Below are 144,179 nucleotides of genomic sequence, written 5' to 3'. Positions count from 1 at the left end.
CTCTTGGACCATCTCCGCCGACCTCGACGACATCGACCTCGACACCTCCGACTTCACCGCCTCCGTTCCACTCAGAAAGGTTCCCAACGGGGACATCTTCGAGGCCTCCCGTGCGGGTGACGTCGACCGTCTCCGTTACCTCCTCGAGTCCGGCGTCAACGTTAACGCCCGAGATAACTGGGACTCTGTTGCCTTGTACTACGCTTGCTTAGCTGGCCACTTGGATGCCGCCCGTATGTTACTGGAGAGTGGGGCCATCTGCTCCGAACATACCTTTGATGGTGACAGGTGTCACTATGCTGCTTTGAATTTGAAGGTTAGAAAACTTCTCAAGGCTTTCGAGGCTCGTCCGCCGCCTCTTGGGCCGTTGCAGAGTGCCCTTAGGGACACTTTCTTGAGCTGTGGGGCTAATCGGGCTTTTCTCGACCAGGCTACTGAGAGTGGATTACATTTCCAGGTTTCAGGTCAATTTACTTTTCCTTTTTTATTTAATTTTTGATTTGGGTTTATTTGGATGCAGCTGATGTCACTAAATTAAACCTTGATTATTCATCTTATTTAGTGGTGAAATATGGTTTGACTAATGCTAGTAGTATTTCTGGTTTTTAACTTTGGAATTGCTTGAGCATTGATGTTAATAAAGTGAAGTTTGAAACATAGCTGAATTACAGTTATAAAATCAAAGTAAAGCGAAAAACTATGATTTATAGTGTTTGGATTTACAGAGGAGAAGAGAAAGGGAAATGCTTGATAAATAGAAGTGATTTATAAAGTGAAAGGTAACTTCTTTCTACTTGGATTTTAATGAAGTTTATACTTAGAAATCAGATAATGTAATGAGTCTTTTTAACATTTTGTTGATGATTTTGAGGGGTATATTTACGAAAAGTAGGAGGAATTGAATAGATGTTATTATTATTTCTCATTTCTAATAATTGAAAGATTTCAAAATTGTGAGTAAGAGTTGTTCCTCTGTTCTTGATTTGGCTAACTAAGTAAGGGTAATTTCATCATTTCACTTATTCATTTCTCTCAATTCAAACATGATGTTGGAGAAGAGCAAAGATTGGTTTAAGGTCATCTGCTAATTAAATTAGCAGCAAGAATTCAAGATTGGAAAAAGGGTATACTGAGTTTCCACTTTCCTTCTTCTTGATTTTCCAGAATTTGATGTATAACCTCTTGATGCTAAGATTAGAGAATGGTCTCAAGTTATTTGGTGCTATGGTCCACTTTGAGGGTAATTGACTAGTGAGAAGTCTTGGGGGTACTTATAAAAAAAAGGGATGTCTTAGGGCCTAATGGTATCACATAGGTTCATTCAGCTCATGGTTAATAGTTTTGAGTCAAATCTTTAACTCAAATTGAAGAATGGCACTTTTAGACCCTGTTTTTTATTTTTTTATTTTCATGAGCATCTAGCATGAATGGTCCAGAATTTCTTTATATTTATCCATCAGAGGTTTCTTAGTGAAGTAAATGCGAAAGCTAGCTTTGAAAGAGCACTTTTGCTTCTCATATGTTTGCTTTTCAATTATTTGTGAAGGCTTTGCAAGTATCATTATCAGAAAATAGTGGAACACCGAAATCTTTGATGAAATCTTAAGTCAATGGCATATAATGTGCAGTTGTTGCTTTTGTTAATTTATTGGGTCCCAAAATATCCGCCCATTTTAGTTGCAAGTATTGTTCTTCTGAGAACAATATGCATGTACGAGTCTGACAGCTAATGTGGAATGTTCAATCAGGTTTTGCATCCAATGGGGCATCGAGTTCCTATCATTTCCCCCCAGATTTTGTATTTTTTGTGCAAGGCAGACCCGTTGAAGCTCATAGAGTCATTTTAAGTTCCCGGTCACCATTTTTTAGGAGAAAGTTTGAAACAGATTGGAAAGACCGCAATGAAGTGCGATTTTCAAGAGAAAAGTTGTCGTACCCTGCTCTCTACAGCCTCATCCACTTCTTTTATTCTGACAGACTAGATGTTGCTGTAGATGATATGGAAGATCTTGTGAGAATTTGTAAAGTATGCAAATGTGAATCCCTACAAAGGGTTTTAGAGAAAGAACTGATTTACCAAAAATATGCTGAATACAAAGCATTAAGAGATGTGGACAACTCTCAAAAACGGTTTATTTTACAGGGCCTGTCCCTACCTGATGAAGATCGGCTTCCTGCTGCCTTGCATCGGACCCTTCAAATTTCCCTGTCAAAGTCTCCCAAAGAACACAACCTAGACAATGGTGTTGATAGATTACTGCCATGTGTTGGTACAATGCACTCTCTGGATGATCTTGCAGATATTTGTGTAAGAGTTGATAAAAGGATTTTTTGTTGCCATCAAGTTGTTTTAGCATCAAGATCAGAATACTTTAAAGCAAGATTGTCTCGTATGAAAGATTTTCATGAAGGGAAAGATGAGTTACCTAGTGATACCCTTCCATATCTTGAAGAACATGATTTGAGCGCTGAGGCATTTGAGAAAATGATTGAGTATATGTAAGTATTTTTGGTTTTTTTTCTAACTTTTTATTTCATTACTGTGGCTTAGTATATGATTTTCTTTTTTGAAAATAATACTGAACTATTTCTGAATTGGTCCTGTGGTTGGAACATTACTGCTACTGGTGTGGGTGTCTCTAAGCTGTCTTGCATCATGGATCATGTTAGTAAAGAGATGAGAGATTTTTTACCTAATATTCTGAGGCATGATCAAGTGTGCTTTAGTTCTTGGAAACATTATGTATAATGTTGTTATTCATACCCTCTCATCTTTAAGAACTTGTCATGGAATTTATTATAGCTCCATAACTGCTTCAGGTACACTGATGGTTTGACAGATATAGATCCTGATCAGGTATTGTATTTTTTTATGCAAGTGGCTCATGGACATCAGTTGAATGAATGGTTATCTAATATTATCTGTTCTAATTGATCAGGCAGAGGAAATGTTTAATGCTGCTTCTCGCTATCTATTATTTCCTCTTAAGCGTGCTGTAGCTGATGTACTGCTGCCACATCTAGAGATGGTCTCGCCAGCAGAATTGTGCCATTGGCTGATATTGTCTGACATGTATGGTATATCTACCTTTTATTTTCCTATGAAATCTGAAGTATGAGATCAATGCCTCATTTTATTAGACATTATTTAAATGGGGTAGTTAACATTTAATTAGAGTCGTTTTCTGCTCTTAGGAATAGAAATGAAAGCAAAGTAACCAAATGTGATTTCTTGATTGTTAAGTATAGCTTTGAGAGTTATATACTCTTGATTGACAATGACATGCAGTATTTACTTGGCCCGGAATGTTTCAGCAATTGCCTTCCAGTTTGTATGCAATTCAAATGATATTATCTCGTAGAAGCGATATGTCATCCTCCATGTTAAATATGCTGCGTGGGAACTTTCCCAGGAGGCACAATTGAATCAAAATATTTGATAATGAATTGGAAACCAGTTTAAAATCCTACTTTTTCATCAAAACTTTTGTAACTATTGGTAGATCAACTAATGTCATTATCAGCTTTGAACTTGCAGTTATGACCACAGAGCTTTTTTATTTTAATTTACGTGTAGGTATGGCGTTCTGAAGATACGAGAGTATTGTCTAGATACTATTGCTTGTAACTTTGAGACATTTGCTGACACATGTGAGTTCCGAGCAATGCTTTTGACAATGCCGCCACCATCTGGGGATTCCTCACTCAGGACTACTGCTCCAAGTGCTCCAGGAGCTGTGATTAATACAGACCAAGGCAATCTTCTGGATGATCTTCGAGAAAAATGGCTTGAAGCTGAAGGTGCTGAGCTTGACAAGAGAGATGAGAGCGCTTTACTCTTTGATAAGCGCCTAGAGATGCTTATGGTTGTCGCAGAACAAGAGAAATCACTTCCTTCTGCTGATGATGGCTAAGATTATTTCACATAAGCTTTATTCTTTTCATCCCGACATGATCAACAGATAAGTTTTAAGCCTAGACCTCATTTTTTTTTTTTTTTTTTTCTAGATATATAAATAAGCATCTCTTGGCCTATTTCCTGACACAAACAGATCTCTGAGTGTTTTTATCCTTTTGATGATAGCGTAGACGAGACTTTCTTGTGTAATTTCGCAGAAAGAAAATACGATTTTGTAGATAATGTCACCTTCTAAGATCCGAATCATGTGGGATAATTTTTAGGAGATTGTAATGATTATTTATTGTTACCAACAGCCAACAGCCGCGCAGTGTTTTAGTAAAACACTAGACTTTTAGTTCATGAACTCTTTAGTCTAGAATACTACTTTTAAGTCACAACTGATGATGAAAGAACGAGCCAGGTGACTCTTTATCTTTAGCAAATCCCACTGCTAATCGAAGTTGCAATTGAGAAGCACAACAAAGAGAACAAGCATTAGTCAGATGACTCTTTATCTTTGGAAACAATTTATAAAAAAATTATATAAAATTTTTTAGGTGAAATGCGTAAATTATTTTTTGGTAAAATTAATTTAATAAAAATTAGAATTGAAAATCAAAATTGATGGATTGATAAAATTCAATGAAAATATTAATATGTAAAAAAATAATAATAATATCATTTACAATTCAAATTTGATACTTATTCATTCAATTGTAAAAGTTTTATTAAAATTTTTACTAAAAAATATTTATCTAAAAATTATATCAAATTTTATTAATTTTTTTAAAAATTTACACATCGGTCTATATTACAAGAATTTATAATTGATAAGTTTTGATTTTTGATTTTACTTTTTATTAAATCATTTGAATAAAAAATTTCACTTAAAACCCTTCTCCTTAGCAAATCCGACTGCTAATCGATCTTTCTCCTTTGCAAGTGAGAAGCAAACCAGAAACCGTCGGACAACATTTCCGGTGCCAAAAACCGAAGTTTTAACGTGACCATAATTCCTATAAACTGCCACAAGGCGCAGAGCTTCAATTGAGGTTTGCCATTAACACAACTACAAAGAAGGCTCATATCATAATTCTGTCTTCCCCTCTTTTGCATTATTCAGCATAATCAATGCAATCAAAAGAATATTTCTAACAGCAGGTAAAAATTTACAGACCCATTTCTTTTTCTCATATGGTCTACAAAAAGCAATAAACTGGAACAAGGCCTCTACTTCCGGTTCTCTCAAAACAAAAGAAGGGAAAAGAATTACAAAGCTCCCTATGGTCATTATTTATTACCATCATCTTCTTCAATTTTTGGAGATTGTTCTTCACTTTCAATTTCAGCGGGAATTTTCTCACTTTTGACCTGGGGCGATAGAGCAGTATCTGAAACCGAATCATCAATAGCCAAACTGGTGACTTCACCAGTGAGAGCTGTCTCATTGTCGCCCTCCTTCAGTGATACAGAGGATTCATCAGGAACCTCACCATCTTCAGACTCTTCTACCTGCTGCTGTAGGCTCCAGTACATGATGCTGGCAGTCAAAGTGAGCATCATTTTCTGGTTTACCTGTTATGGTAATGCAACAGACATAAAGTTAGAAGTTAAATTAACCAAAGTTATGTGCCAACCTAACAAAAAATGCAAACTGATGTCTGATTTGTTCAGTTCAGGCATATCAAATTGTCAGGTTCGGCTAAGTAGCACTCATCTCAAGAGGTTGCTAACCAAAAAGGGAAAAAAAAATAGAAATTCAAGCATTTAAGAAGAACAACTCATGTGAGCTTTGTATATGATTGACTTGTATTCAAATCAACCCAAAGAGAGACACAGTAAGTCAAACCATTTTAGTTGTCTAGGTTTAGACATTGTTCTCAATATTCTGCCTCTCTTTTGTTTTTTCCTTTTTTTTTGGTTGGAAATTAGGATCATTTTTCATTAAAGCAAGCCAGAGAAACACAGAGAGCGCTGATGAAGGTGCTCTCTTAAACCTGTAGATGCATTACGAAGATCCCAATTCCCTGCAACATTAATAGGTCCCTCTTCTGTAAAACACGACATTTCTAAGATCATGAAACATCACCATAAGTTGACAACTATATTTGTCATAACTTCGTGTCAAGAAGCATCAAGTTGATTTAAAATCAGAAATGATTCTGAGAACGGTTTAGGGATATTGAATTTGAGAAAAGTAAATTACCTCTATGACATCCTCGGGTAACAAGAAAATGGAACATCCAAGCTTCCGTGCAACACTGATTATATAGGTTGCATTCAACTTCTTATCTTCCTCTGCAATGTCAATGACAATAAACCTATACATCTCTTCCATTGAATTCATGTACATAGTATTATCTATTTATTCGAAGGGTGAGACTTGAACAAAGTTTATTATGTATAGTTCCTTAGCTCCCCCAATAAATCACCACCATGAATCAAAATTATGAATTGAGCATTAAAGGTTAAAGGCTCAAAGCAGGTTAATGCTAAGTTAGTGATTTTTTTATTCAGGAATCTAAGGAATTTCACAAAAGGAACTTAAGCTCTTTTTCTATTCATCTGTTCTATGTGGGAAAGAAAAGGAATGACATCAGGAGGTACTTTCTTTTACTGCTTAAGTTCCATATAACATTATGCTCAACCAAGTTTAAAAGGAAAAGGACACATTTTATATAATAGTGAAATAGCGTCATACCAGTTTCTCCCTTGGTAACAAGACTCCAGTTAACCACCCTTGGTTCCACTGCACTAAGAAGCTCAAGGAAGAATATACCATTTGAAAGGTTTTTATCCTAAAAGCAAGAGTCCAATAAAAAGCAGAGTGTCAGTCTATGTGTCACAGAAAAAATTTTAAGATACAATTTCATTCTGTTGCTATGTACCTTGAAGCTTTCCATTTGAGAGGTTCTACCTGCCTTCTTTACTTTATTGTTAGCCCAGTTGAGAATGTCAGCATCTGTAATTTCTTTACCTTGGGAGTGAGATCTCAAGTTTTTAAGTAGTTGGAGCATAGAAAACCTCATGAGTTGCCACAAATATGCTGGAAGTGAGGAAGAAAAACAAGAAAATGAGAAGAGTGAAGTTGTTTTACAGAACATAGTGGAGAAATATAGAGCAAGGAGCCATTTCAAGGCTTATATATATGTGCCACTCAGAAGCTAAACACCTAAAATCATATTACAGCCCCAAGGCTAAAAATTTCTTGGAATATGCATCCATTTAAAAGCCATAGGAATGATAAGAGTATATTAAAAATTCAAAATAACAGCCCTCATTCACACTAGAGACAGCATAGGAAAGTTAAAAGCGTTTTTCTTGAACTAGCTACCCCATTAACAATCAGAAATAGAATGCAGAAGTTCTATGGGAAAATGTAACATGGAAGATCTTACCTACTATAAGTTTCTTGTTTCCTTGCACAACATCATTGCCAGCTACATTCACAAGTGAGAAGTTTAACTCCTTCCCAATCTGTATAACTTGATTGCAGTTTTCAACCTTCTTAAATGGCATTTTTATAGGAGGCTTATTAGCATGCTTCCAGTTAACTGATCCAGGAGAAATTTTGTCTAAAACCTCTAGCAGCACCCATCTGCAGGTACAAAATGGTGAACACCAAACAAGATTCAACAACTGCTTGATACTTCTGGGAGTGCAAAACGTTTAGAAGAGAACAGAGCACATTACCCATTTCTAACATCTTCAAAAACGTTGTTGACATAAGTAGCAACTCCAAGACTGTTAATCCAAAGTCGAAAGCATCTCTCTTCACGAGAAGTTTGTGCATCATCAGTCATCATCTCAGCAAAGGACATCTTTTTGCTGTCAGTTGATAAACCATTCCTGCAAGAGAAATCATATTCTAGTTAAAATATTGGACAATTGTAAGAACTTGAGACTCCAACTTAGAGTTCTCAAGATCAAATCCTGAGATAGGAAGGGTGGGATTTATGCATTTTGGGACGAGAGAGGGCTACCTCCTTTTGTGTAACCCAAGATCGTATGCAACCAAGAAACAAAAAAACACAGTAACAGGCACATGATTGAGTCAGCTTTTCCCACATGCATATACCAAATAAATGAGACAATATACATTATTAGATCACCAAGTGTCAGTAGAAAAATACAGTTAAGTTTTACAAAAAGTACTAATCACTTCACTGACAAATTGAGAAAATCAATGATAATGACCAGGGACAAGCTAACATGAAGGATCATGAAAACTTAATTCAGACATAAAGCAAAAAAATTTAAATATATATATATATATATATTTCTCACCTGTGCTGGAATATTTGTGCAACAAACGCAAGATTGAGATTTGGTGAGCCCTCGACGATGTCCTTAGGAGTGAGATATCTTTTGCAATCCAATTTCTCTGCCTGCTCAAGGACCAAGTTTGCTCTCTCTGTTGGATCCTTTGAATCCAAAGTTGAGAGGGTGCTGTGTTCAGGGGCAAGTGCATTAAGCAGGTATGCATATGCCTCTCCATCCTACAAATAAATAGGTTTATGATATATCGGTCAGGCTAGAAAACTGAAAATAATATAGATAAGTGGCAATATAGAGTTTACATATCAACAACTACTTGGTATTTTATCATACATAACCATGAATTAAATCCTTATCCATGTGAGGAGGCACATTTGTAAATATGACGATATATTAAAGTTGAGACAATGAAAGACATTTAAACATTTTTCTGCAAGTGTTTCACCATTTCAAGGAATTTAAGGCTCAAAACTGAAGATTAGTGCAGCACTAAAAACCATGATAAGAATTATGTTTTGTAGATAAAATTGACATGGACACTACTAGAATTATTAAATTGATGAGTTTTCTCACCTTCAAATCTGAAGAGAAGTTTGTAACCTGCTTTTCATATCCAACTTTCTTCAGATGAAAATTCATCCATTTGAGCAAAACCTTTTCAGGTGCTAAACCCAAGAGCTCCTCCACATCCTACAAAAGTTACACAAAAGCACAATAAAATTTGTTTCTGACCTGCAAAATGGAATTATCCAGTATCTGATATTATCAAAACACAGAAAGGAGGCAAAAACCGATATGGAAATTATCCAATATCTGACATTCTCTGACCTTGCTATCATCCACTAATTCCACAAGTTGAGGAGTTTTCTTCAGATTGAGATCTGCTAGTAGTTGAATCTGGTGTCACAGCCATGTAAACATTATTAGTAATATAATTACAGATGTATCCCTTGAAACATCTATGAATGAAGAAAACTGATATGATCAGTATGATTTCTATGATTTTATGAATTAAAAACACAATATAACTAAGTTCAAACGAAGTTTGAGCTGAATACCTTAATAATTTGAGAAATCAATCCAAGCACCAGATGGGGCTACCAAATAAAAAAAACAAATCACCAAAAAAAAAATAACGACAGAAAAATGTTAAAACCTTGTGCAATCTATAAAAAGCAAGTATAACACCTAAATTGATATTAGCAAGGAGCATTACTTACTCTTCCTTCAACAAGGTCTTGTGTGCCTATATTGACTACAGTGCAACCAATAGCTTTTGCAGAATTAAGGCAAAGAGTATGGTTCTCATTCCTCTCCCAGGGATTGAGAACCTTTTTTGTGTTAATAGCTCGCTCATCTATGGTCCCAGGAACAGCTACATTGATAAGCTTGCTGCATGAAAGCAACTAAAGGCATCAAACAAACATCAAATCATGAATCAATACAATGGAGTGAAGCATTGTCAAGTAGGTCCAGTGAACAAACCAAAGAAGAACTCCAGTTTTGGCAAGATCAAATAAAGCATCTGTGGCTGGATCAATTGGAAGAAAATTTTTCAAGAATTTATCTTCTGCCAGGTAGCTATTAATATGAGCGACATAAGAAGCCTTCTCAGATTCATTAATAGCATGGTGAAAAGTGGTCGTGGTTGCCTTGAGAAATGAAGATTTTGAACCACCTGATTTTGCAATTGCATGACCTTGCAAACTTAAATGTGCCTGCCAATTTACCAAATCCCACAGATTGCCACTAAGCAAGAAATAAGGAGAACATATGCACAAAAAAAAAAAAGTGAAAATGTATGCAGCGTTATCCTAACACAGGTACATCAGGAAACACTGATTCAAAACATGTCATTTATTGAATCTTCTTAATCATTAGCAAGGCTATAGTGGAAAAGTGGTGGTGCCGGTATACTGAAAAGACTCACCCGAAGGAAGACCTCAAAATCAATTTCTTCATCCATGTCACTATTCGACTCTCCCAAGATAGTCTTAATCTCATCCTCATTGAATATTTCACTGAAAGCCTTCAACTTGGCAAAAACCGGTGGCAAATCACCCACAGTAACACGACCATGTTGATTCCTAACAGAGATAAACTAAAAGCAACAAAAAAGAAATCCATGTCCCATGTCAAACAAAGATTGCCAATTCACTATATTATCTTGTAAAATAAGGCAGTCTATAGCAGTTGTTTTTGCTAGTTGCAAAAGTATATTTGCATACAAAAAGCAATGGATATTTTGAAGAATTACATACTAAAGGTGCAACCTTTTAGAACAAAATGCATGGTTTCACTTCCATACAAAACAATTATGTAAAGAATTGATGTTACATTTTACAACACAAGAAAAAAAATTAAGCCAAAAGCAACCAAAAGGAAGAGAAAAATAAGGTTACCTTGGATTTGAGGGTGCGGAGCTCGACTTGAGTGAACTGGCTTTGAAGCCAAGGATCAGAAACGATTACACCTTGATAACTAGACATTGTTTGCCTTGTTATTTCCACCAAATTCTACCCCCTAATCACACACAAAATAAAAAATTATTATAACGTTTCAACAAAACCAGATCCAAGGAATGCGGAAATGAAGAGAAGCCCAATTGAGAAACCATCATGTAGGTTTGAAATTAACGTGCATGCATACATGTAATTGAATAGGAAAATTAAACGATCCAACCAACCATAAAAACCCAAAAGAAACACAATCATATTCATCAAAACAGAGATTTAAAAAAAAAAAAAAAGACCCGTGTGACAAAACGAATGTAAAAGACAGAATAATAATGAGGAAAAGGAACCTTTAAGAGAAACAGAGAGAAAAGAGACAGAGCAGTTAAGAATGAAGGGCAGTTTCATCCTTCATTTTCCTTTTTTCTTCTTTGCTTGTCGTAGGTTTTTCTGGCAGTTGTAAGAGAAAGAGAGAGAGAGAGGAAGTTTTTGTTTGGGTTACGTTGGAATTGAGTGAAGGAAATGAGGATGAGAGAAAAGCGTGTTGCCCTCCATTGAACCCGCGAACACTGCCGATTGCAAATGAATAAGAGAGAGAACAACAAATTGCTAAAATAAAACAAAGAATGGATTTTCTTTTTCCTTCTTTATTATTAAATACAAAATTAGACAACAGTCTTAAATATTGCTTTTTTTTTTTTATCTCATCATCTTCATTTAATTCCGGTGTTGCAGCCTTGGATAGAGGGCGTCAATTCCTTCTGATCTTTGCTCCATTTTCATTTTCTTCTTTTTATTTTTTTGGCCACATATTTCTTTCTATTTAGTATTATATTATTATTTTGTTTATTCTTCTTTTTCATTTTTCCATTTCATATGCTACTTTTTGGAATCATTCAATAAATAAAATTTGGGAGCCACAAACCGATTTTATTTTTCTTTAACTTCTTTTTATAGTGCTTTTAATAAATTATTATGGGTTTTACTAACAGGTATAATTAATTTTATGACTTTTAATGTTTTGAGCAAAAGTATTATTTAATACAATAATTTAAAAAAGTGTTTTTAGGTCACATAGTAGTAAAGATATAAGTTTTTTTTTTTTAATTTTAAGAAATTTAATTTAATCTTTTTAAATTTATATTATTTCATGTAATAATTAATTATTTTGTTTTTTAATATTTTGAAAATATTAACTTCGCTTATTTGTTATCACATTGTCAGTCTCAAACTCGAATAAAGTGAAAAGAGTTATAATAAGATGATGACTAGTGTAAAACATAATCAAAATGAGGATGTGAAAATGACAATTAAAGCTATATGGAATATTATAGGAATTTAAGAAATAATAGGGATGAGATGAGTTATTTAAAGTATAAGATAGCTAAAAAGAAAGCCAAAAAGACTATTTGAGATTCAAAGACTAAAATCCGTAAGGAATTATACAGAAAACCAAATACAATGGAGAAAAAGAGTTGTTGTGCTAAGATGAAGGATAAAAAGAGTAAAGATTTTAATGATGTAAGATATATCAAATGCGATGATGAAAAAGTTTTAGTGAACGATAAAGAAATTAAAAAGAGATAAATAGATTATTTTAATAATCAATAATCTTTTTAATAACAATTTTAAGCATGATATATGTGTGTTTAACTTACCTCTTAAGGACATAAATCATGTGTTTAAATGAAATATTAAAAGGCATGAAGATAAAAAGGTTTTGATAATAATGAAAGCTAAGAAAGTTGTAAGACTAGATGAAATCTCGATTGAAGTTTAAAAATGCCTAGATGAAATAGAGATATATTGGTTGATGGATCTTTTTAATAAAATTTGGCATACTTAAAAGATGCCAAAAAATAAAGGAAGAGTATTTTGGTGCCTTTATATAATAATAAATGTGATATACAAAATTATTTGAATTATCGAAGAATAAAATTTATGAATGATACTATAAAACTTTGAAAGAGAGTAACTGAATGTATGTTACAATATAAGGTCACTCTTTTTGAAAACCAATTTAGGTTTACACTAAGACGCTTTACAACAGAGACAATTAACTTATGAATGCTTTTATTGAAGGGTTTTTGGGCAAGAAAGAAAAATCTACTTATAGTATTTATTAACTTGAAAAAAACATATGATAGAGTTCTCCAAAAGATACTTTGGTGAGTCTTAATGAAGAAAGAAATTCCTATATTAACATAGTTAAATACATGTATGAAAGAGTTGTAACAAATTTGAGAACATTTAAGGGCATGTGATAGTTTTCACGTTACCTCAAGATTGTATCAAGGCTTAACACTAAGTTCATTTCTTTTTGCATTAGTTATGGATGAGTTCACTTAATATATCCAAGATAACATGCCATGATGTATATTATTTGTTGATGATATAGTCTTAGTTGTTAAAATTAGTGATGTTTTTAATGTGAAATTAGAATTAAAGAGGCATACACTAGAATTTTAAGGTTTTTAATTCAATAGATTTAAAAGTCAATATATGGAAGGTAAGTCTAGTAATTATATGAAAGCGAATGCTAGTGTGATTAAGTTGGATGGTAAGGTAGTACCAAAAAGTAGTTATTTTTTATATTTGGGATCAATAATTTAGAGTAATACTGAGATAGAAAAATATGTAAATCATAAGATTCAAGTAAGATGGTGAGGTAACGAAGTGCATCGTATGTGTATGTGATTGCAACATGCATTTAAAGTTAAAGGTGAAGTTGTATAAAACAATTATAAGGCCTACACTATTGTTGGACTGTTAAGAAACAATAATTGAAGAAAATGAGCATAGTTAAGATGATGATGCTTAGATGAATGCGTGATAAGACTAAAAGAGACAAAATTAGAAATGAAGAGATTCAAAAAAAATTAGGGATATTTCGAATTAAGGAAAAGATGAGAGAAGGCTGTCTGAGATGGTTCGGATATATGAAACATAGGTCTATCTGTGTATCGATTAGGAGAAATGAGTTTTAGATTTAAGAGAAACCAAAATTTCTAGATATAGGTTACAAAAGACATAGATACAAGTAATAAGAAATGATATGAAGATTAAGAAAGTAAATAAAATGTTATTTTTTTATAGAAATGGATGGCACAAGAAGACTTGAAATTATGACCTAATATGATTCTTTTTTTATCTTTCATACAACTAATCCTAGAGTGATAGGATATAAGATTTAGTTTTTTGTTGTTGTTGCAATGTTTTGAATATAATTATTTTTTAAGATATTAATTAAAAAATACTTTTATGGCATTCATTAGTAATATTTACTTATTTAATTTTTTTAATTTTAAGCATTTAAATTTAACTGTTTAGATTTTAACCATCATAAGTAGTAATTAAGTTTTGAATAATTAATTCATTAATTAAGTGAATATAGAATTGATATTGATATGAATTTTTTTGTTGATGTATATAAAAAGCCTCTGAATTTAAATTATATAAATATTCAAATTCACATCCTTTTATTACCATTAGTTGAATTTTCAAATATTTATGTTTAACCAATTGAGCTTTTATTGGAGAGGAAAAGGTTAATTGATCATATCTTGAGTTGTACAATTTCAAATCAAAAACCATTTGAAGATTTTGAAACTAAACTTTGTATACGAATTATAGTGAATTTTTAAAATTATTCATTGTGTAGTTTTTAGATGACTGCAAATTATTTAGTAAAAAATCAAAATATTTTCTTGAAAAATTTGGATTTTAATTTTGTTTGATCCATTAAAAAATAGACTAAAGGAACTTTTCAACCATATAAAATTCAAATATTAAAGCTTTGTGATAAAAACAAGTTAAATGTTGGATAACTTTGTTCTTGTAAAACAACTTTCTTAAATTAATCTATTTCTTAAAATCAATATTATCAAAATTGTATTAAGTACAAAATAAATAAGTTCACCTTAAAAACAACAATTGGACTTTCATTTGAACTTAAATAAATAATGTTTAAAGACAGTTTTAATTTCAGAACTAAGAAAAACATAAAGAAAGTTTTGTTTAAACTTTGAAAATCAAATTATTTACTTAGTAATAATAAAACTTAAGAACATGTACTAAATAAATCTTTTTCAAAATCTTGATCAATCTTATTTAGCTTAATGTTTTATCATTTCAAAATAAATATCAATTCAAAGCTAACAGTTCAAGATTGCATTAAGGCTCAACACTAATTTAATTTCTTTTTGCATTAGTTATGTATGAGTTCACTAGATATATCCAAGACAATGTGCTATGGTGTATATTATTTGTTGATGATATAATCTTAGTTGTTGAAACAAATGATGATTTTAATGCGAAATTAGAATTAAAAAGGCATACACTAGAATCTCAAGACTTTTAATTAAGTAGATCTAAAACTCAATATATTAAATGTAAGTTTAGTAATTATATGAAAGCGAATGCTAGTGTGATTAAGTTGGATGGTAAGTTAGTACCAAAAAGTAGTCATTTTTTTATATTTGGGATCAATAATTTAGAGTGATATTGAGATAGAAAAGGATGTAAAACATAAGATTCAAGTAAGAAGAGTGTGATAATGAAATACGTTGTATGTGTTATGTGATTGTAACATGCATTTAAAGTTAAAAGTAAAGTTATATAAAACAATTATAAGGTCAGCACTGCTATATAAAATTGAGTGTTGGACTGTTAAGGAACAATAATTGAAGAAAATAAGCATAGCTAAGATGATGATGCTTAGATGAATGTGTGATAAAACTAAAAGAAAGAAAATTAGAAATGAAAAGATTTAAGAAAAATTAGGTGTAGTTTAAATTGAGAAAAAGATGAGAGAGGACCGTTTGAAATGATTTGAATTTGTGAAACACAGGTTTATATGTGTACTAGCTAGGAGAAATGAGCTTTTAGATTTATGAGAAACCAAAATTTCTAAATGTAGGCTACGAAGGACATGGAAACAAATAATAAGAAATTATAAGAAATTCAAGAAAGTAAATAAAATGTTATTTTTTTATAGAAATGGATGGCACAATAAGACTCAAAATTATGACCTAATATGATTCTTTTTTTATCTTTCATATAACTAATCCCAAAGTGATGGGATGTAAGATTTAGTTTTTGTTTTTGTTGTAATGTTTTGAATATAATTATTTTTTAAGATATTAATTAAAAAATACTTTTATGACATTCATTAGTAATATTTACTTATTTAATTTTTTTAATTTTAAGCATTTAAATTTAACTGTTTAGATTTTAATCATCATAAGTGTCGTAACGTCTAGATCCGGAGATCTATCGCTAGACATTGACTTTTAGGGAGTCGCCACCAATCTTTTTTATCTAGGTGCGATTGGCCACCTATGGAATCTGTCCTTTTAGGGAACACCTAAGTTTAAGGGTCCCTAGAAGAATAGGTTCAGGTCTGCTAACCAGAACAGGGTTCGGGAGTTCGGTTACGTGTGAGGAAGGTTATAGCACCCTCACAACGCCCATCAAAAGATGGTACCAGCTTAAATTTGTGTTATCCAAAAGCCTTAAAATTTTACCAAGTAATTAATTATTGGAAATTATTCTCAATTGACTCTAATACTTTTAGCAGAAAATTGAGAAAATTCCCTCACCTCAAGAGTATGCAAGAAAAACTACTGTTTCACTTGCAGAGGCTCCGTCGTCGGATTATTTAAAGAAAAAAAAACAAAATCAAAATTAAGATAGAAAGGAAGGAAAGAATGATTTTTTTAGGGAAAATTGATACTTTCAACTTTTCCCCAAAAATATTTTTTGGAAATTTTGATTTTCAAGGAAAATTGATACTTTCAACTTTTTCTTAAAAACCCTTTTTTTGAAAATTTATTTCTAAGGAAAATTGATACTTTCAACTTTTCCCCAAAAATATTTTTTGGAAATTTATTTCTAAGGAAAATTGATACTTTCAACTTTTCCCTAAAAATCTTTTTTTTTTGGAAATTTATTTTTCTTTTAAGGAAAATAAAAAATAAATAAAAAGAATATTGCATAAACCTAATCTAATAAATAAAAAATAAAATAAACAAATAAACAAAGAAATAAAAAAAATTCAAAGAGAAAAAAAAAAACCTGGAGCGGCTCGGATCGCGGCTCGGCTCGGCTCTAGGAAGAGAAAACGGCTCGAGGGAGCGACTTGGCTCGGCTCGGCTCGGCTCGGAGGGGGCTGGCACGCGCGGGTCAGAAAGCGGGTCGACGCCCGGGTCGGGTCGGGTTCGGCAAAACGCGCGGATCCCCTGGTTAACTTAAAGCCCAAAACGACGTCGTTTTGGGAGGGTATAAAAGGCACCTTCCTCCGTTTTTTGGCAGAACGCTCCTCCCCCTCTCTCTCTTCTTCCTTTTTCTCTCCCTTCTCTCTAGAAACTGAAGAACACCGGCGCCGGATTCTGGAAATTTTCGCCGGAATCTGGAAATTTCGCCGGAAGTTGGCCGGAAGATCGCCGGTTTCTGGGATTCTTCATCGAAAACTGGGCTGGTCGCCGGAAACTTCAATGTTCGCCGGAATTGTTGCCGGAAAATTCAATTTTCGCCGGAATTTTCGCCGGAATCTAGAAATTTCCCAGAAATTTCCAGAAAAATTTTTCGCCAAAAATCTCTAAAAAAATTTTCCTCACTCCCAGAACACTCCTAAACTTTTCCTAGCTTTCTATACGCCTCCTTTTCTCTCAAATCAGTAGCTTTGCTTACTGTTTTCTGTGTGTCTTGCATTCTGTTCCAGAGTCCCTTTTATAGGGATTGATCAGGAGTTCCTGATCAATCCCAATTCCTCCTTGGACGGGAATTCAATCTTTGAATCCCACTGGACTCTTCTGATTGAATTCCCATTTCCAATGGGATTCTTCAGCCTTCAATCTCAGCCCTCCAAAATCAAAATCAAATAAAATAAAAAACTAGATAATTAGAGAAGATAAATCAGCAGATATTATAGGATAAATAATAATAAAAAAATATATCAGATATATAATTATATAAGTAAAAATACAAAAATGAATAAAATAAAAAAGATAAAAAATATATATATATACATAAATAATAAAATACACATAAATATTAACAAAAAATAAATAAATAAATATATACATATATTAATACATAATAATAATAATAAATAATACAATACATAAAATACAAAAGAATAAGAAAAGAGAAAAAAAATACAAGATAAAATTGAATTGGGCTTACCCATTTGGGCCAGGCCCAATTGATCTGGGCCGGACCCAATTGGGTGTCTACAGCTGCCCCTCTTTGCACATTTTCTGTGAAACAGAAATTGCGCAAAGACGTAGACACCCAATCAAGACTCAACTCAACATTTTTTGGTTTTTTTGTTTTTTTTTTTATTTTTTTATTTTTTTGTTTTTTGTTTTTTTGTTTTTTTGTTTTTTACCAAAGCTCCTCTAAACAGAGGCACCACGACTTTTGGAAAGTAAATTGCTCCTCTAAACAGAGGTACCACGACTTTGGAAAGTAAATTGCTCCTCTAAGCAGAGGCAACGAACTTGGAAAAGTAAATTGCTCCTCTAAACAGAGGCAATGAACTTTGAAAAGTAAATTGCTCCTCTAAACAGAGGTACCACGACTTTGGAAAAGTAAATTGCTCCTCTAAACAGAGGCACCACGACTTTGGAAAGTAAATTGCTCCTCTAAACAGAGGTAATGAACTTTGAAAAGTAAATTGCTCCTCTAAACAGAGGCAACGAACTTTGAAAAGTAAATTGCTCCTCTAAACAGAGGTACCACGACTTTGGAAAAGTAAATTGCTCCTCTAAACAGAGGCACCACGACTTTGAAAAGTAAATTGCTCCTCTAAACAGAGGCAACGAACTTTGAAAAGTAAATACTCCTAGACAATCATGTCCGAAGGAGTTGAAAGTTGTGTTTGAAGGGATTTCAGGAGATTATGCCCAAAGGTCTTATAAATCAACCCTGATACCAAGAGACATCCTATTTCGAGGATTAGGAACTTACCTGACAAGTTTTTTCTCAAACTTGCAAAGTCTTTTCATATCTGTCTTTTACATGTGGGATGTTGGAACACCCCTGCTTCTTGAATTTGTACACTATACTTTCCTGAAAGTAGTGTATGCTATGCAAATACATATGAATTTCAATGCATGCTATGTAAATGTTGGCCAATTAATTCCTGTTCAAATGTATGGTACTCAAGTTTCTCAAGCTCTTTTCTTTTTTCTTGGGTGTCAAGCCCTTTGATTCTTCAGAGATCCAATTACACTGCTCTTTTAAGCTCGAACCAGTGTAGCTTTCAATTGTCTCTTCCACTCACATTCTTCCTTGTTCAGTTTCTCGATATTTTGGAACAAACTTCATCAATCGATCATCACTTGACCATCATTTAACAAGTTTCATCCACCATCACTGGGTCATTTTCTCAGCATTAGCCATTCCAAAACAAACTCTATCCACTGATTGTCTTCATCATCCAATCATAACTTACAAGTCATATCGATCAATTCATCACTTTTCAAGATTTGCCCCATTATATCATATACCTTTTCAAATCATCTCCTTTAGGTTTCTACCATTTCTTCATCATCTTAAATTTCTTTTCAAATGAATGCAAAACTCTTTTAAGCACATATTCATTCATTTATTATCATTTCAAATCTTGACAAATACAATGCAATCAACCATTTTCTCAATTCATTCTAGGGGTAAAACAAAAAGAGAAAACAAGGTGAATTATCAATGGAGATCTATTTTGGTATAAAACAAATGGGAAAGGAAATGAATTGGATGTCATTGAGATGGATGGTATGTCCAAATGATGAATATTCAGACAATTCTCAACATTAATTTAGGATTCTTTTTCAAAAACTCATTCCATTTACTGTTGAAGTCATCTTGAGCCTGGCGAACTTTACCCAAGTCTTTGAGGGATCTTCCATTCATGTGAGCCATTTGACTTAGATCTTTTTCTATCAACCTTTCAGGTTTTCAATCTCAATCTTTTTTTCATTTTCTTTCTTCTTTCTTTTTTTTTTTATCATTTTTTTTTATTCATTGTTGATATCTTTCATTCATCAAACTCTAGAGCAATGTAGCATGATTCCATTGCTACATCATGAGCACGTCTTTGTTCAACATATGACCATTCAAGTTGAGTATTCACACTTGATCCAAATGGACTTTTCAAGGTTGTAATGTAGGCCAAGGTGAAGGGTCATAAAAAAAAATAGATATAATAGGCTCAAAACATGTATTAAAAAGGTTCAAAACCAAAGGATCATTTGATGTAGCTTGGCATTTTGCCCCCACATCATTTCACTACTTTTTTCTTTCATTACACAAAGGATTCTCATTACTTTGCCCCAAGTCATGTGTGACATTCATTTTTCTTTTGCTTTTCTTCCTCTTTCCATCTTTGAGACCTTTTGTAGTGTCTTTTCTTTTTTCTTTTTTTTTTCCTTTTTTTTTTTTTCAAAAATTACCCTCCAGTGTAGAGGGTGATCCTTGGTTGGGGTTCTTCAGAAAAAAATGATAGGCTCAAAGGGGTAACAATAAATGATTTTTCAAATGGTAAAAGAAAAATGGCCATTTTTCATCTCAATTGTGAATACCTTTCTTGAACATCATTTATTGAACAAAACTCATGAACTTGTATAAAAGATTGTACATCTTCAAGACATATCTATTTCACCTCCAGTAACAGCTTACTTTTTGCTCAAATCATCTCCTCACATTAACGTAGATGAGTTCTCAAAATTAAATCCCAGAATCATTATTATCATTGTCTAAATATTCATCATCTGAAATTTAGGAATGGGAGTATAAAGTTATGAAAGGTAACGGAGCATGGAGTAATGGTCAAGTGAAAGAGAAAAATGTAATGAAATGCATTGACTTGTCTTTATTAAAATGATAACAAATGAAGTCATATTACAAAAAAAAATCTAACATTATTTGAAAAGAAATCCTAAAATGACAGAAGAAACCTTCAACCAACCTTATCTCCATTTTTTAAAATTGTCCCCCTATGCGATCAGGTGAAGAATCTCTATTGACATATTGCCCCTCAATTCATTGTGACTCTTCGAACCCTTTTCGTTCTTGACTTTCACTCAGAGCGCTAACATTAGATGTTGTTGCTTTTCCTTGATCAAAACTTACCATTCCATCATTGATCAATCGTTGCACCTTATACTTTAAAGCAGTGCAATTTTCAGTAGAATGGCCAGTAATTCCATAGTGATAGTCGCAATGGGCTGTAGGATCATACCACTTTGGGTAGGGTGGTTTAAGTGGTTCCACATGGCTGGGGGCAATCAAGTGGCTATTATAGAGTTCTCGATATAACTCTGTATAAGTCATAGGGATTGGATCAAATACAGGTTTTTCTCGAGTAGTCTGTTGTTCTCGTGAGCCACTTGCTGGGTTAGTATGGCGAACTTGAGTTCTTACAGGAGCTTGAATGTTAAGGCGGTAAGTGGATGAATGAGATGGTTGTGAAGCTAACTGGTATGGGTAGGATGAGGCATTATTCACAGCGGGATAATATAGAGAGTAGCCTTGGGATGGATAGGGTTGATAACCCTTGAATTGTTGTCTATCAAAGCTCACAGCTTGAGCTTGAGCTTCTTTCTTTTCTGATGCCTTCTTGGTTTCTCCTCCTTTCAACTTGCCATTTTTTATGGCACTTTCAATAATTTCTCCAGAGATCACCATGTCAGCAAAATTCTTTGTTGCATTCCCTATCATCTTTTCATAATAGAGAGGTTTCAAAGTGCTAACAAACAGCACTGTGGTCTCTTTTTCTGTCAGAGGAGGTTGTACCTGTGAAGCTATATCTCTCCATCTCTGGGCGTACTCTTTAAAAGACTCGTTTGACTTTTTCTCCAGATTCTGCAAAGACAAACGATCAGGAGCCAAATCGATAATGTGTCGATATTGACTGATGAAGTCATGTGCCATATCACTCCAAGAGCGAATACGAATCCTATCCAACTGAACATACCATCTGGCGGCAGAGCCAGTAAGACTGTCCTGAAAAACATGCATCAAGAGTTTTTCATCATGTGCATGAGCTGCCATCTTTCTGCAATACATGGTGATATGAGTTTTGAGGCACTTTGTACCGTCATATTTTTCAAATTTCGGTACTTTGAACTTATAGGGAATAACCACATCAGGGACTAGGCAGAGCCCAGCAGCATCAACTGACCCATAAAAGCTAAATCCTTCCACAGCTCTTAGCCTTGACTCTAACATGCTAATCTTAGAACTTTCTTCAGCTTCCACCTTCATTTTTTCCTTTTCCTTCTCTTTTAAGTCATCTAGATCAGGAATTAGATCTGCTGCCTTTTCAGTGAAGACAGGATTTACATAACTGTTATACTGCCCTGGATTGAAAACTGATGGCATTCCAGGATATGGGGGGACCTCTTGAGCAGGCTGGGCCTGAGGTGGGCCAAAACTTGGAGGGTACAAAGGGTCAGCCACATCTTGCTGGCTTGTATTTCCTTCAACTCTTTTTTCTTTATTCATGTTATTAAGAGCCTCCAGAATCTTGCTTAGCTCACTTTCAATCTTCTCTTGTGCTTTTTCTAGCTTTTCAAATCTATGAGAACTTTCCTCCTCCATTTGCCTTGCTCTGGATCTTGTGTTGTATGGATGAGCAGGGTTTTCGTTAGATGGAGCTATCCTCGGACCTTGAGTACCATACTTATGATTAAAAATGTTATGCTGTGCCTTATGTATAAAATGTACATTTTTCTGAATGAAATCTAGTATGAAATGGATGCAAATGATTGTGTTAAAACATGGTCATGAAAATAATGCAGATGCATACAATCAGACAAACAACATAGTTAGTTCCATGGATGAAATGAAAGTGATGTTGATGCATAATGTTACATATGATAAAAATAATACACAAAGTTAAGCAAACAAAATGATTAGATAAACACCCTTTTTGTGTCCTAATTTCAGGGTATATCTATCATTGGGTAGAAAGAGCTCTATCCTAGGTGTAGGCACTCTTAAGGTTCACTACATGTGGTTTTAAGGTCAAAGTCTAAAGGTCCTCAAATTGTTCCTTACATCCTTGTCCATCACAGACTAGTAAGGCACCATAATCCTCACCCATTACAGGCTACAAGCGAAAAATGTTCAATTTGAGTGGGAGTATTTCGCTAGCCACTGCGGAGGCATTAGACCTCACGAAAGCAATAGGTACTTTACTCTCTCCTAGAGGGACGGAGCTCGGGTGTAGAGCTCATGTTATGCACATGCACATGAATGACATAATTAATAAAGTAAATAAACAAGAATGAGTAATAATACATATATACAAAAGGGTTCAATTTTATTAGGCTTTTGGATAACACAAATTATTTGCTGGCCTGACTCTCAAGGTCCCCAGCGGAGTCGCCAAGCTGTCGTAACGTCTAGATCCGGGGATCTATCGCTAGACATTGACTTTTAGGGAGTCGCCACCAATCTTTTTTATCTAGGTGCGATTGGCCACCTATGGAATCTGTCCTTTTAGGGAACACCTAAGTTTAAGGGTCCCTAGAAGAATAGGTTCAGGTTTGCTAACCAGAACAGGGTTCGGGAGTTTGGTTACGTGTGAGGAAGGTTATAGCACCCTCACAACGCCCATCAAAAGATGGTACCAGCTTAAATTTGTGTTATCCAAAAGCCTTAAAATTTTACCAAGTAATTAATTATTGGAAATTATTCTCAATTGACTCTAATACTTTTAGCAGAAAATTGAGAAAATTCCCTCACCTCAAGAGTATGCAAGAAAAACTACTGTTTCACTTGCAGAGGCTCCGTCGTCGGATTATTTAAAGAAAAAAAAACAAAATCCAAATTAAGATAGAAAGGAAGGAAAGAATGATTTTTTTAGGAAAAATTGATACTTTCAACTTTTCCCCAAAAATATTTTTTGGAAATTTCGATTTTCAAGGAAAATTGATACTTTCAACTTTTCCCTAAAAATATTTTTTGGAAATTTATTTCTGAGGAAAATTGATACTTTCAACTTTTCCCTAAAAATCTTTTTTTTTTGGAAATTTATTTTTCTTTTAAGGAAAATAAAAAATAAATAAAAAGAATATTGCATAAACCTAATCTAATAAATAAAAAATAAAATAAACAAATAAACAAAGAAATAAAAAAAATTCAAAGAGAAAAAAAAAAAAAAAAACCTGGAGCGGCTCGGATCGCGGCTCGGCTCGGCTCGGCTCTAGGAAGAGAAAACGGCTCGAGGGAGCGGCTCGGCTCGGCTCGGCTCGGAGGGGGCTGGCACGCGCGGGTCAGAAAGCTGGTCGACGTCCGGGTCGGGTCGGGTTCGGCAAAACGCGCGGATCCCCTGGTTAACTTAAAGCCCAAAACGACGTCGTTTTGGGAGGGTATAAAAGGCACCTTCCTCCGGTTTTTGGCAGAACGCTCCTCCCCCTCTCTCTCTCTTCTTCCTTTTTCTCTCCCTTCTCTCTAGAAACTGAAGAACACCGGTGCCGGATTCTGGAAATTTTCGCCGGAATCTGGAAATTTCACCGGAAGTTGGCCGGAAGATCGCCGGTTTCTGGGATTCTTCGTCGGAAACTGGGCTGGTCGCCGGAAACTTCAATGTTCGTCGGAATTGTTGCCGAAAAATTCAAATTTCGCCGGAATTTTCGCCGGAATCTGGAAATTTCCCAGAAATTTCCAGAAAAATTTTTCGCCAAAAATCTCTAAAAAAATTTTCCTCACTCCCAGAACACTCCTAAACTTTTCCTAGCTTTCTATACGCCTCCTTTTCTCTCAAATCAGTAGCTTTGCTTACTGTTTTCTGTGTGTCTTGCATTCTGTTCCAGAGTCCCTTTTATAGGGATTGATCAGGAGTTCCTGATCAATCCCAATTCCTCCTTGGACGGGAATTCAATCTTTGAATCCCACTGGACTCTTCTGATTGAATTCCCATTTCCAATGGGATTCTTCAGCCTTCAATCTCAGCCCTCCAAAATCAAAATCAAATAAAATAAAAAACTAGATAATTAGAAAAGATAAATCAGCAGATATTATAGGATAAATAATAATAAAAAAATATATCAGATATATAATTATATAAGTAAAAATACAAAAATGAATAAAATAAAAAAGATAAAAAATATATATATATACATAAATAATAAAATACACATAAATATTAACAAAAAATAAATAAATAAATATATACATATATTAATACATAATAATAATAATAATAAATAATACAATACATAAAATACAAAAGAATAAGAAAAGAGAAAAAAAATACAAGATAAAATTGAATTGGGCTTACCCATTTGGGCCAAGCCCAATTGATCTGGGCCGGACCCAATTGGGTGTCTACAATAAGTAGTAATTAAGTTTTGAATAATTAATTCATCAATTAAGTGAATATAGAATTGATATTGATATGAATTTTTTTTGTTGATGTATATAAAAAGCCTCTGAATTAAAATTATATAAATATTCAAATTCACATCTTTTTATTACCATTAGTTGAATTTTCAAATATTTATGTTTAACCAATTGAGCTTTTATTGGAGAGGAAAAGGTTAATTGCCATCATCAATTTTCATTCAAATGAGAGTTTTCTTTCAACCGAGGGTTCAGTTGATTAAAAATAAATGTTTGAGGATTCAGTTGGATGACAATAAATATTTGATGACTCAATTAATTATAATAAAAAGATAAGAGTTTGGATTTTTATTTAATTTTAGTTTAGAAACATTTTTTATATTCAAGCCTAATTTTTTTTGTTCCTTTCAAATCAATTCTTAGAATGGAAACTCTCTTTGCATATTGATATATATAATTTTTGAGCAACGTGCATTGATCAATGATTTTTTAACTTGTATGACTAATTGTATATATAGTAATATATTTCAAGATTTTGCAAAAGAATTAATCACGATAGGACTATAAGCCAAAAAAAGAAGAAAGAAAAAGTCAATAAAAACAATTTGTATCAAAATTTTGAAATAATAAAAATTATACATAAAAAAAAAGTTGTACATAAACATAATTCTAAAATGAGGCTAAATGCATAACAGAGTAAAATATGCATGCCAAGGAGATGTTTTCTCCTTTTATTTTCAAGCAAACTTTACTTTATTAGGAAGTCAAAAAATGCTTTCCTTATTGTTTAATTAACATGGTTTATCGTTTCCTACTTATGAGCCAGCGGGATAGATGTTCCGGCAGGGGCGGAGCATGCAGACGGGTTCTGTTTGCCCGTAAGTTTGGGACTGACATTCGAACAGTAGGATATTGCGGGTCCTTCAGGTCCTTTGTATGTAAGATCAATGTCAGCGAGCTCCACACCCTCGCATGGCAAACCGCTGCTGCAAATAAGCTTGACAGCTTGCTGAGTTGAAGATGTGCCTCGAATGTTCTTGAAACTGATGTTGCTGAGTTTAATACGTGATGGAATCTGGATAAACAAAATAATGCTTTAAATATTGAGTAAAGCTTTTCATTTGATCAGTATTTTGATAAATACGTACCTTTAAATCACATTGATTCCACGGGCAATATTCTTGATCAATAAGGATAGGATTGCCGACGTTATTCATGGTAATATCTTCAAAATGCATGTCCGATGCAGAGCCAGGATAGGAGGCTGGCCAACTTTTGATTCTAACACCATTCATTGTATTACTGATGGTGCACTTCGAGACTTTAATTCCAGAAACTGGTTCCTCACCTTGGAACTTTCCAAGACTGCCGATGCTGATACCATGACCTGGCCCACAGGTTACTCCTTGGACGACCACATTCTTGCTACCATCACCGATAGAAACACAATCATCACCAGTTTTTATGTCTGTGTCAATAACATTCACCCCATCTGATCGACCAATGTGAATTCCATCTGTGTTCAGACTGTTTTCTGGTGCAGAGACGGTGAAATGTTGGAAAGTGATGTTTTTGCATCCCAAAACATTAACGTTAAACTGTTTGCTGTCTTTGGTTGTTATATCTTGTATCATGGCATTGCTCACAAAATTGAACCTTAAGTTCTGTTTAGTTTGAGAGTGGAATAAAGTAACACAAGAAATATTTTTGTTAGTGACATTACTTTCTACTAGTGTAATAAAATGGGTAAAACATATTATATTTAAAAACTAGGAAGCAGAACGTTGTACATAAAAAAACTTAATTATTCATTGAGTACTCCTCATCTATAATAAAAGCATTTAGATTTGATAGTTGTTCAATGTGATATTATAAAAAACAAAAGAAAAAAATATTTTTCTTTAATTTGAGGAAATCTAAATAGAGTTTTAGAAAGAAATTCGATTTCTTGCACAAGGAAAGAAACCTTACAATGGGAAGTGCGGCACAATATTTGTTTTTAGAACAATCATTCTTGCCCCAAGCAGCGGCTCCTTGGCCGTCAAAAACTCCACCACCAGACATTGTAAATTGTTCAAGTTTGTTAAAGACGACCCAATTAGGGTCCTTGAAAGCGCTAGGATCAGCCGGAGCCTTCACAGTGCCCTGAACTTGAAGCTCAATAGGACCCTTGCAGGGACCTTCTAGGGTTGCTTTACTTAGTAAGTATGTCCCTTTAGGAATCACAATTTTAGATGGAGTAGTGGAAGCGCATGCTTCTTTCCAAGCATCTAACAATGGCTAAGGCAAAAAAAAAAGAAAAAGATATCATTAAAATAAAATTTTATATATTTCATAGTTGGAAAATAAAATTGAGTGTATTTTTGCTTACCTGACTCAAATCCGTCTTCTCATCAGCCTTTGCGCCATACTTGGCAACTACATCAAAAACACCTGATTGAGCTTTAGCAGTTGAAGTGAACAAAAGCAATAATACTGATACGACTGTAATACTCAATTGTACATCCATATTTTTCCTTTCCCAAGTATTTGAATTTCTTCTTTTCAATTTTTAAATGGTGAATTGTTGTGAAGGAACAATGATTTTGCTTTTGTTTTGTTTCAAACCATTTTATATAGAATACTTGGAAAGCTACAACCAATCAATTTTTAACCGAATACTTTCTAATTTTAGCAATGTGAGTAACATATGGTCTTAATTTACTTACTATTTTTAGCTCTTTTTTTTTATATCTACTTGATTGGATATGTGTAATTTACAGTTTATCATATATTTTAATCAAATTATATATTTTTTTTGTTTTTAAATGGTCAAATTATCCTTAAATAAAGCCATACAAGTTTAAAATTTACGACTTTTGCCACCTTTTTATTATTAAAATATATTGAAATTATTTATTATTAAAATTATTAAAATTAAAATATTTATATTTTAATAATAATATTTAATATTAAAATATTATATTAATATAAAAATACTTAAAATAAAACTATTTATTATTCTTGATATTATTTATTCATATATTATAATATTATTTCTTAATGTTATTTATTAATATATTATATTAATAGTATATTATCTATTAATAATATCTTATTTATTCATATATTATTGTAATATTTATTAATTAAATTAATAATTTTTTATATATTATTTATTAATATATTATTATTTATTAATAAATATAATATTATTTATTGATATATTATATTAATATATTATAATTTTATTTATTAATATTAATATATTCGTATATATTTATTTATAATAATATTTATTAAGATATTATTTATTAAGATTTTTATTAATATATTATATTAAAATAATATTGTTTATTAATATATTTAATATAATATTATTTATAAGTAAAATTATGCTAAAAAACATTAATAAATAATTATTCTCATAAGCAGTTTTTTTTTTTTTTTTCGTAAAATGTCTTTCATTTTCAAATCCATAAAATAATTTTCAAAAAAATGATTTTATTTTTTGTTAATCAGTAAATTATTTTTCATTAACCAATCAATTTTCTATCAAACAAACTTTTCAAAATACGAAAATAATTTTCCGCGAAACAAATGGAGGCTTATTATCTCGTCGGAGTTCCATGAATGACAATGATCAAGTGAGAATCAGAGATTCAGGCACAGGGCCATTCAAATTGAAATGGTAACTGCAACACAAAGAGCTCACACTCTTTAACACATAACCTCAGTAGCATATAAATATTAAAAAAAAAAGTTTTAAAAATTAAAGTAGATTGAGAATCCCAGATATGTCCCTCCCCTGAACATGAATTAGACTCAGTGAATTCCAATATTAGAAGAACAGGGCCATCCCACCTAAGGCTGCCAAAAGCATTTGACTCCAAATGCCAAAGTTCATAATCCTATGAGATGATGAATTTGAAGGCGAACACTTGGGTGAAGAACCACTTTCTTTGGATTCTGCTGATGGAGTATCTGCAGCTGGGCTAATATGAGAAGCCGGGGCTGGAGCAGGAGTTGAAGGTATGCCAGTGCCGAAGATTGCCTCCGGAAGAAGGACCTTATCGAATTGATATATTGCAAAAGGAGCAGTTGAGAGTACAGCGCTGGTGACTTTTGTTTTGCTCCATCCTGAATCAAGGTGCGCGGTGCCAGAATCATCAGTGAAATTCAAAGTGTATTGGCCACCAGCAAGTGTACTAACAGGGCCTTTTGCACCAAGATCATTGAAGTCTGCGACCCGACCCGTAAGCTTGACTTACTTTCAACCCGTGTTCCTATTCTTGGCCCCAACCAAGTTGAGTCGCGTTGTTCTAGCCGTTTCCTCTACTTACAGCCGAGCCAAGTTCTTCAATCTGAGTTGAGTCATTTTTTTGTTTTGATAATTTATTTATTTATTTATTTTTTAAAAATATTTTTGTACAATTAAATTTTTTAAAAAATAAAAAATATAAAACAAAATAATTTTTTGAAAATAAAATACTAATTATCAAATGATGAAATTTTGATAAAGTTAAAATGGTTAATTTTTATAAAATTCTTAAGTGAGAAATTTTTTTTTAAAATTTAATCCAAATGGTGGAATGAGTTAGATAAAGTTTCAATAATATTTATTTTCAATTTAAAAAAATAAAAAGTTTAATAAAAATTTTAGAATTAAATACTAATTACCCAATAATGAGATTTTTAGAAATTTCAAATGATAAATTTCTTAAGAAATCTCTAGACGAGAAATTTTTGTAAATTTGTCTCAAATTGTGAAATAATTTAGATGAAATTTTAATAAAAATAATTGTATCCTTTTTCAAATATGAAGATTTTTTTGAAATATTTGATAATTATCTAAGGACGAGAATCTTCGAAATTTCAAATGACAAATTCTCTAAGAAGTCTCTAGGAAAGAAATTTCTTTAATTTTGTCCCAAATTATGGAAGAATTTAAATGAAACTTCAAAAAATAATTGCATATTATTTTATTTTCAAAGAATAAAAAAAATTTCTAAATAGACCCAAATGGCAGAAAATTTAGAAAATAAAAAAATTTTTCTAAATTAGCCCAAATGGTGAAAAATTTAGAAATGAAAAAATAAAAAATAAATTCAAAAGATGAAATTCTTAGTAATTGCAAATGGTTGATTATTTAAGAAATTTTTAGATGAGAAGATATTTCTAAATTTGGCCCAAATGGAGGATGAATTAGAAATATTTTCAAAATAAAAAAAATGATTGAACATTTTTTTTGATGACGGAGCCTCTTTAAGAAAACAAATAGGATTTTGAATACTCTTAAAGTGAAGAGGTAGTTTTAAGAATTCTACTAGATTGATAAAAAAATCTTAAAAGTAATTTTCAATATTTAAACATTAAAATAAAAACCATTAGAACCAAGATAATTGTTAGGGTAATTTAAAATTAAATGGTACCATTTTAGGATGATAATCTCCACAATGGCAAGCAAAATACTCCCACTCAAATTGAATCCTTTCCGTTGGTAGCTTGTGATGGGTGGAGATTGGAATGCATTTCTAGTTTGTGATGGAAAATGATATAAGGAATAATTTATGAACCTTTAGTGGTCAAAGTTACCTAACCCTACATATAATCTACATTTACGAGGCTAGCCTTAAGAGAGAGCCCTTTTTACTTATTGATAGATGTAACTCGAAGTTAGGACACCGAAGGAACAATTTGTGTGATATATTGATTATCTAACCATTTTATATGTTTGACTTTGTGCATTTACATTATTTCAATTAGTGCTTGCATTTAATTCCATGCATCATTTTCATTGTCATGTTTAACATTGTGCATCTACATCATTTTCATATAGGGAATAGTTGTCATATATTAGTTATTGATAAATTAGAACTTGTACTAATGTAGAATGATAGTTATGTGACAAATAGTAGTCCAATCCATTCATGCATGAAAATACTAAACATAAAGCATGGCATTTCTAATAATAAAGCAATTGTAGTACTCATAGTTCAAGAATAGCTCCATCAAGCAAGAACCCCACATAATCAACTCACCAATGCAATACAAGAGCTTAAACCAGACAAATAGAACAAGAGAATTCAATCATCTCAAAAAGATAGAGAGAGTTAAAGAAAAGCTTGAAAGGGAGTTGAATAAGATTTTGGAATCTTTGAATAAGTTGAACAAGGGGAAGAATGTAGAAGAGAATGCTAATAGCAGGACCATCCATCACAAGAGGTAGCTAACCCTCTTTGCCCTTCTGATTTTGGGCTATACCAAGCCCAGTCCATACAGGAATAGCGATTTACATACCTTATAGGGTATATATACCTCGAAATGCAATCAACTTCAAATCCAAGGTGTCATAACGTCTAGATCCGGTGATCTATCGCTAGACATTGACTTTAGGGAGTCACCACCAATCTTTTTTATCTAGGTACGATTGGCCACCTAAAGAATCTGTCCTTTCAGGGAACACCTAAGCTTGAGGGTCCCTAAAAGAATAGGTTCAGGTCTGCTAACCAGAACAAAGTTCGGGAGTTCGGTTACGTGTGAGGAAGGTTGTAGCACCCTCACAACGCCCATCAAAAGATGGTACCAGCTTAAATTTGTGTTATCGAAAAGCCTTAAAATTTTACCAAGTAATTAGTTGTTGGAAATTATTCTCAATTGACTCTAATACTTTTAGCAGAAAATTGAGAAAATTCCCTCACCTCAGGAGTATGCAAGAAAAACTACTGTTTCACTTGCAGGGGCTCCGTCGTCGGATTTATTAAAGAAAAAACAAAATCATCCAATTAATTATTGGAAATTATTCTCAATTAACTCTAATACTTTTAGCAGAAAATTGAGAAAATTCCCTCACCTCAAGAGTATGCAAGAAAAACTACTGTTTCACTTGCAGAGGCTCCGTCGTCGGATTTATTAAAAAAAATACAAAATCATCCAATTAATTATTGGAAATTATTCTCAATTGACTCTAATACTTTTAGCAGAAAATTGAGAAAATTCCCTCACCTCAAGAGAATGCAAGAAAAACTACTGTTTCACTTGTAGAGGCTCCGTCGTCGGATTAATTAAAGAAAAAAGAAAAAAAAAATCAAGATCAAAATCAAAGTCAAATAAAAAAAAAAATTCAAAAAATTCAAATAAAAAAAAAATTCAAAAAAAAAAAAAAAAAAAAAAAAACCTGGAGCGGCTCGGGTTGCGGCTCGGCTCGGCTCGGCTCAAGGAAGAGAAAACGGCTCGGAGAAGCGGCTCGGGAAGAACGGCTCGGCTCGGCTCGGCTCGGAGGGGGGCTGGGCACGCGCGGGTCAGAATCGGGTCGACGCTCGGGTCGGGTCGGGTTCGGCAAAACGCACGGATCCTCTGATTAACTTAAAGCCAAAACGACGTCGTTTTGGGAGGGTATAAAAGGCACCTTCCTCCGTTTTTCGGCAGAACGCTCCTCTCCTCTCTCTCTCTTCCTTCCCTTTTCTCTCCCTTCTCTCTAAAAAGCCGAAGAACTCCGGTGGAAGATTCACCGGATTCTGGAAATTTTCGCCGGAATCTGGGTTTTTTCGCCGGAAGTTGGCCGGAAATTCACCGGTTTCTGGGATTCTTCGCCGGAAACTGGGCAGTTCGCCGGAAACTTCAATGTTGGCCGGAATTTTAGCCGGAAACTTCAAGGTTGGCCGGAAAATTCAACCGGAAACTGGAATTTTCCAGAAACTCCCAGAAAAAAAAAATTTCGAAAAATCCCCAAAAAAATTTCTGATAATTTCTGGAACTCTCCTAAACCTTTTCCTAGCCTTCTATACTCTTCCCTACGCCTTTGCTTCTCAAATCAGTAGCTCTAGCTGACTGTTTTCTGTGTGTTCTTGAACTGTTCCAAAGGGTCCTTTATATAGGGGTTGATCAGGAGTTTCTGATCAATCCCAATTCCTCCTTGGACGGGGATTCAGTCTTTGAATCCAATTGGACTCTTTAGATTGAATCCCCACTCCCAGTAGGATTCTTCAGCTTCAATCTCAACCTTCCAAAAAAAAAAAAAAATCAAATAAATATAAAAAATAATAGATAATTAGAACAGATAAATAAAAAGATATTATAGTAAAAAAAATATCTGATAATCAGGAAAAAATCAGAACAGATAATTTAAAAAAAATAATAATAAAATAAGATAAATCCAAAAATATCTTACAAAAAATAATAATAATAATAATAATAATAAATATATAACTATATAAATAATATACATATAAATCTAATCTGAATAAAAATAAATAAATGAATAAAGATATACATAATAATAATAATAATAGAATACATAAAATACAAAAGAAAAAAATATACAGGATTGAAATGGGCCTTACCCATTTGGGCCAGGCCCAATTGATCTGGGCCCGGACCCAATTGGGTGTCTACAGCTGCCCCTCTTTGCACATTTTCTGTGAAACAGAAATTGCTCAAAGACGTAGACACCCAATCAAGACTCAACTCAACATTTTTATTTTTTGATTTTTTTTTTATTTTTGTTTTTTATTTTTTTGATTTTTTTCTGATTTTTTTGATTTTTTTTTTGATTTTTTTTTGTTTTTTTTGTTTTTTTTGTTTTTTTTTTTTTTTTTTGCCGAAGCTCCTCTAAACAGAGACTCAACGACTTTTGAAAGTAAATTGCTCCTCTCAACAGAGGTACCACGACTTTAAAAAGTAAATTGCTCCTCTCAACAGAGGCACCACGACTTTGGAAAGTAAATTGCTCATCTTCAATAGAGGCACCACGACTTTGAAAAGTAAATTGCTCCTCTCAACAGAGGTACCACGACTTTGGAAAAATAAATTGCTCCTCTCAACAGAGGTACCACGACTTTGGAAAAATAAATTGCTCCTCTAAACAGAGGCAACGGAACTTTGGAAATTAAATTGCTCCTCTCAACAGAGGCACCACGACTTTGAAAAGTAAATTGCTCCTCTAAACAGAGGCAACGGAACTTTGGAAATTAAATTGCTCCTCTCAACAGAGGCAACGGAACTTTGAAAAATAAATTGCTCCTCTCAACAGAGGTACCACGACTTTGGAAAGTAAATTGCTCCTCTCAACAGAGGCAACGGAACTTTGAAAAATAAATTGCTCCTCTAAACAGAGGCAACGAACTTTGAAAAAGTAAATTGCTCCTCTAAACAGAGGCACCACGACTTTTGAAAAGTAAATTGCTCCTCTAAACAGAGGCAACGAACTTTGAAAAATAAATTGCTCCTCTAAACAGAGGCAACGAACTTTGAAAAGTAAATACTCCTAGACGATCATGTCCGAAGGAGTTGAAAGCTGTGTTTGAAGGGATTTCAGGAGATTATGCCTAAAGGTCTTATAAATCAACCCTGATACCAAAAGACATCCTATTTCAAGGATTAGGAACTTACCTGACAAGTTTCTTCTCAAACTTGCAAAGTCTTTTCATATCTGTCTCCTCCATGTGGGATGTTGGAACACCCCTGCTTCTTGAATTTATACACTATATTCTCCTGAAAGTAGTGTATGCTGTGCAAATGCATATGAATTTCAATGCATGCTATGCAAATGTTGACCAATTAATTCATGTTCAATGTATGGTACTCAAGTTTCTCAAGCTCTTTTTTTATTTCTTGGGTATCAAGCCCTTTGATTTTTCAGGATCCAATTGCACTGCTCTTCTAAGATTGAACCAGTGTAGCTCTCAATTGTCTTTTCCACTCACATTCTTCCTTGTTCAGTTTCTCAATACTCCGGAATAAGCTTCATCAATCGATCATCCCTTGACCATCATCCATGAATTTCTCAGCACTAGCAAATTTCAAAACAAATTTCATCCACCATCACTGGGTCCTTGTCTCAGCATCAATCATTCCAAAACAAATTCTGTCCACTGATTGTTCCCACCATTCGACCAATTCATCCTTGTACTCATCACTTGGTTGTATCGTTTTTCAAGATTTGTCCCATCATATTCTCTATTTGGTCACATCATACATCCTTCTAAATCATCTCTTTTAGGTTTCTACCATTTCTTCATCATCTTAGATTTCTTTTCAAATGAATGCAAGACTCTTTTAAGCGCATATTCATTCATTCATTATCATTTCAATTCTTGACAAATACCATGCAATCAAGCATTTTCTCAATTCATTCTAGGGGTGAAACAATGAGAGAACGCAAGGTGAATTATGGTAAAGATAATCAATGAAGATCTGTTTTGGTACAAAACAAATGGGAAAGGAAATAAATTGGATGTCATTGAGATGGATGGTATGTCCAAATGATGAATATTCAGACAATTCTCAACATTAATCTAGGATTCTTTTTCAAAAACTCATTCCATTTACAGTTGAAGTCATCTTGAGCTTGTCGAACTTTGCCCCAGTCTTTGAGGGATCTTCAGATGTCTTTGACCTTTCATTCATGTGAGCCATTTGCCCTGGATCTTTTTTTCTACCAAGATCACCCTTTCAGGTTTTCAATTTGAATCTCTTTTTTTCATTTTCTCATTTTTTCCTTTTTTTTCTATTTTTTTCTTTTTTTTTTCATCATCTTCTTTTTTTCTCATTTTTCATCCATTGTTGATATCTTTCATACATCCAACTTTAGAGCAATGTAGCATGATTTCATTGCTTCATCATGAGCATACATTCGCTCAACATATGATCATTCAAGTTGAGTATTCACACTTGATCCAAATGGACTTTTCAAGGTTGTAACGTAGGCCAAGGGGAAGGGTCATAAAAGAAATGGATATAATAGGCTCAAAACATGTATTAAAAAGGTTCAAAACCAAAGGATCATTTGATGCAGCTTGGCATTTTGCCCCCACATCATTTCACTACTTTTTTCTTTCATCACACAAAGGATTCTCATTACTTTGCCCCAAGTCATGTGTGGCATTTGTTTTTTCTTTTTTTTTCATTTTTGAGACCTTTTGTGGTGTTTTTTTTTTTTTTTTTTTTTTTTTTTTTTTTTTTTCAAAAATTACCCTCCAGTGTAGAGGGTGATCCTTGGTTGGGGTTCTTCAAGAAAAAAAATCATGATTGGCTCAAAGGGGTAGCAATAAATGGTTTTTCCAATGGTAAAAGAAAGGTGGCCATTTTTCATCTCAATTGTGAATACCTTTCTTGAACATCATCTATTGAACAAAGCTCATGAATCTGTATAAAAGATTACACATCTTCAAGACATATCTGTTTCTCCTCCAGTAATAGCTTACTTCTGTTCAAATCATCTTCTCATATTAATGTGGATGAGTTCTCAAAATTAAATCCCAGAATTATTGTTATCATTGTCTAAATATTCATCATCTGAAATTTAAGAATGGGAATGTGAAGTTATGAAGGGTAGCAGGGTATGGAATAATGGTCAAATGAAAGAGAAAAATGTAATGAAATGCATTGACTTGCCTTTATTAAAATGATAACAAGTAAAGTCATATTGCAAAAAGAAATCCAACATTACTTGAAAAGAAATCTTAAAGTGACAAAAAAACTTTCAACCCGCCTTATCTCCATTAAAAATTAGCCCCCTATATGATCAGGTGAAGAAATCCCCATTGACGTCTTGCCCCTCAATTCATTGTGACTCTCCAGATCCTTTCTGTTCTTGACTTTCACTTAGGGTGTTAACATTGAATGTTGTTGCTTTTCCTTGATCAAAACTTACCATTCCATCATTGATCAACCGTTGCACCTTATACTTTAAAGCAGTGCAATTTTCAGTAGAATGGCCAGTAATTCCATAGTGATAGTCGCAGTGGGCTGTAGGATCATACCACTTTGGGTAGGGTGGTTTAAGAGGTTCCACATGGCTGGGGGCAATCAAGTGGCTATTATAAAGCTCTCGATATAACTCTGTATAAGTCATAGGGATTGGATCAAATACAGGTTTTTTTCGAGCAGTCCGTTGTTCTCGCGAGCCACTTGCTGGGTTAGTAGGGCGAACTTGAGTTCTTACAGGAGCTTGAATGTTAAGGCGGTAAGTGGATGAATGAGATGGTTGTGAAGCTAACTGGTATGGGTAGGATGAGGCATTATTCACAGCGGGATAGTATGGAGAGTAGCCTTGGGATGGATAGGGTTGATAACCCCTGAATTGTTGTCTATCAAAGCTCACAGCTTGAGCTTCAGCTTCTTTCTTTTCTGATGTCTTCTTGGTTTCTCCTCCTTTCAACTTGCCATTTTTTATGGCACTTTCAATAATTTCTCCAGAGATCACCATGTCAGCAAAATTCTTTGTTGCATTTCCTATCATCTTTTCATAATAGGGAGGTTTCAAAGTGCTAACAAACAGCACTGTGGTCTCTTTTTCTGTCAGTGGAGGTTGCACCTGTGAAGCTATATCTCTCCATCTCTGGGCATATTCTTTAAAAGACTCGTTTGCCTTTTTCTCCAGGTTCTGCAAAGACAAACGATCAGGAGCCAAATCGATAATGTGTCGATATTGACTGATGAAGTCGTGTGCCATATCACTCCAAGAGCGAATACGAGTCCTATCCAACTGAACATACCATCTGGCGGCAGAGCTAGTAAGACTGTCCTGGAAAACATGCATCAGAAGTTTTTCATCATGAGCATGAGCTGCCATCTTCCTGCAATACATGGTGATGTGGGTTTTGGGGCACTTGGTACCGTCATATTTTTCAAATTTTGGTACTTTGAACTTATAGGGAATAACCACATCAGGGACTAGGCAGAGCCCAGCAGCATCTACTGACCCATAAAAGCTAAATCCTTCCACAGCCCGTAGCCTCTGCTCTAGCATGCTAATCTTGGAACTCTCCTCAGCTTCCATTTTCATCTTTTCTTTTTCCTTCTCCTTTAAGGCATCTAGGTCAGGAATTGGTTCTGCTACTTTTTCAGTGAAGACAGGATTTATATAGCTATTATACTGCCCTGGGTTGAAAGCTGATGGTATTCCAGGATATGGCGGGACCTCTTGAGCAGGCTGGACCTGAGATGGGCCAAAACCTGGAGGGTACAAAGGGTCAGCCACTTCTTGCTGGCTTGTACTTCCTTCAACTCCTTTCCCCTTATTCATGTTATTTAGAGCTTCCAGAATCTTGCTTAGTTCACTTTCAATCTTCTCCTGGGCTTTCTCTAGCTTTTCAAATCTATGAGAATTTTCCTCCTCCATTTGTCTTGCTCTGGATCTTGTGTTGTATGGATGAGCAGGGTTCTCGCTAGATGGAGCTATCCTCGGACCTTGAGTACCATACTCATGATTAGAAATGTTATGCTTTATGTATGATGCTTTGATGCATGAATAAAATGTACATTTTCCTGAATGAAATCTAATATGAAATGGATACAAATGATTGTGTTAAAACATGACCATGCAAGTAATGTAGATGCATAAAATTAGACAAACAACATAGTTAGTTTCATGAATGAAATGAAAGTAATGCTGATGCATAACATTACAAAAAATAATACACAAAGTTAAGCAATCAAAATGATTAGATAAACACCTTTTTTGTGTCCTAATTTCAGGGTATATCTATCATTGGGTAGAAAGGGCTCTATCCTAGGTGTAAGCACTCTTAAGGTTCACTACATGCGATTTTAAAGTCAGAGTCTAAAGGCCCTCAAATTGTTCCTTACATCCTTGTCCATCACAGACTAGTAAGGCACCCTAATTCTCACCCATTACAGGCTACGAGCGGAAAAGGTTCAATTTGAGTGGGAGTATTTCGCTAGCCACTGCGGAGGTATTAGACCTCACGAAAGCAATAGGTACTTTACTCCCTCCTAGAGGGACGGAGCTCGGGTATAGAGCTCATGTTATGCACATGCATATGAATGACATAATTAACAAGGTAAATAAACATGACTAAAAAAAAAAATAAAAATTACACATATATACAACAAGGTTCAATTTTATTAGGCTTTTGGATAACACAAATTATTTGCTGGCCTGACTCTCAAAGTCCCCAGCGGAGTCGCCAAGCTGTCGTAACGTCTAGATCCGGGGATCTATCGCTAGACATTGACTTTAGGGAGTCGCCACCAATCTTTTTTTATCTAGGTGCGATTGGCCACCTAAAGAATCTGTCCTTTCAGGGAACACCTAAGCTTGAGGGTCCCTAAAAGAATAGGTTCAGGTCTGCTAACCAGAACAAAGTTCGGGAGTTCGGTTACGTGTGAGGAAGGTTGTAGCACCCTCACAACGCCCATCAAAAGATGGTACCAGCTTGAATTTGTGTTATCCAAAAGCCTTAAAATTTTACCAAGTAGTTAGTTGTTGAAAATTATTCTCAATTGACTCTAATACTTTTAGCAGAAAATTGAGAAAATTCCCTCACCTCAAGAGTATGCAAGAAAAACTACTGTTTCACTTGCAGAGGCTCCGTCGTCGGATTATTTAAAGAAAAATCAAGATCAACCAATTAATTAATTATCGAAAATTATTCTCAATTGACTCTAATACTTTTAGCAGAAAATTGAGAAAATTCCCTCACCTCAGGAGTATGCAAGAAAAACTACTGTTTCACTTGCAGAGGCTCCGTCGTCGGATTAATTAAAGAAAAAAAAATCAAAATCAGCCAAGTAATTAATTATCGAAAATTATTCTCAATTAACTCTAATACTTTTAGCAGAAAATTGAGAAAATTCCCTCACCTCAGGAGTATGCAAGAAAAACTACTGTTTTTACTTGTAGAGGCTCCGTCGTCGGATTGATTAAAGAAAAAAGAAAAAAAAAAATCAAGATCAAAATCAAAGTCAAATAAAAAAAATTCAAAAAAAAAAAAATTCAAAAAAAAAAAATTCAAAAAAAAAAAACCTGGAGCGGCTCGGCTATCGGCTCGGCTCAAGGAAGAAAAAACGGCTCGGAGGAGCGGCTTGGGAAGATCGGCTCGGCTCGGCTCGGCTCGGAGGGGGGCTGGGCACGCGCGGGTCAGAATCGGGTCGACGCTCGGGTCGGGTCGGGTTCGGCAAAACGCGCGGATCCTCTTATTAACTTAAAGCCAAAACGACGTCGTTTTGGGAGGGTATAAAAGGCACTAACCTCTGTTTTTCGGCAGATCGCTCTCCCCCTCTCTCTCTCTTCTTCTTTTTTCCTCTCCCTTCTCTCTAAAAAACCGAAGAACTCCGGTGGAAGATTCACCGGATTCTGGAAATTTTCGCCGGAATCTGGGTTTTTTCGCCGGAAGTTGGCCGGAAATTTGACGGTTTCTGGGATTCTTCGCCGGTTTCTGGGATACTTCGCCGGAAACTGGGCAGGTCGCCAGAAACTTCAATGTTGGCCGGAATTTTGGCCGGAAACTTCAAGATTGGCCGGAGAATTCAACCGGAAACTGGAATTTTCCAGAAATTCCCAGAAAAAAAATTTCGAAAAATCCCCAAAAAATTTCTGATAATTTCTGGAACTCTCCTAAACCTTTTCCTAGCCTTCTATACTCTTTCCTACGCCTTTGCTTCTCAAATCAGTAGCTCTAGCTTACTGTTTTCTCTCTGTTTGAACTGTTCCAGGAGGTGCTTTATATAGGGATTGATCAGGAGTTTCTGATCAATCCCAACTCCTCCTTGGACGGGGATTCAGTCTTTGAATCCAATTGGACTCTTTAGATTGAATCCCCACTCCCAGTAGGATTCTTCAGCTTCAATCTCAACCTTCCAAAAAAAATCAAATAAATATAAAAAAATAATAGATAATTAGAACAGATAAATAAAAAGATATTATAGTAAAAAAAATATCTGATAATCAGGAAAAAATCAGAACAGATAATTTAAAAAAAAATAATAATAAAATAAGATAAACCCAAGTATATATTACAAAAAAAAAAAAAAATAATAATAATAAATATATAACTATATACATATAAATCTAATCTAATAAAAAAATAAATAAATATATACATAATAATAATAATAATAAAATACATAAAATACAAAAGAAGAAAAAGAAGAAAGAAGAAAAAAAAAATACAGGATTGAATTGGGCCTTACCCGTTTGGGCCAAGCCCAATTGATCTGGGCCCGGACCCAATTGGGTGTCTACACAAGGTATTGCCAAAGCTATAAAAATCTTGTCTTTACTGAAAAGGCAATATAACTAATTCAAGTCCCTGATCTGGATGCTCCAAAAAAAATTTAAAACCAAAATGCGATGAGTCACTGAGGGACTTAATAGCTGAGAAAAAGATGCGTATGCTCGAGGAAAGTTATGAGCAATAGAAAAAATTGGTTTTTACGGTTTCGTGGATGCTACTGGGCTCTGTTTAATCCCAGATGTTGTTATTCTTTCAAAATTTAAGGTATCGGAGTTTAAAAAATATAATGGTACAAAATGCTCAAAAACCCACATCATCATATGTTACCGAAAGATGGCTACCTATGCTAATAATAAAAAGCTGTTAATACATTTATTTCAAGATAGCCTTACTAGCTTTGTTGCTAGGTGGTATGTCTAACTGGATAGGACATGCATTCAGTCATGGAGTGAAATGGCCTGTAACTTCATCAGTCAGTATCGATATACCATAGATTTAGCTTATGATCATCTATGTTTACAAAATATGAAAAAGAAGGCAATTAAATCATTTAAGAAGTATGCCCAAAGGTGTAGGGACATAACTACTCAAGTTTAGCCACCTTTGATTGAGAAAGATACCATAGTGTTATTTGTAAGAAATTTAAAATCTCTTTATTATGGAAAGATGATGGAGAATGCAACAAAAAACTTCACTGATATGGTGATTTTAAGAGAAATTATTGAAAATACCATCAAGAGTGACAAGCTTTAGGAAGAAGAAAGCATAAAAAATGGAGGGTTACCTAAAAAAAAAAAAATTAAAGCCCAAATTATGAATTTTGATGGGCAACAATTCAGAAGTGATGCTCTATATCCACCGCCTATTTATCCTGTTTACTATCTCACGTTATGGTATTGCGCAAGCCTTTTACCAACCATATCCACAATTAACTTACCTATCAATCAACCTTTCAAGTACTTATATATGGGTCTGATGATATCACTACATCAGCTTCAAAGCCTAATAACTGAGCAAGTGGTTTAAGAAGATCTTAGAATAACCATGAAAGGGCTCATATTGATCATATCCTTATAACTTACATTGAATTATTCCCAGAATTGGTAAAAAATGACTTGGTATCTCTAGTTATTCTAGAGCCATTGAAGCCACCCTATCCAAAATGGTATGATGCTAATGTCACATGCGATTATCATAGGTCATTTTATTAAAACTTACCATGTTTTCAAACACAAGGTGGAAAGTTTGATCCAAAAAAGGCCAGGTGAGCTTCGACGAATCAAAACTGCAAGATGTCAATAAAAATCTTTCACCTGATCACACAGGGGCATAATTTTCAGATAAAAAAAGATGTTAAGGCTGGTTGGATGTTGCTTAACATTTTGGGATTTCTTTTAAAGTAATGTTTGGATTTTTTTATGTAATAAGATTTCATTTTTTATCATTTTAATAAAAGGCAAGCATGATGCATCTCATTACATTTTCTCATTCATCCAAATCACTATTCCATGCTTAGGTTTTTCACATGTCTTTTTATTTTCATTCTTAAATTTCAAATAATGAATGTTTAGACAATGATAATAATGATTCTAGGATTTAATTTTGAAAACGCATTCAAATTGATCTATGGAGACTATTTGATTAAAAGAAATAAATTGCTAGCAGATATGAAATAGAGATGCCTTGAAGATATACAGTCCTTTATAATGATCCATGAGTTTGTCTTTGTTTAATAAATAATCTTCAAAGAAAGCATTCACGTTTAAGATGAAAAATGATTGTTTTTCTTTTACCATTCATAAAACTATCCATTCGTAACTCTTTTGAGCCTATTATGAGAAGAACATACTTGAAAAAGGAAAGAGGTAAAAGATCACAAATGTCTCAAAGATAAAAAAAAAAATGAATGCCACAAATGAGCTAAGGCAATGTAATGAGAATCTTTTTGTAAGAAATAAGATGAAAAAAAAAAGAAAAAAAGCAGTAAAATGATGTGAAATGACTTAAAATGACCAGTTGCATTAAATAATGAGAAATGATCCTTTAGTTTTAAACCCTTTAAGCATATGTTTTGAGCCTGTTTTATCTATTTCTTTCATTATCCCTCACCATAGCTTACATTACAACCTTTAAAAGTCTATTTTGATCAAATGTGAATGCTCAAATTAAATTATCATATGTTAGGCTAAAGCATACTTGTGATGGAACAATGGAATTGTGTTATGTTATTTTAGAGATTGATGTGTGAGAGATATCATTAATGGATGAAAAAATTGAAAAAAAAAAGAATGAAAAATGAAGAAAGATGAAAAAAAGAAAAAAATGAGAGATGAAAAAAATGAAAAAATGAAAAAAAATGTAAAAAAAGAAAAGAAAAGGAAGACTCGAATTGAAAACTAAAAGGGTGATTTGGATAAAAAAACCTTTTAAGTTAAAAGTTAGATAGACAATTCAAATATATAGAAGATAAAAAACATCTGAGATCCTTCAAAGTTTGGGCAAAGTTCAATGAGATCAAAACAATTAAAAAAGTCAATGGAATTAGCTTTTGAAAAAGAATTCTATATTAACGTTAAGAATTATCTAAGTATTCAATGTTTAGACATTGTAGTACCATTCAATACCAACTTTAGTGATATGCTTCGAATTTGTTCTTTTACCCGTTTATTTTTTTTACTACACTCATTCTTGTATTGATTACATTTCTCCCAATTCACCTTGTACTCTCTTATTTTTGCATCCCCAGAATAAATCAAGAAAATATATGATTACATTATATTTGTCAAGAATTGAAATGATAATGAATGAATGATAATATTTAGAAATTATATTTGCATTCCTTTGAAGAAAAATCCAAGATGATAAAGGCAAAAAAAAAATGATGGATGAAACCTAAAAAGGTGATTTGAAAGGACACATGGGTTGACCAAGTGATAAATATAGTAATGGATCAATCGACATAACCTATGAGTTGTGATCAAATGATGGAAATAATATGGATCAGTAGATGAAATTTGTTCTGAAATTGTTAGTGCTAAGAAGCTTGTGAATTGTGATCAAATGATGGAAATAATGTGGATCAATTGACGAAATTTGTTATGAAATTATTAGTGCCGAGATGCTAAAAAGTAAATATAAGATGGTGGAGTCTTGAGAACCATATTATCACAATTAATTAGAATTTCATGACAGTAATGTTGGTGACAACTGCATTACATGCATTTTGATTGCATTGTTGTCTGAATAATACATGTATATAATTTGATGAATATTTGAATCTTAGCTAGCCATACATTTGCCTTATGTAGTAAACATTTGAATCATGGTTAGAATATGGCATCTACATTATTGTGAAAATCTAGACTGTTACATTTGTATAATTAAGAAAACATTTGCATCATTATTATGACATTTTTTATATACAAAATTTTGACTTTGAGGAAAAATTGAGAATTTTTACGATAAAAAATTTTGAACTTTTTTATGAAAGCTTTTTAAGATAAGGTTGGGAATCCTCGAATGGAAAAATGTTTTATGAGGAAAACATTTAGTGTTCTAAAGCTATGGAGCCTTTTTAAAAATGCATTTTTAATGTTAAAAATTTTAAATGAGAATTTTTAAGAAGTTTTAAGTGAGAATCTATAAGGCCTTTTAAATGAAAATCTTTAAGAAGTTTTAAATGATAATCTTTAAGGAGTTTTAAATGAGAATCTTTAAGAAGTTTTTAAAGAATTTTAAATAAGAATCTTTAAGAAGTTTTAAATGAGAATCTTTGAGTGAGAATATTTGTTTTTGAGTTTTAAATGAGAATCTTGAGAATTTATGTGAATTTCCAAAGTTTTTGAATCCAAATCTTTGAAATATCAAATGTGAATCTTTGAACTTTTGGATGTGAACCCAAAATTTTTTGAATGAGAACCTTTGAATTTAGATGTGAAATTATAAAATCTATCGAATGTGAATATTTGAACTCGAATGAGAAGCTTTAAAATTTTGGATGAAATATTGAAGTTTTTTTTTTAAAAAAATCTAATGGGAAACATTAAAATTTTTGAATCAAAATATTTGAAATCTTGGAAGTGAATCCCTAAAGTTAAAAAAAAAATTGAGATCTTTAACTTTTGGGCATGAATCTCTAGAATTTTTGAATGTGAGTATGAGCCTTACAATTTTCATGCGAATCCTTAAATTAAAATTTTGGATATTAATCTCATAAATATGAATCTTAAAATCTTACAAATTTGAGGTCGTGTGAAACTTTGAATTACGAACCCTTGAATTTCGAAATTGTAATTCTTTGAACTCAAATTATGAATCATTGAGTTTCAATTGCAAATGTTAGATTATAAAATTTTTGAATACTTCAAGTTGTGAATCTTTGAAGTTTTGAGATTTTGCAATTGTTGTTAAGTCGCACCTAGACATGATAAGTGTTTTTATCTTTGCACAATTCTTGTTTCACAAAAAATGCGTAAAAAAAAGCAACTGTAGACATCCTAATCTATCTGGGGCTTTAATTGTTTCTATTAATAAAAATAAAAATAAAATTAAGAAAAACTTTAGGGTGGTTGGATTTGTTTAGGATTGTTACTTTAGAGTTATCAAATTTGGGATAAATTCAAAATTGAAGTTTGAACTTAAACGAAATTGGAAGTCCTTTTAGGTATAAGGTTTTTTTTTATCAGAACCTAATAAATAAACACACAGATCAAAAAGGACATAAAGAAAAATCAGAGAAAAAATACACGCAAAGGAAGCCATATAATAAGGGGTTTTTTTAGACTTTTTGGTTTGAAAAAGAAGATTTTTTTCTTCTTTTTGGAAAGTTTTCTAGAAAATTCTTAGATTCAACCAATTTTTTTCAGATTCCAATGAGATTTGAATTTTTGAATGAGTTTTCCAGAATTCGATTGAAGATCCCGATGAAGATTGAATTTGTCAACGAACTTTCAGTGACTCAACCTAGATTTCGGTGAGTTTTCTAGAATCTGATGAAGATTCAACCGGCATTCTTCGGGTTTTAAAAAGAGAGAGAGAAAAGAGAAAATGAGAAAGGGAGAGAAAGAAAAACTAATGGAAAAAGCAAGAACTTGGTCTTTTATATTACTACTAAATGATCTCGTTTTGGGCATTTAAGAAACCTAAGATCCATGTGTTTTCTAGTGGGTGACCCAACTCATAACGCTTAACCTATTTTCAACCTACGTCTTTGTCTTTGTCTCCAACCAAGCTGAACTGCGTCGTTCCAGCAGCTTCCTTTGCCTACAATCAAGTCGAGTTGAGCCATTTTCCTGTTTTAGTTTTTATTTATCTATTTATTAAAGTATTTTCTTATAATTAAATTTTTTAAAAAATTTTAAAAATTAGAAAATATAAAAAAATAATTTTTTTGGAAACAAATACTAATTATCCAATGATAGAATTTTGAGAAATTTAAAATGGTAAATTTTTATAAAATTCCCAAGTGAGAAATTTTTTTCTAATTTAATCACAAATGGTGGAATGATTTAGATAAAGTTTCAATTATAATAATTAATATTTTGTTTCAATTTTAAAAAAATAAAAAAATAGTAAAAAATTTGAAATTAAATACTAATTACCCAATGATGAGATTTTTAGAAATTTCAAATGGTAAATTTCTTAAGAAATCCCTAGGTGAAAATTTTCTCTAAATTTGTCCCAAATGGTGGAATAATTTAGATGAAATTTCAATAAAAGTAATTGTATCATTTTCCAAATATAATGAGTTTTTTTAAATATTTGACAATTATCCAATGATGAGAATCTTAAAAATTTTAAATGGTAAATTCTCTAAGAAGTCTCTAGGTAAGAAATTTCTTTAAATTTGTCTCAAATTGTGGAAGAATTTAAATGAAACTTCAAAAAATAATTTTCATATTATTTTCGTTTCAAAGATACAAAAAAATTTAAATAGACCCAAATGGCAAAAAATTTAGAAAATAAAAAAAAATCTAAATTGACCAAAATGATGGAAAATTTAGAAATGAAAAAATAAAAAATAAATTTTGAGGATGGAATTCTTAGTAATGGTAAATAGTTGATTATCTAAAAAATTTTTAAGCGATAAGATATTTCTAATTTTGGCCTAAATTGAGGATGAATTAGAAATATTTTCAAAATAAAAAAAATGATTGAACATTTTTCAGATGACAGAACCTTTCAAGAAAACAAACAAGATTCTTAAATACTTTTGAGGTGAAGAAGTATTTTTAAAAATTCTATCAGATTGATAGAGAAATCTTAGAAGCCATTTCCAATATTTAAACATTAAAATAAAAACCATTAAAACCAAGATAATTGTTAGGGTAATTTAAAATTAAATCGTACCATCTTAGGATGGGAGTTGTAGAGGTGCTATAACCTTCCCCATATGTAATCAAACTCTCAAAACTAATTTTGTTTAGAAGGTCAGAACCTATTCTTTTATAGACCCTTAGTCAAGCTTAAAAGCTAATTAAAAGAAAAGATTCATTAGGTGGCCAATCACACATAGTTAAAAAAGATTGGTGGCGACTTTTTAGGTTAAGTCTAGCTATAACTTTTTGGATCTATATGTTATGACAAGAACCACAAACTAAAATCATAAATATAATCCATTTTCTTGTTCTTGAGCTTCCTAAGATAAAGTACAACTTAGCAAATGTCCCAAGTAATCAAATTTCAAACTAAAAACTAGGATCAAAATCTAATTTTCTCTTTGCATTACTTTTTGAATTTACAAATGGCTTGAACTCAACTTTACTTGTAGCTGGGTACATCATACAAGAAATTTCCTAGAAAAGCCAAGTAACTTTTTCAAGAACCCAAAAAATAAAAAATAAAAAATGAAAAACCCACAGCCACACATTGTACATTAACAAAAAGCCAAAAAAGATCTATATTTAACTTAACACTCATTTATGTTGAAAGAAAAATGGGTCATTAAAACTTAGAAGTATCAAAGAATGGAAATTTGACAAAAGCAAATTACAATGAGAGCTGACAAATGAAGGACACTAACTTGACTAGGAGGAATTCAGAGAGAAAGTTTAATGCTTTGCGTACCAATGTAGCATTTTGGAATAAGCTAAGCTAGCCTATATAAAGAAGGAATTTTTTTTTTTTGGCTTAGAAGATATAAACAAAAAAAAAGTGTGATGTGTTGTTTTCTTTAGTGTGGATGAATGAGATGGCCAGATAGGGATGGTTTGGAGTTGAAAAAAAACATTGAAGCTTGAAAAACTAGCCATTTGAGCTTTTATAGGTATAGGGGATCAATTGGTTTTAATAGGGGATCGATTCTGTGTCTTACTCGATTGATCCCGTTTTGTAAAAGATCGATTCCTTTAAATGTTTTTCAAATCTATTTTATTTCTATAAGAAAAATCAATCGATCCAATGTAAAAGAAGGTCGATTGGTTTAGCTAGGGGATCAATCTTGTAACTTAGGAGATCAATCTGGTTGAGCTAGGTGGTTGTATCCTATTTTGCACTCTATTCATTAATTTGATCATATCTTGAATTGTACAATTCCAAATAAAAAATCATTTGAAGATTTTGAAACTAAACTTTGTATACGAATTATAGTGAATTTTTAAAATTACCCATTGAGTAGTTTTTAGACGACTGCAAATTGTTTAGTAAAAAGTCAAAATATTTTCTTGAAAAATTTGGATTTTAATTTTGTTTGATACATTAGAAAGTAGACTCAAGGAGCTTTCCAACAATATAAAATTCAAATATTAAAGGTTTGTGATAAAACAAGTTAAATGTTGGAAAACTTTGTTATTGTAAAATAACTTTCTTAAGTTAATCTATTTCTCAAAGTCAATATTATCAAAATTTTATTGAGTACAAAATAAATAAGTTCACCTTATAAACAACAATTGGACTTTCATTTGAGCTTAAATAAATAATGTTTAAAGATAGTTTTAATTTTAGAACTAAGAAAAACATAAATAAAGGTTTGTTTAAACTTTGAAAATCAAATTATTTACTTAGTACCAAAATAATAAAACTTAAGAACATGTACTAAATAAATCTTTTTCAAAATCTTGATCAATTTTATTTAGGTTAATGTTTTGTCATTCAAAATAAATATCAATTCAAAGCTAACAGCTCAAGATTGCATTAAGGCTTAGCACTAATTTAATTTCTTTTTGCATTAGTTATGGATGAGTTTACTAGATATATCCAAGACAATGCGCTATGGTGTATATTATTTGTCAATGATATAATCTTAGTTATTGAAAGTAATGATGATTTTAATGCGAAATTAGAATTAAGGAGGCATACACTAGAATCTTAAGGCTTTTAATTAAGTAGATCTAAAACTTAATAGATGAAATGTAAGTTTAGTAATTATATGAAAGCGAATGCTAGTGTGATTAAGTTGGATGGTAAGCTAGTACCAAAAAGTAGTCATTTTTTATATTTGGGATTAATAATTTAAAGTGATATTGAGATAGAAAAAGATGTAAAACATAAGATTCAAGTAAGATGAGTGTGGTAATGAAATACATCGTATGTGTTATGTGATCGTAACATGCATTTAAAGTTAAAAGTGAAGTTGTATAAAACAATTATAAGGGCTACGCTACTATATAAAATTGAGTGTTGGACTGTTAAAAAACAATAATTGAAGAGAGAGGGCCGTTTGAAATGATTTGGATATGTGAAACACAAGTCTATCTGTGTACTAGCTAGGAGAAATGAGCTTTTAGATTTATGAAAGACCAAAATTTCTACATATAGGCTACCAACGACATGGAAACAAATAATAAGAAATTATAAGAAATTCAAGAAAGTAAATAAAATGTTATTTTTTATAGAAATGAATGGCATAAAAAGATTCAAAATTATGACCTAATATGATTCCTTTTTTTATCTTTCATACAATTAGTCTCAGAGTGGTAGGATATAAGATTTAGTTTGTTGTTGTGGTTGTAATGTTTTGAATAAAATTATCTCTTAATATAGTAATTGAAAAAAATACTTTTATGACATTCATTAGAAAAATTTAATTATTTAACTTTTTTTAATTTTAAGCATTTAAATTTAACTATTTAGATTTTAATCATCATAAGTAGTAATTAAGTTTTGAATAATTAAGTCATCAATTAAGTGAATATAGAATTGATATTGATATGAATTTTTTTTGTTGATGTATATAAAAAGCCTCTGAATTACAATTATATAAATATTCAAATTCATATCTTTTTATTACCATCAGTTGATTTTTCAAATATTTATTTTCATCCAATTGAGCTTTTAATGGAGAGAAAAAGGTTAATTGCCATCATCAATTTTCATTTAACCGAGAGTTCAGTTGACTAAAAAAAAATGTTAAGGACTTAGTTGGATGAAAATAAATATTTGATGACTTGATTAATTATAACGAAAAGATAAGAGTTTGAATTTTTTTTATTTTTAGTTTAGAAATATTTTTTATATTCAAGCCTAATTTTTTTTTTTGTTCTTTCCAAATCAATTCTTAGAATGGAAACTCTCTTTGCATATTGATATATATAATTTTTGAGCAACGTGCATTGATCAATGATTTTTTAACTTGTATGACTAATTATATATATAGTAATATATTTCAAGATTTTGCAAAAGAATTAATCACGATAGGACTATAAGCCAAAAAAAGAAGAAAGAAAAAGTCAATAAAGACAATTTGTATCAAAATTTTGAAATTATATAAATTATATATAAAAAAAAAAAGTTGTACATTAACATAATTCTAAAATGAGGCTAAAAGCATAACAGAGTAAAATATGCATGCCAAGGAGATGTTTTCTCCTTTTATTTTCAAGCGAACTTTACTCTATTAGGAAGTCAAAAAATGCTTTCCTTATTGTTTAATTAACATGGTTTATCGTTTCCTACTTATGAGCCAGCGGGATAGATGTTCCGGCAGGGGCGGAGCATGCAGACGGGTTCTGTTTGCCCGTAAGTTTGGGACTGACATTCGAACAGTAGGATATTGCGGGTCCTTCAGGTCCTTTGTATGTAAGATCAATGTCAGCGAGCTCCACACCCTCGCATGGCAAACCGCTGCTGCAAATAAGCTTGACAGCTTGCTGAGTTGAAGATGTGCCTCGAATGTTCTTGAAACTGATGTTGCTGAGTTTAATACGTGATGGAATCTGGATAAACAAAATAATGCTTTAAATATTGAGTAAAGCTTTTCATTTGATCAGTATTTTGATAAATACGTACCTTTAAATCACATTGATTCCACGGGCAATATTCTTGATCAATAAGGATAGGATTGCCGACGTTATTCATGGTAATATCTTCAAAATGCATGTCCGATGCAGAGCCAGGATAGGAGGCTGGCCAACTTTTGATTCTAACACCATTCATTGTATTACTGATGGTGCACTTCGAGACTTTAATTCCAGAAACTGGTTCCTCACCTTGGAACTTTCCAAGACTGCCGATGCTGATACCATGACCTGGCCCACAGGTTACTCCTTGGACGACCACATTCTTGCTACCATCACCGATAGAAACACAATCATCACCAGTTTTTATGTCTGTGTCAATAACATTCACCCCATCTGATCGACCAATGTGAATTCCATCTGTGTTCAGACTGTTTTCTGGTGCAGAGACGGTGAAATGTTGGAAAGTGATGTTTTTGCATCCCAAAACATTAACGTTAAACTGTTTGCTGTCTTTGGTTGTTATATCTTGTATCATGGCATTGCTCACAAAATTGAACCTTAAGTTCTGTTTAGTTTGAGAGTGGAATAAAGTAACACAAGAAATAATTTTTGTTAGTGACATTACTTTCTACTAGTGTAATAAAATGGGTAAAACATATTATATTTAAAAACTAGGAAGCAGAACGTTGTACATAAAAAAACTTAATTATTCATTGAGTACTCCTCATCTATAATAAAAGCATTTAGATTTGATAGTTGTTCAATGTGATATTATAAAAAACAAAAGAAAAAAATATTTTTCTTTAATTTGAGGAAATCTAAATAGAGTTTTAGAAAGAAATTCGATTTCTTGCACAAGGAAAGAAACCTTACAATGGGAAGTGCGGCACAATATTTGTTTTTAGAACAATCATTCTTGCCCCAAGCAGCGGCTCCTTGGCCGTCAAAAACTCCACCACCAGACATTGTAAATTGTTCAAGTTTGTTAAAGACGACCCAGTTAGGGTCCTTGAAAGCGCTAGGATCAGCCGGAGCCTTCACAGTGCCCTGAACTTGAAGCTCAATAGGACCCTTGCAGGGACCTTCTAGGGTTGCTTTACTTAATAAGTATGTCCCTTTAGGAATCACAATTTTAGATGGAGTAGTGGAAGCACATGCTTCTTTCCAAGCATCTAACAATGGCTAAGGCAAAAAATAAAAAAAAGATATCATTAAAATAAAATTTTATATCTTTCATAGTTGGAAAATAAAATTGAGTGTATTTTTGCTTACCTGACTCAAATCCGTCTTCTCATCAGCCTTTGCGCCATACTTGGCAACTACATCAAAAACACCTGATTGAGCTTTAGCAGTTGAAGTGAACAAAAGCAATAATACTGATACGACTGTAATACTCAATTGTACATCCATATTTTTCCTTTCCCAAGAATTTGAATTTCTTCTTTTCAATTTTTAAATGGTGAATTGTTGTGAAGGAACAATGATTTTGCTTTTGTTTTGTTTCAAACCATTTTATATAGAATACTTGGAAAGCTACAACCAATCAATTTTTAACCGAATACTTTCTAATTTTAGCAATGTGAGTAACATATGGTCTTAATTTACTTACTATTTTTAGCTTTTTCTTTTTATATTTACCTGATTGGATATGTGTAATTTGCAGTTTACCATATATTTTAATCAAATTATATTTTTTTTTGTTTTTAAATGGTCAAATTATCCTTAAATAAAGCCATACAAGTTTAAAATATACGACTTTTGCCACCTTTTTATTGTTAATACCCTTTAACTAACCGAGCTAATAAATCATATGTTGTTTGATTTAATGCTTTAATTTTTAAAAGTATTATATATATTTTTTTATTTTGTTTCCAGAGTTTCAATCTGATCGACTGATATACCATTGGTGCAAATAAACGCCGCTTCATTCGTGCTTATCTTAAATAACCTTTGTGTGCAAGATTAAGCAAACTGATAGCTCCAATCCATTTGTTAATTCTCAATTTGGTGGCCATACTCATGAAAATATTTGTTGCAGCATAATAATTTTGGTTGGTCGTCGTCATCAGTATATCAGCATGAGTTTTGAGTAGGGTAAGACAATATGAGCTTAGGTTCCGTTTATTTAGTAGAAAATAATTTTTGAAAAATAATTTTAAGAAATATTTAGATTTTTTAAATTGAAAAAGATCTTTATTGTTTGGATAAATTAATAAAAAATATTTTTCGTTATTTGATTATATTTTGAAAAATATGTTTTTTTTAAATAATATTAGTATAACTATTAAAATATTAAAAATTATTTATTATTAAAATATATTGAAATGATTTATTATTAAAATTATTAATATTAAAAAATATTTATTTTAATAATAATATTTAATATTAAAATATTATATTAATATAAAAAATACTTAAAAGAAAACTATTTATTATTCTTTATATTATTTATTCATATACTATAATATTATTTCTTAATATTATTTATTAATATATTATATTGATAGTATATTATTTATTAATAATATCTTATCTATTCATGTATTATTGTGATATTTATTAATTAAATTAATAATTTTTTATATATTATTTATTAATATATTATAATATTATTTATTGATATATTGTATTAATATATTATGATTTTATTTATTAATATTAATATATTCGTATATATTTATTCATAATAATATTTATTAAGATATTATTTATTAAGATTTTTATTAATATATTATATTAATATAATATTGTTTATATTTATTTATTAACATTGTGCATCTACATCATTTTCATATAGGGAATAGTTGTCATATATTAGTTATTGATAAATTAGAACTTGTACTAATGTAAAATGATAGTTATGTGACAAATAGTAGTCTATTCCATTCATGCATGAAAATACTAAACATAAAGCATAGCATTTCTAATAATAAAGCAATTGTGGTACTCATGGTTAGAGAATAGCTCCACCAAGCAAGAACCCCACATAATCAACTCACCAATGCAATACAAGAGCTTGAAGCAAACAAATAAAACAAAAGAATTCAATCGTCTCAAGAAGATAGAGAGAGTTCAAGAAAAGCTTGAAAGGGAGTTGAATAAGATTTTGGAGTCTTTGAATAAGTTGAACAAGGGGAAGAATGTAGAAGAGAATACTAATAGTAGGACCATCCATCACAAGAGGTAGCTGACCCTCTTTACCCTTCTGATTTTGGGCTTACCAAGTCCAGTCCACACAGGAATAGCGATTTACATACCTTATAGGGTATATATACCTCGAAATGCAATCAACTTCAAATCCAAGGTATTGCCAAAGCTATATAAATCTTGTCTTTACTGAAAAGGCAATATAACTAATTCAAGTCCCTGATCTGGATGCTCTAAAAAAAATTTAAACCAAAATGCGATGAGTCACCGAGGGACTTAATAGCTGACAAAAAGATGCGTATGCTCGAGGAAAGGTTATGAGTAGTAGAAGAATTGGGTTTTACGATTTCGTGGATGCTGCTGGGCTCTGTTTAATCCCAGATGTTGTTATTCCTTCAAAATTCAAGGTAACGGAGTTTGAAAAATATAATGGTACAAAATGCTTAAAAACCCACATCGCCATATGTTACCTAAAGATGGCCACCTATGCTAATAATAAAAAGCTGTTAATACATTTATTTTAAGATAGCCTTACTAGTTTTGTTGCTAAGTGGTATGTCTAACTGGATAGGACATGCATTCCGTCGTGGAGTGAAATGGCCTGTAACTTCATCAGTCAGTATCGATATACCATAGATTTAACTTATGATCATCTATGTTTACAAAATATGAAAAAGAAGGCGATTAAATCATTTAAGAAATATGCCCAAAGGAGTAGGGACATAACTACTCAAGTTCAGTCACTTTTGACTGAGATAGATGCCATAGTGTTATTTGTAAGCACTTTAAAATCTCTTTATTATTGAAAAATGATGGAGAATGCAACGAAAAACTTCGCTGATATGGTGATTTCAAGAGAAATTATTGAAAATGCCATCAAGAGTGACAAGCTTTAGGAAGGAGAAACCATAGAAAATAGAGGGTTACCTAAAAAAAAAAGAAACCAAAACCCAAATTGTGAATTTTTATGGGCAACAATTCAGAAGTGATGCTCTATATCCACCACCTATTTATCCTATTCACTATCCCACGTCAGGCGCTTTACCAACCATATCCACAATCAACTTACCTATCAATCAACCTTTCAAGTACTTGCATATGGGTCTGATGATATCACTACATTAGCTTCAAAGCCTAATAACCAAGCAAGTGGTTTAAGAAGATCTTAGAATAACCATGAAAGGGCTCATATTGATCCTATCCTTATATCTGACATTGAATTATTCTCAGAACTGGTCGAAAATGACTTGGTATCTCTAGTTATTCTAGAGCTATTGAAGCCACCCTATCCAAAATGGTATGATGCTAATGTCACATGCGATTATCATAATAAAAACGTGGGTCATTTTTTTAAAACTTACCCTGTTTTCAAACACAAGGTGGAAAGTTTGATCCAGAAAGGCTAGGTGAGCTTCGGCGAATCAAAAGTGCAAGATGTCAATAAAAATCCTTTACTTGATCACACAGTGACATAATTTTGAGATGAAAAAAGATGTTAAGGCTGGTTAGATGTTGCTTATCATTTTGGGATTTCTTTTAAAATAATGTTAAGATTTTTTTATGTAATAAGATTTCATTTTTTATCATTTTAATAAAAGGCAAGCATGATGCATCTCATTACATTTTCTCATTCATCCCAACCATTATTCCATGCTTTGGTTTTTCACATGTCTTTTTATTTCCATTCTTAAATTTCAAATAATGAATGTTTAGACAATGATAATAATGATTCTAGGATTTAATTTTGAAAACTCATTCAAATTGATCTATGGAGACTATTTAATCAAAAGAAATAAACTGCTAGCAGATATGAAATAGAGATGTTTTGAAGATATACAGTCCTTTATAATGATCCATGAGTTTATCTTTGTTTAATAGATAATCTTCAAAGAAAGCATTCACGTTTAAGATGAAAAATGATTATTTTTCTTTTACCATTCATAAAACTATCCATTCGTAACTCTTTTGAGCCTATTAGGATTTCTTTTTCTGAAGAACCCAACCAAAGATCACCTTTCATATTAGGGGATAAATTATGAGAAGAACATACTTGAAAAGGAAAAAGGTAAAAGATCACAAATGTCTCAAAGATAAAAAAAAAATGAATGCCACAAATGAGTTAAGGCAAAGTAATGAGAATCTTTTTGTAAGAAATAAAATGAAAAAAAAAGAAAAAAAGCAGTAAAATGATGTGAAATGACGTAAAATGACCAGTTGCATTAAATAATGAGAAATGATCCTTTAGTTTTAAACCCTTTAAGCATATGTTTTGAGCCTGTTTTATCTATTTCTTTCATGATCCCTCACCATAGCTTACATTACAACCTTTAAAAGTCTATTTTGATCAAATGTGAATGCTTAAATTAAATTATTATATGTTGGGCTAAGGCATGCTTATGATGGAACAATAGAATTGTGTTATGTTATTTTAGAGATTGATGTGTGGGAGATATCATTAATGGATGAAAAAATTGAAAAAAAAAAGAATGAAAAATGAAGAGAGATGAAAAAAAGAAAAAAATGAGAGATGAAAAAAATAAAAAAAAATGTAAAAAAAAAAAGAAAAGGAAGACTCGAATTGAAAACTAAAAGGGTGATTTGGATAAAAAAACCCTTTAAGCTAAGAGTTGGATAGACAATTCAAATATATAGAAGATTAAAAACATGTGAGATCCTTTAAAGTTTGGGCAAAGTTCAATGAGATCAAAACAATTTAAAAAGTCAATGGAATGAGCTTTTGAAAAAGAATTCTATATTAATGTTAAGAATTATCTAAGTATTCAATGTTTAGACATTGTAGTACCATTCAATACCAACCCTAGTGATATGCTTCGAATTTGTTCTTTTACCCGTTTATTTTTTTTACTAGGCTTATTCTTGCATTGATTACATTTCTCCCAATTCACCTTGTACTTTCTTATTTTTGCATCCCCAGAATAAATTGAGAAAATATGTGATTACATTATATTTGTCAAGAACTGAAATGATAATGAATGAATGATAATATTTGGAAATTATATTTTCATTCCTTTGAAGAAAAATCCAAGATGATAAAGGCAAAAAAAAATTATGGATGAAACCTAAAAAGGTGATTTGAAAGGACACATAGGTTGACCAAGTGATAAATATAGTAATGGATCAATCGACATAACCTATGAGTTGTGATCAAATGATGGAAATAATATGGATCAGTAGACAAAATTTGTTCTGAAATTGTTAGTGCTGAGAAGCTTGTGAGTTGTGATCAAATGATGAAAATAATGTGGATCAAGTGACGAAATTTGTTCTAAAATTATTAGTGCCGAGATGCTAAAAAGTAAATATAAGATGGTGGAGTCTTGAGAACCATATTATCACAATTAATTAGAATTTCATGACAGTAATGTTGGTGACAACTGCATTACATACATTTTGATTGCATTGTTGTCTGAACAATACATGTATATAATTTGATGAATATTTAAATCTTAGCCGGCCATACATTTGCCTTATGTAATAAACATTTGAATCATGGTTAGAATATGGCATCTACATTATTGTGAATATATAGACTGTTACATTTGTATAATTAAGAAAACATTTGCATCATTATTATGACATTTTTTATATCCAAAATTGTGACTTTGAGGAAAAATTGAGAATTTTTAGGACAAAAAATTTTGAACTTTTTTATGAAAGCTTTTTAAGATAAGGTTGGGAATCCTCGAATGGAGAAATGTTTTATGAGGAAAACATTTAGTGTTCTAAAGTTGTGGAGCTTTTTAAAAATACATTTTTAATGTTAAAAATTTTAAATGAGAATCTTTAAGAAATTTTAAGTGAGAATCTATAAGGACTTTTAAATGAGAATCTTTAAGAAGTTTTAAATGAGAATCTTTAAAGAGTTTTAAATGAGAATCTTTAAGAAGCTTTTAAGGAATTTTAAATAAGAATCTTTAAGAAGTTTTAAATGAGAATCTGGGAGTGAGAATATTTGTTTTTGAGTTTTAAATTAGAATCTTGAGAATTTGTGTGAATTTCCAAAGTTTTTGAATCCAAATCTTTGAAATATCAAATGTGAATTTTTGAACTTTTGGATGTGAACCCAAAATTTTTTGAATGAGAACCTTTGAATTTAGATGTGAAATTCTAAAATCTATCGAATGTGAATATTTGAACCGAATGAGAAGCTTTAAAATTTTGGATGAAATCTTGAAGTTTTTTTTTTTTAATCAAAATATTTGAAATCTTGGAGGTGAATCCCTGAAGTTAAAAAAAAATTTGAGATCTTTAACTTTTGGGCGTGAATCTCCAGAATTTTTGAATGTGAGTATGAGCCTTACAATTTTCATGCCAATCCTTGAATTAAAATTTTGGATATGAATCTCATAAATACGAATCTTAAAATCTTGCAAATTTGAGTTCGTGTGAAACTTTGAATTGTGAACCTTTGAATTTCGAAATTGTAATTCTTTGAACTCAAATTATGAATCATTGAGTTTCAATTGCAAATGTTAGATTATAAAATTTTTGAATACTTCAAATTGTGAATCTTTAAAGTTTTGAGATTTTGCAATTGTTGTTAAGTCGCACCTAGACATGATAAGTGTTTTTATCTTTGCGTAATTCTTGTTTCACAAAAAATGCGTAAAAAAAAGCAACTGTAGACACCCTAATCTATCTGGGGCTTTAATTGTTTCTATTAATAAAAATTAAAATTAAAATAAAATTAAGAAAAAATTTAGGGTGGTTGGATTTGTTTAGGATTGTTACTTTAGAGTTATCAAATTTGGGATAAATTCAAAATTGAAGTTTGAATTTAAACGGAATTGGAAGTCCTTTTAGGTATAAGGTTTTTTTGATAAGAACCTTATAAATAAACACACAGATCAAAGAAAGGACATAAAGAAAAATCAGAGAAAAAATACATGCAAGGGAAGCCATACAATAAGGGTTTTTTTAGACTTTTTGGTTTGAAAAAGAAGATTTTTTTCTTCTTTTTGGAAAGTTTTCTAGAAAATTCTTAGATTCAACCAATTTTTTTCAGATTCCAGTGACATTTGAATTTTTAATGAGTTTTCCAGAATTCGGTTGAAGATCCCCATGAAGATTGAATTTTTCGACAAACTTTCAGTGACTCAACCTAGATTTCGGTGAGTTTTCTAGAATCCGATGAAGATTCAACCGGCATTCTTTGGGTTCTAAAAAGAGAGGAGAAAAGAGAAAATGAGAAGGGAGAGAAAGAAAAATCGATAGAAAAAGCAAGAAGTTGGTCTTTTTTTACTTATACTAAACGATCTCGTTTTGGGCGTTTAAGAAACCTAAGATCCATATGTTTTCTAGTGGGTGACCCAACCCATAACGCGTAACCAATTTTCTACCTAAGTCCTTGTCCTTGTCTCCAACCGAGTTGAGCTGCGTCGTTCCAGCTTGTTTCCTTGCCTACAATCAAGTCGAGTTGAGCCATTTTTCAGTTTTAGTTTTTATTTACTTATTTATTAAAGTATTTTCTCATGATTAAATTTTTAAAAAAATTTGAAAAAATTAGAAAATATAAAAAAATATTTTTTTTTTGGAAACAAATACTAACTATCCAATGATAGAATTTTGAGAAATTTAAAATGGTAAATTTTTATAAAATTCTTAAATGAGAAATTTTTTTCTAATTTAATCGCAAACGGTGGAATGATTTAGATAAAGTTTCAATTATAATAATTAATATTTTGTTTCAATTTTAAAAAAATAAAAAAATTAAAAAATTAGTAAAAAATTTGAAATTAAATACTAATTACCCAATGATGAGATTTTTAGAAATTTCAAATGGTAAATTTCTTAAGAAATCCCTAGGTGAGAAATTTCTCTAAATTTGTCCCAAATGGTGAAATAATTTAGATGAAATTTCAATAAAAGTAATTGTATCATTTCCCAAATATAATGAGTTTTTTTAAATATTTGACAATTATCCAATGATGAGAATCTTAAAAATTTTAAATGGTAAATTCTCTAAGAAGTCTCTAACTAAGAAATTTCTTTAAGTTTGTCTCAAATTGTGGAAGAATTTAAATGAAACTGTAAAAAATAATTTTCATATTATTTTCTTTTCAAAGATACAAAAAAATTTAAATAGACCCAAATGGCAAAAAATTTAGCAAATAAAAAAAAATCTAAATTGACTAAAATGATGGAAAATTTAGAAATGGAAAAATAAAAAATAAATTTCGAGGATGGAATTCTTAGTAATGGTAAATGGTTGATTATTTAAAAAATTTCTAAGTGATAAGATATTTCTAATTTTGGCCTAAATGGAGGATGAATTAGAAATATTTTGAAAATAAAAAAAATGATTGAACATTTTTCAGACGACAAAGCCTTTCAAGAAAACAAATAAGATTCTTAAATACTCTTGAGGTGATGAAGTATTTTTAAAAATTCTATCATATTGATAGAGAAATCTTAGAAGTCATTTTCAATATTTAAACATTAAAATAAAAACCATTAAAACCAAGATAATTGTTAGGGTAATTTAAAATTAAATGGTACCATCTTAGGATGGGAGTTGTAGAAGTGTTATAACCTTCTCCATATGTAATTAAACTCTCAAACCTAATTTTGTTTAGAAGGTCAGAACCTATTCGTTTAAAAACCCTTAGTCAAGCTTAAAAGCTACTTAAAAGAATAGATTCATTAGGTGACCAATTACACCTAGTTAAAAAAGATTGGTGGTGACTCTTTAGGTTAAGTCTAGCTATAACTTTTTGAATCTATATGTTATGACAAGAACCACAAACTGAAATCATAAATATAATCCATTTTCTTGTTCTTGAGCTTCCTAAGATAAAGTACAACTTAGCAAATGTCCCAAGTAATCAAATTTCAAACTAAAAACTAGGATCAAAATCTAATTTTCTCTTTGCATTACTTTTTGAATTTACAAATGGCTTGAACTCAACTTTACTTGTAGCTGGGTACATCATACAAGAAATTTCCCAAAAAAGCCAAATAACTTTTTCAAGAACCCAAAAAATAAAAAATGAAAAACCCACAGCCACACATTGTACATTAACAAAAAGCCAAAAAAGATCTATATTTAACTTAACACTCATTTATGTTGAAAGAAAAATGGGTCATTAAAACTTAGAAGTATCAAAGAATGGAAATTTGACAAAAGCAAATTACAATGAGAGCTGACAAATGAAGGACACTAACTTGACTAGGAGGAATTCAGAGAGAAAGTTTAATGCTTTGCGTACCAATGTAGCATTTTGGAATAAGCTAAGCTAGCCTATATAAAGAAGGAATTTTTTTTTTTTGGCTTAGAAGATATAAACAAAAAAAAAGTGTGATGTGTTGTTTTCTTTAGTGTGGATGAATGAGATGGCCAGATAGGGATGGTTTGGAGTTGAAAAAAAACATTGAAGCTTGAAAAACTAGCCATTTGAGCTTTTATAGGTATAGGGGATCAATTGGTTTTAATAGGGGATCGATTCTGTGTCTTACTCGATTGATCCCGTTTTGTAAAAGATCGATTCCTTTAAATGTTTTTCAAATCTATTTTATTTCTATAAGAAAAATCAATCGATCCAATGTAAAAGAAGGTCGATTGGTTTAGCTAGGGGATCAATCTTGTAACTTAGGAGATCAATCTGGTTGAGCTAGGTGGTTGTATCCTATTTTGCACTCTATTCATTAATTTGATCATATCTTGAATTGTACAATTCCAAATAAAAAATCATTTGAAGATTTTGAAACTAAACTTTGTATACGAATTATAGTGAATTTTTAAAATTACCCATTGAGTAGTTTTTAGACGACTGCAAATTGTTTAGTAAAAAGTCAAAATATTTTCTTGAAAAATTTGGATTTTAATTTTGTTTGATACATTAGAAAGTAGACTCAAGGAGCTTTCCAACAATATAAAATTCAAATATTAAAGGTTTGTGATAAAACAAGTTAAATGTTGGAAAACTTTGTTATTGTAAAATAACTTTCTTAAGTTAATCTATTTCTCAAAGTCAATATTATCAAAATTTTATTGAGTACAAAATAAATAAGTTCACCTTATAAACAACAATTGGACTTTCATTTGAGCTTAAATAAATAATGTTTAAAGATAGTTTTAATTTTAGAACTAAGAAAAACATAAATAAAGGTTTGTTTAAACTTTGAAAATCAAATTATTTACTTAGTACCAAAATAATAAAACTTAAGAACATGTACTAAATAAATCTTTTTCAAAATCTTGATCAATTTTATTTAGGTTAATGTTTTGTCATTCAAAATAAATATCAATTCAAAGCTAACAGCTCAAGATTGCATTAAGGCTTAGCACTAATTTAATTTCTTTTTGCATTAGTTATGGATGAGTTTACTAGATATATCCAAGACAATGCGCTATGGTGTATATTATTTGTCAATGATATAATCTTAGTTATTGAAAGTAATGATGATTTTAATGCGAAATTAGAATTAAGGAGGCATACACTAGAATCTTAAGGCTTTTAATTAAGTAGATCTAAAACTTAATAGATGAAATGTAAGTTTAGTAATTATATGAAAGCGAATGCTAGTGTGATTAAGTTGGATGGTAAGCTAGTACCAAAAAGTAGTCATTTTTTATATTTGGGATTAATAATTTAAAGTGATATTGAGATAGAAAAAGATGTAAAACATAAGATTCAAGTAAGATGAGTGTGGTAATGAAATACATCGTATGTGTTATGTGATCGTAACATGCATTTAAAGTTAAAAGTGAAGTTGTATAAAACAATTATAAGGGCTACGCTACTATATAAAATTGAGTGTTGGACTGTTAAAAAACAATAATTGAAGAGAGAGGGCCGTTTGAAATGATTTGGATATGTGAAACACAAGTCTATCTGTGTACTAGCTAGGAGAAATGAGCTTTTAGATTTATGAAAGACCAAAATTTCTACATATAGGCTACCAACGACATGGAAACAAATAATAAGAAATTATAAGAAATTCAAGAAAGTAAATAAAATGTTATTTTTTATAGAAATGAATGGCATAAAAAGATTCAAAATTATGACCTAATATGATTCCTTTTTTTATCTTTCATACAATTAGTCTCAGAGTGGTAGGATATAAGATTTAGTTTGTTGTTGTGGTTGTAATGTTTTGAATAAAATTATCTCTTAATATAGTAATTGAAAAAAATACTTTTATGACATTCATTAGAAAAATTTAATTATTTAACTTTTTTTAATTTTAAGCATTTAAATTTAACTATTTAGATTTTAATCATCATAAGTAGTAATTAAGTTTTGAATAATTAAGTCATCAATTAAGTGAATATAGAATTGATATTGATATGAATTTTTTTTGTTGATGTATATAAAAAGCCTCTGAATTACAATTATATAAATATTCAAATTCATATCTTTTTATTACCATCAGTTGATTTTTCAAATATTTATTTTCATCCAATTGAGCTTTTAATGGAGAGAAAAAGGTTAATTGCCATCATCAATTTTCATTTAACCGAGAGTTCAGTTGACTAAAAAAAAATGTTAAGGACTTAGTTGGATGAAAATAAATATTTGATGACTTGATTAATTATAACGAAAAGATAAGAGTTTGAATTTTTTTTATTTTTAGTTTAGAAATATTTTTTATATTCAAGCCTAATTTTTTTTTTTGTTCTTTCCAAATCAATTCTTAGAATGGAAACTCTCTTTGCATATTGATATATATAATTTTTGAGCAACGTGCATTGATCAATGATTTTTTAACTTGTATGACTAATTATATATATAGTAATATATTTCAAGATTTTGCAAAAGAATTAATCACGATAGGACTATAAGCCAAAAAAAGAAGAAAGAAAAAGTCAATAAAGACAATTTGTATCAAAATTTTGAAATTATATAAATTATATATATAAAAAAAAAGTTGTACATTAACATAATTCTAAAATGAGGCTAAAAGCATAACAGAGTAAAATATGCATGCCAAGGAGATGTTTTCTCCTTTTATTTTCAAGCGAACTTTACTCTATTAGGAAGTCAAAAAATGCTTTCCTTATTGTTTAATTAACATGGTTTATCGTTTCCTACTTATGAGCCAGCGGGATAGATGTTCCGGCAGGGGCGGAGCATGCAGACGGGTTCTGTTTGCCCGTAAGTTTGGGACTGACATTCGAACAGTAGGATATTGCGGGTCCTTCAGGTCCTTTGTATGTAAGATCAATGTCAGCGAGCTCCACACCCTCGCATGGCAAACCGCTGCTGCAAATAAGCTTGACAGCTTGCTGAGTTGAAGATGTGCCTCGAATGTTCTTGAAACTGATGTTGCTGAGTTTAATACGTGATGGAATCTGGATAAACAAAATAATGCTTTAAATATTGAGTAAAGCTTTTCATTTGATCAGTATTTTGATAAATACGTACCTTTAAATCACATTGATTCCACGGGCAATATTCTTGATCAATAAGGATAGGATTGCCGACGTTATTCATGGTAATATCTTCAAAATGCATGTCCGATGCAGAGCCAGGATAGGAGGCTGGCCAACTTTTGATTCTAACACCATTCATTGTATTACTGATGGTGCACTTCGAGACTTTAATTCCAGAAACTGGTTCCTCACCTTGGAACTTTCCAAGACTGCCGATGCTGATACCATGACCTGGCCCACAGGTTACTCCTTGGACGACCACATTCTTGCTACCATCACCGATAGAAACACAATCATCACCAGTTTTTATGTCTGTGTCAATAACATTCACCCCATCTGATCGACCAATGTGAATTCCATCTGTGTTCAGACTGTTTTCTGGTGCAGAGACGGTGAAATGTTGGAAAGTGATGTTTTTGCATCCCAAAACATTAACGTTAAACTGTTTGCTGTCTTTGGTTGTTATATCTTGTATCATGGCATTGCTCACAAAATTGAACCTTAAGTTCTGTTTAGTTTGAGAGTGGAATAAAGTAACACAAGAAATATTTTTGTTAGTGACATTACTTTCTACTAGTGTAATAAAATGGGTAAAACATATTATATTTAAAAACTAGGAAGCAGAACGTTGTACATAAAAAAACTTAATTATTCATTGAGTACTCCTCATCTATAATAAAAGCATTTAGATTTGATAGTTGTTCAATGTGATATTATAAAAAACAAAAGAAAAAAATATTTTTCTTTAATTTGAGGAAATCTAAATAGAGTTTTAGAAAGAAATTCGATTTCTTGCACAAGGAAAGAAACCTTACAATGGGAAGTGCGGCACAATATTTGTTTTTAGAACAATCATTCTTGCCCCAAGCAGCGGCTCCTTGGCCGTCAAAAACTCCACCACCAGACATTGTAAATTGTTCAAGTTTGTTAAAGACGACCCAGTTAGGGTCCTTGAAAGCGCTAGGATCAGCCGGAGCCTTCACAGTGCCCTGAACTTGAAGCTCAATAGGACCCTTGCAGGGACCTTCTAGGGTTGCTTTACTTAATAAGTATGTCCCTTTAGGAATCACAATTTTAGATGGAGTAGTGGAAGCACATGCTTCTTTCCAAGCATCTAACAATGGCTAAGGCAAAAAATAAAAAAAAGATATCATTAAAATAAAATTTTATATCTTTCATAGTTGGAAAATAAAATTGAGTGTATTTTTGCTTACCTGACTCAAATCCGTCTTCTCATCAGCCTTTGCGCCATACTTGGCAACTACATCAAAAACACCTGATTGAGCTTTAGCAGTTGAAGTGAACAAAAGCAATAATACTGATACGACTGTAATACTCAATTGTACATCCATATTTTTCCTTTCCCAAGAATTTGAATTTCTTCTTTTCAATTTTTAAATGGTGAATTGTTGTGAAGGAACAATGATTTTGCTTTTGTTTTGTTTCAAACCATTTTATATAGAATACTTGGAAAGCTACAACCAATCAATTTTTAACCGAATACTTTCTAATTTTAGCAATGTGAGTAACATATGGTCTTAATTTACTTACTATTTTTAGCTCTTTCTTTTTATATTTACCTGATTGGATATGTGTAATTTGCAGTTTACCATATATTTTAATCAAATTATATTTTTTTTTGTTTTTAAATGGTCAAATTATCCTTAAATAAAGCCATACAAGTTTAAAATATACGACTTTTGCCACCTTTTTATTGTTAATACCCTTTAACTAACCGAGCTAATAAATCATATGTTGTTTGATTTAATGCTTTAATTTTTAAAAGTATTATATATATTTTTTTATTTTGTTTCCAGAGTTTCAATCTGATCGACTGATATACCATTGGTGCAAATAAACGCCGCTTCATTCGTGCTTATCTTAAATAACCTTTGTGTGCAAGATTAAGCAAACTGATAGCTCCAATCCATTTGTTAATTCTCAATTTGGTGGCCATACTCATGAAAATATTTGTTGCAGCATAATAATTTTGGTTGGTCGTCGTCATCAGTATATCAGCATGAGTTTTGAGTAGGGTAAGACAATATGAGCTTAGGTTCCGTTTATTTAGTAGAAAATAATTTTTGAAAAATAATTTTAAGAAATATTTAGATTTTTTAAATTGAAAAAGATCTTTATTGTTTGGATAAATTAATAAAAAATATTTTTCGTTATTTGATTATATTTTGAAAAATATGTTTTTTTTAAATAATATTAGTATAACTATTAAAATATTAAAAATTATTTATTATTAAAATATATTGAAATGATTTATTATTAAAATTATTAATATTAAAAAATATTTATTTTAATAATAATATTTAATATTAAAATATTATATTAATATAAAAAATACTTAAAAGAAAACTATTTATTATTCTTTATATTATTTATTCATATACTATAATATTATTTCTTAATATTATTTATTAATATATTATATTGATAGTATATTATTTATTAATAATATCTTATCTATTCATGTATTATTGTGATATTTATTAATTAAATTAATAATTTTTTATATATTATTTATTAATATATTATAATATTATTTATTGATATATTGTATTAATATATTATGATTTTATTTATTAATATTAATATATTCGTATATATTTATTCATAATAATATTTATTAAGATATTATTTATTAAGATTTTTATTAATATATTATATTAATATAATATTGTTTATATTTATTTATTAACATTGTGCATCTACATCATTTTCATATAGGGAATAGTTGTCATATATTAGTTATTGATAAATTAGAACTTGTACTAATGTAAAATGATAGTTATGTGACAAATAGTAGTCCATTCCATTCATGCATGAAAATACTAAACATAAAGCATAGCATTTCTAATAATAAAGCAATTGTGGTACTCATGGTTCAAGAATAGCTCCACCAAGCAAGAACCCCACATAATCAACTCACCAATGCAATACAAGAGCTTGAAGCAAACAAATAAAACAAAAGAATTCAATCGTCTCAAGAAGATAGAGAGAGTTCAAGAAAAGCTTGAAAGGGAGTTGAATAAGATTTTGGAGTCTTTGAATAAGTTGAACAAGGGGAAGAATGTAGAAGAGAATACTAATAGTAGGACCATCCATCACAAGAGGTAGCTGACCCTCTTTACCCTTCTGATTTTGGGCTTACCAAGTCCAGTCCACACAGGAATAGCGATTTACATACCTTATAGGGTATATATACCTCGAAATGCAATCAACTTCAAATCCAAGGTATTGCCAAAGCTATATAAATCTTGTCTTTACTGAAAAGGCAATATAACTAATTCAAGTCCCTGATCTGGATGCTCTAAAAAAAATTTAAACCAAAATGCGATGAGTCACTGAGGGACTTAATAGCTGACAAAAAGATGCGTATGCTCGAGAAAAGGTTATGAGTAGTAGAAGAATTGGGTTTTACGATTTCGTGGATGCTGCTGGGCTCTGTTTAATCCCAGATGTTGTTATTCCTTCAAAATTCAAGGTATCGGAGTTTGAAAAATATAATGGTACAAAATGCTTAAAAACCCACATCACCATATGTTACCTAAAGATGGCCACCTATGCTAATAATAAAAAGCTGTTAATACATTTATTTTAAGATAGCCTTACTAGTTTTGTTGCTAAGTGGTATGTCTAACTGGATAGGACATGCATTCCGTCGTGGAGTGAAATGGCCTGTAACTTCATCAGTCAGTATCAATATACCATAGATTTAGCTTATGATCATCTATGTTTACAAAATATGAAAAAGAAGGCAATTAAATCATTTAAGAAGTATGCCCAAAGGTGTAGGGACATAACTACTCAAGTTCAGCCACTTTTGACTGAGAAAGATACCATAGTGTTATTTGTAAGAACTTTAAAATCTCCCTATCATGGAAAGATGATGGAGAATGCAACGAAAAACTTCACTGATATGGTGATTTCAAGAGAAATTATTGAAAATGCCATTAAGAGTGACAAGCTTTAGGAAGGAGAAAGCATAAAAAATGGAGGGTTACCTAAAAAAAAAAAAAAAAACTAAAGCCCAATTTGTGAATTTTGATGGGCAACAATTCAGAAGTGATGCTCTATATCCACCACCTATTTATCCTATTTACTATCCCATGTTATGGTATTGTGCAGGCCCTTTACCAACCATATCCACAATCAACTTACCTATCAATCAACTTTTCAAGTACTTGCATATGGGTCTGATGATATCACTACATCAGCTTCAAAGCCTAATAACCAAGCAAGTGGTTTAAGAAGATCTTATAATAACCATGAAAGGGCTCATATTGATCCTATCCTTATAACTTCATTGAATTATTCTCAAAACTGGTAAAAAATGACTTGGTATCTTCAGTTATTCTAGAGCCATTGAAGCTACCCTATCTAAAATGGTATGATGCTAATGTCACATGCGATTATCATAATAAGAACGTGGGTCATTTTATTAAAACTTACCATGTTTTCAAACACAAGGTGGAAAGTTTGATCCAGAAAGGCCAGGTGAGCTTCGACGAATCAAAAGGGCAAGATGTCAATAAAAATCCTTCACCTAATCACACAGGGGCATAATTTTGAGATGAAAAAAGATGTTAAGGCTGGTTGTATGTTGCTTATCATTTTGGGATTTCTTTTAAAGTAATGTTAGGATTTTTTTATGTAATAAGATTTCATTTTTTTATCTTTTTAATAAAAGGCAAGCATGATGCATCTCATTACATTTTCTCATTCATGCCAACCACTATTCCATGCTTCGGTTTTTCACATGTCTTTTATTTCCATTCTTAAATTTCATATAATGAATGTTTAGACAGTGATAATAATGATTCTAGGATTTAATTTTGAAAACTCATTCAAATTGATCTATGGAGACTATTTGATCAAAAGAAATAAACTGCTAGCAGATATGAAATAGAGATGTCTTGAAGATATACAGTCTTTTATAATGATCCATGAGTTTGTCTTTGTTCAATAGATAATCTTCAAAGAAAGAATTCTCCTTTAAGATGAAAAATGATTGTTTTTCTTTTACCATTCATAAAACTATCCATTCGTAACTCTTTTGAGCCAATTAGGATTTCTTTTTCTAAAGAACCCCAACCAAAGATCACCTTCCATATTGGGGGATAAATTATGAGAAGAACATACTTGAAAAAAGAAAGAGGTAAAAGATCACAAATGTCTCAAAGATAAAAAAAAAAAAAATGAATGGCACAAGTAAGTTAAGGCAAAGTAATGAGAATCCTTTTGTAAGAAATAAAATGAAAAAAAAAGAAGAAAAAAGGTAGTAAAATGATGTGAAATGACGTAAAATGACCAGTTGCATTAAATAATGAGAAATGATCCTTTAGTTTTAAACCCTTTAAGCATATGTTTTGAGCCTATTTTATCTATTTCTTTCATGATCCCTCACAATAGCTTACATTACAACCTTTAAAAGTCTATTTTGATCAAATGTGAATGCTCAAATTAAATTATCATATGTTGGGCTAAGGCATGCTTGTGATGGAATAATGGAATTGTGTTATGTTATTTTAGAGATTGATGTGTGAGAGATATCATTAATGGTTGAAAAAATTGAAAAAAAAAGAATGAAAAATGAAGAGAGATGAAAAAAAAATGTAAAAAAAAAAAGAAGAAGAATACTTGAATTGAAAACTAAAAGGGTGATTTGGATTAAAAAAACCCTCTAAGCTAAGAGTTGGATAGACAATTCAAATATATAGAAGATCAAAAACATCTGAGATCCTTCAAAGTTGGGGCAAAGTTCAATGAGATCAAAATAATTTAAAAAGTCAATGGAATGAGCTTTTGAAAAAGAATTCTATATTAATGTTAAGAATTATCTAAGTATTCAATGTTTAGACATTGTAGTACCATTCGATACCATCCCTAGTGATATGCTTCGAATTTGTTCTTTTACCCTTTTACTTTTTTTACTACACTCATTCTTGTATTGATTACATTTCTCTCAATTCACCTTGTACTCTCTTATTTTTGCATCCCCAGAATAAATCGAGAAAATATATGATTACATTATATTTTTCAAGAATTGAAATGATAATGAATGAATGATAATATTTAGAAATTATATTTGCATTCCTTTGAAAAAAAATCCAAGATGATAAAGGCAAAAAAAAATTATGGATGAAACCTAAAAAGGTGATTTGAAAGGACACATGGGTTGACCAAGTGATAAATATAGTAATGGATCAATCGACATAACCTATGAGTTGTGATCAAATGATGAAAATAATATGGATTAGTAGATGAAATTCGTTTTGAAATTGTTAGTACTGAGAAGCTTGTGAGTTGTGATCAAATGATGGAAATAATGTGGATCAATTGACGAAATTTGCTATGAAATTATTAGTGCCGAGATGCTAAAAAATAAATATAAGATGGTGGAGTCTTGAGAACCATATTATCACAATTAATTAGAATTTCATGACAGTAATGTTGGCGACAACTGCATTACATGCATTTTGATTGCATTGTTGTCTGAACAATACCTGTATATAATTTGATGAATATTTGAATCTTAGCTAGCCATACATTTGCCTTATGTAGTAAACATTTGAATCATGGTTAGAATATGGCATCTACATTATTGTGAAAATCTAGACTGTTACATTTGTATAATTAAGAAAACATTTGCATCATTATTATGATATTTTGTTTATACAAAATTTTGACTTTGAGAAAAAATTAAGAATTTTTAGGATGAAAATTTGAGAACTTTTAGGACAAAAAATTTTGAACTTTTTTATGAAAGCTTTTTAATATAAGGTTGGGAATCCTCGAATGGAAAAATGTTTTATGAGGAAAACATTTAGTGTTCTAAAGTTGTGGAACCTTTTTAAAAATTCATTTTTAATGTTAAAAATTTTAAATGAGAATCTTTAAGAAGTTTTAAGTGAGAATCTATAAGGACTTTTAAATGAGAATCTTTAAGAAGTTTTAAATGAGAATCTTTAACGAGTTTTAAATGAGAATCTTTAAGAAGTTTTTAAAGAATTTTAAATTAGAATCTTTAAGAAGTTTTAAATGAGAATCTTTGAGTGAGAATCTTTGTTTTTGAGTTTTAAATGAGAATCTTGAGAATTTGTGTGAATTTCCAAAGTTTTTGAATCCAAATCTTTGAAATATCAAATGTGAATCTTTGAACTTTTGGATGTGAACCCAAAATTTTTTGAATGTGAACCTTTGAATTTAGATGTGAAATTCTAAAATCTATTGAATGTGAATATTTGAACTCGAATGAGAAGCTTTAAAATTTTGGATGAAATATTGAAGTTTTTTTTTTAAAAAATCTGATAGGAAACATTAAGATTTTTGAATCAAAATATTTGAAATCTTGGAAGTGAATCCCTGAAGTTAAAAAAAAAAAATTGAGATCTTTAACTTTTGGGCGTGAATCTCCAAAATTTTTGAATGTGAGTATGAGCCTTACAATTTTCATGCCAATCCTTGAATTAAAATTTTGGAAATGAATCTCATAAATACGAATCTTAAAATCTTGCAAATTTGAGTTCGTATGAAACTTTGAATTGCGAACCCTTGAATTTCAAAATTGTAATTCTTTGAACTCAAATTATGAATCATTGAGTTTCAATTGCAAATGTTAAATTTTAAAATTTTTGAATACTTCAAATTGTGAATCTTTGAAGTTTTGAGATTTTACAATTGTTGTTAAGTCGCACTTAGACATGATAAGTTTTTTTATCTTTGCACAATTCTTGTTTCACAAAAAATGCGTAAAAAAAAAGCAACTGTAGACACCTTAATCTATCTGGGGCTTTAATTGTTTCTGTTAATAAAAATAAAAATAAAAATAAAATTAAGAAAAACTTTAGGGTGGTTGGATTTGTTTAGGATTGTTCCTTTAGAGTTATCAAATTTGGGATAAATTCAAAATTGAAGTTTGAATTTAAACGAAATTGGAAGTACTTTTAGGTATAAGGTTTTTTTTATCAGAACCTTATAAATAAACACACAGATCAAAGAAAGGACATAAAGAAAGATTAAAGAAAAAATACACGCAAAGGAAGCCATAGAATATGGGGTTTTTTTTAGAATTTTTGGTTTGAAAAAGAAGATTTTTTTTCTTCTTTTTGGAAATTTTTCTAGAAAATTCTTAGATTTAACCAATTTTTTTTTTCTGATTCTAGTGACATTTGAATTTTTCAATGAGTTTTCCAAAATTCGGTTGAAGATCCCGATGAAGATTGAATTTTTCGACAAACTTTCAGTGACTCAACCTAGATTTTGGTGAGTTTTCTAAAATCCGATGAAGATTCAACCGGCATTCTTCGAGTTCTAAAAAGAGAGAGAGAAAATAGAAAATGAGAAAGAGAGAGAAAAAAAATCTTATGGAAAAAGCAAGAACTTGGTCTTTTATATTACTACTAAATGATCTCGTTTTGGGCGTTTAAGAAACCTAATATCCATGTGCTTTCTAGTGGGTGACCCAACCCATAACGCTTAACCTATTTTCAACCTACGTCTTTGTCCTTGTCTCCAACCGAGCTCAGCTGCGTCGTTCCAGCAGCTTCCCTTGCCTACAATCAAGTCGAGTTGAGCCATTTTCCTGTTTTAGTTTTTATTTATTTATTTATTAAAATACTTTCTCATAATTAAATTTTTTTAAAAATTTTAAAAAATTGGAAAATATAAAAAAATAACTATTTTTGGAAACAAATACTAATTATCCAATGATAGAATTTTGAGAAATTTAAAATGGTAAATTTTTATAAAATTCTTAAGTGAAAATTTTTTTTTCTAATTTAATCGCAAATGGTGGATGATTTAGATAAAGTTTCAATTATAATAATTAATATTTTGTTTCAATTTTTAAAAAATAAAAAAATTAGTAAAAAATTTGAAATTAAATACTAATTACCCAATGATGAGATTTTTAGAAATTTCAAATGGTAAATTTCTTAAGAAATCCCTAGGTGAGAAATTTCTCTAAATTTGTCTCAAATGGTGGAATAATTTAGATGAAATTTCAATAAAAGTAATTGTATCATTTCCCAAATATAATGAGTTTTTTTAAATATTTGACAATTATCCAATGATGAGAATCTTAAAAATTTCAAATGGTAAATTCTCTAAGAAGTCTCTAACTAAGAAATTTCTTTAAGTTTGTCTCAAATTGTGGAAGAATTTAAATGAAACTTTAAAAAATAATTTTCATATTATTTTCTTTTCAAAGATACAAAAAAAATTAAATAGACCCAAATGACAAAAAATTTAGCAAATAAAAAAAAATCTAAATTGACCAAAATGATGGAAAATTTAGAAATGAAAAAATAAAAAATAAATTTCGAGGATGGAATTCTTAGTAATGGTAAATGGCTGATTATCTAAAAAATTTCTAAGTGATAAGATATTTCTAATTTTGGCCTAAATGGAGGATGAATTAGAAATATTTTCAAAATAAAAAAAATGACTGAACATTTTTCAGACGACAAAGCCTTTCAAGAAAACAAATAAGATTCTTAAATACTCTTGAGGTGATGAAGTATTTTTAAAAATTCTATTAGATTGATAGAGAAATCTTAGAAGTCATTTCCAATATTTAAACATTAAAATAAAAACCATTAAAACCAAGATAATTGTTAAGGTAATTTAAAATTAAATGGCACCATCTTAAGATGGGAGTTGTAGAAGTGTTATAACCTTCTCCATATATAATTAAACTCTCAAACCTAATTTTGTTTAGAAGGTCAGAACCTATTCGTTTAAAGACCCTTAGTCAAGCTTAAAAGCTACTTAAAAAAATAGATTCATTAGGTGACCAATTACACCTAGTTAAAAAAGATTGGTGGTGACTCTTTAGGTTAAGTCTAGCTATAACTTTTTGGATCTATATGTTATGACAAGAACCACAAACTGAAATCATAAATATAATCCACTTTCTTGTTCTTGAGCTTCCTAAGATAAAGTACAACTTAGCAAATGTCCCAAGTAATCAAATTTCATACTAAAAACTAGGATCAAAATCTAATTTTCTCTTTGCATTACTTTTTAAATTTACAAATGGCTTGAACTCAACTTTACTTGTAGCTGGGTACATCATACAAGAAATTTCCCAGAAAAGCCAAATAACTTTTTCAAGAACCCAAAAAATAAAAAATGAAAAACCCACAACCACACATTCTACATTAACAAAAAGCCAAAAAAGATTTATATTTAACTTAACACTCATTTATGTTGAAAGAAAAATGGGTCATTAGAACTTAGAAGTATCAAAGAATGGAAATTTGACAAAAGCAAATTACAATGAGAGCTGACAAATGAAGGACACTAACTTGACTAGGAGGAATTCAGAGAGAAAGTTTAATGCTTTGCGTACCAATGTAGCATTTTGGAATAAGCGAAGCTAACCTATTTAAGGAAAGATTTTTTTTTTTTTTTTGCTTAGAAGATATAAACAAAAACAAGTGTGATGTGTTGTTTTCTTTAGTGTGGATGAATGAGATGGCCAGATAGGGATGGTTTAGAGTTGAAAAAAAACATTGAAGCTTGAAAAACTAGCCATTTGAGCTTTTATAGGTATAGGGGATCAATTGGTTTTAATAGGGGATTGATTCTGTGTCTTACTCGATTGATCCCGTTTTGTAAAAGATCGATTCCTTTAAATGTTTTTCAAATATATTTTATTTCTGTAAGAAAAATCAATCGATCCAATGTAAAAGAAGGTCGATTGGTTTAGCTAGGGGATCAATCTTGTAACTTAGGAGATCAATCTGGTCGAGCTAGGTGGTTGTATCCTATTTTGCACTCTACTCACTAATTTGATCATATCTTGAATTATACAATTCCAAATAAAAAACTATTTGAAGATTTTGAAACTAAACTTTGTATACAAATTATAGTGAATTTTTAAAATTACCCATTGAGTAGTTTTTAGACGACTGCAAATTGTTTAGTAAAATGTCAAAATATTTTCTTGAAAAATTTGGATTTTAATTTTGTTTGATACATTAGAAAGTAGACTCAAGGAGCTTTTCGACAATATAAAATTCAAATATTAAAGCTTTGTGATAAAACAAGTTAAATGTTGGAAAACTTTGTTCTTGTAAAATAACTTTCTTAAGTTAATCTATTTCTCAAAGTCAATATTATCAAAATTGTATTGAGTACAAAATAAATAAGTTTACCTTAAAAACAACAATTGGACTTTCATTTGAACTTAAATAAATAATGTTTAAAGATAGTTTTAATTTTAGAACTAAGAAAAACATAAATAAAGTTTTGTTTAAACTTTGAAAATCAAATTATTTACTTAGTACCAAAATAGTAAAACTTAAGAACATGTACTAAATAAATATTTTTCAAAATCTTGATCAATTTTATTTAGGTTAATGTTTTGTCATTTCAAAATAAATATCAATTCAAAGCTAACGGCTCAAGATTGCATTAAGGCTTAGCACTAATTTAATTTCTTTTTGCATTAGTTATGGATGAGTTCACTAGATATATCCAAGACAATGTGCTATGGTGTCTATTATTTGTCAATGATATAATCTTAGTTGTTGAAAGTAATGATGATTTTAATGCGGAATTAGAATTAAGGAGGCATACACTAGAATCTTAAGGCTTTTAATTAAGTAGATCTAAAACTTAATAGATGAAATGTAAGTTTAGTAATTATATGAAAGCGAATGCTAGTGTGATTAAGTTGGATGGTAAGCTAGTACCAAAAAGTAGTCATTTTTTATATTTGGGATTAATAATTTAAAGTGATATTGAGATAGAAAAGGACGTAAAACATAAGATTCAAGTAAGATGAGTGTGGTAATGAAATACATCGTATGTGTTATGTGATCGTAACATGCATTTAAAGTTAAAAGTGAAGTTGTATAAAATAATTATAAGGGCTACGCTACTATATAAAATTGAGTGTTCGATTGTTAAGAAACAATAATTGAAGAGAGAGGGCCATTTGAAATGATTTGGATATGTGAAACACATGTCTATCTATGTACTAGCTAGGAGAAATGAGCTTTTAGATTTATGAAAGACCAAAATTTCTACATATAGGCTACCAACGACATGGAAACAAATAATAAGAAATTATAAGAAATTCAAGAAAGTAAATAAAATGTTATTTTTTATAGAAATGAATGGCATAAAAAGATTCAAAATTTTTGACCTAATATGATTCCTTTTTTTATCTTTCATACAATTAGTCTCAGAGTGGTAGGATATAAGATTTAGTTTGTTGTTGTGGTTGTAATGTTTTGAATAAAATTATCTCTTAATATAGTAATTGGAAAAAATACTTTTATGACATTCATTAGAAAATTTTAATTATTTAACTTTTTTTAATTTTAAGCATTTAAATTTAACTATTTAGATTTTAATCATCATAAGTAGTAATTAAGTTTTGAATAATTAAGTCATCAATTAAGTGAATATAGAATTGATATTGATATGAATTTTTTTTGTTGATGTATATAAAAAGCCTCTGAATTACAATTATATAAATATTCAAATTCATATCTTTTTATTACCATCAGTTGATTTTTCAAATATTTATTTTCATCCAATTGAGCTTTTAATGGAGAGAAAAAGGTTAATTGCCATCATCAATTTTCATTTAACTGAGAGTTCAGTTGACTAAAAAAAAATATTAAGGACTTAGTTGGATGAAAATAAATATTTGATGACTTCATTAATTATAACGAAAAGATAAGAGTTTGAATTTTTTTTATTTTTAGTTTAGAAATATTTTTTATATTCAAGCCTAATTTTTTTTTTGTTCTTTCCAAATCAATTCTTAGAATGGAAACTCTCTTTGCATATTGATATATATAATTTTTGAGCAACGTGCATTGATCAATGATTTTTTAACTTGTATGACTAATTATATATATAGTAATATATTTCAAGATTTTGCAAAAGAATTAATCACGATAGGACTATAAGCCAAAAAAAGAAGAAAGAAAAAGCCAATAAAGACAATTGGTATCAAAATTTTGAAATTATATAAATTATATATAAAAAAAAAAAGTTGTACATTAACATAATTCTAAAATGAGGCTAAAAGCATAACAGAGTAAAATATGCATGCCAAGGAGATGTTTTCTCCTTTTATTTTCAAGCAAACTTTACTCTATTAAGAAGTCAAAAAATGCTTTCCTTATTGTTTAATTAACATGGTTTATCGTTTCCTACTTATGAGCCAGCGGGATAGATGTTCCGGCAGGGGCGGAGCATGCAGACGGGTTCTGTTTGCCCGTAAGTTTGGGACTGACATTCGAACAGTAGGATATTGCGGGTCCTTCAGGTCCTTTGTATGTAAGATCAATGTCAGCGAGCTCCACACCCTCGCATGGCAAACCGCTGCTGCAAATAAGCTTGACAGCTTGCTGAGTTGAAGATGTGCCTCGAATGTTCTTGAAACTGATGTTGCTGAGTTTAATACGTGATGGAATCTGGATAAACAAAATAATGCTTTAAATATTGAGTAAAGCTTTTCATTTGATCAGTATTTTGATAAATACGTACCTTTAAATCACATTGATTCCACGGGCAATATTCTTGATCAATAAGGATAGGATTGCCGACGTTATTCATGGTAATATCTTCAAAATGCATGTCCGATGCAGAGCCAGGATAGGAGGCTGGCCAACTTTTGATTCTAACACCATTCATTGTATTACTGATGGTGCACTTCGAGACTTTAATTCCAGAAACTGGTTCCTCACCTTGGAACTTTCCAAGACTGCCGATGCTGATACCATGACCTGGCCCACAGGTTACTCCTTGGACGACCACATTCTTGCTACCATCACCGATAGAAACACAATCATCACCAGTTTTTATGTCTGTGTCAATAACATTCACCCCATCTGATCGACCAATGTGAATTCCATCTGTGTTCAGACTGTTTTCTGGTGCAGAGACGGTGAAATGTTGGAAAGTGATGTTTTTGCATCCCAAAACATTAACGTTAAACTGTTTGCTGTCTTTGGTTGTTATATCTTGTATCATGGCATTGCTCACAAAATTGAACCTTAAGTTCTGTTTAGTTTGAGAGTGGAATAAAGTAACACAAGAAATAATTTTTGTTAGTGACATTACTTTCTACTAGTGTAATAAAATGGGTAAAACATATTATATTTAAAAACTAGGAAGCAGAACGTTGTACATAAAAAAACTTAATTATTCATTGAGTACTCCTCATCTATAATAAAAGCATTTAGATTTGATAGTTGTTCAATGTGATATTATAAAAAACAAAAGAAAAAAATATTTTTCTTTAATTTGAGGAAATCTAAATAGAGTTTTAGAAAGAAATTCGATTTCTTGCACAAGGAAAGAAACCTTACAATGGGAAGTGCGGCACAATATTTGTTTTTAGAACAATCATTCTTGCCCCAAGCAGCGGCTCCTTGGCCGTCAAAAACTCCACCACCAGACATTGTAAATTGTTCAAGTTTGTTAAAGACGACCCAGTTAGGGTCCTTGAAAGCGCTAGGATCAGCCGGAGCCTTCACAGTGCCCTGAACTTGAAGCTCAATAGGACCCTTGCAGGGACCTTCTAGGGTTGCTTTACTTAATAAGTATGTCCCTTTAGGAATCACAATTTTAGATGGAGTAGTGGAAGCACATGCTTCTTTCCAAGCATCTAACAATGGCTAAGGCAAAAAAAAAAAAAAAGATATCATTAAAATAAAATTTTATATATTTCATAGTTGGAAAATAAAATTGAGTGTATTTTTGCTTACCTGACTCAAATCCGTCTTCTCATCAGCCTTTGCGCCATACTTGGCAACTACATCAAAAACACCTGATTGAGCTTTAGCAGTTGAAGTGAACAAAAGCAATAATACTGATACGACTGTAATACTCAATTGTACATCCATATTTTTCCTTTCCCAAGTATTTGAATTTCTTCTTTTCAATTTTTAAATGGTGAATTGTTGTGAAGGAACAATGATTTTGCTTTTGTTTTGTTTCAAACCATTTTATATAGAATACTTGGAAAGCTACAACCAACCAATTTTTAACCGAATGCTTTCTAATTTTAGCAACGTGAGTAACATATGGTCTTAATTTACTTACTATTTTTAGCTCTTTTTTTTTATATCTATCTGATTGGATATGTGTAATCTGTAGTTTACCACATATTTTAATTAAATTATATTTACGACTTTCGCGACCTTTTTATTATTAACATTCTTTAACTAACCGAGCTAACAAATCATATGTTGTTTGAATTAATGCTTTAACTTTTAAAAATATTATACTTTTTTTTATTTTATTTCCAGAGTCCCAATCTGATTGACTGATATACTATTTGTGCAAATAAACGCCACTTCATTCGTCGTTATCATAAATAACCTTTGTGTGCAAGATTAAGCAAATTGATAGCTCCGATCCATTTGTTAATTCTCAATTTGGTGGCCATGCTAGTGAAAATATTTGTTGCAGCGTAATAATTTTGGTTGGTTGTCGTCATCAGTATATCAGCATGAGTTTTGAGTAGGGTAAGACAATATGAGCTTAGGTTCTGTTTATTTAGTAGAAAATAACTTTTGAAAACTAATTTTAAGAAATATTTATATTTTTTAAATTGAAAAAGATCTTTATTGTTTGGATAAATTAATAAAAAATATTTTTCATCATTTGATTATATTTTGAAAAATATGTTTTTTTTTTCAAATAATATTAATATAACTATTAAAATATTAAAAATTATTTATTATTGAAATATATTGAAATGATTTATTATTAAAATTATTAATATTAAAAAATATTTATATTTTAAAAATAATATTTAATATTAAAATATTGTATTAATATAAAAAATACTTAAAATAAAACTATTTATTATTCTTTATATTATTTATTCATATACTATAATATTATTTCTTAATATTATTTATTAATATATTATATTGATAGTATATTATTTATTAATAATATCTTATTTATTCATGTAGTATTGTAATATTTATTAATTAAATTAATAATTTTTTAATATATTATTTATTAATATATTATAATATTATTTATTGATATATTGTATTAATATATTATGATTTTATTTATTAATATTAATATATTCGTATATATTTATTTATAATAATATTTATTAAGATATTATTTATTAAGATTTTTATTAATATATTATATTAATATAATATTATTTATATTTATTTATTAACATTGTGTATCTACATCATTTTCATATAGGGAATAGTTGTCATATATTAGTTATTGATAAATTAGAACTTGTACTAATGTAAAATGATAGTTATGTGACAAATAGTAGTCCATTCCATTCATGCATGAAAATACTAAACATAAAGCATAGCATTTCTAATAATAAAGCAATTGCGGTACTCATGGTTCAAGAATAGTTCCACCGTGCAAGAACCCCACATAATCAACTCACCAATGCAATAAAAGAGCTTGAACCAAACAAATAGAACAAGAGAATTCAATCGTCTTAAGAAGATAGAGAGAGTTCAAGAAAAGCTTGAAAGGGAGTTGAATAAGATTTTGGAGTTTTTGAATAAGTTGAACAAGAGGAAGAATGTAGAAGAGAATACTAATAGTAGGACCATCCATCACAAGAGATAGCCGACCCTCTTTACCTTTCTGATTTTGGGCTGTACCAAGCCCAGTCCACACAGGAATAGCGATTTACATACCTTATAAGGTATATATACCTCGAAATATAATCAACTTCAAATCCAAGGTATTGCCAAAGCTTTATAAATCTTGTCTTTACTGAAAAGGCAATATAATTAATTCAAGTCCCTGATCTGGATGCTCCAAAAAAAATTTAAAACCAAAATGCGATGAGTCACTGAGGGACTTAATAGCTAACAAAAAGATGCGTATGCTCGAGGAAAGGTTATGAGTAGTAGAAGAATTGGTTTTTATGGTTTCGTGGATGCTGCTGGGCTCTGTTTAATCCCAAATGTTGTTATTCCTTCAAAATTCAAGGTATCGGAGTTTGAAAAATATAATGGTACAAAATGCTCAAAAACCCACATCACCATATGTTACCTAAAGATGGACACCTATGCTAATAATAAAAAGCTGTTAATACATTTATTTCAAGATAGCCTTACTAGTTTTGTTGCTAGGTGGTATGTCTAACTGGATAGGACATGTATTCCATCGTGGAGTGAAATGGCCTGTAACTTCATCAGTCAGTATCAATATACCATAGATTTAGCTTATGATCATCTATGTTTACAAAATATGAAAAAGAAGGCAATTAAATCATTTAAGAAGTATGCCCAAAGGTGTAGGGACATAACTACTCAAGTTCAGCCACCTTTGACTGAGAAAGATACCATAGTGTTATTTGTAAGAACTTTAAAATCTCCCTATTATGGAAAGATGATGGAGAATGCAACGAAAAACTTCACTGATATTGTGATTTCAAGAGAAATTATTGAAAATGCCATTAAGAGTGACAAGCTTTAGGAAGGAGAAAGTATAAAAAATGGAGGGTTACTTAAAAAAAAAAAAAAAACTAAAGCCCAAATTGTGAATTTTGATAGGCAACAATTCAGAAGTGATGCTCTATATCCACCACCTATTTATCCTGTTTACTATCCCACGTTATGGTATTGCGCAGGCCCTTTACCAACCATATCCACAATCAACTTACCTATCAATCAACTTTTCAAGTACTTGCATATGGGTCTGATGATATCACTACATCAGCTTCAAAGCCTAATAACCAAGCAAGTGGTTTAAGAAGATCTTATAATAACCATGAAAGGGCTCATATTGATCCTATCCTTATAACTTCATTGAATTATTCTCAGAACTGGTAAAAAATGACTTGATATCTTTAGTTATTCTAGAGCCATTGAAGCTACCCTATCTAAAATGGTATGATGCTAATGTCACATGCGATTATCATAATAAGAACGTGGGTCATTTTATTAAAACTTACCATGTTTTCAAACACAAGGTGAAAAGTTTGATCCAGAAAGGCCAGGTGAGCTTCGGTGAATCAAAAAGGCAAGATGTCAATAAAAATCCTTCACCTAATCACACATGGGCATAATTTTGAGATGAAAAAGGATGTTAAGGCTAGTTGTATGTTGCTTATCATTTTAGGATTTCTTTTAAAATAATGTTAGGATCTTTTTATGTAATAAGATTTCATTTTTTATCATTTTAATAAAAGGCAAGCATGATGCATCTCATTACATTTTCTCATTCATCCCAACCATTATTCCATGCTTAGGTTTTTCACATGTCTTTTTATTTCCATTCTTAAATTTCAAATAATGAATGTTTAGACAATGATAATAATGATTCTAGGATTTAATTTTGAAAACTCATTCAAATTGATCTATGGAGACTATTTGAGCAAAAGAAATAAACTGCTAGCAGATATAAAATAGAGATGTCTTGAAGATATACAATCTTTTATAGCGATCCATGAGTTTGTCTTTTTTCAATAGATAATCTTCAAAGAAAGCATTCACATTTAAGATGAAAAATGATTGTTTTTCTTTTACAATTCATAAAACTATCCATTCGTAACTCTTTTGAGCCCATTAGGATTTTTTTTTCTAAAGAACCCCAATCAAAGATCACCTTCCATATTGGGGGATAAATTGTGAGAAGAACATACTTGAAAAAAGAAAGAGGTAAAAAATCACAAATGTCTCAAAGATAAAAAAAAAAAATGAATGCCACAAGTAAGTTAAGGCAAAGTAATGATAATCCTTTTGTAAGAAATAAAATGAAAAAAAAGAAAGAAAAAAGGTAGTAAAATGATGTGAAATGACGTAAAATGACCAGTTGCATTAAATAATGAGAAATGATCCTTTAGTTTTAAACCCTTTAAGCATATGTTTTGAGCCTATTTTATCTATTTCTTTCTTAATCCCTCACCATAGCTTACATTACAATCTTTAAAAGTCTATTTTGATCAAATGTGAATGCTCAAATTAAATTATCATATATTGGGCTAAGGCATGCTTGTGATGGAATAATGGAATTGTGTTATGTTATTTTAGAGATTAATGTGTGAGAGATATCATTAATGGATGAAAAAATTGAAAAAAAGAAGAATGAAAAATGAAGAGAGATGAAAAAAAGAAAAAAAATGAGAGATGAAAAAAATGAAAAAATGTAAAAAAAAAAAGACTCGAATTGAAAACTAAAACGGTGATTTGGATAAAAAAAACCCTCTAAGCTAAGAGTTGGATAGACAATTCAAATATATAGAAGATCAAAAACATCTGAGATCCTTCAAAGTTGGGGCAAAGTTCAATGAGATCAAAACAATTTAAAAAGTCAATGGAATGAGCTTTTGAAAAAGAATTTTATATTAATGTTAAGAATTATCTAAGTATTCAATGTTTAGACATTGTAGTACCATTCAATACCATCCCTAGTGATATGCTTCGAATTTGTTCTTTTACCCGTTTATTTTTTTTACTAGACTAATTCTTGTATTGATTACATTTCTCCCAATTCACCTTGTACTCTCTTATTTTTGCATCCTCAGAATAAATCGAGAAAATATATGATTACATTATATTTTTCAAGAATTGAAATGATAATGAATGAATGATAATATTTAGAAATTATATTTGCATTCCTTTGAAAAAAAATCCAAGATGATAAAGGCAAAAAAAAATTATGGATGAAACCTAAAAAGGTGATTTGAAAGGACACATGGGTTGACCAAGTGATAAATATAGTAATGGATCAATCGACATAACCTATGAGTTGTGATCAAATGATGAAAATAATATGGATCAGTAGACGAAATTTGTTCTGAAATTGTTAGTGCTGAGAAGCTTGTGAGTTGTGATCAAATGATGGAAATAATGTGGATCAATTGACGAAATTTGTTATGAAATTATTAGTGCCAAGATGCTAAAAAGTAAATATAAGATGGTGGAGTCTTGAGAACCATATTATCACAATTAATTAGAATTTCATGACAGTAATGTTGGTGACAGCTGCATTACATGCATTTTGATTGCATTGTTGTCTGAACAATACATGTATATAATTTGATGAATATTTGAATCTTAGCTAGCCATACATTTGCCTTATGTAGTAAACATTTGAATCATGGTTAGAATATGGCATCTACATTATTTGTGAAAATCTAGACTGTTACATTTGTATAATTAAGAAAACATTTGCATCATTATTATGATATTTTTTATATACAAAATTTTGATTTTGAGAAAAAATTGAGAATTTTTAGGATGAAAAATTGAGAATTTTTTAGGACAAAAAATTTTGAACTTTTTTATGAAAGCTTTTTAAGATAAGGCTGGGAATCCTCGAATGGAAAAATGTTTTATGAGGAAAACATTTAGAGTTCTAAAGTTGTGGAGCCTTTTTAAAAATTCATTTTTAATGTTAAAAATTTTAAATGAGAATCTTTAAAAAGTTTTAAGTGAGAATCTATAAGGAATTTTAAATGAGAATCTTTAAGAAGTTTTAAATGAGAATATTTAAGGAGTTTTAAATGAGAATCTTTAAGAAGTTTTTAAGGAATTTTAAATAAGAATCTTTAAGAAGTTTTAAATGAGAATCTTTGAGTGAGAATCTTTGTTTTTGAGTTTTAAATAAGAATCTTGAGAATTTGTGTGAATTTCCAAAGTTTTTGAATCCAAATCTTTGAAATATCAAATGTGAATCTTTGAACTTTTGGATGTGAACCCAAAATTTTTTGAATGAGAACCTTTGAATTTAGATGTGAAATTCTAAAATCTATTGAATGTGAATATTTGAACTCGAATGAGAAGCTTTAAAATTTTGGATGAAATATTGAAGTTTTTTTTTAAAAAATCTGATGGGAAATATTAAAATTTTTGAATCAAAATATTTGAAATCTTGGAAGTGAATCCCTGAAGTTAAAAAAAAAAATTTTAGATCTTTAACTTTTGGGCGTGAATCTCCAAAATTTTTGAATGTGAGTATGAGCGTTACAATTTTCATGCGAATCCTTGAATTAAAATTTTGGATATGAATCTCATAAATACGAATCTTAAAATCTTGCAAATTTGAGTTCGTGTGAAACTTTGAATTGCGAACCCTTGAATTTCAAAATTGTAATTCTTTGAACTTAAATTATAAATCATTGAGTTTCAATCGCAAATGTTAAATTATAAAATTTTTGAATACTTCAAATTGTGAATCTTTGAAGTTTTGAGATTTTACAATTGTTGTTAAGTCGCACCTAGACATGATTAGTGTTTTTATCTTTGCACAATTCTTGTTTCACAAAAAATGCGTAAAAAAAAAAGCAACTGTGGACACCCTAATCTATCTGGGGCTTTAATTGTTTCTGTTAATAAAAATAAAAATAAAATTAAGAAAAACTTTAGGGTGGTTGGATTTGTTTAGGATTGTTCCTTTAGAGTTATCAAATTTGGGATAAATTCAAAATTGAAGCTTGAATTTAAACGGAATTGGAAGTCCTTTTAGGTATAAAGTTTTTTTTATCAGAACCTTATAAATAAACATACAGATCAAAGAAAGGACATAAAGAAAAATCAGAGAAAAAATACACGTAAATGAAGCCATAGAATATGGGGTTTCTTTAGACTTTTTGGTTTGAAAAAGAAGATTTTTTTCTTCTTTTTGGAAATTTTTCTAGAAAATTCTTAGATTTAACCAATTTTTTTCAGATTCTAGTGACATTTGAATTTTTCAATGAATTTTCCAGAATTCGGTTGAAAATCCCGATGAAGATTGAATTTTTCGATAAACTTTCAGTGACTCAACCTAGATTTTGGTGAGTTTTCTAGAATCCGATGAAGATTCAACCGGCATTCTTCGAGTTCTAAAAAGAGAGAGAGAAAAGAGAAAATGAGAAAGGGAGAGAAAGAAAAATCTGATGGAAAAAACAAGAACTTGGTCTTTTATATTACTACTAAATGATCTCGTTTTGGGCGTTTAAGAAACCTAAGATCCATGTGTTTTCTAGTGGGTGACCTAACCCATAATGCTTAACCTATTTTCAACCTACGTCTTTGTCCTTGTCTCCAACCGAGCTGAGCTGCATGGTTCCAGCAGCTTCCCCTGCCCACAATCAAGTCGAATTGAGCCATTTTCCTGTTTTAGTTTTTATTTATTTATTTATTAAAATATTTTCTCATAATTAAAATTTTAAAAAAATTTTAAAAAATTAAAAAATATAAAAAAATAATTTTTTTTGGAAAAAAATACTAATTATCCAATGATAGAATTTTGAGAAATTTAAAACGGTAAATTTTTATAAAATTCCTAAGTGAGAAATTTTTTTCTAATTTAATCGCAAATGGTGGAATGATTTAGATAAAGTTTCAATTATAATAATTAATATTTTGTTTCAATTTAATTATTTGACTTTTTTTAATTTTAAGCATTTAAATTTAACTATTTAGATTTTAATCATCATAAGTAATAATTAAGTTTTGAATAATTAAGTCATCAATTAAGTGAATATAGAATTGATATTGATATGAATTTTTTTTGTTGATGTATATAAAAAGCCTCTAAATTACAATTATATAAATATTCAAATTCATATCTTTTTATTACCATCAGTTGATTTTTCAAATATTTATTTTCATCCAATTGAGCTTTTATTGGAGAGAAAAAGGTTAATTGCCATCATCAATTTTCATTTAATCGAGAGTTCAGTTAACTAAAAATAAATGTTAAGGACTTAGTTGGATGAAAATAAATATTTGATGACTTGATTAATTATAACGAAAAGATAAGAGTTTGAATTTTTTTTATTTTTAGTTTAGAAATATTTTTTATATTCAAGCCTAATTTTTTTTTGTTCTTTCCAAATCAATTCTTAGAATGGAAACTCTCTTTGCATATTGATATATATAATTTTTGAGCAACGTGCATTGATCAATGGTTTTTTAACTTGTATGACTAATTATATATATAGTAATATATTTCAAGATTTTGCAAAAGAATTAATCACGATAGGACTATAAGCCAAAAAAAGAAGAAAGAAAAAGTCAATAAAGACAATTTGTATCAAAATTTTGAAATTATATAAATTATATATAAAAAAAAAGTTGTACATTAACATAATTCTAAAATGAGGCTAAAAGCATAACAGAGTAAAATATGCATGCCAAGGAGATGTTTTCTCCTTTTATTTTCAAGCGAACTTTACTCTATTAGGAAGTCAAAAAATGCTTTCCTTATTGTTTAATTAACATGGTTTATCGTTTCCTACTTATGAGCCAGCGGGATAGATGTTCCGGCAGGGGCGGAGCATGCAGACGGGTTCTGTTTGCCCGTAAGTTTGGGACTGACATTCGAACAGTAGGATATTGCGGGTCCTTCAGGTCCTTTGTATGTAAGATCAATGTCAGCGAGCTCCACACCCTCGCATGGCAAACCGCTGCTGCAAATAAGCTTGACAGCTTGCTGAGTTGAAGATGTGCCTCGAATGTTCTTGAAACTGATGTTGCTGAGTTTAATACGTGATGGAATCTGGATAAACAAAATAATGCTTTAAATATTGAGTAAAGCTTTTCATTTGATCAGTATTTTGATAAATACGTACCTTTAAATCACATTGATTCCACGGGCAATATTCTTGATCAATAAGGATAGGATTGCCGACGTTATTCATGGTAATATCTTCAAAATGCATGTCCGATGCAGAGCCAGGATAGGAGGCTGGCCAACTTTTGATTCTAACACCATTCATTGTATTACTGATGGTGCACTTCGAGACTTTAATTCCAGAAACTGGTTCCTCACCTTGGAACTTTCCAAGACTGCCGATGCTGATACCATGACCTGGCCCACAGGTTACTCCTTGGACGACCACATTCTTGCTACCATCACCGATAGAAACACAATCATCACCAGTTTTTATGTCTGTGTCAATAACATTCACCCCATCTGATCGACCAATGTGAATTCCATCTGTGTTCAGACTGTTTTCTGGTGCAGAGACGGTGAAATGTTGGAAAGTGATGTTTTTGCATCCCAAAACATTAACGTTAAACTGTTTGCTGTCTTTGGTTGTTATATCTTGTATCATGGCATTGCTCACAAAATTGAACCTTAAGTTCTGTTTAGTTTGAGAGTGGAATAAAGTAACACAAGAAATAATTTTTGTTAGTGACATTACTTTCTACTAGTGTAATAAAATGGGTAAAACATATTATATTTAAAAACTAGGAAGCAGAACGTTGTACATAAAAAAACTTAATTATTCATTGAGTACTCCTCATCTATAATAAAAGCATTTAGATTTGATAGTTGTTCAATGTGATATTATAAAAAACAAAAGAAAAAAATATTTTTCTTTAATTTGAGGAAATCTAAATAGAGTTTTAGAAAGAAATTCGATTTCTTGCACAAGGAAAGAAACCTTACAATGGGAAGTGCGGCACAATATTTGTTTTTAGAACAATCATTCTTGCCCCAAGCAGCGGCTCCTTGGCCGTCAAAAACTCCACCACCAGACATTGTAAATTGTTCAAGTTTGTTAAAGACGACCCAGTTAGGGTCCTTGAAAGCGCTAGGATCAGCCGGAGCCTTCACAGTGCCCTGAACTTGAAGCTCAATAGGACCCTTGCAGGGACCTTCTAGGGTTGCTTTACTTAATAAGTATGTCCCTTTAGGAATCACAATTTTAGATGGAGTAGTGGAAGCACATGCTTCTTTCCAAGCATCTAACAATGGCTAAGGCAAAAAAAAAAAAAAAGATATCATTAAAATAAAATTTTATATATTTCATAGTTGGAAAATAAAATTGAGTGTATTTTTGCTTACCTGACTCAAATCCGTCTTCTCATCAGCCTTTGCGCCATACTTGGCAACTACATCAAAAACACCTGATTGAGCTTTAGCAGTTGAAGTGAACAAAAGCAATAATACTGATACGACTGTAATACTCAATTGTACATCCATATTTTTCCTTTCCCAAGTATTTGAATTTCTTCTTTTCAATTTTTAAATGGTGAATTGTTGTGAAGGAACAATGATTTTGCTTTTGTTTTGTTTCAAACCATTTTATATAGAATACTTGGAAAGCTACAACCAACCAATTTTTAACCGAATGCTTTCTAATTTTAGCAACGTGAGTAACATATGGTCTTAATTTACTTACTATTTTTAGCTCTTTCTTTTTATATCTACCTGATTGGATATGTGTAATCTGCAGTTTACCACATATTTTAATTAAATTATATTTTTTTTGTTTTTAAATGGTCAAATTATCCTTAAATAAAGCCATACAAGTTCAAAATTTACGACTTTCGCGACCTTTTTATTATTAACATTCTTTAACTAACCGAACTAACAAATCATATGTTGTTTGAATTAATGCTTTAACTTTTAAAAGTATTATACTTTTTTTTATTTTATTTCCAGAGTCCCAATCTGATTGACTGATATACTATTTGTGCAAATAAACGCCACTTCATTCGTCGTTATCATAAATAACCTTTGTGTGCAAGATTAAGCAAATTGATAGCTCCGATCCATTTGTTAATTCTCAATTTGGTGGCCATGCTAGTGAAAATATTTGTTGCAGCGTAATAATTTTGGTTGGTTGTCGTCATCAGTATATTAGCATGAGTTTTGAGTAGGGTAAGACAATATGAGCTTAGGTTCCGTTTATTTAGTAGAAAATAACTTTTGAAAACTAATTTTAAGAAATATTTATATTTTTTAAATTGAAAAAGATTTTTATTGTTTGGATAAATTAATAAAAAATATTTTTCCTCATTTGATTATATTTTGAAAAATATGTTTTTTTTTTCAAATAATATTAGTATAACTATTAAAATATTAAAAATTATTTATTATTAAAATATATTAAAATTATTTATTATTAAAATTATTAATATTAAAAAATATTTATATTTTAATAATAATATTTAATATTAAAATATAATATTAATATAAAAAATACTTAAAATAAAACTATTTATTATTCTTTATATTATTTATTCATATCTTATAATATTATTTCTTAATGTTATTTATTAATATATTATATTAATAGTATATTATTTATTAATAATATCTTATTTATTCATATATTATTGTAATATTTATTAATTAAATTAATAATTTTTTTATATATTATTTATTAATATATTATAATATTATTTATTGATATATTATATTAATATATTATGATTTATTTATTAATATTAATATATTCGCATATATTTATTTATAATAATATTTATTAATATATTATTTATTAATATTTTTATTAATATATTATATTAAATAATACTGTTTATTAATATATTATAATATAATATTATTTATAAGTAGAATTATGCTCAAAGAATTAATAAATAATTATTTTCGTATACAGTTCTTTTTCGTAAAATTTTTTTTTTTAATTCGTAAAATAATTTTTTAAAAAATGATATCATTTTTCATTGATAATTAATTTGTTTTTCATTAATCAATTAATTTTCTGTCAAACAAATTTTTGAAAATACGAAAATCATTTTTCACGAAACAAATGGATTATCTTGTTGGAGTTCCATGAATGACAATGATCCAGAGAAAAACAGAGATTCAGGCACAAGGCCATTCAAATTGAAATAGTAACTGTAACACAAAGAACTCACACTCTTTAACACATAACCCTAGTAACATATAAATGTAAAAAAAAAAAGTTTTAAAAATTAAAGTAGATTGAGAATCCCAGATATGCCCCTCCCCTGAACATGAATTAGACCAAGTGAAGTCCAATATTAGAAGAACAGGGCCATCCCACCTAAGACTGCCAAAACCTTTTGACTCCAAATGCCAAAGTTCATAATCCTATGAGATGATGAATTTGAAGGCGAAGACTTGGGTGAAGAACCACTTTCTTTGGATTCTGCTGATGGCGTATCTGCAGCTGGGATAATATGAGAAGCCGGAGCCGGAGCAGGAGTTGGAGGTATGTCAGTGCCAAAGATTGCCTCCGGAAGAAGGACCTCATCGACTTGATATATTGCAACAGGAGCAGTTGAGAGTACAGCGCTGGTGACTTTTGTTTTGCTCCATCCTGAATCAAGGTGCACGGTGCCAGAATCATCTGTGAAATTCAAAGTGTATTGGCTACCAGCAAGTGTACTAACGGGGCCTTTTGCACTGAGGTCATTGAAGTCTGCAAGAGCATAGTATTTGGGCAAGGCATGGAAAAGGATGATTGATTTAACCTGGTCTTTGCTGAGATTGGATAAAGAAGGCTTTTTAAGAGCCTTGAAGGCATTGTCTTTTGGTACGAAAATTGTAACGCCTTGTTCAGTGTTGTTGGCTTGGTTTTGGAAGGTGTCAAGAACTTTAGTGGATTCAAGGTAGTCAAGGAAAGTGTGAAATGGACCAGCCACCGAGAGTAAATAACCGAGGTTTACATATTCTGGTGCAGGTGCCGGTGCTGGTGTTGGAGTAGGGCTTATTGCAGCAGGAGCCGGAGGACTAGCAGCTTGACCATATGTCAAGGAGGAGCACAAGAGCAATACATAACAACTAATCATAAAATTCCTGGAGAACTCCATTTCTTTTTTCAAGAAATTTGGTTTTGCTTCAGTAGTGACCACTCCCCAAATTCCTACAAGAACCAAATCCTTCACAATTACATTGCAGCCAAACGGCGAAAACCCCAATAAATCTATATTATTAACAAAAACTAAAAAAATTCCCTAAGATCAGCCCTATCACAATCTAGTACGGAATCTCGGGGTTCCATCTTCTGTATAAAGCAAGTAATGCATTGTAAATAAAACCAAATCTTCATCTTTCTGCAGGAATGGAAAGAAACGAAAACCCAGTTCTTGACTAGCTCATCCAACATAGCAAACAATGAGAACATTTGTTAACTATAATAAAACAAAAAAGCTTAAAACAGGATCTAAGACAATGCAATTACGGATGACATCGAAATGTGGAGACTAAGAACCACAAACTGAAATCATAAATATAATCCATTTTCTTGTTCTTGAGCTCCCCCAGATAAAGTACAACTTAGCAAATGCCCCAAGTAATCAAATTTCAGACCAAAAACCTCGATCAAAATCTAATTTTCTCTTTGCATTTAATCTTGAATTTACAAATGGCTAGAACTCAACTTTACTTGTGGCTGGGTAATTCATACTAGAAGTTTCCCAGAAAAGCCAAGTAACTTCTTCAAGAATAAAAAAAAAGAAATCCACAGCCACACAATGTACATCAACAAAAAGCTAAAAAAGATCTATATTTAACTCAAAACTCATTTATCTTGAAAGAAAAATGGGTCATTAGAACTTAGAAGTCTCAAAGAATGGAACTTTGACGAAAGCAAATTACAATGAGAGCTGACAAATGAGGGACACTAACCTGACTAGGAGGAATTCAGAGAGAAAGTTTAGTGCTTTGGGTACCAATGTAGCAGACTATATAAAGGTGGGATTTTTTTTTTTTTTTTGGAAGATATAAACAACAACAAAAAAAAAAACAAAACAAAACAAACCAAAATGTCACGTGTTCTTTCTTCAGTGTGGACGAATGAGATGGCCAGATGGGGATGGTCATTAGAGGAAAAAAAACATCGCATTCTATTCTTATTTGGCAATTGGCAACCCTTTCAAGTAAAGAGGACCATGTAAAGAAGGCTATGACTTTCCTAATCTATATTCAGAGTATAAATTTTATATATTGACAGATAATCAAGTAATATTATTTTATTAATAAAATGGAATAGATGATAATTTTTTATTAATAAATAAATTTTTAAAAAATATATTAATTTTTTATATATTTATTTTAAAAATTATTATTTATTCATTAATAAAATAACATTGTATGAATATAATTTATACATGAATAATACATTAAAATTATAAATAAGTATATCTAATTCAAATCCAATTTGAATTTTTTTTTGAAAAATTGAAAAACATTAAAGCTCTACTACACGCAATACACAAAAAAAAAAAAAAAAAAAAAGAAAGTGGGTAAGTTACTATAAAATTGTAATAAATCTTTTACTTCAATATACAGAGTAACACTTCGTAAAAATAACAGTGGTGAAATTGGGACCCCACTTTCCAACCTATTCTAAAGTGGGTGAGAAAGAGAAAAACAAGAAAGAAAAACCTTTCTGTGTCACCAACCGAACACACATAATACTTGGTATTCATTATTGGCCGGTTTAATTTGAATGCACATTAAAAGCCGAATAACAAAATTTCAAAAGAGTGGAAAATAAGAAATAAAAAGTTTATAATGTTACTTAAAAGCATGACCTCTACCAAATTAATGATACCACTTAATTTGATTATGTTAAGTAAGGGATTGATTATTTTAAAAGTTTAATTTGATGGAAATTGATTCAATTCATGTACCTATGAATTAAATGAACGGTAAATACATTAAGTTCATTTTTAATACATTCATCGTAAAATTTTTTAATTTTATAAATAGAATTAAAAAATTATAATATTTATATTTTTTTCATTATTTTTTATTTATATTTAAAAATATATATTATTTTACAAAATTTTTTTGTAAAATTTAAAAATTTTATTGTTATAGAATATTACAATTTCTTTTAATAATTTTATATCAACATATCAAGTAAAAAAATTTAAAATTGGAGAAACAAATTTTAAAATTCAAAATTGAGAATTCTGATAGAAAATTATTCAAACTTATATTTACGTTCCAACAAATTGAATAATCACCGATTTTGTTATATATATATATAAAAGGGCGAAAGTGGGTGCTAGGTCAGATTAGAGCCAACCAGCATTGGCTGTGGGGTCGTTGCTGGCGCGAGTAGAAGGCGATTGCATTATGTGTGCCGCTTTTTGCTTCAAAACTTTTTTTTAATGCATCTTAAAATTTTAATTTTTAATAAAATTATTTAATATTTATTAATCCATTATTTTTTTATCTTTCATATTTCATATCAAAATTTTATTTTTAAAAATTTTAAAGGTTTTCGAATATTTAATTTTAAAAATCTTAAATTTTTGAAAATCTTTAAAAATTTTTGGACATTCATTTTCGAAAATCTTTAAGAGCTTTTGAAAATTTATTTCTGAAAATTTTAAATTACATCCAAATATTTTTATATAAAATATTATAAAATTAAATATAAAATTAAATAAAAAATAAAAATAATAAATGATTTGTTTTTGATTTTATGCTTTTTTTTAACTTCAAATTGATGAAATTTTTTTGAGTTTAGTTTGATTGAGCTTTAAAATCTTTTAAGTTTTTGCTTAATAAGAGAAAAGAGTGGGGTGATTGGGATTTTGATAAATTTGTGTTATAAGTTTGAGTAGTGTTAAGTGAAAAATTGATTGTTAATAATGATAAGGTGTAAAGAGGAGAAGGTAGGATACAAATAGCACCATTTTTATAATATTTTATTCTTACCCTCCAATCCAATCCAAAGCCAAATATCCGCATTCGGCACATGAAAAAGTTTTAAATAAAATGTTTTAAGAAATTTGTAAAGATTTTAACTAAAAATAATTAATTAAAATTTTAAATTAAAAATCAAAATTGATAATTTAAAAAATCTCGTTATATAACTCAAATGTTTAAAATTTGAAACAATTTTAATAAAATTTTATATATTTTTTTAAATAAACATTTTTAGTAAAAATATAATAAAATTTTTATTATTAAATAAATATCAATTAAATTTAAATTATAAATTATATTTTTAATAATTTTTTTATAAATTATTAATTTTCACATTAAATTCTATTAATTTATCAATTTAAATTTTTTATTAAAATTCTTATTAAATCATTTATTTTAAAAATTTTCAAAAATTTCATTTTAAAAATTTCATAAAAATTTTCGTCTTCCGCACCCACCTCCTAGTTTCCTATCCTCCTCATACACCACATTTATCCAGAGGAAACTTTGCTCTTCTTCACTCTGCCCACTTGCCCATGCGAAGTACAAGGAACAAAAAAAAAGTATATAGCACTATAAGGATTATTATTTTGTATATTATCGGTAAAAATTTTTAAATTTACAAACGACATTTTATTTTTTTTATTCAAACTGCATTCAATGTAAAAATATAATTAGTTGCTGTAAAGCCAAGTCCAGCAGCAGGCTAAAAAGGGATGGGAAGTTGAGAGGTTAACATCAATATTGGGCTAGAGCGAGGGTAGCAGCAGCAGTAGATGCCATTGCCCGTTCAAGCTGATCCTTTGCTTAGAAATTTCGGGTCTTGACCTCTCAAACTTTGCTTAACTTGGCGCCCTCTTTTTAACAATGTGAGAAGTAAAGTGCTTTCGATTGATTGGGCCAAAACTCAAAAACTTCTTAATTGCATGTCATCGAGAGCTATAATATCTTCTCAACGATCTTTCATTTGAAGCACAATATAATAGGTAAAAGTTTGTTCTTGTTGAATAGTTTAACTCAAGACAACTGTTTCAGCTTTATTGTAGGATGCTTTTTATGGAATTGTTGTTTGACTAATTTTGCATCTACAAGTTTATACATATATATATATATATAAACTTTTTTTTATTTGAAACTATCAGGATTTTATTTTTAATCACTAGAATAAAAAGATTCAATATTTTATGACCGTTGACAAATGTAAATTAACTGAACTGCAATAAAAATTATTTTATCTTTACATAACGACAATGTGTTATAGTCGTTCTTTCCTGGGTCTTTTGTATTTTTTTTCTCTATTAATACTACAAAATATATATATTTTTTAAAATCTATATATTCAGATGCAATAAAAGAACAACATGCATACTTTTTTTATTGATTTAAATTATATTTAAATAAATTAATCTCATTTCGTACTAATATATACAATTCTATTTGTAATAGCTGTTTTGGGCTCCTGTTTTTGTTTCAAGTGAATGGCCAAAGAGCTTCCTCTAAAATTCAGTTCAATGGCAGTTGACTGAGCTCCGCAACAAAGGGTACTTAGCACTTCGGCCATGCCCATTTTCTAAATTCTTATACATAATCAGGTTAGTTAGAGTTCCATTCCAGCATTGATACTTAGTTGAACAGTTTGGTTCTCATGCCTGTATATCAGATGAGGTATGCTCAGCTATATCTTTAGCAGTTAGAAGATTTTGATAAACAGGCATGGTTAGGATCAAGCTCATTACTTGAACTGCTTTCTAATATTTTAAATCCTACCATCTGCATGGTTTACAAATCACAATTAGGTGATTTTAGAGCAGTTTGATGATAAAAGGAAATCCATACTTTGACTAGGTAATTCATGTATTTGTGCCCCATAAAACAGTACTAACCATTCACATATATATATTTCTGTCATATTTTACATGAAATATGTGTGTTATAATTCATGTCGGTATAGAAAATACAAAATACATTTTTTATTTTTGGTGAACTCATATAGTTTTTGTTAAAATTTTAACTTGTGCCATCTTGATTTTTTTGGTATCACTTTTATATCGTGTCGCTGTGTCATCTTTTAAATTGTCAACTCACTCCTTGTTGATATATGCACATAAAAGTCTTGAACAAGAACAACATCTAGACATCATTATCAAAAAGTCCCCAAAAATGTTAACTCTGCTCTTAATATTAAAGCTTTGCCAAGTGAGATCTTTCTCACTTGACTTTGTCGTGGGAAGTAGCTAGTCTAGATAGAAATGAGATAGTTGAGATAACCGGAAACTAGCTGTTAAACATGTCTGAAGGGAACAAGCTTTTAGTGGAAATATATAGTGGCATAAGAACATGGAGTGAATGAAGGGTGCTAGAGCTCATAAAGTTGTTCCCTAATTAGGAGCAGCCCACTCTTTTCGGATGTCAAATGTATAGTTGATCTCCAAGTAGCACTTCTTATCATCATCAAGAAACTGAAACAAAGAGAAACAGTAAGTTAACTTGGTCTTAAAATTTTGACTTTGAACCAGAAAGCATATCAACGAAATGTACAATGCAGAGGTTATACATGCAACACAAATACTATCGGAACTTTTTCTAACAAAAGCCATTATAATGGATGTCTACATCAAGTAATTAATACACAGTTCAGCATGGGCCATATATCTTGCCGAAGGTAAACAAACAATGATGAGTTAAATGAATCTCAAGAAACTGGCATTTCTGCTGAACCTAAACATATGTGTCATCATTAATCTCTAAATTTAGTGCCACCACGCACGGGAAGAATTGAATGTCAATCATATAACCAAATGCGGTAAAAGAATTTGTAAGAGCATACAGGTAAGAGATAGAACTTAGTTGAACAAACCTTTGATTTTGCGGTATATGATCCTCTAGCCAAATAACCAGAAGGGGCAGTCTCTTCTGGCATTTCATGTGTATAAGGCTCTTGCTGAGGACTAAAGGTTCCAATCATTTCTTTTGTGCTGAAAACTGAAAAGAAAAAAAATTCAATTTTAGGCAGACTTTCAATTGTTTTTATCTGTTTTTTTTTTTTTTTTTTTGCAAGAATTAAAACATATAGGAGGCTTACCCTTGACACCTGTTTTCCAAACAGTATTGGTGTACCTGAGGCCAGATACAATGTTGTTGCCAACTTGGAAGGAGAACTTTAAGCGATAGTGGCTACCTTCTTTCAGTGTAAACCATAAGCCCTGGGGGTTTCCATCTTCAGGAATTGAAAGAACCATGTCGGGCCTGTCCGGGAGACTATTGACACACTAAGGAACTTTACTTCTTGATCAAGTGTTTCTGCAATAAAAGGGAGAAAACCATATTCAATAAATGCAGGGTTTGTTTAGGAAATTAAAGGCCTTCATAGCTCCTTAAATGGACTAATAGGTTTACATATATAACTCTCAACAATGCATAGAAATTCAATCAGTAATGTTGTTTTGTACCGAATTGACTAATAATTAAGCTATCGTGATTTATTTTACATAACAAAGTGTTTCTCTTGCAAAAGCAATCCTCTGGGAGGTAATTTTCAACTCAGAGAAGTAACCATATTAACGTGAGTTTTGGTGGTTCGTCTTTGCTTAGGCGATTCCACAATTGGAGCAAAAATCCAGATCTTGCAGTATCCATATATAAGTCTTCATGACAACTTTGATGCTCCCAGCATAGGAGAGTTTTAATTTTGAACAGGTTGGTTCTATTTGGTTTTTATTCATTGTCAAATTCTTCAGATTAGCTCATATATATATATATATATATATATATATATATTAACATTAGAATTGAAACAAAATGCAGAATCATATTCAATCTTGCTTAATATCAAATCAGCACACATGAACAGCCATTAAGAAGCAGTTGGGAAAGGATGTGCCATTTATCTAGAGCCAGAAGAATAGGATGTGAACAATTGCAAAGTGATCTGATATTTTTTTTATCAATATCTGAAGTCGATGGAAGACTAATAAAGAATGTGGCTGTTACACATGACATACCGTTGAGTTATATGGAACGACATTTGACAACAAAAGGTGAAAGAATACGATTAGTACCACCAATGTGGTTAATATCCACACTTCCAAGAAGCTGCTCTTTCCACTTCCTTAAGCTCTTATCATCCTACACTCAACGCAATGATCACCAACATATGATGATAAAAGAGAAATTCTATGCATCTGAATTAACAAGATCGTGAATAATATTGTTGAAGAAAAACCTTGTCTTTTTCAAGCTGTTCTTTCAGCGTGCACTGCGGACCCAATTGAAATGTGTTGCATTGTTCGTCATCGTTATCATCATCCTGATCAGTTGCATACAAAGAGGATTCGCTCATCCGTCTGCTGCCTATCCTGTCTCCTCCTTCATCATCACTCTCTTGAGGATGAGTTGCCTTTTCTTCAAGAGTCGCAATCTTGTCTTCAGCGTCCTCCTTGTCCTTGTTGTCGTCAAACCCCATATTACTGAAACTTGGTAGAGCTCCAACGGCCAATGACATCAACTCCCCAACAATGGAGAAGAAGAAGAACCAAAATCAAGTTTTGACCCTTCCCCAAACAAACAGAAATGTCGACTAGAAAACAATATACGGAATTTAAAGGTAAGGATTGCCTGAGGCTAACGCAAAAGACAGAAAGAGTCAGAAAGCAAGAGGACAAACGACAAAAAAGAAACTAGGATTGGTCCTTGTCTGCTAGCTTTGTTGGGTGGGCTAGCTGGTTTGTTGAAAAACTCAAATGCACGAGGGAGGAAAAGCCGAAAAGGGAGTAAGGTAGTTTTTGGATATGGTCTTGGTCTTTGGTAATTTACTTGCTTGTTGAAACTTGAATGGGCGGAAATGGTCATGCGGTGATCCGAAATATACTGCTATTCCTAGTAGTAACAAAATTAAGAGAAAGGGAGAAAGAACGTGAAGGACACTACTAACAAAAACAAAAATGGAGAATTATTTATTTGTTTGTATTAGTTATTAGCCATTGAGGGAAGAGCGTGATTTAAGGTGAGAATATCAGAGAAAGACAGCCTGAATTGTGGGGGTGTTGCTGCAGTACTTTAGCTGTTGCGCTTTTGACTCTTGGCTCATGCATATGGCATTAGACTAGTCGAGGGAGCTAGTGGAATTCTTGGTTTCGGTTGGGGCCAATGGCAAAGTTTACTCCATACTTGAGTGAGTTTGGAAATATGGGCTTTTAGTGCTCTTTATAGATTGGATTGGATTTAGACAAAAACCACCCAACCCAACAGCCCAAATAACGAGCATTGCATTTCCACTTTCAGGTTCTGATGATTAATCAAGCTGTTTCAACTTAATCCTTAAGATTTGTAAAAGAACCAAGCCAGCCATAAAAGAACGAATATACTAGTAATTGGGAGTTGTGATATGCATATTCATTGTACTTTAATTTTACTTAATAATAATTGTGGTTTGGTTAGACACTATAATAATAAACAAATCTAAAACTTTTAACCCCAAATTGAAGTTTAAGTAAAACAAAAACAGAAATTCTTTTCACCTTAGTTAACTAAATATATCTTATTGGAATTCTACAACCTCTTTCTTTGGGCATTATTTGCCAGGTTTACTTTACCATATATATATACTAATAATTAATAATCCTTTGCTTACTAAAAAAAAAGAATAAAGTGGCAACAATAACAATAAGATAGGACCTTATTTGTTCATGATCTACACATGTACGGAGCTCTACAAACTTTAGATCAGAGTCAAATTTACAGTGCTTCGCTACCTTTGTTTATAAAGATATAAGTTATTTTGTTTTATAATTAAATATTAAGGGTTCATTTAGATGAACAATGAAATTAAATTCGATAAGATTGAAAATATTAATGAAAGCGAAATTAATTACCGTAATATTTAAAATTATATCAGTTATGAGAATATGTATTTAAATGCAAATATGACAATAAAATAAATTGTAATAAGAAAAAAAAAAGGCATTAAGAGTATTTAATTAAAATGAAAATTTAATAAAAATTTTTAATTATTTAATATTTATAAAATTTATTACTTATTTAACTTTTATAAAATTTAATAAAATGGGAATTTATTTGTTTTTTATACAATAATAAATTTTGTTATTTATTAATTTATTATATAATAGTTATATTAAATAAAATAATAATAAAATTATTTTAAAATTTTTAAATAATAAAAAATAATAAAGAAATGAAAAAGGAGACATTCTCAATCCAAAAGTTTTTCACGACAGTGAAAAGGAGCTGAGATTTTTTTTTCCAAGTTTTGACGTAAGTTGTTTGGATCTAAGGGTAAAAGAGGAAAATAACCAACTCTAGTTAGTCACTAGAGGCTTCTCCCTTCGATGAACAACTGGAGCTTGGGATGACAAGAGTTGTTATTACCGCGTCGAAATTTTATATCCAAACAGACGATTAGTCCAATTGACTTCTCTCATTTGAAGGTTAAATCTCACCACACCGGAGTTATGGCCCTAAGCCTAGTTTAATATTATTGTAGCAATTAAAAAAAAGTTTAAGTTAAAAAAGGTATGTTTAAAAGTATGATAAAAAATTTAATTATTTGTTATTATTGTAAAAAAGATATTTTGATTAATTGAAATATTAAAAAAATTACGTATAAAATAATAAAAATTTATATATATAAAGATAATAAAATAATTGTAACAAGTTACTAAGGTAAATAGGTAACACCATGAAGAAATTACCCTGAAAATAATCATGCATGGCGTTGAACAAAGAAGGGGTTAATCCCAAGAGAAGCTCACTCATCATACACCCAACCTAAAGGCCCTTTCGACCCATCCAACCGGTCAACGGATTCATCATGCCTGCATGCCTTCGGGGCCCACTACCCCACAAAAATCACCCAATTAAATCCAAAATAATGACATCGACGGTACCGGATTAACATCATACCACGTGGTGGTCGGTGATTTTTATGACTGGTTGCCGGCATTGTCCCACGTGGGCTCCATTTTGGTGGGGGCCGCCACCGCCCACGTAGAAATTAGCCAAAATACGGAATGGGCCAAATTTGCAGAGAAGCCGAAGGAGGAAACGCCGAAAAGATGATTTGTTTTCGGTTTTTGGATTCTGAAGAGAAATGAGGCCTCGTAGCTTATAGGAGGTATATACACGAGAGCTGAGGCAGAGGCAGGGACCACTTTACGAATCTCGAGGCACTATCAGGTGCCTGCTAGCGTACAAAGTTTTCAGTTAGCAATCTTGTTGCTTTAGGGATCCACAACATGCCAAGAATAATCCAGACTGAAATGATCGAAGCGTTGGCTTTTACTTCAGTAAGTGATGTTATTTTTGGTCAAAATTTACAGTTTGGGAGATTGTTAGAACTATGTTATTTCTTGGTAAGCGATTCAGTCTAACTTGAAGCTATGTTGCTTTGTTTCGGTGGCAAGTGTCTGATATATGTATGTATATGATTCAAAATTATGACTTATTAGAAAGGCCATAAAAATAATTTTATATTTATTAAATTAAAAAATTAAGAGTATTTTGAGCATCTAAATATAATAAAATTTATTCTATCCATTGTTATATTGATATTAGGATTAGATTTGGTGATTTTAAAACAGATATGAAAATAATATAAAATTTAAATTAAATTAATATAATTTAAAATTGATAAAAATAGTATATAAATTTAATAAAAATAAAAATAATATATTTCATATATGATATATCGATATAAATGATGATATAATAAATTTTTTTTATTTTATATATATTTGATATGAAATAAATATATTTAAAACACATAAATTATTATGTTTAAATAGAATTGATTAGTCTTAAAATTTAACATGATTATTAGATCATAGTTTTGTCTCATTCATTATTTCCTCTCGTGATATAACACTATTCCTACATATACGGTATGTGCCATATAATAGGTTCATCGTTTCTACACCGGAGGGAAGTGTTGCAGTGATCATAAAAATAATCTTACATATGCTAAATTGGAAATATATTCTATACATAAATATAACAAAATTACTTTATCTATTATCAATTTATTTTAGATTAGATATCTGTCTTAAAATTTATTATTAGTACGTGATATAAGTATCAAATGTCGAATATTTTAAAAATAAAATAAAAAGGATAGAGCAACATGGTTTGAGAAATTTAGTCATGTTCTGTTATTAAAATATTGAATTTATATATTCATACATTCTCTAGTTATAGAAGAATCAAAATGTATTTCATTAGAAAAAAGGCTACATGTACCTTCAACTAATTAGCACTTTCATTTTCTAGGCAACATTTTAAAGTGCATAATAGATAAAAAAAAAAAAAATGTTAATCAGTATCTAAAAACACTAATTAAAGTAATATTTAAGGAAAATTTTATAATTAATTTATAATTTGTTATTAAATTTAGAGAAAGTGGTGCATTAAAAATTAAATATATTTTTTTGAAATAATATTTTAATAAATTTTTAATGGTGTCTATAAATATTCCCTTCATCTCAAAATATTTGTCATATATTGATTTTTACGAAATTTTTTTAAAAAATATTGATTTTAATAACTTTAATATTAAATTTTAAATTTTTTTATAAAATTAAAGTTACATAATTTTTAATATCAGAAAATAAAAAAATTAAAATATAATTTTAAAATATACAAAATAAAAATTTTAAATATTTAAAAAATATATAATTTTGACATATCCTAAAAAAATAATTAAAAAATAGACAGAAAGAGTATCTATTAATCAAATCAAATTGATCATAAACACTTTGCTTTTCAACAATCGCTGGGGGTTAAAACCTCAAACCTAGTAACCAGCCATCCGTGATAGGGGGATGTGCATGGTAAATGAAAGCTAGGAGCCATGCCTACTTAAGTGCCCACCCAAGCTTTTGAGTCTCGTACACCTACAAGTCGCAATGGGGTAATTATATATTTGATATCGAAATATAAAAATTATAGCAATTAAAATTTTGATTCTATGAGATTTAAAAATTCTTAATTAAGTATTTAATTTTATTTTCATTCACCAATTTGCATACGATATTAACATTTTTAATCAAATGGAAAACATGCCCAAACATAATTAATAAAAAATAGAGACAAGCTCAAGTCTGCGAGTTTAGTTTTTTTAAATGAAATTTGTAAAAAACTCAAATTTTTAATTTTATATTTGTTGCAAATTTCAACATCCATTGATATAATATAAATTACATAATCAAATTTATTACTTATAATGGTGTGTTTGAGAAAAAAATTATTATAAATATAATAATGAAAGTGTCAATAATTCAAGACTCAACTTGCATGTTAAAAACATATTTCAAGCAATGTTAATATGAAATTAATGTTAACATTTTTAAGCTTTGACATTAATATATCAACTAAGATTTTTCACTTAAATAAATTATCAATGAGATAATTAAATTGTAAATTATAATTTACAAATATAATAATTAAGATTATAAATTATTTATTTTTCAAGTTCATACGAAGAGATAACATTTAATTAAATAATAATTTTATTTGAGTATTTTAAAGATTATTTAAATGAAACTTAAATATTTCTTAAACAATGCACCAATAAAGTGAAAAAGAAATTCATACTATCATTTTTATTTATGATAATTTGTATAGTAATAGTTAGACTCAAAGCCTTGTTATTTATTATTCCCTCCATTCTAAATTGTTTAGGTGTTATTAATTTTCATGAAATTTAAAAAATTACTTTAATTTATTTAATATTATATTTTAATTTTTTTATAAAATTAAACTTTTATTATTTTTAATATCAAATAGTAAAAAATTATAAAAAAATAATTTTAAAATATAAAAATAAGAGTTTTAGATGTTAAATAAATAGGATTTAATTTTGAATATTTAAAAAAAATAGATAAAAAAAAGAGATAAAAAGAATATTATATATATATCAATAATAAAATTATTAATCCTATTAAACTAGTATTATACACATCCGAATTATGACCGATTATATCTTTCAAATGAAAATATACCTTTTATTGGGCATGAACACTTTGAACCATATAAACTTTTCTCTCTTTCCCTTTTTCTGTCTAGGATGCAATAGAAAAAAAAAAATTTTATAAAAAAGTCATAATTTGAAAATATAAATTTATAAATATTGAGATTAAAATTTTAAATTTATTAAATATTTCATCTTAAAAGTAATTAAATAAACTAACTATATTAATTCCGAATTAAAATAAAACTTGCAGCCAACTGTTAGCTAATTGAGGTTTAATTTGAGTTTTAATTGAAGAGAAGGTACTAAATTTTAACATAACAGTATAGATGTCCACAAAATCTTTGATTTAGTGGCAAAAAAAAAAAAAAATGGAAGCTTGAGGTTTTTATGATTAAATTTTATCATGTATAAATTTGATTTAATTTTATATTTAAATTTATCCAGATTCATTCATTGATTTTATTTATCTAATGTAATTAATTGATTTCTTATATGCATTATTTGAATAAAATTATAATTTATCTTGTGCTAGTAACTTTATAATATAAAGGTATAAATGTCAAATATCTTAAAATGCCATGTTAAAATGTCATGTATCATAATTCCAGTCATGCGTGCAAATTGATGAACATAAACAAAATTTAAAACTAAATATTTAATTATGGTTTTTTTAATTTAAAAACCAAAATAAAAATTTAATTTTAATTCGAATATTAAATAATGCAATTAGCCTTTCCATTAGAAGTCGGGAATGAGGAAGCAGATTCAAACTCAGCCAAGGGTATCGAAAACCTAGTCCGCACATGACTCCACAGTAGTACGAATGTCACCATCCGGGGTGTGTCCCAACAGGGGCCCATCGCCTTCCTGTGAGATGGAAAGTTTCCACTTTTAATCAAAAAAGTAGGCACAAAGTCATGGTCCATGTAACCTGCCACATCAGAATTTCAGTCGTTTCTTTCACGTAAATTATACCCATTGGTTGCATCTTTGTGTTTTATATAGCAGGGTCGGCCAAACTTTCCAAATCGGCTGAGCTACCTCTATTGATCACTTGCTTCACTAAACTATTAGTATTAAATAACCGACCTTTTTTTTTTTCTAAAAATGAAAAGATTATAAAATTAGAAATTCAGTACACACAAATAAAAAAGCACTTGATATTTACCTTGTTGTGACTGATTTTTAGATGGCTTACTCCAAGGTTATTAATATATCATTGAACAGCTTGTTGTTAAACTCGTTTATCTTGGATTCATTGATATTCTTTTTATAGTTAAGAAAATTTGTTCTATCAAAAACACAAAAACAAAGACAAAAGTTTAAAGGAATCAGTTTATAAGATATTTAAAGTAATAAAAGTAAGTTGAAATTGCTAATGCCACAGTTAAAAGAAGGTAAATGAATAGTAAAGCGCTGGAATGTGGGGTGGGGGGAAATTGGAACATGAAAAAAGACTCGCATTTTGTAAATACTTATGTGACATGATATTAAAATAATATAAAAAATATAAAATTAATATAATTTAAAATTTTAATAAATATTTTATGTAAATCTGGTAAAGATAAAAAATTATGTTATGTATTTATTGATGCGAATTATGATATGATATAAAAATTATATGAAAAAAATAAAAAATAATATGATTTAAAATTTTGATAAAAATTATATGTAAATTTAATAAAAATAAAAAATTATGTATCATATTTATTGATATGAATTATAAAGTAATAATTTTTGCATTTTATATATATTTAATATAAAATAAATATAAATAAATACACGTGTTATGTAGTCAGCATTAAAGGATGATATTCAGGTCACCTCCAAGCGCGACTGCACAAAGCTTGGTTGAAAATGGCTTCCATTATTTGGCCTCTCAGTCAAAAGTTAACAAGTGTGAATTAAATATCGCATAACCCCATCTCTAAGACAGACTTTAAAGTTTATAATATCATTATTGCCAAACATGCTAATTACCTTGTCGTCAGTGAGATGAGGAGTAAAATCCCACGATTATTCAATTGCACCCACCACCCCCCTCTCTCATTAACTTTTAGGCCTGTACACCTCTATATAAGCCACTCCCTTCTGATCATCTCTGCATAAACACAAAGCACTCTCTCTCTTCTTACCTCTTTAGTTTTTGGCCTGTTCCTTCCAAATTTCCTTTTAGTTCTAATTACATTTCCTAGGGATTCTTATGGCTACTGCAGAGGTATTGAATTTTTATTGAGTTCTTTTTTTGAGCTTGGTTTATCAATTCCTTTGTGTTCATTATCTGTTCTTTGCACCTAGTTTTATACCATTTGTCACCTGATCTTGTTTTATAGATGGAGGTAATTAGAAATCTGAATTTGAAGATCAAATCAAACGATCATGATCTTGACATTCGTTATCGAAATCCCTTTTCATGCTGAGCTTTCTTTTAGATTTTCATCTTTTAGAAACTTGATTTAACTTTTATATAATCTAAGAACTGAATATATGTTACAATCACTTGTCATAGTTATATATAGTAGTTAGGTTGATTAATAGACTAAAAATCTTAGCTAAACAAAATTTACATGTCAGTTTGTATCGAATTAACATTTCTGATCGTCTAATAACCAATATCTTTTTTCTTATTTGATGTGTTCTGTAGGTTGTATCAGTTCAAACTGCACTTCCTGAGGAGAAAACTGAAGAATCAATTACGGTTCAAGAAGCTAAAGAAGAAGAGGTAGTCGCTGTAGTTCCTGCAACAGAACCAGTTGCTGAAGAGCCAAAGGAAGCAGAGCCTGCAGCAGCATCTGAAGAACCCGTGGCTCCAGAACCCGAAGCCTCAGTTGAAGTTGAAGCAAAGGAGACGGTCGAAGAGGTCAAGGTTGTCACCGAGGAGCCAGAAGTTGAGAAAAAAGAAGAGGTGACTCCTAAGGAAACAGTACCAGAGCCAGAGGTCGAGGACAGCAAAGAGACCACTGAGGAAACTGTTGAAGAAACCAAAGAAACTACAGAGTCTAGTGAGGCAGCAGCAGATCAAGCAGAACCAGAAGCAGAAGCCCCAATTGAAGCACCCAAAGAGGAAGTTACTAAGGAAGAAGAAAAACCAGCTGAAGCTGAGGAGAAGGTTGAAACAGAAGCTCCAGCTGAGAAGACTGAGTAATAAGCTTGTGAGATGCGGATCAATGGAAGTCTGTCTAGTGGCTATTGTTTGCTAAGTTTGCATGTCAAGTCAATTAGTTTCTATGTATTTCAATAAGGATGTCGTAAGATGGATGAGGCCTGGGGCCAAGGAATGGAAATGACCCACCAATGATAACTTGCCAAGTGGCTTAATTAACATACATTGGCATATATGGCGGAGAGTTAGAGATGCTTCAAGTTGCATTGGGGGGATTTTTATGGTCATCTGTTCTCTGTTAAGGGATAGTTCTTGGTCTCAAGCAGGTTGCTTAAATTTATTAATTTGCTTGTGTGTTTGTTAGAAGTATGCATGTTGTCTTTATCGTAATAATAAATCACAGTCCTTTTGTTTTAACATTTGTCCTCTGTCCAATTTCTTCCAATTGCTGATTTTGATATATAAAAATATTTTCACATGATACATTGTTTCTAGCCTTAAGCACTTCAACTTTAGTATGAAATGTGGTCTCTGATCACATGATACAGTGTGTTTGCAGTTGGTGATGAATCTCGATCCTTCATATATAATAAAACCGGCTGGTTCAATGGTATGATTTGATCTCCTTCCTACTCTCCTTCACATTTCTGCCAACTCGAAGACTTCATGAGAATTTTAGAATGCATTTTCCCCCCTTTTCTTCTACTATGTTAAAAGAGACTTTTACATTTGCATGACATTGCAGGCAAATATATCTAAATAACCAAATTTACATTCATCAAATGATCCATCATTCATATATATATATATATATATATATATATATATATATACATACATACATACCAAGTGATTAATTTTTAATAAAAAACTCTAAAAGATGAAAGACGTAAATTGATTAACAATTTTTTCTTGATGGTCACATACCTTAGATTTTAGATAAAAAATAGTAGTTTTTATATAGCCAATATTAAATTATTAAGTTGCTGATCATCATATATCCAGTTTTTTAATTAACTTTAACCCAAACTGAGACAGGTGGTGTTAACTTTATCAAAGCAGCCATTTCTTCAATCACAGACAGTCCCATTTTCTGTCTCCATCACATGACATCAGGCTAACATTTTTAAGTTGTGTTCAAGACCATTTCTAAAGAATTGCAATAGTTCAAATACAGTAAGATGTCCAAACAGCCCATCTCACCGCCAGAGGTGATAAATAAGGATTTAAATTATTTTAAAATTTTTATGTCATTTTAAAAAAAATTTTATAAAAATATAATCATTTTAATATATTTTTCGAGTTGAGAATTTTTTTAAAATTCGAATTGTTTCAATTCAGTTGAAATTCAAATGTTTGATGTTGCTTTTGTCGAATCAAAATTCGACATTTCGAGATGTAGGATTCGGGTTCATATATCCATGCATTGATACAAGAATTAGTAATTTGTTTGCAACTCTTCGAGGCCCAGTAGGAGTGGGCCTAGCTTGTTTTGTACCAAAATTCTTACGATTTAACAATTGTGAAACATTTTGTACCACAAAGAAAAAAAATTGCGGAACATTCAGTACCCCTGGAAGTTCAAAATTATCAAGAACAAATATGTCGGGAATAAAGCTTCAGTGCAATGGATCGTAAATCAAATTAAACAAATGTATTCTGATGCCTAATATTCAATGCAACTGGTTTGCTCTATGCTCAAATTTCAATGGATCAACCATGAATAGATCATTGCAACATAAAATACTTGTTATAGAATAGAGCATATCTAGATATGAGGAACTACTTGGTATGATCTGGGGATGTTTCCTACATGTGTTTTCCTGATCTTCTTACTATATCTGTCATAAGCAAACAGGGCCCGATTCTCATATTCTGCCAACGTCTTTCCATTGGTCAGAATCAAGCAGTGAAAATTCAGGATCAATAGTTAACTCCTTGGTCCAAGACTCCTTTATGCTATAATCTTTCATTAACCATCCATCAACCTTGCTCTTCCCCCTCCTAGAAACCACAGAAAGGCAACCGCCTAAGGCTGAAAACCGGGTGTTTTCTGGTCCACCAATTCTGATATTTGGCAACGAAATCTGTCAGAACTCTTCTTGCATCAGGTTAAGGGAAACAATAATTTGTGATTCAGTAACCTTAGCTCGGCCTAACCAATGAACAGCTCCATTAGCCAAAACTTCACAAGATTGTATTCGAATTTGGAAGGGATTGTTTCCTTTTAACCCTCCAAAAAGATGAACCTAGAGTAAAAACCTCAATACTTTGTTTCAAATAGAATTCACAATTGCGCATCCTAGAATGATACTTAAACACATTCATGTTCCACTATTTTCACCACCTTGCGCTCTTTACCCGTTGGATGAAATCCAAACCCTGAAACCACCTTAAGCTCAGGTGTCAGAGGCCTAGGAGGCAACTCTGTCAACTCTCCTGTGAAAGATTATAGACACAAAATTTACTATACTCGCATAAATTAGCGACTTCCATGTAGGATAAGCACAAGAAACCATCGCAGTGTAGCACAAAAGTAAACTTACGATCATCTAGAGGCAGGTTGGTTTCTTTTACTAGGCTTTTATAGCTTCGGAGATCGTCATCGACATAGGTGAAATTAATTGTCGACGAGATAAAGTTGATCACCATTGGAACGAGCCGAGTGGAGGATAAGACTAAGGATGGCAATCCAACTTATACCCAATGGGTTCGATTCCACCTGTTCTTATAGAGTTGAATTTTTTGTTTTTAAAAATTGAATATTTTTAAAGGAAAGTTGAAATGTTGAATTTTATGTAAATTTGTCTCTCTTTATTCAGACATGATATATATATATATATATTAGTTTTTATTATAATTTAATTTTATATTTATATTTAAAAATAATATTTTATTAATTTCAGATTAAATTAATTATTAATTTAAACATATAAAATCAAATCAAATTCAAATATAAAAAAATATTTTAATATTGAATCAGATTTAAAATGAAAAAAATCATTCCGACTCCACCTGTTGTAAGGCATGGATTGTAATGAGATACAGGTAAGCATGTGCAAGTAAGGTAGACTCGGATAAGTCACCAAAGCATACCAGGTTTTGCATACTTGCTTACAGTTGAAGAGGGAGACGAGAGGGAGTCGTGACAGGACGTTGTGGGAGAGGGTTAGATCAGGGAGTTTTTCCATTTAGAAGATTTTCAAATCAAGTTTCGCGTGTTAACAATTTATATGAGAAAAATGTTATACACATGATCTTTAGGTTATCACTTCATTATGATATATTATTATATTATAAACATTGTATACAAATTTTACATGGAATTAATCTTATATTTGGAATTGAAAAAAATTAGAGAAAATGTCTGTTGGTTAAATTTCATCTATGGTGTCTAGTTTTTTTTTTTATTTTTTATTTCAGTTTTACTTTAGTCTTTGAATTGTTTCATTTAAATTTTTAATTTCTTAAATTTACTTAATAAGAAAGATGAAAAGAGCTGAAGATAAAAATTTATTTATCTAACTATTAGGTTTCACAATTACTTAACTTGTTATGTAATCATTAACATAGATGTTACATCAATTTTAACATAACAATATTGATAAAATGACAACCATGATACATTTTAAAAAATGATTTATATTAAACAATTTAAATATTAAAAAATCAAAATAAAAACATTAAAACTATAGATGAAATTCCTTTTTTTTTTTTTACAAGATTCATCAAAGTACAAGAAAATATTGAAAAAAAATTACAAATATTAAAGATAAAACCTCAATCATGAGAGAATACACCTCTAAAAAAAATCTAAAAATAAACATTCGAAGTAAACTTTAGGATACAAGTTGATTAAGAGAAATTAGGATTGCAAAATTCATCGTATCTATAAAAAGAAAATTTTTATACAAAATTATATGGTTGGTTGAGCTTAAATCTAGTAACTTGAAACACGACATGAATAAATAAATAAGAAAATAATATGATTTAAAGTTTTTAAAAAAATATAAATAAATTTAATAAAAATAATATTTTATATTTTATATTTTTATATTGACATAAATTATGATACATAATATTTATATAAAATATGATATAAATAAAATATTTTATATGATATAATAATACAAATTATCAAATTTAATTAAATTTTTAAAAATTAACCGTGCGATCGATATTCCTCTTATTGAAGTTGACCAGCTCATACAAACAAAAAAAAAAAAAAAGACATGTTAGGGGCATGTAAAAGCTTTTAATATTGCTTGTGTACATTCCACTCATTTGTACAAAAACTAAAAAAAAAAAAAAAAAACACAGACGTGCATATTTATTTATATTTGTATCACTATTTTTTAATGGGTTCTCTATTAATGGGTTGGGTTTAATAAAGGAGAAAAGACTCACTAGCCCAGAGTTATTTAATATTGGTATTAGGCATTATGCGTTTCAATGAATTTATTTCCTAGATTATAGTAACAATTCCACATTTCTTTTTATTTAACTTTTTTGGCCAGAATTTCTTTTTTATTTTATTTAATTAATCATATCAAAATTGTTTTTTATTTTTATATATAATACTTAAACATACATACATGGTAGGAGGGGTATTTTTGTTTCAGCTAGTATTTACTTATTTGAAGGGCAAAAGGGGGAAGAAAAAAAAAGCTATGAAAAAATAGGGAATTTGATAAGAGAAATGGTGTAGGTAATATAGCTTTCCTTTCTTTAATGAAAAATAGTCCAAACAAAAGGTTTATTTTTTTTTCCTTTTCCCATTTCCTCTCAATTCAGATTCAGAACATAAAATGTTATGTTTGGCTGCATTAAAATACTAAGCAAAGGCAAAAAATATCCATGCTTTTAAAAGTAATAGTTAAGATTTTATAGTTCAAAAGTACCATTAATTCCCTAATAAAGCTTGAACTAACTTATATTTGTCCCTTGTCGATTATATGCCTTCACCGAAGCCAAATAGCTAAATAAAAGGCAAGGCATATCACCTCTCCATCAATTGTTAATTTATTGTGTTAATTGTGGAAGAAATAGTGACATGGGAGGTTAAAAATATCATTATAATGAGTTTAGGGTTCATCATCTCAAAAGCTTAATAATATAAGTTCTATCTTTAAAATCTCGATTACAATGATACGTTGCTTCTTATATTATTAAGAATATATGTACTATATAGACGAGTGTCTAGCTTATTAGATCACATAACATTAAACTTTTTTTTTTTTTATATGCAACTTTCTTAACCTCATAACTAAACTCATGGATCTCAAGTTAGCTCTAAGGAAGCTTCTTAGCAATATAAGAAACTTTTTTGTTGGTGTTGAGTTCCAAATTAGGGATGTTCCTAAAAAAGCTAAGGAGAAGAAAATGATAATTAGAGGCAAAGGCAGAATGTGTTCCCTATAATTGCACTATAACACGCAAGTTAAAAAGATTAAGATTGAAAATAAAATAGAAAGGAGAGAAATGAAGTGGGATGAACTTACCTTAATAGTGCATGAATCTTCATATTTATAGGTAAGATGTGAGGGCCAATAAGAACAGTATCGAACTGACGTGACATTGAGTATGTTGGACTGACTTGACATGTCAGATCAATACAAATAATAAAAATACCCCTGATTGCCTATTAAAGGATTCAAATAAGGAAAAAAAATACCATTATGCCCTTTTAATTCCTAAATGCCCATAAACTGTGTCCCTTTACTAAACAATCTGAGTATCAGATAGATGAATGTATAATCGACGTCTTTTATGCGAGATGGATTAGCAGAAGAAAATAACTTGGAAGTTTAATTCATTAAAGTTGATGTTATAAGGGGATGATAGTCTTAGAGGATAGAAAGCCACGAGTCGTTGTTGGATTTTATGGCTACCTGATCTTATGTGTACTTTTTGAGTTGAGTGCATAGCCAGTTGAAAGGTTATTACGGTGATAATTGCTTGGAATAATTTGAGATTAGTGTTGGAGTTCGTCTGGCTATGGTGAAACCTGTATTTTATTTTAAAATTTTGGCTTTGAGCCTCTCTTTTAGACTTTGATGGTGAACTAGGCTTTCAATTTACTGAGCGAGTCACTTGATTCATTTGGTCCGAGCTGGAGTTCGTTTAGTTAAGCCATTCTAACAACAAATAATGAAGAAAGAGGTAGTTTGAGCGAGTAGATTTAAAGCTAAAAGATGAAAATATGTCTTTTCATCTTTGTTTCGATGCGTGACATGGTCATTGCAGTTTATCTGATTTACGATGCATCTATATAAAAGCCTTAAGGTTTCATTTTTCTATCTTACTACTTTTTCTACTTTAGATCTGACCTGAGTTTTTCGATCTCAAAAGCTTTCTTACCTTTAAAGTTTTTTCACAACTTTTCGATACATTTTTTTAACCATGGTTTCTAATATGAGTTCTGAGAATGATAAGAGTTATCAGGTAGAACCTATGGGAGGTCAGTGCTGGCAATAAGACAATGATTTAATCCCATCAATTATCAAAGGCTGTAATTATGAAAAAACATCTTACTGGTTCAATCCAATGTCTAAGGAAAAACAACAATGAAATGAAGAGAATGCTCAGGCAAAAGGAGAGTGAGTTCTGAGCAGGAAAGAGCTGTGTGCTCAAATTGACTTTAACCTACAAAATCAACCTTCTATCCCAATCTTTTAGGTCGATCCATCCTTTATGGTCAACCTTTCTTCATCCTTAATAATTTTTTCTTTTGGGGTTTGATCTTATCAACCTTCTTTTGCTTCTACTCTCCTTCTATCGATGCTTTCGTTGTCACTTTCATCTATCTTCAATTAATTTTAGTTGATATCTCATCCTCTAGTGAGAGGTTTCTATCTTATCTTTCTTTCTCTAGGATTGAGTTACTCTTATCCATTACTGTACCTTAGAATCTTGCTCTTAATCAAGAGTCAGAGTCTTCTGATGATAAAGATTCTGACAAGAAGGGTTTTGAGAAAGATCAAGAGAAAGAGAGTACCTCAGTCAGGGAAAGTGACAACGGGAAAAAGAGCCTATAGTGCAAGATGAACTCATTGAAGTTTTTTTATATACTTTTTGTGACCTCGGTATGATCTTTAAGGATATAATGAGTGAACTAAAAGGTAAGGTAAATCTTGAAGATTGGCTTGACATGTGTTCAGCTCACCACGTCCATGCTCTGGGTATAACTTTTTTTTCCTAAAGAAGGGTATAATATAATAATGTCAAATTCCTCAGATCAGGTCACTAATAGACTAGAGCCACATTGATTTTATGTGTATTGGGATTTTTTCATGGTCGATTTGAGGTTTTCACTTCATCCCTTATTCATTTTTATTTTTGATTCTTACAATTTGACTATCACTTAGCTTACTTCTAACTGCATCTAGTACATATTAACCTTTATCATTTTTTGTCAACACTTAAATATTTTTCTTTCTTTTTCTCTATTTAAGGAGTTCTTTTCTCTAAAAAAAATCTCAATGATAGTAGGTGGTATTATATAACAGCTTGGTCAAATAAAAAGCTCATTGTCGATTGTCTGAGCTCAATAAAAAAATTAAAAATTGCTCTTCTTTTAACTTGAAAAGCAAAAGGTAATTAAAAATGGTAAGCATGGGGTTGATGTTGCTTCTGAGGTTAAGGCTTGAGAAATAATGAGTACACCTAGTTCTTTTATAGACGCATTGATGGCTTTTTCTATTTTAGACTATTAAATCGAGATAAAATTTTAGAATATAACCATAAGGAGAAGTCATCATTGATGGCCATGAGCTGACCTCCCTAAAAGTAATAAATAAGATGAAGTATTAGAGTAGGTTTGAAGTAACTACGTAAGATTTTATTTTAACTTAATTTTTATCTAACTGTAAAGTCAATTTTATAAAGATGGCCAGTGATGAAGACTTTGACTTTAGGCTATATCAATATGCTCCCAGGCCCAAAAAAAATAAAAAAAAATTAGCTTAGGGCCCTATTTTGGAAGGAAGGACAAGGTGATCACCACTTCACTACACCACTCTTCCACATGTCAAAAAACTAAAGCCAGGGCAGGCCAGGACCTATCATCGACCTCGCACTAACACCACTTTCTCCTGCTAAAAGGCTATGTGAGACAGCTTCTTCTCTACCCTGGAGAACGTTGAAGCTAGGGTTTTTAGGCCTAACTCAGAGAAAAATTTCACCAATTTTGAATACACTCATGTCGATAACCCCATCATGAACCTGATCGTGGTAAGTAGATTCAGTAAAGTTACAGTCTCCCTTTTGATAAGTACTGGCTGTTACTTTTACTTAATTTTATTAGTGTTTTTATTTAGTTTAAGTTTGAGGTCATTTTGTGTAGTTTAGCAAAAGTTTTTCTCTTAGCTTTTAAAAAATGTTAGTGAAATCCTTCACTACGTCTACATCGTGATGGTTCACTTATTGAAGGTTGAGAAATATATGGTTGCCTTAGCCAAAAAATGTAAGAAAAGTTTGAAGTTGCTCAGTAATATTTGATCTAGTTTCAACATGTTCAACAAGAAGGAAGCTGAGCATAAAAGAAAAATTGATGAGTTGACAGTAAAGCTAGAGGTTGTATTGATTGATAATGCCTTAACTGACTTGATGAAGAAGCAGGTCGAACTTAAACTCAATGGTGGTTAGGCTGAGTTAACTAAGATTAGGTCTAAGCTTGAGGCTAGAGAGAAGGGAGAAGACATGAAAAAAAAGATCATGAAGGAGTTCAAGGCTTCCAATGAGTGCCACCAAATGAAGGTAGAGTTATTTAATAAGAATATTTTTAGTGCCTTTCAATTAGCTAAAAATAAGGTACAATTTGAATTCTCTATTTTGAACCTCGACCTCTTTGATATTGACATCAATAATATCATATCGAGAACTCATCTAAATCAACCTAAAAAAGATGAAAAAGATGAAAAAAAAAGGATGAAGATGAGGTGGATGAGGCCTTGAAGGCCAACGGGAGACAACTTTGAAGCTTGAAGATGAAGTGTTAGATGTTGAGAAGTGTGAAATTATTACTGCTGCCCTTACTATTGCTTTTAGTAAGAAGGGTGCTACACCTACCATTGCTATTGACGTTGTTAAAGAATAATTCTTTTGACTCTTTGTTTTTAATTTTTTATAATTTTTTGTTAATGTATGAGGTCAACTTTTTGTAATGACCTCAGATAGGGTAATTGTCCTTATGTAATTAAGAGAAATGAAATAGAAAATATTTTTTGTTTTGTCTAAGTTTCAATTTGGTTCTATTATGATATTTTCTTCATTTACACAAGTTTGAGGATCGTTAACTGAACTAAGGATTTACATAATCATTTGGATCAAATTAACCTGAGAATCCAACTAAGTTTTAGGTCAGATTTCTTTAAATCACTTAGACATAAGCTCACTGAATGATTTAACTCATATGTTTAAGTACAAAATAAAATACAAGTGTAAGCTTAGTTTAGATCGAGCTAATGATAATAGACCTTTAAGTTATCTATGTTCTATGTCTTTGGGATGACGTTGCCATTCAGATCTTATAATTTGTAGGTCACATCATGGACAATCTCTTTAACAATATATGATATTTCTCATGTCGGGGCTAATTTGCCACTTTGGTAATCTATTTCTAAAGCTTCAACTTTCTTAAGTACTAGGTTGCCTTTCTTGATATGCTAATACTGAACCCTTTTATTATAATAATTGGTCACCTTTTGCTGCTAAACTACTATTTGTGTTAGGGCTATGTCTTTTTATTTTTCGACGAGGTCGAGGTAAGCCCTAAATGTTTTTTCATTTTTTCTTTTAATGCTAGGTCAACTCTTAACTCGATAGGTCAATCTTAATTGGTACTACAGTTTCTATTTCAAATGCCAGATGGAATGAGATTTCACTAATGGGCACCTTTGTGATTGTCTTTAGGGCCATAACACTTATGGTAGCTTGTTGGCCTATTTTTCTTTTGCCTTGTCAAGCCTCTTCTTTAGAGATTCTAATATTGTCTAATTCGTAGCTTCGACCTACCCGTTGGACTGAGGGTGGGTCATCGACGTAAACTTGAGGTTGATGTGAAGATTTGAACACCATTCCTTGAACTTCAAGTTTTTGAATTGTTTGCCATTGTTTATTATTATAGACTAAGGTAATCTAAATCTACAGACTATGTTTTTCACATGAACTTCTCGACTTGGGCTTTCATGGTGGTAACTAAGGCTTCAGCTTTTAACTATTTTGTGAAGTAATCTACTGCTACTTATATAAATCTTCTTTGACCTGTGGTCGAGGTATATGGTCCAAGGACATCCATTCTCTATTGCATGAAGGGTCATGGGTTGATAATAAGAGTAAGCTCGATTAAGGGGAAATATTGTACATAAGCAAATTTTTGGTACTTGTCACATTTCTTCACTAGTTCGATTACATCCTTCTTGATGGTAGGCCAATAATAACCCTGCCTAAGAACTTTATAGGCCAACGGCCAAGGTCTGAAGTGACTTTCACATATTCCTTCATAGATTTCTCGCAAGACATAGTTCACATCTTCTTCATTAATACACCTTAAGTAGGGTAGGCTAAAAAATCTTTTATATAATTCCCCTTCAATCATTGTGTATCGAGGGACTTTTCTCACCAATACCTTAGCACAGATCTTTTCTTTACATAGTACTCTCATGGTCAAGTATGCCTTGATTGGCGTCATCTAGGTTTTTCGCTCTGTGATTTATCCTATGAGCTTGTCCTTAGTGTTTTGGTGCGTTAGCTCTTCTACCAGAACTTGGTTTAGCCTTCTATTATTATTATTATTCCTAAAGTCAACTTTGACAAAGAGTCTATTATTGAATTCTCTGACCTCGATATCTTTTTCACTTTGGCTTTCTTGAAGTCAGCTTTTAAGGCCAATGCTTTGTCGAGATACTTTTATATCTCATCTTCCCAAGCTCCAAACTCTTTATTTATCTGACTGATCGCTAATTGGGAGTCGTTATACACGATTATGCATTGGACATTCAACTTGATTATCAACCTTAGACCAGTTATCAATATCTCATATTCACTTCATTGTCGGATGCTCTGAACCTGAATCTCAAGGTGTATGGATATTGTAGCTTTTTCGGGTTGATTAGACTGAGGTCGGTTCCTTCGCCGTGGCTTATGGCCGATCTATCAATATAGAGCTTCTAATCATTTTTATTCAAGGTTCTTTTTTTTTCCTCAAGTTATCTTTTCGAATGTATCGAGGTGAGCTCTACGAAAAAATTTATTCCTGGACCTTTATATTTATAGGTAAGTTATAGAGAATAATAAGAACAATACCGAACTAACGTGACACTAAATATGTCAAATTAATTTAACATATCAAATCAACATAAATAATAAAAAATACTTCTAATTATCTATTAAATGCTTTAAAAAGATAAGAAAACCATTATGACTTTTGACTCCCAAAAGCCTCTAACATTTATGGAAGACAAAAAGAAGCAAATAAGCTTAAACTTTCATATACTAATTGTTGCAGTGAATGATTCATGTCATATTTTTAACTAATGGCTTTAGTAAAAGGTTTCTTTAAACAAAAACTAAACCTAATTAAGATAATCTAATATGCAAGGACAAATGATTTAGACATGTTTATTTAATTTTTATAAATAAATTAAATTTATAAATTATTTTATAAATAAAAGGGTAAAAGTAAAAACTAAATATAATAATTTATTAAATAAATTAAATAAAAAATTATTTAGGAAAACTCTTTTTCATTAAAAAATTTTTGATAACATAAAAATTAACATATTTTTATACCATAAATAAAAATATATGTTAACCATATAATAGAATATAAATATTTTAAAAAATACTTATAAATTAAACTTTCAAATATGTTTGTTTTATGTAATTTGTAAATAATCAATTTTCATAATTAATAAAATGTGATTATATTAATATTAATACATATATTAAAATATATAAAAATAAAAATTATTTAAACAATAAAACTTGTTTTAATATAATATAATTTAAAATTTTATTTTAAAATTAATTCAATAAAAAATTATCATTATTAAAAAAATATCTGGCAAAGCGAGGGCATTAATCCAGTAGTGTTAACAGATAGGCGATGGGATGCTTCGTAATGGGAAGTTTCAGGTTAATCAGAGCTTTCTAGTGGTCCTGCAAATATACTACTGCGAAATACAAATGACCTTTGAAAATTTGCAGCAGCTGGTCTGGTGACCAAAGCTTTTGGTACTTTGGTGCCAATATGCTTTCATATTCTATTATTTTCACAGCCTAGCCACTCTTCTCTTTTGCTTTCAGATTTTGTTCAAACTAATATCATTAAGCAATTGCTGCAATTAATGGGTGTTTTTAAGTATGAACGTATACAGTTTGGCTATCGTGGCTCGTCGTCTTCCTGTTCTTTTCGCTGAATGTGGGATGTGCAATTGTTTTGTTCAAAATTCCACAGCATATTCTAGTTCTTTCAAAAATAATGCAGTCTTTTGGCAGATCCAATGATTAAGAAATAGAAAGATAACCTTTATTCAGCCCTATTTATTCGAAAATGAACAGTCAGAATTGCACTACTTATCCTAAAAGCTTAATTGCATCTACCATTTTAAGTTTTTTCTTTTTTAATTTAATAATTGAAGCTACCATGATTTAAACTCTATTATTGTAACTAAGAGTTCAATATTTTACAACATATTATAAGATTGTTGACATCTGCCATCCTAAGTTGAAAATGATGTTAATATGCATTTTAGCTTGTAAGGGCCTTGGATTTCATGAACTAATTTTACTAATCTAATAATCTTTTTCATATTTGAGCAATAAATTATTTATAACCTAACGAAGATTAAGAGGTCAACCAATGAAATGTGGTCTGGGCTTGAGCATGCTTGCATTGGTTAGGACTGATGTCAGATATAGTCATGGAAAAGCGTCAAAGAGATTGTATGGTGCAATTTGTGTTGTTTTCATTCATTAGTGGAAAACAGAATGCAGAAAAGATTTATACATTACAGAAAGACTGGAAAAAGTGTAGCTGCTGCAGCCTGCAAGGGATGGGGCAAGATAATGGAAAATAGTTAAAAATATGTAAAATGGTAATCATTGTCACTTTCAAACATTTCAACGGGGAGAGCTCGATTCAGGGAAACCCTCTGCACGTGCCACTAGAGGACACATCATAGGCCCCTCGTGACTTGACTTTAGGGCATTTTATTCAACTTTGGATCAGTGGAAAAAGCATCCCCAGAGGGTTTTTCTCTTTTTCCAAGCCTTTTTTTTATGTGCAAGATTAAGTGGTCTAACTACCAGTCCTATGCTCTTCTAAGATTGAATAATTCCTCATTTCATAAACTTGAGCCTAATTTGAGAAAAAAATGTAGAACAAAGTTATTAGCTTGTTGCAACTTTTTGTTGATTATCTTAATCCACAATTATGATTCAAGCGAGTCAGGAGCTAAACAAACTCTGTTCACATGCATATAAACCAGTTTTACGGTTTGAAATAGATTCACATATCATTTAACATTACCTGTATATTGCCAGGCATCAGAATTTTAAATCATCCGTACGTGGTGGTTGAGTTTTTTTTAACTTTGTCTTGATACGCAATTGTCAAATCTGTTTTTCCTTTGTTTGGTTACCTTATCCTCTTATTGGTGGCCTAGAAGGATGAATTGTTATCTAACTTTTACAGGAAAAGAGGAAATCACCTAATTCCAGAAGCGGATTAGTGCAAAAGAAATGCAGTTTGTAATGAAGAAATTCATCATCTAAATTTCCCAAATTTGAATTGTGTGTAACATTCATAAAATCACAATGAGATGTATAAGGTAAGAAACAAATCTGTATTCAGGAAGTACAAACAAATATTGAAAAGCATCACCTTTTATCCATTTTTTCATTGCTGCAATTTTCACAAATCAGGAGGGAGGGGTTTTAATCCAATTGAAACTGCCTGCATGAACAACTGTTTGAAACCAATTAGGTATTCCCTGAAATACAAGATCTCTAAATTTCCCTTTCTTTGGATCATAGGAGACTAAAACTCTGTTCTTATACTCCAACAAGATTTCACCATTCTCTAGCAAGCAAAGAACTCGAACAACCTTTCCATTTGAAGCATTCTTCCATATGTTCAAAGGTCTGTCTCGGTCCAAATTTTGTTTCAAACATTTTGGCATGTAAGCTCCAATGCTGAATTCTTTGATCCAAGACTCCTTCACATTATAATCCTTCATAACCCATATCGCCAATTTCCCATAATTTCCATAAACAGCTGCAGCAAGACAACCTTTCAAAACAGACAGATGAAAATTACATCTGTTTAGACCACCACAATCAGGTTTTGGGACTTCTTGGAATCGTTCATATGCCAAGTCAAACGACATAATCCGGCGAGCAGGGTCAGATCTGCGTGGCTGACTTACCCAATGAAGTCTTCCGCTGACTAAAGCCTCTGAAGGCCGCCTTACAAACTGGCATGATGCTTTTCCTAGACTCCTCCAGGCAGAGCTTCCCAGAGTGAATATTTGAACATTTGATTGCCGATAAATGATTCTTCGGGCACGACTGTAGCGACTACTAGAATTCCTATAGTAAACTATTTTAACTACCTTGTATTCCTTTGTTTTTGGATGGAATCCAAATCCAAACACTACCTCCTGATCTGTATATTGTCTAGATTTTGGCAGCTCAATATAGTCCATGGTAAAAGGATTGTAAACAAAAATTGGATCGTTGTATAATGAATTAGATAAGCACAATAAACCATTGCATGATCCTACTACATCAAATTCAGACATGGTAGCCTGGAAAGGTACATATAACCTTTTTACCTTCTCTTTTTCTTCGTTGTGAGCAGATAAATCTACAAAATAGAGCTGGTTTCGGATGGGAAAATCACAGTGAAGGATGAGGCACGGGTTGCCCTCAGCTTTGCAGGAAAGAAGCATATCAGAAAGAAGAGGGTCTTGAGCTAAGGCACGCCATCCTCTGCATACACACTTGAATTGAACCAAAGATGTGATCGGAAGTCTTGAAAGTATGTCAACGATGATTTCGTGTGGTTGGCTTTCCATCCCAGTAGTTTGTTGTTGATCATCTTCGGGCTGGGTTTTCCTTCTTTTAGCATGTCTCTCACCATCCAAACCCATGGCTAGTTAGTGATTTAGAAAACAGATGGATTACAAATAGTATGTGTGGTGATCAAAAAGGAAGTTGGGGATAAACATGATAGACTTTGATCAGATCAAACTAATATTATAAAAAAGGAAAAGAAAATAAAAGAAGAGACGGAAAGCACAAGAAATTGTATAGTGCTTGTATAGAAACCATCATTGAATAAACTCGCTGGTAGAAAAGTTCAATTTTTCCTTTGATAACCGGGACAAAGCTAAAAAGAATTGATAGACATATGTAACAATCTGCACCGTTCAATTAAGCATATAAATGATCAAATGTGAGTGCAGAAAAGCAAATTTTATGAATCAATTCCATGTCATTGCAAGGATGGCCCTCCGGAGAGTGACTTCCCAACATTAAGTGTTGAATATTGAAAGAGCAAAAAATTTGATAAAATAAATAAAATAATAGTAATAAACAATTTTTTTTTTCAAAAAGTAAATGTCTCTATTTAAAAAAAAAATCGATAGTTGAAAAAAAATTATAAATATTAAGATTTAAATTTCATATATGATAGATATTACTTTATTATTGTATCAACCAATTAAATTTTAAATTTATGTGACTCTATTTATATGCTTAATGCTCTCCTATCCCTAATTATATATCTCCAAAAATACAAAATAATAGTCACTCAAACAAATTCAAGATAAAAAATTAAAGATATAAACAAAAAAAAAAGCATGATTCTGTTTTACTAGTAAAATATAAAACCTAAAAATCTAATTAAACAAAAAAAAAAAAAACCTGGAAACTTCCACTAACTTACTGCTTGATTTGTATATTTATTGTAAAGTCTAGTAAGCGAAACTGAAAGTACTAAATCAATTAAATGTTAGATCACAGAGTTTAAAAGATCGTTATTGGAAATTAACTCCCAAGAAAATTACAATAAGCATGGTAAAAGTGATTTAAGTGAGTTCAATTACAGTTTCACCTTGCATCAGCGAGTAAAATATTATAATAAAGTACCGTTATTATGTGAATCAAACATTTTTTCGGAAATACAAAATAAATCATGAAATTTACTTCCCAACTATACTATTTCTACAAAAGCAATTAAAGTTATTACCAAATAAGTGACAGCCATGAACTTGGCCGTCAATGTCAAGTCATGATTATGTGACTTGCTTCATGCCCAATACGGCGTGACTGGTTCAATGCTATTTTTATTGTTTTTAAAATCTCCCTAGCATTCAATTTTTTTTTATTCTTATTTTGATAAATACCAAAAATTCAAATTCAAGTGAAATTCTAAAGTTTAAAAAGACAATTGCAACACTTTTTCCAACAAATTATTTCTAAACTAAAGGGTTCAACGTGTTCAGTGAAATTTCAGCAGTAAATACTACTGTGTCAGGGAGTTGGGCTTGTATGTTACCAAAGTCATCTAATTATTTCTTTCGATTATTTGCTTCAGAGATCAAAGCCAAAATTGACCAATTTCGCTATATGGCTAACTTTAGCCCATGTATTATCCAGAAGTTTCTTTGAAAATTGGTAAAAAAAAAAAAATTCAGGGTCACATAAAGATATTACTATGCGCTTGTACAGTTTTTACGCATCATTTTCTTGCTCATCAACTTGTCGGTTCTGCGTTGCACAGGACAAAAAAAAAATGCCATTGTTGGGCATTTAAATGCAAATAAAGTACAATATATATTTCGTGTGCAACCAATTTCAAAGAATATTTAAACTCGGAAAAAAGTGTGGGAAGGGTTTTTTTTTTATGTAAATAAAACATTGATTCAGGATTTAAAAAAATCAAGGACTAGAGGGAGTTATCTGGACAAAAACCAAGCTTAGTAATCCAAGAAACCCAATTACTATTCATAACATTAATAAAAGCTTAAACAACACTACTACTGCTACTATTTTTGCTGCAGCTTGTAAAGCTAAGCTGGTACATAGTAACCCAAACAGCAATCAGGAACCAATGTTTTGCCATTGGCAAGAGAAAGGAGGATATGATTGTTGCATCACCATCAATTTTTTTGTTTTATTGTAAATTTTAAATTATTCATATTCTCCTAAGAGAATCTTCCATGGCTTGGAAGAGTCTATAATGATGCTTATATCCCAGAAAGAAATTTAGGTTGTAAATAAATTTACAATATGGATAGAAAGCAGTAATGGAATAACTCAGTTTGATGAAGCCAAATCAAGTTTAGCAATCAAAGTGGGCCAATTGACATAGAGAAGATGCATTTTGCTTCCGCTTACATGTTTAAAAAGGTAACATTCACTAATTACAGAAACCAACAAGATTGGTAGTGTGAAACCATTTAGTCATTCCTTGAAATTTAAGATCCTTGCACGTTCAACATCATATAGCTCCTAAAAAACCAGTGGTATGCATTCATTCTCCAATAAGGTCCCACCACTATATGGCAGGCTAATAGGGCACTGGTCTTCTTTAGGCTTTGAGTCTAGGAGTAGAAATTTTGATGGCTTCATCAATTACTCATTAATTCAGAAAGTTCCAATTAAAAACTATAACGAGGGGCATCAGAAAAAAGTTTGAGCTAAGCATGAGCATTAGAATCTAAAATGCATGATTCAAAAGCGTCTACGTAGTTCCTAGAAATAGAGATTCCAAGAAAACTCATAAGTTAAACAGTCATTTAAAAAGGCAGTACAGATTATCAGAAAACAAAAGTTCAGTTTCAACGAAGAGAAAACCCACAGAAAACAACAGTTTCTTTGTTATTTTAGTACTTAGATATATACTAATCAGGCTGCCAACATGAACAATCATTTTAAACCAGTTTGGCGCTTCTTCAAACGTAAGATCCTCAATTGTTTCATGTACTGGATCACAGAGAGCAAGGGCTTTGCTTTTACGTTATAGTAAATGTCATGACGTCTAGATCTGAAGATCTATCGTTAGACATTGAACTTAAAAAAATTATCACTAATTTTTTTTATCTAAGTGTGATTGGTCATCTAAAGAATCTATTCATATAGGGAACACCTAAGTTTAAAGGTCCCTAAAAGAATAAGTTCGGGTTACTAATCAGAACAGAGTTTAGAAGTTCGGTTACGTGTGAGGAAGGTTATAGCACCCTTACAACACCCATCAAAAGATGATACCAATTTAATTTTATGTTATCCAATAAGCCTTAAAAATTTACCATGTAATTAGTTATTGAAAATTATTCTCAATTGACTATAATATTTTTAGCAGAAAATTGAGAAATCCCCTCACCTTAAGAGTATGCAAGAAAACTACTGTTTCACTTGTAGAGGCTCCATCGTCGGATTATTTAACATTAAAAAAAATTCAAGAAAATACAAAGAAAAGAAAAAAAATGATTACTTTTGTGCAGGAAAAATTGATACTTTCAACTTTTTCTCAAAAATATATTTTTTTAAACTTTAATTTCGAGAAAAATTAATATTTTTAACTTTTCCTTAAAAATCCATTTTTGAAAACTTATTTTTAAGGAAAATTGATACTTTCAACTTTTCCCTAAAAATATTTTTTTTTGAAAGCTCATTTTCAAGAAAAATTGATATTTTTTCCAAAAATATTTTTTAGAGAGCTTATTTTCAAGGAAAATTGATACTTTCAACTTTTTCTCAAAAATATTTTTAGAAAAAACCTATTTTCAAGAAAAATTGATACTTTTAATTTTTTCTCAAAAATATTTTTTTATTTTATATTTTTATATATTTTTAAACTTTATTCATGTAAAAATACTTTTAAAAATATATAAAAACACAAAAAAAATACGAAAAACAATTCGACTGGAGAGTTGGCGTGGCTCGGCTCTAGATGTAGAAAAGCTGGAATGACTCAAAAAGTGATTGCACTACATCAACTACCTTTGGTGCTTCCACCATCAGTTGTGGCTTCATCGTTGTGAACTCCATAGCCATTGCTTTTTCGACTCCTCCGTTCTGGCCTCCTGCAACTAAAGGAGTGGATGAGGGAAGAGAAAACAACATCTGTTCCTCCAAGCAAATGTGCCATATCAAACTTAGGATTCTTCTCAAAGCGCCTATTTATCGACTTTGTTAAGATAAGTATCATCTGACCGTAAATAAGCTCCAATTGTCCTTTTAATGATTCAAAGGGCTCTTCTGTGCAACTACTGTTGATCCCTTACTACCTCCTCCTCCGTTCGAGTTGGATATCTTAACCCTCTTTATCCCTATTGTTGATATGTAGAACTTCATCATATTCCATCACTTCCTTCCACTTTCTCCCCACTTCCATCTAAGCAAACAAGATCCATTCAATCATTGCTGAACACTAGCATTGAAATCCTGGCACTGGTAGTGTATTGTACTAACAGGTGAAAAAAAAGTCACGAGCTGATTCCCATAATTTCAGATTCCTGAGATGTGTTAGCCCCGCTGAAAAGTCTCCATCCCATGCATTCGATAGGAGAAGAACAAGAAGCCAAAAAGCAGATTCAAGAACCAAGAAGGTAATTCTAACGAAAAGAAAAGGCAATACGATCCTAAAAACCAACATCACCAACAATAACGTCCGGCTTAATAATTGTCCATGCAACGTCGCGACCCTTTTTCATGGAAGACCTATTTGCTAATTTCTGTCACAAACTGCTCATTACCTGATTTCTCAAATTTAAATAGGCTCTCAGCTTTATGCATAGCAGTTCTAAACAGCTGGTTACTGAACACATCTAAGGAGCCAGTGATCATGATCCGAGCATTATTTTTAGCTTGCACAATTGAGGCCAATAAAATGACAGATACAGTAAGCAATGGAGGCCCCAACAATTTGGATTTCGAGTTAGCAAAAAAAGCTAAAAAAAATGCAGAAAACAACTTTAAAACCAGGCCATTAGCCATATTTACTGAATGTGCGATCCCTTTAAAAAGTATTGGTGCCTCGATTTTGGTTTTTCCAAAAGCAACATCAGATCATTCTCACATCAGCTGGAATTTTGCTTCCCACACTGACTTCTACTATGTCTCTTGGAACTAGCTTAAGTGCAAGAAATATTGAAAAACAACCATTACGCAGCACAGTTGCAATATCAGCTTGGTAGGCACATAGCTCCTCAAGAGCCTTTTCAGCATTTGTTTTCGTAATCACTCTTGAGAATCAATGAGACCTATTATCGAGTCTACCCTAAAGAAATCCAAAACCAAATCCAACTTTTGCAAAAATGTTTGATGTAGTTAAAAGTTCAGCACTAGCAAAAAATTAATTGAGACCTTTCGTCGAGTCTGCTCTAAGAAAATCCAGAACCTCTGAAACAGATCTGGTGTAAGCATTCTCCATTGAGAATAGATGAAAATAAACTTTGCTATTTTTTGTTGGTTGATTTTCCTTTTCTTTTTTTTCATGGAGGATTCATGGATGCATTCATTGATTTCAAGGATATTATGAAACAAAATGGCCTGCTGTTTCTGCCAATCTTTGGGTGACCACTACATCAAGATTCAAGCCTAAATTTGCTAACTGCCAAAGCTTCATCAACATTTCATTTCAACTACTAAATCATCAATTAACCAAGTAGATAAGAGGGAGATCCACCCTTAATTTGCTCTATCTATAATCAAGTTACTTGAATGCAGTGCCAAAGCACTCAACGCATTAGTAGCTACTTTTCGCATCACCCAATATGTGCTCGCAAGTTAGAGTTTCATAACTGGCTCATAGGTACGAGCTAATACAGCCTAGTAGGAGTGAAGGTCAGGGTCAAAGAAAGGAAGGTTTCCCACCAAAGAGAGGCCTTGAGGGCCTAGTGGCGATAGGGGCTTCCCCTTTTGTTTTGCTTCTATTTTTTCTCCCCCCCCCCCCCCCCATTTTCGTAGCTTTGTTGCTGTTTATAAGACCAGATCAGAAGAATTTTTTATCAGATCAAAGTCCTCATTCAACTGGGTTATCCAAAACTTAAGACTCATCCTACCTCATATTAAAACCTATAGGAACTTTACAACCTTCAATTTAGGACTAAAGATATAATTTTTTTTATTTTTTATCACTAAATCTTGTTAAACTAATGATAAATCTAATAAAACAGATAAATCAACTAAAAAAAATCAAAGAAAAATAAAAAAATAAAATTAAAAGTCAATTGGGCCTGCTAGTTGGATCCTAAACCATGTCTAATAGGCCTAAACCCAAACCCTATTGGATCTGACCCAATGGACTTGGGTCCGGACTAAACAGGGTGTCTACACCTGCCCCTCTTTGCACATTTTCTGTGAAACAGGAATTGTGCAAAGACGTAGACACCCATCAAGACTCAATTTGATATTTTTTTTGTTTTTATTTTTTTGTTTTTTTTTGTTTTGTTTTGTTTTATTTTTTTTGTTTGTTAAAATTTTGATCAAAGCTCTTTTAAGTAGAGGCTTAACAACTTTAAGAAACAAATGACTTCTCTAATCAGAGGCTCAATGACTTTTGAAAAATAAATGGCTCCTCTAATCAGAAGCTCAACGACTTTAGAAAAATAAACGACTCCTCTAATCAGAAGCTCAACGACTTTGAAAAATAAATTGCTCCTCTAATCAGAGGCTCAACGACTTTGAAAATGAATAAAGCTCCTCTAATCACAGGCTCAACGACTTTGAGAAACAAATGGCTCCTCTAATCAGAGGCTTAATGACTTTTAAAAAATAAATGGCTCCTCTAATCAGAGGCTCAACAACTTTGAAATTAGAGGCTCAACAACTTTGAAAAATAAATTGCTCCTCTAATCAGAAGCTCAATGACTTTAGAAAAATAAATGGCTCTTCTAATCAGAGGTACCACAACTTTGAAAAGCAAATTGCTCCTCTCAACAGAGGCAACGAAACTTTGGAAAAATAAATTACTCATTGACAATCATGTCTAAAGGAATTATGGATCGTGATTGAAGGAATTTTGTAATGGAAACTCAAAGATTCACAATTTGAGTTCAACATTCAGAGGTTCAGATTTGCAAGAACCTTTCAACTTCGTAAGAATTTACTGAAATTTGATTCTCAAAATTTCAGTTTCATTCAAATTTGCAAGATCTCAAGATTTGTATTTGCAACTTCCAAGACTCTTATTAAAGATCCTCATTTGAATTTTACAGATTCACATCCAAAAGTTCAAGGCTTTTCAAAGGTTCACATTTGGCAAACTTGGAATTCATATCCAAAAATCTAAAGCTTTTCATTTGAATTTTGGAGATTCACATCCAAAAATTCAAAGCTTCTCAATTGAGTTCAAAGGTTCACATGCAATAAAACTTAGAGTTTCGCATCTAAGTTCAAAGGTTCTCATTTAAAACATTAGAAATTCATATCCAAAAAATTAAAGCTTTGTATTATGAAGATTCACATCCAAAAGTTTAAAACTTTTCATTTGTTCGAAGATTCACATTCGACGAACTTTAGGGTTTCACTCCTAAAAGATTCTCATTTTGAAACTCAAATATTCTCATTTGAGTTCTCAAAAATTCTCGTCAAAATATTCACAATTTCTTTTTCAAGTGACTCAAAAATTTACGTGAATGAATGTTATGACCAAATATGCAAATATCTTCTTAATGATGCAAATGCGGCAACCTATATTCTCATAGTGCCATGCATGTCCAAACAAAGTTTAATTCATCAAATTATGTGCATGTACTATTTAAGCGACGATGCCACCATGATGCATGTAATGCGAATGTCAATAATGTCATGAAATCTTAAATAATTATAGAATATGGTCCTCAAGACCCTACCATATCACATTTTCCCCTTATTTAGCTTCTCAATATTTTAGAACAAGCTTCATCAATTGATCATCATTGTTTCCATTACTTGATCATCATCTAAAGGTTTTTTAGCGCCAACAAATTTTACCTATTACCCCACATGCCAGGCTTATCAACACTAATCATTTCAAAATAAATTTCATCTTCTATCACTTGGTCATCGTTCATAAGCTTCTCAGCACCAGTTTCGTCTATTGGCCCATATCATTTTCATCACTTAATCATAACTTATAGGTTATATCGACCAATACATCCCCGTATTCATCACTTGATTATACCACTTTTCAAGATTTACCTCATCTGTATTTTATTGTCCAATCCATCATCATATTCTCCATTTGATCACATCATATGTCCTTTCAAATCATCTTTTTAGGGTTCTACCATTTTTTCAATTTTGTTACCACCATCATCTTAGATTTCTCTTTAAAGGAATGCAAGACCTTTTTTATGCACATTGTCATTCATTCATCATCATTTCAATTGTTGACAAATATAATGTACTTATACATTTTCTTGATTTATTCGAGGGATGTAACAATAAGAAAATACAAGGTGAATTATGGTAAAGATAATCAATGAAGATCTATTTTGATACAAAACAAATGGGAAAGGAAATAAATTGGATCTATGTCATTGGGATGAATGGTATGTCCAAACGATGAATATTCAGACAATTCTCAACATTAATCTAGGATTATTTTTCAAAAACTCATTTCATTTATTGTTGAAGTCATTTTGAGCTTTGCGAACTTTGCTCCAGTCTTTGAAAGATCTTCATATGTCTTTGATCTTCCATTCATGTGAATTGTTTAACCTAGGTCTTTTTCTACTCAAATCACTTTTTCAGGTTTTCAATTTAAATCTTTTTTTTTCATTTTCTCATTTTTTTCCATTTTTCTTTTTTCATCATCTTCTTTTCTTCTTTTCTCATTTTTTAGCTATTGTTGATATCTTTCCACATATAAAACTTTAGAGCAATGTAGCATGATTTCGTTGTTTCATCATGAGCATGTCTTCGCCAACATATGATCATTCAAGTTGAGCATTCACACTTGGTCCAAATGGACTTTTCAAAGTTGTAATGTTGGTCAAGGTGAGGGGTCATAAATAGGCTCAAAACATGTATAAAAAAGGTTCAAAACCAAATGATCATTTGATGCAACTTGGCATTTTACCCCCACATCGTTTCACTATTTTTTTCTTTCCTCACACAAAAGATTCTCATTACTTTACCCCAAATCATGTATGGCATTTATTTTTCTTTTGCTTTTTTTTTTCTCTTTCCATCTTTAAGACCTTTTATGATTTTTTTTTCAAAAATTACCCTCAAGTGTAGAGGGTGATCCTTAGTTGGGGTTTTTTAGAAAAAAAATCATAATAGGCTCAAAGGGATAACAATAAATGGTTTTTCTAATGTTAAAAGAAAGATGGTCATTTTTCATCTCAATTGTGAATACTTTTCTTGAACATCATCTATTAACAAAGCTCATAAACATGTATAAAAGATTACACATCGTTAAGATATATCTATTTCACCTCTGATAACAGCTTACTTTTTTGCTCAAATGATCTCCTCATATTAACGTGGATGAGTTCTTAAAATTAAATCTCAGAATTATTGTTATCATTGTCTAAATATTCATCATTTGAAATTTGAGAATGGGAATGTAAAGTTATGAAAGATAACAGGGCATGGAATAATGGTCGAGTGAAAGAGAAAATGTAATGAAATGCATTAACTTGCCTTTATTAAGATGATAGCAAGTGAAATCATATTGCAAAAAAGAAATCTTAACATTACTTTAAAAAAACTCTTAGAATGACAAGTAGCATTCAACTAGTTTTAACATCCTCTTTAAAATCATGCCCCTGTGCAATTAGGTGAAGGATTTTTATCTCACCCCATTGATTCATTACGACTCTTCATATTCTTGATCCTCAAACAAAATAATTGGACTTTTCCTGCCGAGTTCTAAAGATACAGGTTTGACCATTTGAGCGACTGCTTCCATTATCATGCTCCCTGTTGTAGTGCTTATAGTAAAGGCAATCTTGTTAACATTGGGATGAAATGCCAAAAGAATCGTAACTTTCAAGCCCGATCCAATCATAATGTTCAAGACACCTGAAGAAAAACCAACCTTCCTACACACGTCAGCCAGCTCCAAACAGGTGATAGATACCAACTTGAAAGAATTCAGTATTGCAACAGAATCTATAACCAAAGTAAGATCTACTTTTCAGGTGGCCATCAACAATGGATAATTCCATAGAGTAATCAATCCAACGAGTTTAAGTGGTTTCTTAAGCATATAACTCTTTAAATGTTTCAATAGGAAGAGAGATAACAACCTTTTACTTCGAATCTAAACCTTCAATAAGGTACATATAGTATTCAAAACATCCAGCAACATCATCAATGTCCCAAGTTGCTTCATCAAGTTGTTTCTCGTAATCAATTGCTCAAGCTTTGCTAATTCAAATTTTCTCTTTGTTATCTTAAAAATGATGGCCCATAAATACTTAGCACGAACAGTGCCAGAAGCTGAAACCCAATCTTTGCCTTTATTTTTAGAAAGAGCTCTCTGAGTAGCAGCTACCGCAAGCTCCACATCTTTAGCTGTAGCTGCTGGAATATGATCGATGTTCTGTTCAATTACAGGATAGATAATTGAAATTCACTTTTTGAGAACAAACTCTCTCTACTCACTGTCGATGAGTAACATTCGACTCAAAATTTAGACCACCATATTAAATCAGTTTGCCCATTTTTTTTTAGTTTCACTCTCATCCTCAAACCAGTGTCTAATAAGCTTTTTTCTTTTCTTCTATGATCTTTCTCTAATCTTTGTACTCGTGTTCCCCTGTTGCTCTTCTTTGATCAAAACTTACAATTCCATCCTTGATTAACCGTTGCACCTCATACTTTAGAGTAGTATAATTTTCAGTGCAATGGTCAGCAATTCTATAGTGATAGTCACAGTGAACTGTAGGATCATACCACTTAGGATAAAGTGATTTGAATGGATACACACGGCTTGGAGGCAATCAAGTGGCTATTATAGAGCTCTTGGTATAACTCCATATAAGTCATGAGGATTGGATCAGATACAAGTTTTTTTCAAATAGTCCATTGCTCTCGTGAACCAATTTTCAGGCTAATAGGATGAATTTAGGGTCTTGCAGGAGTTTGACTGTTAGGGCTGTATATGGGAGCTTGGGGGATAAAAATGAGCTAGTATATGGATGAATTAGGTGGTTGTGAGGCTGGTTGGTATGGATAAGATGAAGTATTATTCACAGTAGGATTTTATAGAGAGTAATCTGAGGGTGGATAGGGTTGATATCCCCTAAACTATCTGTCAAAGCCTACAGCTTGAGTTTCAGTCTCTTTCTTCTTGGGTACCTTCTTGGTTTCTCCTCCTTTCAGTTCATCATTTTTAATAGCATTCTTAATGATTTCGCATGAAATCACTATGTCAGTGAAATTTTTTATTGCATTCCCTATCATCTTTTCATAATAAAGAGATTTTAAAGTACTGACAAACAACATTGTAGTTTTTTTCTCAGTCATAAGAGGTTGTACTTGAAAAACAATATTCTTTCACCTCTGGGCATACTCTTTAAAAGTCTCATTGGCCTTTTTCTCTAGGTTTTGTAAAGACAAACGATCAGGGGCTAAATCTATAATATGTTGATATTGACTAATAAAATCATGGGCCATGTCACTCCAGGAATGGATGCGAGTTCTGTCTAACTGGATATACCACCTAACAGCAGAACCAGTAAGATTGTCTTGAAAAACATGCATTAGTAACTTTTCGTCATGAGCATGGGCTGTCATCTTTCGACAATACATGGTAATATGAGTTTTTGGGCACTTTGTGCCATCATATTTTTTAAATTCTGATACTTTGAACTTAGGAAGAATGACCACATCAGGGACTAAGCAAAGCCCGACAGCATCAACTGAACCATAGAAATCAATTCCTTCCACAACCCATAGCCTTTGTTCTAGCATACTAATTTTAGAATTTTTTTTTAGTTTTCATTTTTATCTTTTCCTTGTCTTTTCCCTTCAGTTCATCCAGATCAGGGATTTGAATTGGTTGAACTACCTTTTCAATAAAGACAAGATTCACATAGCTATGGTAATGCCCTGGATTAGAAGCTGATGGCATTCCAGGATATGTAGGATATGTGAAATGTTGTGATGGAACCTCTTGTGTAGACTAGGCTTAAGGTGGATCAAAACCAGATGGATATAGGGGGTCAGTCATTTCTTACGATACAGGGCCTTGTTGGCTTGTGTTCTCTTCTACTCTTTTCCTTTTATTTAATTTGTTGAGAGTATCCAAAATTTTACTTAACTTATTCTCAATCTTGTCATGTGCTTTTTTTAGCTTTTTAAATCTGTGAGAGTTTTTCTGCTTTATTTATTTGGCTTTGGCTCTTGTGTTGTATTGATGGACATGGTTCTCACTAGATGGAGCTATCCTTAAACCTTTTGCACCACAATTATGATTAGAAATGCTATGCTATGCTTTATGTATGATACATTGATGTACGAATGAAATGTACATTTTCATGGATGAAATCTAATATGAAATGGATGTTAAAACATGATCATGAAAATAATACAGATGCACAAAATCTAACAAACAACATAATTAGTTTCACAGATGAACTAAAAGTGATGTCGATGCATAATGTTACATATGATAATGAAGATGATGCACAAAGACAGACAATCAGAATGATTAGATAAACACCCTTTTTGTGTCCTAGTTTCAGGGTATATCTATTATTGGGTAAAAAGGGCTTTATTTTAGGGTTAGACACTTCTAAGGTTCACTTATATGTAGTTCAAGGCTAAAGTCTAAAGGTTCTCAAATTGCTCCTTACATCATTGTCTGTCACAGACTAGTAAGGCACCCTAATCCTCACCTATTATAAGTTACAAGTGAAAAAAGTTCAATTTGAGTGGGAGTATTTTGCTAGTCACTGCGGAGGCATTAAACCTCACGAAAGCAATAGGTACTTTACTCCCTCCTAGAGGGATGGACGTCGAGTGTAGAGCTCATGTTATGCATATGTATATGAATGACATAATTAATAAAGTAAATAAACATGAATGAATAATAACATATATATACAAAAAGGTTCAATTTTATTAGGCTTTTGGATAACATAAATTTATTTACTGGCTTGACTCTCAGACTCCCCAGTAGAGTCACCAAGCTGTCATGACGTCTAGATCTGGGGATCTATCGCTAGACATTGACTTGAAGGAGTCACCACTAATCTTTTTTATCTAGGTACGATTAGCCACCTAAGGAATCTATCCTTATAAGGAACACCTAAGTTTAAGGGTCCCTAAAAGAATAGGTTCAGATCTACTAATCAAAACAGAGTTCGAAAGTTCGGTTACATGTGAGGAAGGTTATAGCACCCTCACAACGCCCATCGAAAGATGGTACCAACTTAATTTTGTGTTATCCAATAAGCTTTAAAAATTTACCAAGTAATTAATTATTAGAAATTATTCTCAATTAACTCTAATACTTTTAGCAAAAAATTGAAAAAATCTCCTCACCTTAAGAGTATGCAAGAAAACTAATGTTTCACTTGTAGAGACTCCATCGTCGGATTATTTAACATTAAAGAAAATTCAAGAAAATACAAAGAAAAGAAAAAAAATGATTGCTTTTGTGCAGGAAAAATTGATACTTTCAACTTTTCTCCAAAAATATTTTTTTAAAACTTTAATTTCGAGAAAAATTGATACTTTCAACTTTTCCTCAAAAACCATTTTTGAAAACTTATTTTTAAGGAAAATTGATACTTTCAACTTTTCCCTAAAAACATTTTTTTTTTGAAAACTTATTTTCAAGAAAAATTGATACTTTTAACTTTTCCTCAAAAATATTTTTTATTTTATATTTTTATATATTTTTAAACTTTATTCATGCAAAAATACTCTTAAAAATAAATAAAAACACAAAAAAAAAATGAAAAACAATTCGACTGAAGAGTTGGCGTGGCTCGACTTCAGATGTAGAAAGGCTGGAATGACTCAAAAAGTGATTGCACTACATCAACTACTTTTGGTGCTTCCACCATCAGCTATGGCTTCATCATCGTGAACTCCACGGCCATTGCTTTTTTGACTCTTTCGTTCTGGCCTCATGTAACTAAAGGAGTGGATGAGGGAAGAGAAAACAACATATGTTCCTCCAAGCAAAGGTGCCATATCAAACTTAAGATTCTTCTCAAAGTGCTTATTTATCGACTTTGTTAAGATAAGTATCATCTGATCGTAAATAAGCTCTAATTGTCCTTTTAATGATTCAAAAGGCTCATCTGTGCAAGCTACCGTCGATCCCTTACTACTTTTTCCTCCGCTTGAGTTGGATATCTTAACCCTCTTTATCCTTGTTGTTGATATGTAGAACTTCATCATATTTCGTCACTTCCTTCCACTTTTTCCCCACTTCCATCTAAGCAAACAAGATCCACTCAATCATTGCTAAACACTAGCATTGAAATCTTGGCACATGTAGTGTATCGTACTAACAGGTGAAAAAAAGGTCATGAGCTGATTCCTATAATTTCAAATTCCTGAGATGTGTCAGCCCCGCTGAAAAGTCTCCATCCCATGTATTCGATAGGAGAAGAACAAGAAGACAAAAAAGTAGATTCAAAAACCAAGAAGGTAATTCTAACGAAAAGAAAAGGCAACGCGATCCCAAAAACCAACATCACCAGCAATAGCGTCTGGCTTGATAACTGTCCATGCAATGCCGCGACCCCTTTTCATGGAAGACTTATTTGCTAATTTCTATCACAAACTGCTCATTACCTGATTTTTCAAATTTAAACGGTCTCTTAGTTTTATGCGTAACAGTTCTAAATAGCTGGTTATTGAACTCATCTAAGGAGCTAGTGATCATGATCTGAGCATTATTTCTAGCTTGCACAATTGAGGCCAACGAAATGGCAGATCTAATAAGCAATGGAGGCGCCAACAATTTAGATTTTGAGTATGCAGAATAAGCTAAAGAAAATGCAGAAAGCAACTTTAAAACCATGCCATTAGCCATATTTACTGAATGTGCGATCCCTTTAAAAAGTATTGGTGCCTCGATTTTGGTTTTTCCAAAAGCAACATCAGATCATTCTCATATCAGCTGAAATTTTACTTCTCACACTGACTTCTACTATGTCTCCTAGAACTAGCTCAGGTGCAAGAAGTATTGAAAAACAACCATTACGCAGTACAGTTACAATATCAGCTTGGTAGGCACATAGCTCTTCAAGAGCTTTTTCAGCATTTGTTTCCTTAATCACTCCTAAGAATCAATGAGACCTATTATCGAGTCTACCCCAAAGAAATCCAGAACCAAATCCAACTTTTGCAAAAATGTTCGATGCAGTTAAAAGTTCAGCACTAGCAAAAAATTAATTGAGACCTTTCGTCGATCTGCTCTAAGGAAATCCAGAACCTCCAAAACAGATCTAGCGTAAGCATTCTCCATTGAGGATAGATGAAATAAGCTTTGTTGTTTTCTGTTGGTTGATTTCCTTTTTTTTTTTTCTCATGGAGGATTCCTGGATGCATTCATTGATTTCAATGATATTATGAAACAAAATGGCCTGCTGTTTCTGCCAGTCTTTGGGTGAGTACTACATTAAGATTTAAGCCTAAAATTGCTTACTGCCAAAGCTTCATCAACATTTCATTTCAATTGCTGAATCATCAATTAACCAGGTAGATAAAAGGGAGATCCACTTTCAATTTGCTCTATCTGTAATCAAGTTGCTTGAATGCAGTGCCAAAGCACTCAAAGCATCAGCAGTTGCCTTTCGCATCACCCAATCAGTGCTCCCAAGTTAGAGTTTCGTAACTGGCTTGTAGGTAAGAGCTAATACAGCCCAGTAAGAGTGAAGGTCAGGATCAAAGAGAGAAAGTTTCCCGTCAAAGAGAGGCCTTGAGGGCCTAGTGGCGATGAGGGCTTCCCCATTTGGTTTGCTTCAGTTTTTTCTCCCCTCCCCCCCCCCCCCCCAGTTTTCGTAACTTTGTTGCTGTTTATAGGACCAAATCAAAAGAATTTTTGATCAGATTAAAGTCTTCATTTAACTGGGTTATCCAAAACTTAAGACTCATCCTACCTCATATTAAAACCTATAGGAACTCTATAACCTCCAATTTAGGACTAAAGATATAATTTTTTTTATCACTAAATCTTATTAAACTAATAATAAATCTAATAAAACAGATAAATCAACTAAAAAATCAAAGAAAAATAAAAAAATAAAAATAAAAGTCAATTGGGCCTGCTAGTTGGATCTTAAACCGGGTCCAATGGGTTTAGACCCAAACTCTATTGGACCAGGCCCAATGAGCTTGGGTTCGGACTAAATAGGGTGTCTACACTAAAGATTGCACCACTTCTGAAATCGCACAATGCTCAAAAAATGATCTAAGGAAATAGTACGTTGTAATTCTTTGGTAGCTAACCTCCTATAAACGGGTTCTTTGTTAAGATGAGAAAACGTTGCAAATAAATGAAATAGGATCTATCCATAGATGACAAAGGAGAAGATTGGAACAGATACTAAAGCATTAAGTGTAGAAACAGGTGGTAATGGATGGTGAAGCAAGGTTAAGTAAGAAAGAGAATAAGTCTAAGAAAAAAGATTTAGGAAAAGAAGATTGTAGAGAGAGAGCTTGAGAGAAAGTTATGAGAAATTTGCCAGTCCGAAAGTCTCTCATAAATTATGAAAACTTTTACTTATAGGTTTCAAGAATATAAGTTACATATCTTAAGTATTGAATAAGAATAATGATGAAAAGTGAGAGAATTGACTATTACAAAAAGTATAAATGTATTATTTAATAAGAGTTTAATTAGTGTTTTTGGTAATAGGTATAGTGATATAAAAGTTCATTATTTGTTTTAAAGTAAAAGAAGTACTCATATTTATGGAAAAGGTTAAAAGAAAACCTCTTAATTATCTCTATATCTAATTTACTAAGCCAAACTCTTCAGAACATCTCAATAGTGAAATTAACCCAAGAGCCCTATCATATTTCAGTTATTTTCACCTATTCTTTCATTAAAACAATATTCGGTGAAGCGTCTTTTGTGGAATAACTCTTAGTGAAGTAACTTATATTTCGAGAGTTTTTTGGTAAAGGTATTGGTTTTATTCCTTAAGGAAGTTGTTCCGAAAATAATTACTCCGTGTAGGTGTTGTTCTGCGAAAAAGTTGTTTCTTAAATAGTTATTTTATAAATAGCTATTCTGTAAAAAAGGTTGTTTCATGAATAGCTGTTCCATAAAATAATCTTTACTAAAACAGTTTTATCACCTATTTTAACTTATCCTTAATTTTAACAATTTTAAAGAAATTTTAAAAAATAAAATAATAGTAATCAAAATCAAACATCTACATTTTACCCTTTGCATGAGAATTCTTAGTATAAGAAGTTCTATGCGCTATACAATGAAAGGGTAAAAGTAAAATATATATTTATGAAAATAAAAAATATATATTTTAATTTTTTTTACTATATATCTATGAATTCTTTACCCCTTGCATGAAAATTGTTTGATGTAAATCAAAGAATGTTTCATGCATAGAATGATAAATTTTTAAAAGTTGTTAAAACTTTTAAATGCATAGAACAAGTAATGAACGTGTTTTCTTAGAAAACTAAGAGAACAAGAAATGGAAGTGTTTATTTAAAAAAAAAAAAAGAATAAGTAATAAAAATGTTTCCTAAAAAAATAGATGAACAAGTAATGGGAATGTTTCTTTAAAATATTGAAAAAATTAAAAAGAATAGGTAATGGTAGTATTTTCCTAAAAAATAGAAAACTATTAAAAGGAATAGGTAAGTAAGTGTTTCCTTAAAAAATAGAAAAATTATTAAAAAGAATAGGTAATTGGAGTATTTCCTTAAAAAATAAAAAAAATTATTAAAAGGAATAAGTAATGGGGTGATCTCTAGAATATATATATATATATATTTTAAATTCAATGAAACAACTAATGAGATTATTTCCTTTAAACAAGAATATGCACAAATTCAATGCTTAACAATAAAATTATTTTTCACGTAACAAAAATAAGGAGGAGTAATATATATAATTCTTTTTAGTAACAAAAAAAAAGTAAAGTATGTAATTATTTCTTTTATAACTTCTTTTTACAAGAAAATAAATAAAAGTTTTTAAGAATGATGTGACGTTTTAATGATCATAGTATGAGAAAAAGTACTCTATTTGGTAAGAATAGCACGCCATACATTCATTCAACCTTCTCTATGAATATAAAGTTTGGAGGTAACTCGTATAGTATCAAGCACCCTTATTGAAGACAAACTTTTGCATAAATAGGCTTTTCAATTATGTTGTTCACCCAATCTTCCCAACCTTGAACAAGTTGTGAATTTGATCTAAACTTACTAATAGAAAGTGGAAACTCTCAATGCTCAAACTTAAACTTTAGAATAGAGGAGCCTGGAATATAAACTTTATAAATCGATGTTTCAAAACCAATACTCTACTAAGAATAGCCAACAGGAGGACTTTGATAAGAAGAAATCTTTCTCTCATGCACTTGTTCCCAAAAATGATCTTTTCCTCCTTTTCTAATGATTTTATTTGACCAATTTTCAGGAACAAAAGGAAGTACACAACTCTTTCTAACGCGAATATATACTTTCTTTTCAAGATGTGCTTTTGGAATAGAATCTTTTGGAATACTATTTTTTCTCTTCTTTATAGGAGCTCGAGTATTGCAGGAAGCTGGCCATCATTAACTTTCGGCATTGAGATTGAAGAATACCTTCAAGAAATTGATAATACAATTCATATAAGTTTTTCTTAAACACAATAATTTTTTTATTTATTTAAAAAAAATAAAAAATAAAATACCCTAATAAAAGTAAAATAATGAAAGAAAAGAAATTTGCTAGAAGTCTTAAACAAAAAATAACTTGTTAAGAAATTATTCATACATATAGTTAATACATCATATAAAACATACTCATTAGACTAATCAATTCTCTCTTTTCTATAATAATTCACATGTATCACATAAAACAATATAACAAAAAAAATTGAAATATAAAATCTCATCCGACCAATATGTTAATAAATACTATTTTTTACTTGTTTTATGTTTTCCAATAAATAATAGTGTCAAACTTTAAAGTTTACTATTAAAACCATTCTTTGTTATCTAATGACTATATATCAAAACTATTATTAAAGCTAAAACTATCCATCGAATTTTTTTTATTATACACATAGAAGTTTTGATGGCATACATATTAGAATATCACAAACATTTTTTTTATTCAATTGATATAATGAGACTAATGCTGTCACACGACTTCCATAGCTCAACCATTTGCTTGGAATGGGTAAGCCAAAGATTTGTCGCAATGTAAAAAAAAATTTGAATAAACAAATGAAGATAGAACAAAAAGTAAAAAAAAAAAATGAATACTTGTTTAAAAGATCAAAAAAAATTTTTTTAAGAGAAACTAGACTTTCACTTTGAATTGAAAGCTTTCTCAATATAATTTTTATATTTATAGGATCAAAAGAATCAATTTCTTTAATAACAAATATTTATTTTCCTTATTTGAAAATATTTTTAATAAAAGCTCAAAATCTTCAATTTTTATTCTTCCAATTTCATCAGATTTTATTCTTAACAGATTTTAATACTTTTGATATCTTATACAAGATTCTACTATATTGCAATTAATTTATTCATTAATTTGAGTAAGACAAAACACTATTGAAAGGCATGATTAAATCTTTAAAAGAATTTTGGTTTGGTTCTAACACATAATAAGGTGAACAACATCAACCTACTAATTTTAACAATTTTTATTTTTAAGAATATGAAAAGAGTTGCTTTGGCAGCTACCATATTCCAATCAATGAGTTCTTAATATGAATATGCTTGTCCAAGTTATATAAACCTCAGTGAAGTCATCAAAATATAAAATGGATTCTTTGTTAAGGTGAGAAAGCATTGCAAATAAGAAAAACAGAATATGCTGGGAGATGACAGAGAGGAAGATTAAAGCAAACCATGAAGTATTGAGTGTAGAAGCATGTGGTAATGGATGGTGAAATAAGGTTAAGTAGGAAAAAGAATAAGGCTGAAAGAAAGATTTAGGAAAAAAAGATTGTAGAGAAAGAGCTTGAGAGAAAGTTATGAGAAATTTGCCAAAGTCCAAAAGTTTTTCATGAATTGTGAACACTCTTATTTATATGTTTCAAAATAGAAGTTACATATCTTGAATATTGAATAGGAATAATTGTGAGTAGTGGGAGAATTAATTGTTACAAAAGGTATAAATTTATTATTTAATGAGAGTTTAATTAGTTACTTAGTAATAGATATAGTGAATAAAGAAGTTCACTATTTATTTTAAAGAAAATGGAGAAGCACTCATATTTTAAGAAAATGTTAGGAGAAAACCTCTAACTATTTTCATATCTAATCCACCAAGCCAAACTCTCTGAAACATGCTAATAGTGAAAATAACCTAAGAACCCTACCATATTCCAGAGTTATTTCCACTTTTTCTTTTGTTAAAGTAACATTCAATGAAGTTTCTTTTTGTGAAATAACTTTTAGTGAAGCAACTTATGTTTTAAAAGTTTTTTGGTAAAGGTGTTGGTTTTGTTTCTTGAAGAAGTTGTTTCGAGAATAGCTATTTCATAAAAGTGTTGTTCCGCGAAGGAGTTGTTTCCTAAATAATTGTTTCATAAACAGTTGTTCTATAAAAAAGGTTGTTTCATGAATAATTGTTTAGTAAAATAACTTTTACTGAAATAGTCTCATCATCTGTTCCATTAAATAACCTTAATTGAAAGAGTTATTCTATGAATAGTTGTTCCATAAAATAACTTTTACTAAAATAGTCTTATCACATATTCTAACTTATTTTCAATTTTAACAACTTTAGAGAAATTTAAAAAAAAATTAGTAACAAAAGTCAAATATCTACACCTCTAATGTTAATTCTTTGATCCAAAACCTTTCCATATTATATTCTTTCATAATCCAAATCTCTAATCCTTCAGTAGCATTGGAAGCAGCTGCAACATCTATCTAAAATCTCATAA

The 144,179-nt window shown here is 30.9% G+C and overlaps 8 protein-coding genes and 5 pseudogenes across 12 annotated transcripts in view; 2 read left to right on the top strand and 11 right to left on the bottom strand.

The window, feature by feature from the left end:
* Positions 1–4,259, top strand: part of LOC111314531 (BTB/POZ domain-containing protein At2g04740-like) — a 4,386-nt gene extending 127 nt beyond the window's left edge. The window contains exons 1-6 of one of the 2 annotated variants that reach the window (XM_022915971.2): positions 1–464; positions 1,749–2,026; positions 2,144–2,499; positions 2,821–2,857; positions 2,940–3,073; positions 3,578–4,259. The exon at positions 1–464 is cut by the window's left edge and continues 127 nt beyond it. In XM_022915971.2, the coding sequence (XP_022771706.2) occupies positions 1–464; positions 1,749–2,026; positions 2,144–2,499; positions 2,821–2,857; positions 2,940–3,073; positions 3,578–3,914 (1,606 nt within the window). In that variant the 3' untranslated portion in view covers positions 3,915–4,259. Of the gene's footprint in view, positions 465–1,748; positions 2,500–2,820; positions 2,858–2,939; positions 3,074–3,577 lie in introns of both variants that reach the window. The other variant, XM_022915970.2, reaches the window with a different exon arrangement.
* Positions 4,260–4,986: 727 nt separating this feature from the next.
* Positions 4,987–11,439, bottom strand: LOC111314530 (fimbrin-5-like). 2 transcript variants are annotated; one of them, XM_022915968.2, is made up of 15 exons: positions 10,983–11,439; positions 10,582–10,702; positions 10,110–10,280; positions 9,665–9,897; positions 9,400–9,571; positions 9,238–9,276; positions 9,008–9,076; positions 8,753–8,869; positions 8,189–8,400; positions 7,595–7,750; positions 7,300–7,499; positions 6,790–6,947; positions 6,603–6,699; positions 6,108–6,199; positions 4,987–5,476 (listed from the first exon to the last, which is right to left on the bottom strand). In XM_022915968.2, exons 2-15 carry the CDS (start codon positions 10,666–10,668, stop codon positions 5,192–5,194), a joined length of 2,088 nt encoding a protein of 695 aa, XP_022771703.2. In that variant the 5' UTR covers positions 10,669–10,702; positions 10,983–11,439; the 3' UTR covers positions 4,987–5,191. The 2 variants fall into 2 exon arrangements, with proteins under 2 accessions (XP_022771703.2, XP_022771704.2); XM_022915969.2 differs by lacking the exon at positions 6,108–6,199 and having other exon boundaries at positions 5,266–5,476; positions 10,983–11,385.
* Positions 11,440–25,643: 14,204 nt separating this feature from the next.
* Positions 25,644–27,614, bottom strand: LOC111313529 (polygalacturonase-like). Its single transcript, XM_089752533.1, has 4 exons — positions 27,353–27,614; positions 26,953–27,261; positions 26,130–26,645; positions 25,644–26,056 (listed from the first exon to the last, which is right to left on the bottom strand). Exons 1-4 carry the CDS (start codon positions 27,488–27,490, stop codon positions 25,793–25,795), a joined length of 1,227 nt encoding a protein of 408 aa, XP_089608659.1. The 5' UTR covers positions 27,491–27,614; the 3' UTR covers positions 25,644–25,792.
* A 1,187-nt stretch (positions 27,615–28,801) lies between these two features.
* Positions 28,802–46,227, bottom strand: LOC111289146 (fasciclin-like arabinogalactan protein 7 pseudogene; annotated as a pseudogene).
* A 4,451-nt stretch (positions 46,228–50,678) lies between these two features.
* On the bottom strand, positions 50,679–52,668 carry LOC111313131 (polygalacturonase-like). The gene is made up of 4 exons (XM_089752504.1): positions 52,388–52,668; positions 51,989–52,297; positions 51,165–51,680; positions 50,679–51,091 (listed from the first exon to the last, which is right to left on the bottom strand). The coding sequence occupies exons 1-4, from the start codon at positions 52,523–52,525 to the stop codon at positions 50,828–50,830; spliced, it is 1,227 nt and encodes a 408-aa protein (XP_089608630.1). The 5' UTR covers positions 52,526–52,668; the 3' UTR covers positions 50,679–50,827.
* Positions 52,669–64,186: 11,518 nt separating this feature from the next.
* On the bottom strand, positions 64,187–66,170 carry LOC111313528 (polygalacturonase-like). Its single transcript, XM_089752501.1, has 4 exons — positions 65,873–66,170; positions 65,474–65,782; positions 64,651–65,166; positions 64,187–64,577 (listed from the first exon to the last, which is right to left on the bottom strand). Exons 1-4 carry the CDS (start codon positions 66,008–66,010, stop codon positions 64,314–64,316), a joined length of 1,227 nt encoding a protein of 408 aa, XP_089608627.1. The 5' UTR covers positions 66,011–66,170; the 3' UTR covers positions 64,187–64,313.
* Positions 66,171–77,685: 11,515 nt separating this feature from the next.
* Positions 77,686–79,732, bottom strand: LOC111313527 (polygalacturonase-like). Its single transcript, XM_089752513.1, has 4 exons — positions 79,409–79,732; positions 79,010–79,318; positions 78,186–78,701; positions 77,686–78,112 (listed from the first exon to the last, which is right to left on the bottom strand). The coding sequence occupies exons 1-4, from the start codon at positions 79,544–79,546 to the stop codon at positions 77,849–77,851; spliced, it is 1,227 nt and encodes a 408-aa protein (XP_089608639.1). The 5' UTR covers positions 79,547–79,732; the 3' UTR covers positions 77,686–77,848.
* A 7,881-nt stretch (positions 79,733–87,613) lies between these two features.
* LOC111313526 (polygalacturonase-like) lies at positions 87,614–89,695 on the bottom strand. Its single transcript, XM_022914213.2, has 4 exons — positions 89,436–89,695; positions 89,037–89,345; positions 88,213–88,728; positions 87,614–88,139 (listed from the first exon to the last, which is right to left on the bottom strand). Exons 1-4 carry the CDS (start codon positions 89,571–89,573, stop codon positions 87,876–87,878), a joined length of 1,227 nt encoding a protein of 408 aa, XP_022769948.1. The 5' UTR covers positions 89,574–89,695; the 3' UTR covers positions 87,614–87,875.
* A 1,495-nt stretch (positions 89,696–91,190) lies between these two features.
* Positions 91,191–93,080, bottom strand: LOC111313525 (fasciclin-like arabinogalactan protein 7 pseudogene; annotated as a pseudogene). The gene is made up of 2 exons (XR_016332703.1): positions 92,994–93,080; positions 91,191–92,229 (listed from the first exon to the last, which is right to left on the bottom strand). The product of XR_016332703.1 is annotated as a fasciclin-like arabinogalactan protein 7 pseudogene (transcript).
* A 4,062-nt stretch (positions 93,081–97,142) lies between these two features.
* Positions 97,143–99,492, bottom strand: LOC111313524 (rho GDP-dissociation inhibitor 1-like; annotated as a pseudogene).
* Positions 99,493–107,117: 7,625 nt separating this feature from the next.
* On the top strand, positions 107,118–108,532 carry LOC111313523 (uncharacterized). Its single transcript, XM_022914209.2, has 2 exons — positions 107,118–107,230; positions 107,657–108,532. Exons 1-2 carry the CDS (start codon positions 107,216–107,218, stop codon positions 108,155–108,157), a joined length of 516 nt encoding a protein of 171 aa, XP_022769944.1. The 5' UTR covers positions 107,118–107,215; the 3' UTR covers positions 108,158–108,532.
* Positions 108,533–121,864: 13,332 nt separating this feature from the next.
* On the bottom strand, positions 121,865–123,460 carry LOC111314529 (F-box protein At3g07870 pseudogene; annotated as a pseudogene). Its single transcript, XR_016332716.1, has one exon. The product of XR_016332716.1 is annotated as an F-box protein At3g07870 pseudogene (transcript).
* Positions 123,461–132,929: 9,469 nt separating this feature from the next.
* Positions 132,930–134,860, bottom strand: LOC111313128 (aminoaldehyde dehydrogenase 1, peroxisomal pseudogene; annotated as a pseudogene).
* Positions 134,861–144,179: the final 9,319 nt, after the last annotated feature.

The sequence above is a fragment of the Durio zibethinus genome, chromosome 23 (assembly GCF_047325235.1).
Source record: "Durio zibethinus cultivar Kanyao isolate XHJ-2024 chromosome 23, ASM4732523v1, whole genome shotgun sequence".
In the NCBI taxonomy this organism is placed as follows: Eukaryota; Viridiplantae; Streptophyta; class Magnoliopsida; order Malvales; family Malvaceae; genus Durio; species Durio zibethinus.
Note: the sequence above shows the minus strand (reverse complement) of the source record. Positions and strands in the feature narration are given on the sequence as shown.

Excerpts from the sequence above, each read along its gene's own strand:
- LOC111313131 (XM_089752504.1), bottom strand. The coding sequence starts at position 52,525 with ATGGATGTACAATTGAGTATTACAGTCGTATCAGTATTATTGCTTTTG. Across the intron at positions 52,298-52,387 it reads AGAAGACGGATTTGAGTCAG|CCATTGTTAGATGCTTGGAA; the intron begins GTAAGCAAAAAT and ends TTTTTGCCTTAG. Across the intron at positions 51,092-51,164 it reads GGAATCAATGTGATTTAAAG|ATTCCATCACGTATTAAACT; the intron begins GTACGTATTTAT and ends TTGTTTATCCAG.
- LOC111313528 (XM_089752501.1), bottom strand. The coding sequence starts at position 66,010 with ATGGATGTACAATTGAGTATTACAGTCGTATCAGTATTATTGCTTTTG. Across the intron at positions 65,783-65,872 it reads AGAAGACGGATTTGAGTCAG|CCATTGTTAGATGCTTGGAA; the intron begins GTAAGCAAAAAT and ends TTTTTGCCTTAG. Across the intron at positions 65,167-65,473 it reads ATTGTGCCGCACTTCCCATT|AACTTAAGGTTCAATTTTGT; the intron begins GTAAGGTTTCTT and ends CAAACTAAACAG.
- LOC111313527 (XM_089752513.1), bottom strand. The coding sequence starts at position 79,546 with ATGGATGTACAATTGAGTATTACAGTCGTATCAGTATTATTGCTTTTG. Across the intron at positions 78,702-79,009 it reads ATTGTGCCGCACTTCCCATT|AACTTAAGGTTCAATTTTGT; the intron begins GTAAGGTTTCTT and ends CAAACTAAACAG. Across the intron at positions 78,113-78,185 it reads GGAATCAATGTGATTTAAAG|ATTCCATCACGTATTAAACT; the intron begins GTACGTATTTAT and ends TTGTTTATCCAG.
- LOC111313529 (XM_089752533.1), bottom strand. The coding sequence starts at position 27,490 with ATGGATGTACAATTGAGTATTACAGTCGTATCAGTATTATTGCTTTTG. Across the intron at positions 27,262-27,352 it reads AGAAGACGGATTTGAGTCAG|CCATTGTTAGATGCTTGGAA; the intron begins GTAAGCAAAAAT and ends TTTTTGCCTTAG. Across the intron at positions 26,646-26,952 it reads ATTGTGCCGCACTTCCCATT|AACTTAAGGTTCAATTTTGT; the intron begins GTAAGGTTTCTT and ends CAAACTAAACAG.
- LOC111313526 (XM_022914213.2), bottom strand. The coding sequence starts at position 89,573 with ATGGATGTACAATTGAGTATTACAGTCGTATCAGTATTATTGCTTTTG. Across the intron at positions 88,729-89,036 it reads ATTGTGCCGCACTTCCCATT|AACTTAAGGTTCAATTTTGT; the intron begins GTAAGGTTTCTT and ends CAAACTAAACAG. Across the intron at positions 88,140-88,212 it reads GGAATCAATGTGATTTAAAG|ATTCCATCACGTATTAAACT; the intron begins GTACGTATTTAT and ends TTGTTTATCCAG.
- LOC111314530 (XM_022915968.2), bottom strand. The coding sequence starts at position 10,668 with ATGTCTAGTTATCAAGGTGTAATCGTTTCTGATCCTTGGCTTCAAAGC. Across the intron at positions 9,572-9,664 it reads AAAACTGGAGTTCTTCTTTG|CAAGCTTATCAATGTAGCTG; the intron begins GTTTGTTCACTG and ends GCTTTCATGCAG. Across the intron at positions 6,700-6,789 it reads CTCAAATGGAAAGCTTCAAG|GATAAAAACCTTTCAAATGG; the intron begins GTACATAGCAAC and ends TCTTGCTTTTAG.